This window comes from Delphinapterus leucas, chromosome 1, assembly GCF_059928025.1.
Source record: "Delphinapterus leucas isolate spDelLeu-1000000601 "Yukka" chromosome 1, BTC_Dleu_Yukka2, whole genome shotgun sequence".
NCBI classification, from domain to species: Eukaryota; Metazoa; Chordata; class Mammalia; order Artiodactyla; family Monodontidae; genus Delphinapterus; species Delphinapterus leucas.
Window position 1 is genome coordinate 80,700,566 of NC_143129.1, and position 115,107 is coordinate 80,815,672.

A 115,107-nucleotide genomic window follows, 5' to 3' on the forward strand; every position below is an offset into this window, starting at 1 on the left:
GGATTAACCCCTTCAAGTCACCTCTCCTCTCCCTGACTCTTAGGAAGCCCCCAATTGTGAGAAGTGAGTAATTCACTTCCAAGCCCCCCACAGCTGGCTCCTCAGCCACCTGGCTTCTCCATGCCCAGAACCAGTGGCTTCACTGTCAATGATAGGGACGTCCTGGGATACTCTGCTGCCCCAGGGAACTAAGGCTTAACTTTGTTCTGGCCCCAAGATATGGCATGAGGTGCTTCAAAAGTTGAGTTTCCACAAGGATCTGCCTCCAGATTCCTCACCTCCTTTGGTGATCTCACTCACTCCTGTACTTCTCACCTTTCTACTAATGACTTGCAAATCTGTATTTCCAACCCAGTCCTCTACCTTGTGCTTCAGATCCACGGCACATCCAGTTTCTTCCTCAGTGTCTCCATCTGGATGTCTCAAAGGCCCACTGGTCCCAACATGCCCAGAACAGAACTTGTCATCCCTCCCCTGCTCTGTCCCCATTTCAGTGCACAACACACTACCCACTATGTACCCAGCAGAAGTGGCCACAAACGTGGCACCACCTCTAACCACACCCCACCATTGACCAGTCCCATTGATTTAACACCTGAATATGTAATGATCTAGATCTATCACCGCACACAATGTATGTGATTTTAAGAAACCCCTACCCTGGTCTGGCCTTCATCAGTTCTTACCTTGACTGCCAAAGAGATTTCTTAGCACAATTCCCTATCTGTATCTCTCTAGATGCAAACCATTTCCTACACAGAAACCAAAATAATAATTTTGAAAGGTAAGTGTATGAGAATTTCTTGTTTTTAGGAAATATACACTGTAGTATTTAGGGGCAAAGTGACATCACATCTGCAGTTTACTCTCAAAATGTTCAGGAAAATGAAAACAAAACATAGATAAACAGATACAAATATACAGATATATATGTATATACATGTATATATCTATATGTATATAGATATGCCACAGCTTTATATCTATTTAAAGATATACATATATACATATCTATATATCTATGAATCTCTCTGTATGTATATATATATATATATATATATATATATGTCTTGTTTTCCTTTTCCTGCCAAAAATATATATCTGTATCTATATATGTAAGTAAAAAGAGAGAGAGAGAGAGAGAAACATTTGAAATCTGAGTGAATCTACATAAGCTTATCCAGGAATTCTATATACTGTCTTGACACTTTTCTATAAGTCTGAAACTATGTTAAAATAAACAATTTTAAAATAAACACATTTTAAATGTAAGTAAGCCAATGTCATTCTCCTACAAAGAATCACTCAAGTGACCCTCATTCCCTTACCTACAGGCTAAAGCCTAAGGTCTACCTCTCCAGCTTTATCTCACCCCTCCCCGGTTCAGGCTTCTGCCCCATCAATAAGGATCTGCTTGTAGTTCCTGGCAGACAACCTGTTATTTCTCATTGCAAACTCTTTGCTCACATAGTCTTTCTGACAGGAATCCCTGACAGTCACCTGGCACTAAGTAAGCGGATAAGTCAGAGGAACTATTCACACTCAGATCATGGTGGATGGAGCTAAGTGAGCTTCCTGTCTCCCCATAACCTTTTCCCTCCAGATGGTTATGGCTGTTTCCTCTCACCCTGCAGTACAGACACAGGGTTTCTGAGGAGCACCCTATGGTTCTAAGTGTGTTTGAGGCAGGTAAAGAGAACTTGAGAAGTGTCTTTGGTGAGAACACAGTCTCCCAGTGGGGTTCCTGGATCTTTGATTTTATGTTTTGTCCATTGGGGAGAGGACAGTTGTCATTTAGTCTGGCCCTGCTCAATCCCTGATTCTCCTAAAAGAGACCACCAAACCTCCAGGGAGTCCCCTGTAAAGTGCATCAAGTAAGTTTAAGTTGGGGGCCAGAGGCATTTGGGTGCTCACACCTGTGTGTGTACATGGGTGGGGGAGAGGGGTAAGAGGCAGACAAGGTCGCATTTCCTCTTCCTGGAAGTATCCCACCCTTCACCCCAGCTTCAGGGCTGCCAACCAGTTAGTACATCTCATTTTGAAAGACATTAATGAGACATCCCCTTCCCATGCTAAGCTCCCATGACTGGGGAGAAAAGACATCAGCTATCCTGAAAAGTCCAGATCTATAGGATACTGCATTTGCTTGTAACTTCTCTGACCTGGGAGGGATGAATTGAGCCAGAGATCTCTGTTCCCTCAGTAGCACTTGTAGAACCAACTATCCTCTTGCTAGATTTAGATTTGATGAAGATTAAAGGGAAGCTATGATAAGTGGCTTCAAACCAGCTTGTTCCTCCAAATGGAGGGCTCTTACTTGTCTTTTTATATTGTTCAGAATCAGGGAAATGGGCAATTGAGGGAAACGAAAACTAAGCTGAAGGAAACAGAAAGGCTAAGTTGATCTCCATATTAAAGAACTGAGCCTTAAAAGAGAGGGAAGGAGAAGTGAGAGTGAATACACATTGAGTGCCTGGCGTCGGTACAGTTTCTACGAAATTTTAGAAAGGAAGGAGAGAGGTTTTTTTGGAAGAGGGTGATCTCTGTTGATGATATCTACATCTACTTAGCTAGCTGTCTATATCTAGATAGGGTAGTAAGATATATAACTTTAAGAAATTTTGCTCTATATAAGCAAAATGTAAGGAAAGAATAAAATTAAAGCTAACATGCAAAAAAAAAAGAAATTTTGCTCTGAGTGTTAATGGAAACTTTCCTTGGTATTCTTCTAGTGACCTAATTAAAACATTTAATTGTGTTTTGAGTACTTCTTTGGATGTGATAGCTCTCTTAAATCAGGCCACAAAACTGTCCAATTATATGCAGGTTTCCAAAAATTACATTTCAAATGCATTGTGGAGTGTTCTAAAGTTGACCTAACATATTTTAGCTATGGATACATGGAACTCTATAAACACATTACTATTTATCTATGTAAAATGTATTCTTACAATAATAAAATGTGGGCTGGCTCCTTGGTTCTTAATAGACCTAAAGAGAAATGCATTAAATAATCAGTTTAAAATATAGCTCCATTTTAGGCAATAAAGAATCAGGCAAAAGGGCTGGGGACTGGTCTCTCAACACTTATGGGCCTGAGACAAGGGAGTTCCACAAAACATGGAAGAGAAGATCCTGAGTGGGGTCCCAGGGGCCTCAGGTCACAACACCTCAGCTTCTGTTCTCTGGCTTACTTCCTTCTGCTTTCAGCAGTGAGGCTGGGTCTGCACAGACAAAGGCGATGAAAGGCCTCCTCCCTGCATCCTTCTACTTTTCCATGCATACCCTTCAGCTGGGATGACACTGACAAGTGGGTGTGTGGAATCTAGACAAGCAGTTCTCACATTTGCATCTAGTTAGAGATATCAGACTTTGTGTCTGAAATTCTGAGTCATACCAAGGTTCTGTGAGGTTGGGTCTCTCTATAACCTGTGTTACACACACACACACACACAAACATACACACACACACACACACACACACACACCCTCAGCTGGTCCATTACTATGCAGGGTACTCTCTCTGTGTGCAATGTACTTTGCTAGGCACTGAAGGAAGTACATGCAAATAAGATGCATCCCCATGTGTTTGCTGAGCATCTATCCTGTAGCTAAGCACAAGGTTGGGTACCAAAAAAACGGAAGCAGTGTAAAATTCAGGTCTTCAAGATGTTTAGGTCTTCAAGATTTTAGAGTCTAGCTTGAGAAAATAAAATTGAACAAAAGGGAAGCTCAATTTTTATATAGATATAGAATCCTTTGTTTCCACTGAAAATCAGGCTATGGACAGAAGGATAAGACTCTCTGAGGAGATGAGAGAAGAGTAGAACGGTGCTAAGTTGGGGAGAATGGAGTCGGGTAGAGGGCTGCACCTGTGCATTCCCCATCATCACTGTGGATCCAGAAGGAAAAGCAGCAGGATTACAGTGTAAGGCTGACCTAGGGCTGAGGAACTCATGGGGGCCCAAAAGAAGGCCCTACTAGCGATGGAAACCTTGCGGGTGGGGTAGTTCAGACTGTGGTCCAAGGCTGGGGAAGGAGGCAAGTGGTGGAAATTTAGAGGTTACAACAGGGATGTGATTGATGATTCTCAGAGACAGTGGAGCCCAGAGCTGTAGTAGCAAAGAGAGAATGGAAGTACTGTCTGGTATGGAGGTCAAAGCTAACTTGAGAAGCAATTTAGTGCTCTTGGAAATGAAGCTTAGACAAACCCAGAGGGAGCGGAGAAAATGTAGTGAGAAGTCAACTATCTCCATGTTAAATGAGTAGCTTCTGATATTTTGAGTTTCCCACATAGAGTATAAAAAATACACTTGAAGTATAAAATTGAAATGGTATCTTCTTCATGAAGCCTTTTTCATCCCCAAGAAATATGTCCTCTTTTCTAAAGAAACAACCCTCTCTCACTTTCATAGCATTTCCTACATCTACTAGGAAGTGTAGAATGTTCTTCTTGGTTATTGAGTATTTGGGTATTAACCCCAGTGTCAAACCTGTAGGACAAAGCCAGAGATGTCCTCCCCAAAGACCAGCACAGAGCCAGGCACAAGATCCCAGTAAATATTCCAGGAATTGAAGTCATGCTGTGTCATGGAGGAGACTCATGGTAGAGGTAGTTTTTGATTTGGGGAATATTAAATAGTAGTCTTAAGGGATAAGATTGCCTACTAGCAAACTCAAATGAATGTGGAGCTAAACAATAAATATTTGTTGAATGACTGGTCCAAACAGAAGGTTATGGGTGGCTGAGCTGAGGGATACAGTCATGCAGACAAGAGCTTCTTCACCCTCTATCCCGAAAGAGATGCCTGAGCACACATGTGCCTGCACACGTGTACTCCAACCCCCCACAAGCATACTTGCAGACTTAGGTGTGTGGAGATCTTTCATGTTTACAAATATGTCTGTTTCTTTTCGAGGAAGGGTATCAGTAGAATGGTATCTTCGTGATGCAAATCCCAGATTTGCCTCTAGGCTCCTCCTTTTGTTGTGAGGCTGTTTGGGAATTTGTCCTCACAGCCCATGGGTCTATGCTGAGGTGTGGTCTTGGATGGGCAACAATGAGTGGCTGCTTCCATGGAAAGTCCACCTCAAGAGTGGTATAGAAATAGAGAACTCACTCAGGCACACCCCAAAATATATTCACCCCACAGTTAGTGAGTACCTACTGTGTTCCAGGGACTGAGGATTCAGAGGTAAATAAGACATAGTTTCTGTTCTATAAGTCCCCAGAACCTAGAGCAGGTAGCAGGCTATATAAATGACTTCAGTAGTATATGGTGAGTGCTTTGGTGGAGTTATTTGGAGGTTGTTGTAGCAGGTAGAGGAGGACATAAACCAGCTGGGAGGCACAGCTGAAGGCTTCCTAGGAGGCAGACCATGCTCTGTGTTGTCTCCTCAATGCTCTCATGGCAATCTGAGGTCAAGGACTTCCTCCTTTTTCTCCTAGAGCTTTTCTGGTTTGGGAGATAACTTTACCCATCCTTCTGGCTCAGAGAAATCTTCCTTCTTCACCTATTCCCCTCTACTCCTACCCAAACCATCCCACCATATACCACTATTATTCTAAGGAAAGTCCAAAAGAGCCTGAGGATTGGGCATCTGGAGGGTGAGTCCAGGAGCTGGCTCAAGGCACTGACCAATTTCTAGGTTCATGGGCTGTGGGATAGGGTCTTGTTTTTATTACACCTCAGGGTCTTTGTGAGGCCTGATCCAGTGGAGAAGGGTGGGAATCAATAACAACACCCCACATGTGGAAATCTTGGTCTACAGAGAGCCACTGTGTCCATAGCAACACATGATCATTGAGTGCCTACCATGCCCTGGCCACCATCTAGGCAGAGAGAACACAGAGCACAGCGAGGCCCACACAAGCTCTTCTCCCTAGGAGCTTACATCCTCATAGGGAACGAGAGGTGATAAGTACATATACAACCAAGAAACAAGTATTGGGGTTGGCCAAAAAGTTCGTTCGGGCTTTTCCGTGACATCTTATGAAAAACCTGAACAAACTTTTTGGCCAACCTAATAAAGAGTGTCAGGTAAGTCATGGGGGCTGTGGAGGAACTACAACATGGTCATGTTTAACTAGGGTGGATAGGAAAGGCTTCTTTGAGGCAGAGACATCGGAGCTGGGTCTGGAGGATGGCAAGGTGATCATACAAAGGTCTGTGGATAGAGGCTGAGCAAGAGCAAGTGCAAAGGCCCTGCAATGGGGATGGTCTTGATGTGTCCAGTGAGCATCATATGACTAGATCCTGGGGGACCAGGAGCGGGTGAGTTCAGGGAGTCAAGCAGGGACTGATTTCCATGGGGTTTGGGGGCTATGGAAGGGTCTGGGCTGGTAGTGACTTGATCTAAGGTTTGCTTGAGAAACCTCACCCTGACTGCTCTTAGAACCTGGGCTGAGCCAAGGCATGAGTCGAGGCTTCTGTCTTCTCCCTTATCTTGGATCCTAATCAGAACCCAGAGAGCATATTTCTATTCTAAATTTTTATTTTAAATTTTGTCAGGAGGAAACCAACCTTTAGTAAGGTAACGATGATACAATTACTAATGCCAAGTGTAGTCCCTTTGCATTGTATTGTATGTCATGGCTTTTCTGGAAAAGTGTCCTGTTTTAAAAGTGTGTTCTTTGTCCACCCGACTACATTTGACCTTGGTAGACCACACACTGTCATTTGAGGTCCAGAGGAGAGTGTCACTCTACCAAGTGGCCTCTTGCAAAACGAATCCTCTCCTACTCTCCTTCTCCCAGGTGGAACTGCCATCTCACACTAACCCTACTGGACTTGTTAACTTGGCCTTCACCTGGTCCTCCCACTTCTGCCCCTCAGAGTGCCTGGCTGCTCTGGGGCATCGCTGCTGATCAGTAAGAGTCACACAGGGCTGGTGGGTTCTGTCTTTCCACATGGGTTGGAAACAACACCTCTTATTTCATTTTCAGCTGCCTTGTGTCTATCGCAGGGGATTTAAGAACACAGTGGGAAGAACACAGAATATAGTAACAAAGGCAGCCGGCATTTCCATTTTTTTCCCTCTGCTTCCTACGCTGCAGCCAACCTGAACCACTCATTCCATTCACACCCACAGTGTTTTCTCAGGCTATGCCTTCATTCAGGTCGTTTCCTCTGGACCCTGGTCCATCCCCTTTTGGGATCCCTTCCTTGGTGTTCATTCTTCAAAGCCCAGATTGTATGTCATCTCCTTCAGGAAGTCCATCTCCTTTAGACAGTCCACTAACCCTCATGAGATTTCCCATCACTTATTCTCCAAAGCATTACCTGCTCTCTGGGTTCAGACATACACACGTTTGAGTTTCAGTGACTAGCTGAGTGACCTTGCGTGCATGAATTCTCCTCTCTGAACCTCAGTCTCCTTGACTCTGAGGTAAGGAGGCTAATCACACCTACATCATGGTGTTGTTGTGCCAGGAAGATGAGATCATGCATGTAAAACTTTTCATGCTGTGACTGATATAGAGCCAGTGCTAAATAAATGGTGGAGGTTATTGTTAGTAGAGTCATCAGTGCATTTGTCTTATGCGCCTGCTCTCTCACAAACTGTCCTGTTCATCACCATTTCTTTGGAGGTGTCTTACATGGATACTCAAGCTTTGCTTTTTGGAGCTTCCTTGGGTGGAGCCCTTCTCTTCCAGTCTTGCACTTCTGCATCATGACACTAGAGGGTGGTGAGAGACCACAGACACTTTGGAAGACAGTCCAACTTGGATGCCCTTCCTCTTGGCTAGCCTGTACCATGATGGGCCACCCATGGTAGTTTCTTCATGCTTGGATTGTACACTTATTCCTTTGTGCTAGGAATATTCTAAAATCATGTAAGCCAAGAGCCAATCATTGTAATCCTTTTGGGAAGGCTTCCTCACTCCCCAAGTTTGCTTTGGCTGATTGGTTAATCAAAATCAGCCAGGAATTCCTGATACTTATGTCTCCTTTACTATGTTTCATGTTTTAAGGATTAAATGGCTTCAAGAATGCAAAATGCTTTGAACATTGCCTGGCACATAAGAAAGAAATCAAGCTTATTTTAATGGGTCAGTTAGGGAAGTGAATAAAAGGCAACAAGGAAAACAGAAGAAGCTTCTGAAATCCCAAATGCACAGTGTTTCATTTGCCAAGCTCTGGCTGTGTGCTAGATGGCTAGTGCCAAGTACTTTCCAAATATTCTTTCATAACTAAACCAATGCTGAAAAGTCAGTGCATTTTAACCATTGGCATAGACTGAATGTTTGTTTCTGCCCCAAATTCAGGTCCTGGCCCCTAATGTGATGGAATTAGGAGGGGGGCAGCGGGGGTCTGACTCTAGCATGTATCTTTTGAACCTCCATAATGGTGCCTCATCTGTTTATTTGTTACCTAAATAACAATAGTTATTATTATTATTACCTAGTAGATTGGTCCAAATGTTTATCTCTGAGGGGTAAGAGCCAAGGTTGGCTTTCCTGTATGAGATATTGTGGCATTACAATAACATCTACTACTAGACATGACATTCAGGAGGAAATTAGAAAATGCTTAAAACTAAACAGTAACACAAACAATGCATACAAAAACTCATGGGAGGAGATTGTTTCAAGATGGCAGAGTAGAAGGACGTGCTCTAACTCCCTCTTGCGAGAGCACTGGAATCACAACTAACTGCTGAACAATCATCGACAAGGACACACTGAAACTCACCAAAAAAGATACCCCACATCCAAAGACAAAGGAGAAGCCACAATGAGATGGTAGGAGGGGCACAATCACAATAAAATCAAATCCCATAACTGCTGTGTGGGTGACTCACAAACTGGAGAACACTTATACCACAGAAGTCCACCCACTGGAGTGAAGGTTCTGAGCTTCACGTCAGGCTTCCAACCTGGGGGGCCAGCAACAGGAGGAGGAATTCCTAGAGAATCAGGCTTTGAAGGCTAGCGGGCTTTGATTGCAGGTGTTTGACGGGAATAGGGGAAACAGAGACTCAACTCTTGGAGGGCACATACAAAGTGGTGTGCGCATCGGAAGGCAGGGGAAGGAGCAGTGACCCCATAGGAGACTGAACCAGACCTAACTGCTTGTGTTGGAGGGCCTCCTGCAGAGGTGGCGAGTGGCTGTGTCTCACAGTGAGGACAAGGACACTGGCAGCAGAAGTTCTGGGAAGTACTCCTGGGCATGAGCCTTCCCAGAGTCCGACATTAGCCCCACCAAAGAGCCCGGGTAGGCTGCAGTGTTGGGTCGCCTCAGGCCAAACAACCAACAGGGAGGGGACCCAGCCCGACCCATCAGCACACAAGTGGAGTAGTTTTACTGAGCTCTGCCCACCAGAGCAACAGCCAGCTCTACCCACCACCAGTCCCTCCCATCAGGAAACTTGCACGAGGCTCTTAGATAGCCTCATCCACCAGAAGGCAGACAGCAGAAGCAAGAAGAACAACAATCCTGCAGCCTGTGGAACAAAAACCACATTCACAGAAAGACAGACAAGATGAAAAGGCAAAGGGCTATGTACCAGATGAAGGAACAAGATAAAACCCCAGAAAAACAATTAAATGAAGTGGAGACAGGCAACCTCCCAGAAAAAGAATTCAGAATAATGATAGTGAAGATGATCCAGGACCTCAGAAAAAGACTGGAGGAAAATATCGAGAAGATGCAAGAAATGTTTAACAAAGATCTAGAAGAATTAAAGAACAAAGAAACAGAGATGAGCAATACAATAACTGAAATGAAAAATACACTAGAAGGAATCAATGGCCAAATAACTGAGGCAGAAGAACGGATAAGTGACCTGGAAAACAGAATGGTGGAATTCACTGCTGCAGAACAGTATAAAGAAAAAAGAATGAAAAGAAATGAAGACAGCCTAAGAGATCTCTGAAACATCATTAAATGCACAAACAATTGCATTATGGGATCCCAGAGGGAGGAGAGAGAAAAAGGACCTGAGAAAATATTTGAAGAGATTATAGTCAAAAACTTCCCTAACATCGGAAAGGAAATAGTCTCCCAAGTCCAGGACGTGCAGAGAGTCCATGCAGGATAAAGCCAAGGAGAAACACACTGAAACACATAGTAATCAAACTGACGAAAATTAAAGACAAAGAAAAATTATTGAAAGCAGCAAGGGAAAAACAACAAATAATATACAAGGGACCTCCCATAATGTTAACAGCTAATTTCTCAGCAGAAACTCTGCAAGCCAGAAGGGAGTGGCATGATATATTTAAAGTGATGAAAGGGAAGAACCTACAACCAAGATCACTCTACCCGGCAAGGATCTCATTCAGATTCGATGGAGAAATCAAAAGCTTTACAGACAAGCAAAAGCTAAGAGAATTCAGCACCACCAAACCAGTTCTACAACAAATCTTAAAGGAACTTCTCTAACTGGGAAACACAAAAGAATAAAAGGACCTACGAAAGCAAACCCAAAACAATTAAGAAAATGGTCATAGGAACGTACATATCAATAATTACCTTAAATGTTAATGGATTAAAGGCTCCAACCAAAAGACACAGGCTCAATGAACGGGTACAAAAACAAGACCCAGGGCTTCCCTGGTGGCACAGTGGTTGGGAGTCCACCTGCTGATGCAGGGGACACGGGTTCATGCCCTGATTCGGGAAGAGCAGCTGGGCCCGTGGGCCATGGCCGCTGAGCCTGTGCGTCCAGAACCTGTGCTCCACAATGGGAGAGGCCACAACAGTGAGAGGCCCGCATACCGAAAAAAAACAAAAACAAGACCCATATATATGCTGTCTACAAGAGACCCACTTCAGACCTAGGGACACATACAGACTGAAAATGAGGGGATGGAAAAAGATATTCCATGCAAATGGAAATCAAAAGAAAGCTGGAGTAGCTATACTCATATCAGATAAAATAGACTTTAAAATAAAGAATGTTACAAGAGACAAGGAAGGAAACTACATAATGATCAAGGGATCAATCCAAGAAGAAGATATAACAATTATAAATATATATGCACCCAACATAGGAGCGTCTCAATACATAAAGCAACTGCGAACAGCTATAAAAGAGGAAATCAACAGTGACACAATAATAGTGGGGCACTTTAACACCTCACATCAATGGACAGATCATCCAAACAGAGAATTAATAAGGAAACACAAGCTTTAAATGACACAATAGACCAGATAGATTTAATTGATATTTATAGGACATTCCATCCAAAAACAGCAGATTGCACTTTCTTCACAAGTGCACACAGAACATTCTCCAGGATAGATCTCATCTTGGTTCACAAATCAATCCTCAGTAAATTTAAGAAAATTGAAATCATATCAAGCATCTTTTCTGACCACAACGCTATGAGATTAAAAATAAATTACAGGGAAAAAAACATAAAAAACACAAAAACATGGAGACTAAGCAATACATTACTAAATAACCAAGAGATCCCTGAATAAATCAAAGTGGAAATCAAAAAACACCTAGAGACAAATGACAATGAAAACACCATGATTCAAAACCTATGGAACACAGCAAAAGCAGTTCTAAGAGGGAAGTTTATAGCAATACTATCCTAATTCAAGAAACAAAAAAAAAAAAATCTCAAATAAACAATCTAACTTTATACCTAAAGGAACTAGGGAAAGAAGAACAAACAAAACATAAAGTTCGCTGAAGGAAAAAAATCATAAAGATCAGAACAGAAATAAATGAAATAGAAACAGAAAACAATAGCAAAGGTCAATAAAACTAAAAGCTGGTTCTTTGAGAAGATAAACAAAGTTGATAAACTTTTAGCCAGACTAATCAAGAAAAAGAGGGAGAGGACTCAAATCAATAAAATTAGAAATGAAAAAGGAGAAGTTACAATGGATACTGCAGAAACACAGAGCATCCTAAGAGACTACTACAAGCAACTCTATGCCAATAAAATGGACAACCTGGAAGAAATGGACAAATTCTTAGAAAGGTATAACCTTCCAAGACTGAACCAGGAAGAAATAGAAAATATGAACAGACAAGTCACAAGTAATGAAATTGAAACTGTGATTAAAAATCTTCCAACAAACAAAAGTCCAGGACCAGATGGCTTCACAGGTGAATTCTATCAAACATTTAGGGAAGAGCTAACTCTCATCCTTCTCAAACTCTTCCAAAAAATTGTAGAGGAAGGAACACTCCCAAACTCATTCTAGAAGGCCAAAATCACCCTGATACCAAAACCAGACAGAGATACTACAAACAAAAAAGAAAATTACAGACCATTATCACTGATGAACATAGACAAAAAAATCCTCACAAAATACGAGCAAACAGAATACAACAGCACATTAAAATGATCATCCACCATGATCAAGTGGGGTTTATCCCAGGGATGCAAGAATTCTTCAATGTATGCAAATCAATCCCTGTGATACACCATATTGAAAAACTGAAGAATGAAAATCATATGATCGTCTCAATAGATGCAGAAAAAGCTTTTGACAAAATTCAACACCCATTTATGACAAAAACTCTCCAGAAAGTGGCACGGAGGGAACTTTCAACATAATAAAGGCCATATATGACAAAACCACAGCAAACATTGTTCTCAATGGTGAAAAACTGAAAGCATTTCCTCTAAGACCAGAAAGAGGACAAGGTTGTCCACTCTCACCACTATTATTCAACATAGTTTTTGAAGTCTTAGCCATGGCAATCAGAGAAGAAAAAGAAATAAAAGGAATACAAACTGGAAAAGAAGAAGTAAAACTGTCACTGTTTGCAGATGATATGATACTATACATAGATAATCCTAAAGATGTCACCAGAAAACTACTAGAGCTAATCAATGAATCTGGTAAAGTTGCAGGATTCAAAATTAATGCACAGAAATCTCTTGCATTTCTATACACTAACAATGAATGATCAGAAAGTGAAATTAAGGAAACAATCCCATTCACCACTGCAACAAAAAGAATAAAATACCTAGGAATAAACCCACCTAAGGAGGTAAAAGACCTGGACTCAGAAAATTATAAGACACTGATGAAAGAAATCAAAGATAACACAAACAGATGGAGAGATATACCGTGTTCTTGGATTGGAAGAATCAATATTGTGAAAATGGCTACACTACCCATAGCACTCTATAGATTCAATGCAACCCCTATTAAAACACCAATGGCCTTTTTTTACAGAACTTGAACAAAAAAATCTTAAAATTTGTATGGAGACATAAAAGACCCCTAATAGCAAAAGCAATCTTGAGGGATAAAGAACGAGCAGGAGGAATCAGACTCCCTGACTTCAGACTATACTATAAAGCTACAGTAATCAAGACAATATGGTACCAGCACAAAAACAGAAAAATAGATCAATGGAACAGGATAGAAAGCCCAGAGGTAAACCCACACACCTATGGTCAATTAATCTGTGACAAAGGAGGCAAGGATATACAATGGAGAAAAAATAGTCTCTTCAATAAGTGGTGCTGGGAAACCTGGACAGCTACATGCAAAAGAATGAAATTAGTACACTCCCTAACACCATACATAAATATAAACTCCAAATAGATTATAGACCTAAATGTGTAAGACTGTATACTATAAAACTCTTAGAGGATAGGAAGAACACTCTTTGACATAAATCACAGAAAGATCTTTTGTGATCCACCTCCTAGAGTAGTGGAAATAAAAATAAACAAATGGGACCTAATGAAACTTAAAAGCTTTTGCACAGCAAAGGAAAGTACAAACAAGAAAAAAAACCAGCCCTCAGAATGGGAGAAAATATTTGCAAATGAATCAATGCACAAAGGATTAATCTCCAAAATATATAAACAGCTCATGCAGCTCAATATTAAAAAAACCAAACAACCCAATCCAAAAATGGGCAGAAGACCCAAATAGACATTTATCCAAAGAAGATATACAGATGGCCAAGAGACACATGAAAAGCTGCTCAACATCACTAATTATTAGAGAAATGAAAATCAAAACTATAATGAGGTATCACTTCAAACTGGTTAGAATGGGCATCATCAAAAAATCTACAAACAACAAATGCTGGAGAGGGTGTGGGCAAAAGGGAACCCTCTTGCACTGTTGGTGGGAACGTAAATTAATACAGCCGTTATGGAGAACAGTATGGAGGTTCCTTAAAAAACTAAAAATAGAATTACCATATGATTCTGCAGTCCCACTCCTATCTGGAGAAAATCATAAGTCGAAAGATACATGCACCCCAATGTTCATTGCAGCACTATTTACAATATCCAGGTCATGGAAGCAACCTAACTGCCCATCAACAGACAAATGGATAAAGAAGATGTGGTACATATATACAATGGAATATTACTCAGCCATAAAAGGAACGAAATTGTGTCATTTGTAGAGACGTGGATGAATCTAGAGACTGTCATACACAGTGAAGTAAGTCAGAAAGAGAAAAACAAATATCGTATATTAACACATATATGTGGAATCTAGACAAATGGTACAGATGAACTGGTTTGCAAGGGAGAAATAGAAGCACAGATGTACAGAAAAAACATATGGACACCAAAGGGTGAAAGTGTAGGGGGCGTGCGGGTGGTGGCAGTGGGATGAATTGGGAGATTGTGATTGACGTATATACACTAATATGTATAAAATGGATAACTAATAAGAACCTGCTGTATAAAAGAACAAATAAAATAAAATTGAAAAATTCCAAAAAAAGAAGAACCTGCTTTATAAAAAATATATATAAATTTAGAAAAGAAGATACAACAGAGGGGAATCAACAGAGGCAAATGGCTTATTTGAACAGATGAAAAAAATTAGTTAAGACTGACAATATTTACCTGGGTAAAAAAGTCAAAAAATAATACTGGGAATTAAAAAAAGGGGATCATGACTATAGTTACAGCAGAAACTGCAAAGAAAAACAAATTTATAACAAATTTAACTTCAAATGAAAAAGGGAAATTACTAGGAAAATAATTCAGTTGCTGTCAAACTTTATTATATGTATTTTTTTTTAGTAAGGGGAGACTTTATATGAAGCGATAATTTTAGTGGGGTTGGGGAAAGATGCAGCTGCAGTAGGGAGACTGCTCTGACCATAAGGTCTCCAAGTGTCTCCCGTCAGACTTTTTACATTCTTACTGTCTGACACCTTCTATGTGCCATTTCCCATTTTCCTGACCCCCTTTTTTGCCTAGGGGTGTGTAACTGTGCCAACTGCATATGCTCAGAGGTAGTATGACAGCACTTCACTTCAGCCACACCAGGGATCTCTTCCTTCTCTCCCAGGGCATAGTGACAGGAGCCTGCCCCATCATGTGGGTGCAAGAACAGTGTGGAAACCTGAGGGAGTTAGCACCCCCTACGGCAACCGCTCACTAGGAGACAGGAGTCCAAGGAGAGATAACATCCTTTCCTATCTTAGATGGACCATTCTGACCCACGTTCTACACAGTCCTTAGAAGCTCCTGAGTGGGTACCTACAGTAACACCCAGCTCAACGACACACCCTTGGACTTACTTTCTTTCCTGTCTTGTTTTACTCTTTCTAGTGCCCCTGACTTCTGCTTCTTGGGGTCACTTATCAGAAAAACTACTTATCTCATACTGTGTTTCTTTGGGGGAAACCAAGCGAAGACATCTCTATAAAATATTTCAAAAGTTCTGCTCTGCTCTTTACATTTCAAGTTAAAAATCTAATTTTTTTACTCTATGTTTAGTTACAAAGGATACAATTTCTATATTGTATATATTAGCATTTTTAAATGTATTTTTTACTATTTTATGGGAAATTTTAAACATATACAAAAGTGGACAGAATGGTAAAAAGAATGTCATGTATATCACCCAGCTTTAATAATTATCAAATTATGGGCAATTTCATTTCATTTATATGCCCATTCACTGTCCCCCTTCAGTATTTTTTTAAAGCAAACTCCAGACTCATGTCACTTTATCTATAGATATGTCCAAATTAAGACTCTTTTTTTTCCCCTCCGAAGTTATAGTAAATATTATCACACCTTAAAAATACCAAAAATATTTTTTATTATGCAATGTCCACTCAGTGTTCACATTTCCAATGATCTCATAAAAGTCATTATTTTTCTAACAATTTATTTGAATTGAGATCAAAACAAGGTAGGTACATTGTTATTGGTTAATCTATCTCTTATTTTCATGTATAGATTCCCTGTCCATTTTTTTTTGCCTCCTTTGAAGTTTTTAACTGAAGAAAGTATATTATTATCTGTCATACAGAGTGTTTCACATCTGGATTTTACTGACCTCATCCTCATGGAGTTATTCAGCACCACGTGGGCTTTGGTATGGTTCTGTCTCCATTTGGTCACATGGCGGTGCTTCTTCAGATGACTGCCCTTGAGCAACCTAATCTGCTCCGTCCTCACAGGCAGAAAGCCTGAGGTACCTGGCATCGTATGTCTCCCTGGAGTGGCCCTCAACCAGTGATTTATACGTGCAAGAGCACAGCAGCCCAGCTCTCTTGCCTCCTGCCAACACAGCTCTGAGACTTGTTCTACATTCTAGAGTTCTCCTGTAGGGGCAGATGGATGCTTCCCTCCCCCATCCATCTTTGCCTGAAACCACACCCACATGGCTCCTTCTTCACAGTCCTGCTTCTCCTACTCCCTGACTAGTTTCCGCTAGAAACACAACCCTAATAAATTACTTGCAAATAAATCCTCATCTCAGGGTGGGAGATGATATCAGCTGTGGTTCCAGGAAGCTGATTCTGGTGGTGGAATTGTGGAGTTGGTTTGCTTGCTGGCTGGAAGGAAACAAAACTCCCTTCACTGGTTTTGGGAGCTCTTGGCATGTTGCACTATCTTTTATGGTGCATTGAGGCAAGATCCAATGGAAGGTGATGCACTGGCTTGTGCAATATCTTTGACATTTGAGGTATATGGAGGAAGTGGTAACCATAAGGATAGTGGGCTCGGGCAGTTGTTGCTGGATGCTATTGGTGCTTTAAAAAGAAAAAAATGACAAACTCAGGTCATCCACTCATTATCTTAAGATGTGATGTGAAAGTCAGAAGGCATCCATAGTAGTGTTTAAAGACACCCTCATCAACTGCAAAGGGCAGATGGTGCTAAACGCCAGGCCTAGGACCTAATAGTAACCTTTATAGAAAGCTGAATTTATAGCATCCACATGTTTCTTATACCAAGGGCAGGCCCCTAACAGGGAAAGAATGGAACCTCAAAACTTGGGATGGGAACATATTCACGTCTGCGCTTGGTAACACTGAACTCCAGAGTCCTCTGAATTTTCTCAGCTTGCAAAAGCAGGCCACTCTCCTTGGATAGAAGATATCAGTCTCCACATCCCCACTGGCTGAAGATACGAAGAGGATTCACCTGAAGCAGATGCTTTGTAAGGCATTATCATCTAACTTAAGATCTCCCCCACCTCCTCTCCTGGCCATTGGTTCAAGTCTTAGCAAAGCCAACTGAGTTAATGCTGGCCCTGCTAAGGGAGGGAATAATTATTCACTGATCGATCTGCAGGAAATATGTACCAGCACATGGGAGCACTTACCAGATGTCATGATTGTCTATACAGAAAATCCCAAAGAATCAACAACAATAAACCTTCTGGAACTAACAGCAATTATAGCAAGATCACAGGATACAAGGTTAATATACAGAAGTCAATTGTTTTCCTATATCCCAGCAGTGAGCACATGGAATTTGATATTAAAAGCATAATGCCACTTACCAAAAAAAAAAGAAAGAAAGAAAAGAAACTTAGGTAAAAATCTAATAAAATATGTACAGGATCTATATGTGAAAACTACAATAATCTGAAGAAAGAGATCAAAGATCTAAACAAACGGAAAGATATTCCATGTTCATGGATGCAAAGACTTAATATTGTCAAGATGTGAATTCCTCCCAAACTGATCTATAGACTCAATGTAATCCAAAACAAAATCCTAGCAAGCTGTTTTGTGAATATCAACGGACTGATTCTAAAGTTTATATGAAAAGGTGAAAGACTCAAAATAGCCAACACAAGACTAAAGAAGAAGAACAAAGTTAGAGGACTGACATTACCTAAGTTTAAGGCTTATTATAAAGCACAGTAATCAAAACAGCATGATATTGGTGAAAGAGTAGATCTACAGTTTAATGTAACTGAACAGAGAAGCAAAAATAGACCCACACAAGCATAGTCAACTGATCTTTGACAAAGGAGCAAAGGCATTTCAGTGGAGAAGGATAATCTTTTCAACAAGTCATGTTGGAACAATTGGACATTCATATACAAAAATAATGAATTGAGACCCAGATCTTACACCTTTCATAGAAATTAACTTAAAATTGATCATGGACCTAAATGTAAAATGTAAAATTATAAAATTTCTATAGGGTAACCTAGAAGAAAATCCAAGTGACCTTGGGATTGTTGATCAGTTTTTATTTTTTAATATTTATTTTTTTAATTAAAAAATTTATGCATTTTAAGGAAATTAACATTTTCTAATCACAACAGGTATCCGCTACCACATTTCATTAATCAAAGCAGCTCTCATCTACCACCACTCTAGACCCTATTTTCACTGGTGCCTGCCTCTGTAATTAATTCTCTTCAGAGCTGTGGTCTCTTTAAAAATGTAAATCAGGTTGCCCTCCTGCTCAAATCCTCTAATGACTTCTGTGACCCTCCAAAATAAAATCCAAATGTATTGCCTTGGCATGCAAAGTCACATATGATCTTTTCTTACCTCTCTGATTTTATCCCATATCATGTTGGTGAGTTTTCAGATACAACACCAAACCATGATTGCCCAAAGAAAACATTAATAAGTTGGACTTCATTAAAATTTAAATCCTGTGCTCTGTGAAAGACACTATTAAGCCACAGACTGGGAGAAAATATTTGTAAAACACATGTCTGATCAACCCAGTATATACAAAGAATTTAAGAAACTCAACAATAAGAAAATGAGCAACTTAATTTAAAAATGAGCAAAAGATCAGGACACCTCACAAAAGAAGATAGATAACAAATAAGTATAATGAAAATATGCTCAACGTCATTCTTCATTAGGGAATTGCAAATTAAAACAATAAGATACCTCTACAAACCTATTAGAATGGCTAAAATCCATAAAGTTGTCAATATCAAATGCTGATGAATATGCCAGGCAACAGAAACTCTCATTCATTGCTGGTGGCAATACAAAATACTGCAGACACTTTGGAAGAGAGAATACCTGATTCTGGCAAAGCTAAACATAGTCTTACCATACACTCCAGCAACTGTGCTCATAGGGGTTTTACCTAACTGATTTAAAAACCTAAGTCCACAAAAAAAACCTGCGCACAAAGATTTATAGAAGCTTTTTTCATAATTGCCCAAAAATGGAAGCAACCAAGATGTCTTTTGATAGGTGAATGGATAAACAAACTGTGGTACTCCCATAAAATAGAATATTAGTGACAAAGAGAAATAAGCCATCAAACCACAAAAAGACATGGGTGAACCTTAATTGCCTATATCTAAGTCAAAGAAGCCAGTCTGAAAGGCTATATGCTGCATGATTTCAATTATATGACATTCTAGAAAGGCAAAACTATAGAGATCAGGGGTTCAGCAAGAGAAAGGAAAAGGTTGAATAGGTGAAGCATAGGAGATTCTTTTTTAGGTTGGTGAAAATACTCTGTATGATAATGTAATAGTGGATATATATCATTATGTATTTGTCAAAACCAGTAGAATTTTATAGTACAAAAAGTGAAACAATGTATGCAAAATTTTTAAAAATTCGGAAATTGGGGGATCCTAGGAAGGAATACACACTGTGACAATAGAACCTGTGTTACGAATGTATGAAACTACCTCACCGAGGGGGTGAGAGAAAAAGACGCTAACTTAAATAACTTTGGAGATGAGAGAAATCTGTAGGACTTTTAAAGGCAAAGGAACTGCTCTTAAGCACTGCGATATAGTTGATAAGGATACTTACACTGGAAGTATGGGGTTTCAGGTTAACAATTCTGATTCTGCTATAAATGTAAACTGGAAATGAGCAACTAAGAAATGGATGGTGGGCATGAGGTTTCTCACTGCTGGAGTCAGAATTTACAGATGAGAAAGGGGAAGAGGCTAGTGTGATAATGGATTACAGTTGGAGGCCTTAATATGAACTATGTTTAGCTTAATACTCTATAAATATAGATGGTTACTTATAAAAATGCACACACACATGTACGTACATATGGGTTGGTATACACACATATATTTCCTTTGTCAGCCGAGAGGGCCAAAAAGAAATAATAAACTAGTAGTAATGAGCACACCAAGTACCTATATCTTAGTTTCTAATACTATTATCCAGAAAAATCAACAAGGGCTCCTTGAAGAAATTATTGACTCTAGAACGGGGGCAGGAATATACAAGATGTGCCTGGAGCACCTTGTAGCACCAGAAAGGATGGAAATGCTCAAAAGACAAAACAAAGGAACAAAGGAAAAAACAGAAAATAAAACAAAAATTTAAAACTCCACATTGATGTTTAATGAAGGACATAGGAGACAACTGAAAGAGCTCCTGATGGCCAAAGCTGGAACAATCTGAGCAACAAAATAAAGAAAATACTATTCAGGTCCTTTGCCCATTTGAAAATCAGATTATTTGTCGTTTGTTTTGTTTTATTTTTGTTTTTTTGCTATTGAGTTGTAAGAGTTCCTTATATACTTTGGATATGAGCCCCTTATCACATATATGGTTTGTAAATATTTTCTCTCATTCTTAATTTGCTTTGCATTTTGTTGATGGTTTCCTTTGCTGTTCAGAAGCTTCTTAGTTTAATGCATTCCACTTGTTTATTTTCGCTCTTGTTTTCTGTGCTTTGGTGTCAGATCCATACTATTATTGCCAACACCAATGCCAAGGAAATTTTTCCCTATATATTCTTCTAGAAGTTTGATGGTTTCAGATCTTGCCCTTAAGTCTTTAATCCATTTTCAGTTGTTTTTTGTTATCATTCTGAGAGTCTAATTTCATTCTTTTCCATGTGGAAATCCATTTTCCTAACACCATTTATTAAGGAGACTATCCATTCTCCATCGTTTATTCTTGGCGCCTTTGTCAAAAATTAGTTGACCACATAAGCACGGATTTATTTCTAAGTTCTCTATTCTGTTCCATTGATCTAAGTGTCTAGTTTTATGTCAGCACCATACTCTTTCCAAAAGGAATATGAAAAGATTCCCAGCATCACTTATCAGCAGGGAAATATGAATCAAACCACAATGAGATATCCTCACACCGGTTAGAATGGCTACTATAAAAAAGTCAAAAGCTAACAAGTGTTGGCAAGGATGTGGAGAAAAGAGAACCCTCGTACACTGTTGGTAGGACTGTAAATTGCTAAAGTTATTATATAAAACAATAAGAAGGTTCCTCAAGAAACTAAAAATAGAACTACCATATGATTCAGCAATACCACTTCTGGGTATATATCTAAAGAAAATGAAATCAGTATCTTGAAGAGATACCCCATGTTCATTGTAGCATTGTTCATGATAGCCAAGATATGGAAATAACTTAAATGTCAGTGGATGAATGGATAAAGAAAATGTGGTATATAACATTATATTATATTTTGATGTAATATAGATATAATACATGATATATTATTTTGTCTTAGAAAGGGAGGAAACCCTGATATTTGTGACCAAAAAAGCTGAGCTCATAGTAGCAGAGGGGAGAATAGTGGTTACAAGAAACAGTGGTGTAGGGGAAAAAGGGAGATTAGAAAAAAAAAAAAAGTAGAACGGTGGTTGCTAGGGGTTGTGGGTAGAAGGTCATGGGGAATTGTTGTTTAATAGGTACAGAGTTACAATTTTGCAAGATGGATGGTGGTGATGGCTGCACGACGACATGAATGTACTTAATACCTCTGAACTGTACAATGATTAATATAGTAACTTTTATGTAATATTTATTTCACCACAATGAAATAGAAAATAAAGTACTACTGGGTTATAGCCCAAAGCATAAAATAAATATTCATGAGTACATGCTGACATAAATAAATGATTAAATGCATATGTCCATACATATATACATACATAAGGAGAGGGAAGAGATACATTTCCTATACAGGAAATTCAAAATAATTTATGATGGCACTCCACCCTCAGTGATGGGGAGCTTAACATCCCACATTTTTTTTTTTTCAGATGTTGGGGGTAGGAGTTTATTAATTTATTTATTTATGTTTGCTGTGTTGGGTCTTCGTTTCTGTGCGAGGGCTTTCTCTAGTTGTGGCAAGCGGGGGCCACTCTTCATCGCGGTGCGCAGGCCTCTCACTATCGCGGCCTCTCTTGTTGCGGATCACAAGCTCCAGACGCGCAGGCTCAGTAGTTGTGGCTCACGGGCCTAGTTGCTCCACGGCATGTGGGATCCTCCCAGGCCAGGGCTCGAACCCGTGTCCCCTGCATTAGCAGGCAGATTCTCAACCACTGTAACACCAGGGAAGCCCCAACTCCCCACTTCTTAATTGTGGGCTTTGCACAGTGACTTCCTTCCAAAGAATACAGTACAGTAATATGGGATGTTGGAGAGAGGATGAGGAGAGTGGCAAAGCCTGATAGATGTTACCTCAGCCAGGTGATCAAAGTGATAAATCATGTGAATAGTACGTACCCTTTAAATAATGTGATGAAAAAGGAACTTTACCTCTGGGGTCTTCCTCTTAAAAACCCATAACTCCAGTCTAATCATGAAGAAAACATCAGACAAACCCAATTTGAGGGATATTCTATAAAATACCTGACCAGGACCCCTCAAAACTGTCAAGTTCATCAAAAATCAAGGAAAGTGAGAAACTGTCACAGTCAAGAGGAGCCTAAGGAGACAAGACATCTAAATGTAATGTGATATTCTAGATGGGATCCTGAAACAGGAAAAGACAGTAGGTAAAAACTAAAATAATAGGAATAAACCTTGAACTTCAGTTAATAATAATGTACCAATACCGTTTTGTTAATTATAATAATAAATGTGCTATACTAATGTAAGATGTTAATAATAAGGGAAACTGGGTGTGAAGTGTATGGTAACTCTTTTTACTGTCTTCTTGACTTTTTCGTAAATTGGAAACTGTTCTAAAGAAAGGTCTATTACACCTACTACTATATGTAAAATAGATATACAACAAGGATTTGCTGCATAGCATATGGAACTATATTCAATATCTTGTAATAACCTATAATGGAAAAGAATCTGAAGTTGTACAGCTGAAACTAACACGATATTGTAAATCAACTATAGTTAAATAAACAAATTGAAAAAGAAAATAACAGAAAAATAAGGTCTACGAAAAAATCAAAACCTAAGACTTCAAAAAACTTTGCACATATTCTGGGTGTTTCTGATTACTTCTCACTGTGCCCCCAATCTTCCCAACCAGTTCTACTCAGACTTCCTTTTAACTCTTGTCCTGTTAGGAGGACTTGAGCCTTCATTCTCATCCTCTGAATAATGAGAGCCGCTGACAAGCATTAACTCAAGGAGTGAAGTAGTTGGATCAGAATTCTAAGTAGGACGCCCTGTCCTCTGTGTGATGGGTGGATTGCAGGGTGTGTGGAGACAGGGAGCAAAGGAGAACAGCTTGAGGGCCATTGCAATAGTTCAGGTGAGAAATGACCTCAGTCAAAGCTTGGGAGGTGTGGGTAAGCGTAGCAAGGACTTGGTCTCTGGTGGAGAGTAGGGAAGCAAAGGAAAGGAGTGGAGAATGATGTGTTGTCTCTGGCTTCGGTGAATGCAGAGAAGGTATCATCACCCGAGAGAGAGAATACCTAAGGAGGAATGAGAGTGGGTGTCCCTGGAGTTGGGTGGGCAGTAAGAGATACTAAGTGCCCTTCAACCTATTGAGTTTGGGTGCCTATGGCAGTCTCCAAAGGGATGTCCCTGACATATGCTCATGGCTGTGATGAAATAGCTCTGGGTAACTTGAGACAACCTGCCTGAGATGATGTGGTTAAATAGTTAGAGCCAGGTGATTCCCAGGAAGGAGAGAGCCCCCACGTCCTGATGTGATTGATGGCAGGAAAGGCTACAGAAATGTCAGGGAGGGTAACCACTGCAATGACCTTGGATCTGTATTTGTCCAGGCTATTCAGCACTTTGGCTTCCATGATTCCAGCTGGCCCAACCTTTACTTCCTTTAGTGACACTGTCACTTTCTCCTTCAGAGACCAGTCCCAGGAGTCTCTCCTCTCCCCATCTTGCCCAGTTCTGCTTCTTTGCTTTCCTAAAGTCTTCCTTAACCCTGGAGGCAGTTAGTAAGACTCTTGGAAACCAAGAGGACATTCTATGGAGAGAAAACCTGGGCAGGGACCAGAACCCAGGTGGAGCCTCCACTCCCTCCCCGTGCCTTTGGCCATGGGCTAGGATTGGGCTCCGTGGCTATAATGTAAAGCAGTGTTGAACTGAGATGAATAGATCCTCTTCCCCCAACCAGAATAACCTATCTCCTCTTCATGATTGCCAAGTGCTACTTTCAGGTGCATGAACGAAGTTGTTTCATGACGGCTAAGTGCTCCTTTCAGGTGCATGAATGAAGTTGTTTTGTTTTCTTTTGGTGTTGTTGTGATCTCATTTTTAGAAGCTGTTGAATGTATTGAATGGTTTGGGGAGCAGAATTAAAAAGGGGTCAAAATGTCTGTCCTCCTTTGGAAATTGGCCAAGAGTCATTTGCAACCATTAATCCCCACACAGGTTTTTATACGGTGAGCGACAGAGGGTAAGAAGCCAAAGAGCATACAGGATCCCAGGTCTTCCAGCATTTATTCTGTATTATTGTACACAATCACAGATTCAACAGTAGTAGTGGGGATGCAGTGAGAGTTGCTGTAGCCACTGTCTCTTCAAGCAGAGGCTCTGGCCACCTGAGGTTGGGATTGGGCTCATCAGGGGTGGGTGCTGGGCAATAGCTCCCCTCCCCGCCAAGCCCTATCCAAGGGACATGCAGAAGGACAGGGTCAGGCGGGTTCACAGATAAGGTGGGCCACCCAGGCTGGGGAGTGGAGGTAAGCCAGGCCACTGGCTCTCTCTTCACTTGTGTGGGATTTCCAGGGGCCTCTGGGACCCTAGGGGTGGTTACTTATATTTGGGGGACACTACACCTCCCGCTTCTTTAGGGGGCAAGACTTCTCCCTTCAGTGGCTGGACTGGGTTGGTCTCTTGGACCTGGCCAGGAGTTGGGACAAGCAGAGGCTACTTCAGCAACCCCTCCTGCTGCTTCAGCTGCTGCTCCCCTTTCTTTTCCAGTTGCTCATCTTCCTTTGCTAGATCTTGATCCAGCCGCTGGCCCAAGACCTTCTTCTACTGTTTCAGCTGTTCCACATGCTTTCCTGGCTCCTGTGACTCTTTCTGCTGCTGCTGCTGTTCTACGTGCTTTCCTGGCTCCTGTGACTCTTTCTGCTGCTGCTGCTGTTCTACGTGCTTTCCTGGCTCCTGTGACTCTTTCTGCTGCTGCTGCTGTTCTACGTGCTTTCCTGGCTCCTGTGACTCTTTCTGCTGCTGCTGCTGTTCTACGTGCTTTCCTGGCTCCTGTGACACTTTCTGCTGCTGCTGCTGGTCCACATGCTTTCCTGGCTCCTGTGACTCTTGCTGCTGCTGCTGCTGCTGTTCCTGCTGCTGTGGCTCCTGTTGCCGTGGCTCACACTCTTTCTTGGGCACCTCCTTCACAGGAGTTGTGTGTTTCTTCCCGAGCTCCATGGGATCCTTCCCTGGGAACTCCGAGGATACCTTCTGGAATGGGGCAGGCAGTGGAGTTGGCTGCTTCGCTTGCTCCTGCTGGATGTTGGTGGGAGGAGAAACAGGCTTGAGGGACTGCTTACTGGGGGCAGGGGGCAAGGTCACTGGCAGAGTACGTTGCTGGGACATCTTGGAAGCTGCTTTAGGTCAACCTGAAAATCAGGATGGGTCAGAGGGTTAATTGAAGGCGAGGAAGTAGATGAACCCCTGGAAATATGCAGCAGCGCCTGGTTTCTCAGCATCCCCTCTTCCCTTGGGTGGGGGTACTCTCCCACCCACGCTGGGCTATCATTCCCCAGAAGCAGCAGAGTGAAGGGTAGGAATGGAGAGGGGCAGGGAAAGGCCCTCCTGGGAGCCTCTTGTTCCCAAGAGACAACAAAGAGGACTCTCCAGAGGTGCTCTGCAAAGGTGGGCTGGGCTCCACTTCACCTCCGGCTCTTGCCTATCCTTATCTCTCCCTTGTTTCTGACCTTCATGTACAAAGAAGAGAGATGAGCTCTGGGATTATGACAGGAAGAGGGAAGGTGTCAGGAAAAGAAAGGTCTCCTAGAGAACTCCCGAGTCCTGGAAAATCAGTAGCCCATCCCGAGAGGATCTGAGAGGTGAAGGTGCACGCCCTGGACTGGAGTCACATGACATGATCTCAGCTTAAATCTCCCAGTGAAATGCTGTGTGGTTCTGGGAAAGTCATTTAGCCCCTCTGGACCTCAGGTTTCTCCTCTGTAAAATGAACAGATTGGCCTATTCAGCTCCAGAGCTGCTTTCTCTCCTGACCATCTGAGCTTTAGCTGGTGCTGGTGGGAGGGGGCTGCAAGGTTGCTGAGAGCTGGAGTTGGTTCTTTCAAGTCTCCTACTTCTAAGCTGGGTTTCCCTGTCCCTGCTCAGCCTGGGCTCTCCAAATAGAAAGTGTTCCCCATGCTGCATTTCTCCCTTTGGTAGCACAGCCAAGAGTTACAAGCATGTCCCCGGACACACTGCCTCCATAAAGAAGGCAAAATCACAGTCAGCCCCAATCAATCAGTTTTAGGAGAGAAACTGGCCATATTTCCCCTTTTTCCCCATCTTACTCCTCTCTCTGTCTCTTTCTATTTCTCAGTCTCTCTGCCTCTCTGTCTCTCTGCCTTTCTGTCTCTCTCTCTCTCTCTCTCTCTCTCAAATACGGTCCCAAGAAAGTATGGGGTAGGAGGAGATTGCTGTCTGTTCTGTGTTTCCATACCATGGCACCTAGCCCTCAGCACAGTGACCTGAGCCCTCCAAGAAGGACAGTAGTCCTGTTGAATCCAGCACACAAATGATACCTACACCCACCTGGCTGGCCACCCCCAGCCATGTTCTGGCCTGTGGGAGACCCCTGGTCCCAACCTTGGTTCTGCCAGCTAACACTTACCTGACTCACAGTGAGGATGGCTGCAGAAGCTTCTAGTGGAACACTGAGCCGAGCAGGGGCCGGGGTGCCCTTTATACTGTTCCTCAGCCTCGCCTCTTTCCCAAGGTGAAGGAGATGGGCTGGTTTCACCACTCCTGTTGGTCTACTTCCTCTAGCCCCTTCCTGACTCATCATAGGAACCTTAAGCAAAAAACCCCTCAGGGCCCCTTTTCGCACGGACACACAGCTCCTGCCTGGCCAGAGGACTCTGGTGGCTCATTCACTCCTGTGATACTCGCGACCTGGGCACAGGGAATTGAGGGAGGCATCTCAGGAACCTGGTCCTCTTTTCCTCTTGTTTTGTGACCTCAGCCAAGCTTTTCTTCTGAATCTCAGTTTCTCCACCATACTGTTTCCAACAGGAATATGAAAAGATTCCCAGCATCACTTATCAGCAGGGAAATATGAATCTAACCACAATGAGATATCCTCTCACACCGGTTAGAATGGCTACTATAAAAAAGTCAAAAGCTAACAAGTGTTGGCAAGGATGTGGAGAAAAGAGAACCCTCGTACACTGTTGGTAGGACTGTAAATTGCTACAGTTATTATATAAAACAATAAGAAGGTTCCTCAAAAAACTAAAAATAGAACTACCATATGATTCAGCAATACCACTTCTGGGTATATATCTAAAGAAAATGAAATCAGTATCTTGAAGAGATACCCCATGTTCATTGTAGCATTGTTCATGATAGCCAAGATATGGAAATAACTTAAATGTCAGTGGATGAATGGATAAAGAAAATGTGGTATATAACATTATATTATATTTTGATGTAATATAGATATAATACATGATATATTATTCTGTCTTAGAAAGGGAGGAAACCCTGATATTTGTGACCAAAAAAGCTGAGCTCATAGTAGCAGAGGGGAGAATAGTGGCTACAAGAAACAGTGGTGTAGGGGAAAAAGGGAGATTAGAAAAAAAAAAAAAGTAGAACGGTGGTTGCTAGGGGTTGTGGGTAGAAGGTCATGGGGAATTGTTGTTTAATAGGTACAGAGTTACAATTTTGCAAGATGGATGGTGGTGATGGCTGCACGACGACATGAATGTACTTAATACCTCTGAACTGTACAATGATTAATATAGTAACTTTTATGTAATATTTATTTCACGACAATGAAATAGAAAATAAAGTACTACTGGGTTATAGCCCAAAGCATAAAATAAATATTCATGAGTACATGCTGACATAAATAAATGATTAAATGCATATGTCCATACATATATACATACATAAGGAGAGGGAAGAGATACATTTCCTATACAGGAAATTCAAAATAATTTATGATGGCACTCCACCCTCAGTGATGGGGAGCTTAACATCCCACATTTTTTTTTTTTCAGATGTTGGGGGTAGGAGTTTATTAATTTATTTATTTATGTTTGCTGTGTTGGGTCTTCGTTTCTGTGCGAGGGCTTTCTCTAGTTGTGGCAAGCGGGGGCCACTCTTCATCGCGGTGCGCAGGCCTCTCACTATCGCGGCCTCTCTTGTTGCGGATCACAAGCTCCAGACGCGCAGGCTCAGTAGTTGTGGCTCACGGGCCTAGTTGCTCCACGGCATGTGGGATCCTCCCAGGCCAGGGCTCGAACCCGTGTCCCCTGCATTAGCAGGCAGATTCTCAACCACTGTAACACCAGGGAAGCCCCAACTCCCCACTTCTTAATTGTGGGCTTTGCACAGTGACTTCCTTCCAAAGAATACAGTACAGTAATATGGGATGTTGGAGAGAGGATGAGGAGAGTGGCAAAGCCTGATAGATGTTACCTCAGCCAGGTGATCAAAGTGATAAATCATGTGAATAGTACGTACCCTTTAAATAATGTGATGAAAAAGGCGCTTTATCTCTGGGGTCTTCCTCTTAAAAACCCATAACTCCAGTCTAATCATGAAGAAAACATCAGACAAACCCAATTTGAGGGATATTCTATAAAATGCCTGACCAGGACCCCTCAAAACTGTCAAGTTCATCAAAAATCAAGGAAAGTGAGAAACTGTCACAGTCAAGAGGAGCCTAAGGAGACAAGACAACTAAATGTAATGTGATATTCTAGATGGGATCCTGAAACAGGAAAAGACAGTAGGTAAAAACTAAAATAATAGGAATAAACCTTGAACTTCAGTTAATAATAATGTACCAATACCGTTTTGTTAATTATAATAATAAATGTGCTATACTAATGTAAGATGTTAATAATAAGGGAAACTGGGTGTGAAGTGTATGGTAACTCTTTTTACTGTCTTCTTGACTTTTTCGTAAATTGGAAACTGTTCTAAAGAAAGGTCTATTACACCTACTACTATATGTAAAATAGATATACAACAAGGATTTGCTGCATAGCATATGGAACTATATTCAATATCTTGTAATAACCTATAATGGAAAAGAATCTGAAGTTGTACAGCTGAAACTAACACGATATTGTAAATCAACTATAGTTAAATAAACAAATTGAAAAAGAAAATAACAGAAAAATAAGGTCTACGAAAAAATCAAAACCTAAGACTTCAAAAAACTTTGCACATATTCTGGGTGTTTCTGATTACTTCTCACTGTGCCCCCAATCTTCCCAACCAGTTCTACTCAGACTTCCTTTTAACTCTTGTCCTGTTAGGAGGACTTGAGCCTTCATTCTCATCCTCTGAATAATGAGAGCCGCTGACAAGCATTAACTCAAGGAGTGAAGTAGTTGGATCAGAATTCTAAGTAGGACGCCCTGTCCTCTGTGTGATGGGTGGATTGCAGGGTGTGTGGAGACAGGGAGCAAAGGAGAACAGCTTGAGGGCCATTGCAATAGTTCAGGTGAGAAATGACCTCAGTCAAAGCTTGGGAGGTGTGGGTAAGCGTAGCAAGGACTTGGTCTCTGGTGGAGAGTAGGGAAGCAAAGGAAAGGAGTGGAGAATGATGTGTTGTCTCTGGCTTCGGTGAATGCAGAGAAGGTATCATCACCCGAGAGAGAGAATACCTAAGGAGGAATGAGAGTGGGTGTCCCTGGAGTTGGGTGGGCAGTAAGAGATACTAAGTGCCCTTCAACCTATTGAGTTTGGGTGCCTATGGCAGTCTCCAAAGGGATGTCCCTGACATATGCTCATGGCTGTGATGAAATAGCTCTGGGTAACTTGAGACAACCTGCCTGAGATGATGTGGTTAAATAGTTAGAGCCAGGTGATTCCCAGGAAGGAGAGAGCCCCCACGTCCTGATGTGATTGATGGCAGGAAAGGCTACAGAAATGTCAGGGAGGGTAACCAGTGCAATGACCTTGGATCTGTATTTGTCCAGGCTATTCAGCACTTTGGCTTCCATGATTCCAGCTGGCCCAACCTTTACTTCCTTTAGTGACACTGTCACTTTCTCCTTCAGAGACCAGTCCCAGGAGTCTCTCCTCTCCCCATCTTGCCCAGTTCTGCTTCTTTGCTTTCCTAAAGTCTTCCTTAACCCTGGAGGCAGTTAGTAAGACTCTTGGAAACCAAGAGGACATTCTATGGAGAGAAAACCTGGGCAGGGACCAGAACCCAGGTGGAGCCTCCACTCCCTCCCCGTGCCTTTGGCCATGGGCTAGGATTGGGCTCCGTGGCTATAATGTAAAGCAGTGTTGAACTGAGATGAATAGATCCTCTTCCCCCAACCCGAATAACCTATCTCCTCTTCATGACTGCCAAGTGCTACTTTCAGGTGCATGAACGAAGTTGTTTCATGACTGCTAAGTGCTCCTTTCAGGTGCATGAATGAAGTTGTTTTGTTTTCTTTTGGTGTTGTTGTGATCTCATTTTTAGAAGCTGTTGAATGTATTGAATGGTTTGGGGAGCAGAATTAAAAAGGGGTCAAAATGTCTGTCCTCCTTTGGAAATTGGCCAAGAGTCATTTGCAACCATTAATCCCCACACAGGTTTTTATACGGTGAGCGACAGAGGGTAAGAAGCCAAAGAGCATACAGGATCCCAGGTCTTCCAGCATTTATTCTGTATTATTGTACACAATCACAGATTCAACAGTAGTAGTGGGGATGCAGTGAGAGTTGCTGTAGCCACTGTCTCTTCAAGCAGAGGCTCTGGCCACCTGAGGTTGGGATTGGGCTCATCAGGGGTGGGTGCTGGGCAATAGCTCCCCTCCCCGCCAAGCCCTATCCAAGGGACATGCAGAAGGACAGGGTCAGGCGGGTTCACAGATAAGGTGGGCCACCCAGGCTGGGGAGTGGAGGTAAGCCAGGCCACTGGCTCTCTCTTCACTTGTGTGGGATTTCCAGGGGCCTCTGGGACCCTAGGGGTGGTTACTTATATTTGGGGGACACTACACCTCCTGCTTCTTTAGGGGGCAAGACTTCTCCCTTCAGTGGCTGGACTGGGTTGGTCTCTTGGACCTGGCCAGGAGTTGGGACAAGCAGAGGCTACTTCAGCAACCCCTCCTGCTGCTTCAGCTGCTGCTCCCCTTTCTTTTCCAGTTGCTCATCTTCCTTTGCTAGCTCTTGATCCAGCCGCTGGCCCAAGACCTTCTTCTACTGTTTCAGCTGTTCCACATGCTTTCCTGGCTCCTGTGACTCTTTCTGCTGCTGCTGCTGTTCTACGTGCTTTCCTGGCTCCTGTGACTCTTTCTGCTGCTGCTGCTGTTCTACGTGCTTTCCTGGCTCCTGTGACTCTTTCTGCTGCTGCTGCTGGTCCACATGCTTTCCTGGCTCCTGTGACTCTTTCTGCTGCTGCTGCTGTTCTACGTGCTTTCCTGGCTCCTGTGACTCTTTCTGTTGCTGCTGCTGGTCCACATACTTTCCTGGCTCCTGTGACTCTTTCTGCTGCTGCTGCTGTTCTACGTGCTTTCCTGGCTCCTGTGACTCTTTCTGCTGCTGCTGCTGTTCTACATGCTTTCCTGGCTCCTGTGACACTTTCTGCTGCTGCTGCTGGTCCACATGCTTTCCTGGCTCCTGTGACTCTTGCTGCTGCTGCTGCTGCTGCTGCTGTTCCTGCTGCTGTGGCTCCTGTTGCCGTGGCTCACACTCTTTCTTGGGCACCTCCTTCACAGGAGTTGTGTGTTTCTTCCCGAGCTCCATGGGATCCTTCCCTGGGAACTCCGAGGATACCTTCTGGAATGGGGCAGGCAGTGGAGTTGGCTGCTTCGCTTGCTCCTGCTGGATGTTGGTGGGAGGAGAAACAGGCTTGAGGGACTGCTTACTGGGGGCAGGGGGCAAGGTCACTGGCAGAGTACGTTGCTGGGACATCTTGGAAGCTGCTTTAGGTCAACCTGAAAATCAGGATGGGTCAGAGGGTTAATTGAAGGCGAGGAAGTAGATGAACCCCTGGAAATATGCAGCAGCGCCTGGTTTCTCAGCATCCCCTCTTCCCTTGGGTGGGGGTACTCTCCCACCCACGCTGGGCTATCATTCCCCAGAAGCAGCAGAGTGAAGGGTAGGAATGGAGAGGGGCAGGGAAAGGCCCTCCTGGGAGCCTCTTGTTCCCAAGAGACAACAAAGAGGACTCTCCAGAGGTGCTCTGCAAAGGTGGGCTGGGTACCACTTCACCTCCTGCTCTTGCCTATCCTTGTCTCTCCCTTGTTTCTGACCTTCATGTACAAAGAAGAGAGATGAGCTCTGGGATTATGACAGGAAGAGGGAAGGTGTCAGGAAAAGAAAGGTCTCCTGGAGAACTCCCGAGTCCTGGAAAATCAGTAGCCCATCCCGAGAGGATCTGAGAGGTGAAGGTGCACGCCCTGGACTGGAGTCACATGACATGATCTCAGCTTAAATCTCCCAGTGAAATGCTGTGTGGTTCTGGGAAGGTCATTTAGCCCCTCTGGACCTCAGGTTTCTCCTCTGTAAAATGAACAGATTGGCCTATTCAGCTCCAGAGCTGCTTTCTCTCCTGACCATCTGAGCTTTAGCTGGTGCTGGTGGGAGGGGGCTGCAAGGTTGCTGAGAGCTGGAGTTGGTTCTTTCAAGTCTCCTACTTCTAAGCTGGGTTTCCCTGTCCCTGCTCAGCCTGGGTTCTCCAAATAGAAAGTGTTCCCCATGCTGCATTTCTCCCTTTGGTAGCACAGCCAAGAGTTACAAGCATGTCCCCGGACACACTGCCTCCATAAAGAAGGCAAAATCACAGTCAGCCCAAATCAATCAGTTTTAGGAGAGAAACTGGCCATATTTCCCCTTTATCCCCATCTTACCCCTCTCTCTGTCTCTTTCTATTTCTCGGTCTCTCTGCCTCTCTGTCTCTCTGCCTTTCTGTCTCTCTCTCTCTCTCTCTCTCTCTCTCTCTCTCTCAAATACGGTCCCAAGAAAGTATGGGGTAGGAGGAGATTGCTGTCTGTTCTGTGTTTCCATACCATGGCACCTAGCCCTCAGCACAGTGACCTGAGCCCTCCAAGAAGGACAGTAGTCCTGTTGAATCCAGCACACAAATGATACCTACACCCACCTGGCTGGCCACCCCCAGCCATGTTCTGGCCTGTGGGAGACCCCTGGTCCCAACCTTGGTTCTGCCAGCTAACACTTACCTGACTCACAGTGAGGATGGCTGCAGAAGCTTCTAGTGGAACACTGAGCCGAGCAGGGGCCGAGGTGCCCTTTATACTGTTCCTCAGCCTCGCCTTTTTCCCAAGGTGAAGGAGATGGAATGGTTTCACCACTCCTGTTGGTCTACTTCCTCTAGCCCCTTCCTGACTCATCATAGGAACCTTAAGCAAAAAACCCCTCAGGGCCCCTTTTCGCACGGACACACAGCTCCTGCCTGGCCAGAGGACTCTGGGGGCTCATTCACTCCTGTGATACTCGCGACCTGGGCACAGGGAGGTGAGGGAGGCATCTCAGGAACCTGGTCCCCTTTTCCTCTTGTTTTGTGACCCCAGCCAAGCTTTTCTTCTGAATCTCAGTTTCTCCACCGTACTGTTTCCAACAGGAATATGAAAAGATTCCCAGCATCACTCATCAGCAGGGAAATATGAATCTAACCACAATGAGATATCCTCTCACACCGGTTAGAATGGCTACTATAAAAAAGTCAAAAGCTAACAAGTGTTGGCAAGGATGTGGAGAAAAGAGAACCCTCGTACACTGTTGGTAGGACTGTAAATTGCTACAGTTATTATATAAAACAATAAGAAGGTTCCTCAAAAAACTAAAAATAGAACTACCATATGATTCAGCAATACCACTTCTGGGTATATATCTAAAGAAAATGAAATCAGTATCTTGAAGAGATACCCCATGTTCATTGTAGCATTGTTCATGATAGCCAAGATATGGAAATAACTTAAATGTCAGTGGATGAATGGATAAAGAAAATGTGGTATATAACATTATATTATATTTTGATGTAATATAGATATAATACATGATATATTATTTTGTCTTAGAAAGGGAGGAAACCCTGATATTTGTGACCAAAAAAGCTGAGCTCATAGTAGCAGAGGGGAGAATAGTGGTTACAAGAAACAGTGGTGTAGGGGAAAAAGGGAGATTAGAAAAAAAAAAAAAGTAGAACGGTGGTTGCTAGGGGTTGTGGGTAGAAGGTCATGGGGAATTGTTGTTTAATAGGTACAGAGTTACAATTTTGCAAGATGGATGGTGGTGATGGCTGCACGACGACATGAATGTACTTAATACCTCTGAACTGTACAATGATTAATATAGTAACTTTTATGTAATATTTATTTCACGACAATGAAATAGAAAATAAAGTACTACTGGGTTATAGCCCAAAGCATAAAATAAATATTCATGAGTACATGCTGACATAAATAAATGATTAAATGCATATGTCCATACATATATACATACATAAGGAGAGGGAAGAGATACATTTCCTATACAGGAAATTCAAAATAATTTATGATGGCACTCCACCCTCAGTGATGGGGAGCTTAACATCCCACATTTTTTTTTTTCAGATGTTGGGGGTAGGAGTTTATTAATTTATTTATTTATGTTTGCTGTGTTGGGTCTTCGTTTCTGTGCGAGGGCTTTCTCTAGTTGTGGCAAGCGGGGGTCACTCTTCATCGCGGTGCGCAGGCCTCTCACTATCGCGGCCTCTCTTGTTGCGGATCACAAGCTCCAGACGCGCAGGCTCAGTAGTTGTGGCTCACGGGCCTAGTTGCTCCACGGCATGTGGGATCCTCCCAGGCCAGGGCTCGAACCCGTGTCCCCTGCATTAGCAGGCAGATTCTCAACCACTGTAACACCAGGGAAGCCCCAACTCCCCACTTCTTAATTGTGGGCTTTGCACAGTGACTTCCTTCCAAAGAATACAGTACAGTAATATGGGATGTTGGAGAGAGGATGAGGAGAGTGGCAAAGCCTGATAGATGTTACCTCAGCCAGGTGATCAAAGTGATAAATCATGTGAATAGTACGTACCCTTTAAATAATGTGATGAAAAAGGCGCTTTATCTCTGGGGTCTTCCTCTTAAAAACCCATAACTCCAGTCTAATCATGAAGAAAACATCAGACAAACCCAATTTGAGGGATATTCTATAAAATGCCTGACCAGGACCCCTCAAAACTGTCAAGTTCATCAAAAATCAAGGAAAGTGAGAAACTGTCACAGTCAAGAGGAGCCTAAGGAGACAAGACAACTAAATGTAATGTGATATTCTAGATGGGATCCTGAAACAGGAAAAGACAGTAGGTAAAAACTAAAATAATAGGAATAAACCTTGAACTTCAGTTAATAATAATGTACCAATACCGTTTTGTTAATTATAATAATAAATGTGCTATACTAATGTAAGATGTTAATAATAAGGGAAACTGGGTGTGAAGTGTATGGTAACTCTTTTTACTGTCTTCTTGACTTTTTCGTAAATTGGAAACTGTTCTAAAGAAAGGTCTATTACACCTACTACTATATGTAAAATAGATATACAACAAGGATTTGCTGCATAGCATATGGAACTATATTCAATATCTTGTAATAACCTATAATGGAAAAGAATCTGAAGTTGTACAGCTGAAACTAACACGATATTGTAAATCAACTATAGTTAAATAAACAAATTGAAAAAGAAAATAACAGAAAAATAAGGTCTACGAAAAAATCAAAACCTAAGACTTCAAAAAACTTTGCACATATTCTGGGTGTTTCTGATTACTTCTCACTGTGCCCCCAATCTTCCCAACCAGTTCTACTCAGACTTCCTTTTAACTCTTGTCCTGTTAGGAGGACTTGAGCCTTCATTCTCATCCTCTGAATAATGAGAGCCGCTGACAAGCATTAACTCAAGGAGTGAAGTAGTTGGATCAGAATTCTAAGTAGGACGCCCTGTCCTCTGTGTGATGGGTGGATTGCAGGGTGTGTGGAGACAGGGAGCAAAGGAGAACAGCTTGAGGGCCATTGCAATAGTTCAGGTGAGAAATGACCTCAGTCAAAGCTTGGGAGGTGTGGGTAAGCATAGCAAGGACTTGGTCTCTGGTAAAGAGTAGGGAAGCAAAGGAAAGGAGTGGAGAATGATGTGTTGTCTCTGGCTTCGGTGAATGCAGAGAAGGTATCATCACCCGAGAGAGAGAATACCTAAGGAGGAATGAGAGTGGGTGTCCCTGGAGTTGGGTGGGCAGTAAGAGATACTAAGTGCCCTTCAACCTATTGAGTTTGGGTGCCTATGGCAGTCTCCAAAGGGATGTCCCTGACATATGCTCATGGCTGTGATGAAATAGCTCTGGGTAACTTGAGACAACCTGCCTGAGATGATGTGGTTAAATAGTTAGAGCCAGGTGATTCCCAGGAAGGAGAGAGCCCCCACGTCCTGATGTGATTGATGGCAGGAAAGGCTACAGAAATGTCAGGGAGGGTAACCACTGCAATGACCTTGGATCTGTATTTGTCCAGGCTATTCAGCACTTTGGCTTCCATGATTCCAGCTGGCCCAACCTTTACTTCCTTTAGTGACACTGTCACTTTCTCCTTCAGAGACCAGTCCCAGGAGTCTCTCCTCTCCCCATCTTGCCCAGTTCTGCTTCTTTGCTTTCCTAAAGTCTTCCTTAACCCTGGAGGCAGTTAGTAAGACTCTTGGAAACCAAGAGGACATTCTATGGAGAGAAAACCTGGGCAGGGACCAGAACCCAGGTGGAGCCTCCACTCCCTCCCCGTGCCTTTGGCCATGGGCTAGGATTGGGCTCCGTGGCTATAATGTAAAGCAGTGTTGAACTGAGATGAATAGATCCTCTTCCCCCAACCCGAATAACCTATCTCCTCTTCATGACTGCCAAGTGCTCCTTTCAGGTGCATGAATGAAGTTGTTTTGTTTTCTTTTGGTGTTGTTGTGATCTCATTTTTAGAAGCTGTTGAATGTATTGAATGGTTTGGGGAGCAGAATTAAAAAGGGGTCAAAATGTCTGTCCTCCTTTGGAAATTGGCCAAGAGTCATTTGCAACCATTAATCCCCACACAGGTTTTTATACGGTGAGCGACAGAGGGTAAGAAGCCAAAGAGCATACAGGATCCCAGGTCTTCCAGCATTTATTCTGTATTATTGTACACAATCACAGATTCAACAGTAGTAGTGGGGATGCAGTGAGAGTTGCTGTAGCCACTGTCTCTTCAAGCAGAGGCTCTGGCCACCTGAGGTTGGGATTGGGCTCATCAGGGGTGGGTGCTGGGCAATAGCTCCCCTCCCCGCCAAGCCCTATCCAAGGGACATGCAGAAGGACAGGGTCAGGCGGGTTCACAGATAAGGTGGGCCACCCAGGCTGGGGAGTGGAGGTAAGCCAGGCCACTGGCTCTCTCTTCACTTGTGTGGGATTTCCAGGGGCCTCTGGGACCCTAGGGGTGGTTACTTATATTTGGGGGACACTACACCTCCCGCTTCTTTAGGGGGCAAGACTTCTCCCTTCAGTGGCTGGACTGGGTTGGTCTCTTGGACCTGGCCAGGAGTTGGGACAAGCAGAGGCTACTTCAGCAACCCCTCCTGCTGCTTCAGCTGCTGCTCCCCTTTCTTTTCCAGTTGCTCATCTTCCTTTGCTAGCTCTTGATCCAGCCGCTGGCCCAAGACCTTCTTCTACTGTTTCAGCTGTTCCACATGCTTTCCTGGCTCCTGTGACTCTTTCTGCTGCTGCTGCTGTTCTACGTGCTTTCCTGGCTCCTGTGACTCTTTCTGCTGCTGCTGCTGTTCTACGTGCTTTCCTGGCTTCTGTGACTCTTGCTGCTGCTGCTGCTGCTGCTGGTCCACATGCTTTCCTGGCTCCTGTGACTCTTTCTGCTGCTGCTGCTGTTCTACGTGCTTTCCTGGCTCCTGTGACTCTTTCTGCTGCTGCTGCTGGTCCACATACTTTCCTGGCTCCTGTGACTCTTTCTGCTGCTGCTGCTGTTCTACGTGCTTTCCTGGCTCCTGTGACTCTTTCTGCTGCTGCTGCTGTTCTACATGCTTTCCTGGCTCCTGTGACACTTTCTGCTGCTGCTGCTGGTCCACATGCTTTCCTGGCTCCTGTGACTCTTGCTGCTGCCTGCTGCTGCTGCTGCTGTTCCTGCTGCTGTGGCTCCTGTTGCCGTGGCTCACACTCTTTCTTGGGCACCTCCTTCACAGGAGTTGTGTGTTTCTTCCCGAGCTCCATGGGATCCTTCCCTGGGAACTCCGAGGATACCTTCTGGAATGGGGCAGGCAGTGGAGTTGGCTGCTTCGCTTGCTCCTGCTGGATGTTGGTGGGAGGAGAAACAGGCTTGAGGGACTGCTTACTGGGGGCAGGGGGCAAGGTCACTGGCAGAGTACGTTGCTGGGACATCTTGGAAGCTGCTTTAGGTCAACCTGAAAATCAGGATGGGTCAGAGGGTTAATTGAAGGCGAGGAAGTAGATGAACCCCTGGAAATATGCAGCAGCGCCTGGTTTCTCAGCATCCCCTCTTCCCTTGGGTGGGGGTACTCTCCCACCCACGCTGGGCTATCATTCCCCAGAAGCAGCAGAGTGAAGGGTAGGAATGGAGAGGGGCAGGGAAAGGCCCTCCTGGGAGCCTCTTGTTCCCAAGAGACAACAAAGAGGACTCTCCAGAGGTGCTCTGCAAAGGTGGGCTGGGTACCACTTCACCTCCTGCTCTTGCCTATCCTTGTCTCTCCCTTGTTTCTGACCTTCATGTACAAAGAAGAGAGATGAGCTCTGGGATTATGACAGGAAGAGGGAAGGTGTCAGGAAAAGAAAGGTCTCCTGGAGAACTCCCGAGTCCTGGAAAATCAGTAGCCCATCCCGAGAGGATCTGAGAGGTGAAGGTGCACGCCCTGGACTGGAGTCACATGACATGATCTCAGCTTAAATCTCCCAGTGAAATGCTGTGTGGTTCTGGGAAGGTCATTTAGCCCCTCTGGACCTCAGGTTTCTCCTCTGTAAAATGAACAGATTGGCCTATTCAGCTCCAGAGCTGCTTTCTCTCCTGACCATCTGAGCTTTAGCTGGTGCTGGTGGGAGGGGGCTGCAAGGTTGCTGAGAGCTGGAGTTGGTTCTTTCAAGTCTCCTACTTCTAAGCTGGGTTTCCCTGTCCCTGCTCAGCCTGGGTTCTCCAAATAGAAAGTGTTCCCCATGCTGCATTTCTCCCTTTGGTAGCACAGCCAAGAGTTACAAGCATGTCCCCGGACACACTGCCTCCATAAAGAAGGCAAAATCACAGTCAGCCCAAATCAATCAGTTTTAGGAGAGAAACTGGCCATATTTCCCCTTTATCCCCATCTTACCCCTCTCTCTGTCTCTTTCTATTTCTCGGTCTCTCTGCCTCTCTGTCTCTCTGCCTTTCTGTCTCTCTCTCTCTCTCTCTCTCTCTCTCTCTCTCTCTCTCAAATACGGTCCCAAGAAAGTATGGGGTAGGAGGAGATTGCTGTCTGTTCTGTGTTTCCATACCATGGCACCTAGCCCTCAGCACAGTGACCTGAGCCCTCCAAGAAGGACAGTAGTCCTGTTGAATCCAGCACACAAATGATACCTACACCCACCTGGCTGGCCACCCCCAGCCATGTTCTGGCCTGTGGGAGACCCCTGGTCCCAACCTTGGTTCTGCCAGCTAACACTTACCTGACTCACAGTGAGGATGGCTGCAGAAGCTTCTAGTGGAACACTGAGCCGAGCAGGGGCCGGGGTGCCCTTTATACTGTTCCTCAGCCTCGCCTCTTTCCCAAGGTGAAGGAGATAGACTGGTTTCACCACTCCTGTTGGTCTACTTCCTCTAGCCCCTTCCTGACTCATCATAGGAACCTTAAGCAAAAAACCCCTCAGGGCCCCTTTTCGCACGGACACACAGCTCCTGCCTGGCCAGAGGGCTCCGGGGGCTCATTCACTCCTGTGATACTCGCGACCTGGGCACAGGGAGGTGAGGGAGGCATCTCAGGAACCTGGTCCCCTTTTCCTCTTGTTTTGTGACCTCAGCCAAGCTTTTCTTCTGAATCTCAGTTTCTCCACCATACTGTTTCCAACAGGAATATGAAAAGATTCCCAGCATCACTTATCAGCAAGGAAATATAAATCAAACCACAATGAGATATCCTCTCACACCGGTTAGAATGGCTACTATAAAAAAGTCAAAAGCTAACAAGTGTTGGCAAGGATGTGGAGAAAAGAGAACCCTCGTACACTGTTGGTAGGACTGTAAATTGCTACAGTTATTATATAAAACAATAAGAAGGTTCCTCAAGAAACTAAAAATAGAACTACCATATGATTCAGCAATACCACTTCTGGGTATATATCTAAAGAAAATGAAATCAGTATCTTGAAGAGATACCCCATGTTCATTGTAGCATTGTTCATGATAGCCAAGATATGGAAATAACTTAAATGTCAGTGGATGAATGGATAAAGAAAATGTGGTATATAACATTATATTATATTTTGATGTAATATAGATATAATACATGATATATCATTTTGTCTTTGAAAGGGAGGAAACCCTGATATTTGAGACCAAAAAAGCTGAGCTCATAGTAACAGAGGGGAGAATAGTGGTTACAAGAAACAGTGGTGTAGGGGAAAAAGGGAGATTAGAAAAAAAAAAAAGTAGAATGGTGGTTGCTAGGGGTTCTGGTAGAAGGGCATGGGGAATTGTTGTTTAATAGGTACAGAGTTACAATTTTGCAAGATGGATGGTGGTGATGGCTGCACGACGACATGAATGTACTTAATACCTCTGAACTGTACAATGATTAATATAGTAACTTTTATGTAATATTTATTTCACCACAATGAAATAGAAAATAAAGTACTACTGGGTTATAGCCCAAAGCATAAAATAAATATTCATGAGTACATGCTGACATAAATAAATGATTAAATGCATATGTCCATACATATATACATACATAAGGAGAGGGAAGAGATACATTTCCTATACAGGAAATTCAAAATAATTTATGATGGCACTCCACCCTCAGTGATGGGGAGCTTAACATCCCACATTTTTTTTTTTTCAGATGTTGGGGGTAGGAGTTTATTAATTTATTTATTTATGTTTGCTGTGTTGGGTCTTCGTTTCTGTGCGAGGGCTTTCTCTAGTTGTGGCAAGCGGGGGCCACTCTTCATCGCGGTGCGCAGGCCTCTCACTATCGCGGCCTCTCGTGTTGCGGATCACAAGCTCCAGATGCGCAGGCTCAGTAGTTGTGGCTCACGGGCCTAGTTGCTCCACGGCATGTGGGATCCTCCCAGGCCAGGGCTCGAACCCGTGTCCCCTGCATTAGCAGGCAGATTCTCAACCACTGTAACACCAGGGAAGCCCCAACTCCCCACTTCTTAATTGTGGGCTTTGCACAGTGACTTCCTTCCAAAGAATACAGTACAGTAATATGGGATGTTGGAGAGAGGATGAGGAGAGTGGCAAAGCCTGATAGATGTTACCTCAGCCAGGTGATCAAAGTGATAAATCATGTGAATAGTACGTACCCTTTAAATAATGTGATGAAAAAGGCGCTTTATCTCTGGGGTCTTCCTCTTAAAAACCCATAACTCCAGTCTAATCATGAAGAAAACATCAGACAAACCCAATTTGAGGGATATTCTATAAAATGCCTGACCAGGACCCCTCAAAACTGTCAAGTTCATCAAAAATCAAGGAAAGTGAGAAACTGTCACAGTCAAGAGGAGCCTAAGGAGACAAGACAACTAAATGTAATGTGATATTCTAGATGGGATCCTGAAACAGGAAAAGACAGTAGGTAAAAACTAAAATAATAGGAATAAACCTTGAACTTCAGTTAATAATAATGTACCAATACCGTTTTGTTAATTATAATAATAAATGTGCTATGCTAATGTAAGATGTTAATAATAAGGGAAACTGGGTGTGAAGTGTATGGTAACTCTTTTTACTGTCTTCTTGACTTTTTCGTAAATTGGAAACTGTTCTAAAGAAGGGTCTATTACACCTACTACTATATGTAAAATAGATATACAACAAGGATTTGCTGCATAGCATATGGAACTATATTCAATATCTTGTAATAACCTATAATGGAAAAGAATCTGAAGTTGTACAGCTGAAACTAACACGATATTGTAAATCAACTATAGTTAAATAAACAAATTGAAAAAGAAAATAACAGAAAAATAAGGTCTACGAAAAAATCAAAACCTAAGACTTCAAAAAACTTTGCACATATTCTGGGTGTTTCTGATTACTTCTCACTGTGCCCCCAATCTTCCCAACCAGTTCTACTCAGACTTCCTTTTAACTCTTGTCCTGTTAGGAGGACTTGAGCCTTCATTCTCATCCTCTGAATAATGAGAGCCGCTGACAAGCATTAACTCAAGGAGTGAAGTAGTTGGATCAGAATTCTAAGTAGGACGCCCTGTCCTCTGTGTGATGGGTGGATTGCAGGGTGTGTGGAGACAGGGAGCAAAGGAGAACAGCTTGAGGGCCATTGCAATAGTTCAGGTGAGAAATGACCTCAGTCAAAGCTTGGGAGGTGTGGGTAAGCATAGCAAGGACTTGGTCTCTGGTAAAGAGTAGGGAAGCAAAGGAAAGGAGTGGAGAATGATGTGTTGTCTCTGGCTTCGGTGAATGCAGAGAAGGTATCATCACCCGAGAGAGAGAATACCTAAGGAGGAATGAGAGTGGGTGTCCCTGGAGTTGGGTGGGCAGTAAGAGATACTAAGTGCCCTTCAACCTATTGACTTTGGGTGCCTATGGCAGTCTCCAAAGGGATGTCCCTGACATATGCTCATGGCTGTGATGAAATAGCTCTGGGTAACTTGAGACAACCTGCCTGAGATGATGTGGTTAAATAGTTAGAGCCAGGTGATTCCCAGGAAGGAGAGAGCCCCCACGTCCTGATGTGATTGATGGCAGGAAAGGCTACAGAAATGTCAGGGAGGGTAACCAGTGCAATGACCTTGGATCTGTATTTGTCCAGGCTATTCAGCACTTTGGCTTCCATGATTCCAGCTGGCCCAACCTTTACTTCCTTTAGTGACACTGTCACTTTCTCCTTCAGAGACCAGTCCCAGGAGTCTCTCCTCTCCCCATCTTGCCCAGTTCTGCTTCTTTGCTTTCCTAAAGTCTTCCTTAACCCTGGAGGCAGTTAGTAAGACTCTTGGAAACCAAGAGGACATTCTATGGAGAGAAAACCTGGGCAGGGACCAGAACCCAGGTGGAGCCTCCACTCCCTCCCCGTGCCTTTGGCCATGGGCTAGGATTGGGCTCCGTGGCTATAATGTAAAGCAGTGTTGAACTGAGATGAATAGATCCTCTTCCCCCAACCAGAATAACCTATCTCCTCTTCATGACTGCCAAGTGCTACTTTCAGGTGCATGAACGAAGTTGTTTCATGACGGCTAAGTGCTCCTTTCAGGTGCATGAATGAAGTTGTTTTGTTTTCTTTTGGTGTTGTTGTGATCTCATTTTTAGAAGCCGTTGAATGTATTGAATGGTTTGGGGAGCAGAATTAAAAAGGGGTCAAAATGTCTGTCCTCCTTTGGAAATTGGCCAAGAGTCATTTGCAACCATTAATCCCCACACAGGTTTTTATACGGTGAGCGACAGAGGGTAAGAAGCCAAAGAGCATACAGGATCCCAGGTCTTCCAGCATTTATTCTGTATTATTGTACACAATCACAGATTCAACAGTAGTAGTGGGGATGCAGTGAGAGTTGCTGTAGCCACTGTCTCTTCAAGCAGAGGCTCTGGCCACCTGAGGTTGGGATTGGGCTCATCAGGGGTGGGTGCTGGGCAATAGCTCCCCTCCCCGCCAAGCCCTATCCAAGGGACATGCAGAAGGACAGGGTCAGGCGGGTTCACAGATAAGGTGGGCCACCCAGGCTGGGGAGTGGAGGTAAGCCAGGCCACTGGCTCTCTCTTCACTTGTGTGGGATTTCCAGGGGCCTCTGGGACCCTAGGGGTGGTTACTTATATTTGGGGGACACTACACCTCCTGCTTCTTTAGGGGGCAAGACTTCTCCCTTCAGTGGCTGGACTGGGTTGCTCTCTTGGACCTGGCCAGGAATTAGGACAAGCAGAGGTTACTTCAGCAACCCCTCCTGCTGCTTCAGCTGCTGCTCCCCTTTCTTTTCCAGTTGCTCATCTTTCTTTGTTAGCTCTTGATCCAGCCGCTGGCCCAAGACCTTCTTCTCCTGTTTCAGCTGTTGCACATGCTTTCCTGGCTCCTGTGACTCTTTCTGCTGCTGCTGGTCCACATGCTTTCCTGGCTCCTGTGACTCTTTCTGCTGCTGCTGGTCCACATGCTTTCCTGGCTCCTGTGACTCTTTCTGCTGCTGTTCTACATGCTTTCCTGGCTCCTGTGACTCTTTCTGTTGCTGCTGCTGGTCCACATGCTTTCCTGGCTTCTGTGACTCTTTCTGCTGCTGCTGCTGGTCCACATGCTTTCCTGGCTCCTGTGACTCTTTCTGCTGCTGCTGCTGTTCTACATGCTTTCCTGGCTCCTGTGTCTCTTTCTGCTGCTGCTGCTGGTCCACATGCTTTACTGGCTTCTGTGACTCTTGCTGCTGCTGCTGCTGGTCCACATGCTTTACTGGCTCCTGTGACTCTTTCTGCTGCTGCTGCTGGTCCACATGCTTAACTGGCTTCTGTGACTCTTTCTGCTGCTGCTGCTGGTCCACATGCTTTCCTGGCTCCTCTGAATCTTTCTGCTGCTGCTGCTGGTCCACATGCTTTACTGGCTCCTGTGACTCTTTCTGCTGCTGCTGCTGGTCCACATGTTTTACTGGCTTCTGTGACTCTTTCTGCTGCTGCTGCTGGTCCACATGCTTTCCTGGCTCCTGTGACTCTTTCTGCTGCTGCTGCTGGTCCACATGCTTTCCTGGCTCCTGTGACTCTTTCTGCTGCTGCTGCTGGTCCACATGCTTTACTGGCTCCTTTGACTCTTTCTGCTGCTGCTGCTGGTCCACATGCTTTACTGGCTCCTTTGACTCTTTCTGCTGCTGCTGCTGGTCCACATGCTTTACTGGCTTCTGTGACTCTTTCTGCTGCTGCTGCTGGTCCACATGCTTTACTGGCTCCTGTGGCTCTTTCTGCTGCTGCTGCTGGTCCACATGCTTTACTGTCTCCTGTGACTCTTTCTGCTTCTGCTGCTGGTCCACATGCTTTCCTGGCTCCTGTGACTCTTTCTGCTGCTGCTGCTGGTCCACATGCTTTACTGGCTTCTGTGACTCTTTCTTCTGCTGCTGCTGGTCCACATGCTTTACTGGCTTCTGTGACTCTTTCTGCTGCTGCTGCTGGTCCACATGCTTTCCTGGCTCCTGTGACTCTTTCTGCTGCTGGTCCACATGCTTTCCTGGCTTCTGTGACTCTTGCTGCTGCTGCTGGTCCACATGCTTTCCTGGCTTCTGTGTCTCTTTCTGCTGCTGCTCCTGGTCTACATGCTTTCCTGGCTCCTGTGATTCTTGCTGCTGCTGCTCGTCCACATGCTTTCCTGGCTTCTGTGTCTCTTTCTGCTGCTGCTGCTGGTCAACATGCTTTCCTGCCTCCTGTGACTCTTGCTGCTGCTGCTGCTGTTGCTGCTGCTGCTGCTGTTCCTGCTGCTGTGGCTCCTGTTGCCGTGGCTCAAACTCTTTCTTGGGCACCTCCTTCACAGGGGTTGTGTGTTTCTTCCCGAGCTCCATGGGATCCTTCCCTGGGATCTCCGAGGATACCTTCTGGAATGGGGCAGGCAGTGGAGTTGGCTGCTTCACTTGCTCCTGCTGGATGTTGGTGGGAGGAGAAACAGGCTTGAGGGACTGCTTACTGGGGGCAGGGGGCAAGGTCACTGGCAGAGTACGTTGCTGGGACATCTTGGAAGCTGCTTTAGGTCAACCTGAAAATCAGGATGGGTCAGAGGGTTAATTGAAGGCGAGGAAGTAGATGAACCCCTGGAAATATGCAGCAGCGCCTGGTTTCTCAGCATCCCCTCTTCCCTTGGGTGGGGGTACTCTCCCACCCACGCTGGGCTATCATTCCCCAGAAGCAGCAGAGTGAAGGGTAGGAATGGAGAGGGGCAGGGAAAGGCCCTCCTGGGAGCCTCTTGTTCCCAAGAGACAACAAAGAGGACTCTCCAGAGGTGCTCTGCAAAGGTGGGCTGGGTACCACTTCACCTCCTGCTCTTGCCTATCCTTGTATCTCCCTTGTTTCTGACCTTCATGTACAAAGAAGAGAGGTGAGCTCTGGGATTATGACAGGAAGAGGGAAGGTGTCAGGAAAAGAAAGGTCTCCTGGAGAACTCCCGAGTCCTGGAAAATCAGTAGCCCATCCCGAGAGGATCTGAGAGGTGAGGGTGCACGCCCTGGACTGGAGTCACATGACATGATCTCAGCTTAAATCTCCCAGTGAAATGCTGTGTGGTTCTGGGAAAGTCATTTAGCCCCTCTGGACCTCAGGTTTCTCCTCTGTAAAATGAACAGATTGGCCTATTCAGCTCCAGAGCTGCTTTCTCTCCTGACCATCTGAGCTTTAGCTGGTGCTGGTGGGAGGGGGCTGCAAGGTTGCTGAGAGCTGGAGTTGGTTCTTTCAAGTCTCCTACTTCTAAGCTGGGTTTCCCTGTCCCTGCTCAGCCTGGGTTCTCCAAATAGAAAGTGTTCCCCATGCTGCATTTCTCCCTTTGGTAGCACAGCCAAGAGTTACAAGCATGTCCCCGGACACACTGCCTCCATAAAGAAGGCAAAATCACAGTCAGCCCCAATCAATCAGTTTTAGGAGAGAAACTGGCCATATTTCCCCTTTTTCCCCATCTTACTCCTCTCTCTGTCTCTTTCTATTTCTCAGTCTCTCTGCCTCTCTGTCTCTCTGCCTTTCTGTCTCTCTCTCTCTCTCTCTCTCTCTCTCTCTCTCTCTCAAATACGGTCCCAAGAAAGTATGGGGTAGGAGGAGATTGCTGTCTGTTCTGTGTTTCCATACCATGGCACCTAGCCCTCAGCACAGTGACCTGAGCCCTCCAAGAAGGACAGTAGTCCTGTTGAATCCAGCACACAAATGATACCTACACCCACCTGGCTGGCCACCCCCAGCCATGTTCTGGCCTGTGGGAGACCCCTGGTCCCAACCTTGGTTCTGCCAGCTAACACTTACCTGACTCACAGTGAGGATGGCTGCAGAAGCTTCTAGTGGAACACTGAGCCGAGCAGGGGCCGGGGTGCCCTTTATACTGTTCCTCAGCCTCGCCTCTTTCCCAAGGTGAAGGAGATGGGCTGGTTTCACCACTCCTGTTGGTCTACTTCCTCTAGCCCCTTCCTGACTCATCATAGGAACCTTAAGCAAAAAACCCCTCAGGGCCCCTTTTCGCAGGACACACAGCTCCTGCCTGGCCAGAGGGCTCCGGGGGCTCATTCACTCCTGTGATACTCGCGACCTGGGCACAGGGAGGTGAGTGAGGCATCTCAGGAACCTGGTCCCCTTTTCCTCTTGTTTTGTGACCTCAGCCAAGCTTTTCTTCTGAATCTCAGTTTCTCCACCTATAAAATGTGTTTTTCCTCATTGTTAGGCTGTGGGATTCATTTCCAAGGCCACAGAATAGAAAGTTATATGTCTTTCTGGGATGTCCACTCTGGAGATGTTGTGTAAAGGTGGGAGGAATCACTTCTCATGAAGGGATGGGGCTGTTGGGGGATTCTCTTGGCCACTAGTCCACAACCCATCTGCTCTCAAGACACATCTATAACTCTATTCTGTGTGGAAATAAACTGTTTCCTGGGATGTGGTAGGGTTGAGTCTGACAACTTTAGGCCCAAAAAGTCAAGCAGAAGACTTCGCAGGGGCTACCATGTGCTAGAGGCTATCCAGACCCTATGCTGAAGGCTGTAGTTACAGAAGTTTCCAAGAATGCCATGCTCACCAAAACTCCAAGGCATGGACCATTCTAAGTCTTTAATATATAAATAAATAAATATATATATATATATATATATATAAAATAAATATATAATACATAAAAATTAAATAATAAGAATTGCTTCTTATGGTGATAAAACAAACATTTCATACAATGTTTTGGGGAAGTGCATGAAGTTTTGAAAGCAAAACTAGATCATCCATTACTTTCTCTAAACTACTCTCTAAAAATAGCTTAAGCCCGCTCTCAGAGTGGGGATTAGAGCTTGCGTGTCCCTCCCCGGTGCTGATGATGACCTAACACTCCTGGAATACAATCCAAACCACTGCCTCAGGTTCAAGGACCCTCGCTGAGGGTCCTCAGTTACTAGGACAAGCCCAGTGCTCTCCACCTCTGGGGGCTCTCTGTGTCTTTCAGCTTCACTGTAAATGTGGGGACCTGCCAGAGAGCCTCCCTGAGACCCCATCTAGAGAGTTTTTCCCTGGTTCGCTTCATTTCACTAAGAACAATTGAGGGCCCTTTTATATGCTTTTGCTCGCTTGTTTATTTCCCATGTCTCCCATTGGAAAATAAGCTCTAAAAGGCAGGAGTTTTGCCGGGTGTGTTTTCCACTATGTCCCCAAAACCTGTCATAACCGTCGAATGTAATCAGTGCTCTATAAACATTTGTTGAAGGAATGAAAGCGCAGTGCATCTCACCACCTGGAGACAATTACCATTGAGCATTTTAGTGGTGGGTGTGTGTGTGTGTGTGTGTAAACAAAACTGAACTGTGACTTGCCTTTCTTTTTAATGATTGGTTAATAGCTTATTTTATGAACATCATTTGAACTCTCTTCTTCACAACCTAATCAAAAAAGAAATATTAGAATAATATCAAGGAAAATACTCATTTCTGGGGTTAACTTTGAGATTCATTCTGATTTCCCCATAGTTTTCCTCACAGGCACCTCCCTCCCAGCCCCAAATAGATCTATTTATGGTGCTAATTTTGCCATGCTCCTGAGGCTTAGTCTGGAAAGACAGATGGAGGGACTCCTGCCTCCAGAATACTACCCTCTGCTCATGCCCTCTCTGGTCCCTGAGCCCACCTGGGACCTCACATGTTCTCCGCCTTAGCACGGGGATGGCCATCTTCTGGGGCTGGGAAAGCCCTCTCCACCTTGCCCCCTGCCATCCCCCTCCCCCATGCAAAACCAACCCTGTATCCTCACACATGGGCACCCATGCCCTGTGCTCCGCTGCTGACATCACACAGGAGGAATCTGCCCCTCCGCAGCTCATTACAGTCAGTCCCAGGTAGCCACACTGGTCTTATGGGTTTCCAGGGGCTAGTACCTGCCAGATCTACCTCCCGCCCTCTGATTCATAGCATAATGAGAACTTTGCAGGGAAGACAGTGTGTGTGAGTCTTTGGTCACTGGGCAAAGCTAGGGTGTGGTGAGGAGGGTGAAGCATGGAGCTGACGTGTGTGTGTGCAGGGGAGGGGTTGGAGGCGCCCCAGCCTTTTAGGGGCTCAGAGGCCCCATGCTCTGCCCTCAGGTTGCCCCATCTGGGGCACAGACAGGCATGTGTACAAGGGAGATCCTCTCGGTGTCTGTGCAAGTGAACCCACAGGCCCGCATGAAGAGGCCGGGTAACTGTCCATCCCCCACCCAGTGTAATGAGGATGAGCTCATATCCCGTGACACATGGAGAGGCCCTGACGCCAGCTCATCCCCAGCTCAAAGAGGCCCCAGCTCTTTCTCTTGCAGAGCTAGAAACTCTCCAAAAGAAACAACCTTCTTGAACTGTTGCTTAGCTGTGGGGGCAGGAGGAATGGGTCACGAATTTCACTTCCTGGGGGATGTGAATGGATGAGGACAGCTCTTTGTAAGGGACGGGATGAGGGCAGATGGTCCTGAGAGGCAGACTTGGACCAGGAGGTCTCATGTTACCACCTTGGGTCACCATGACTAAGCTGTTTCCCGAAGAGGCAATACCTCCATCCTCTGAGGCCGCTAACTTCCTCTCCATCCCCTGAGGCCTCCTCCTCTGCTCAGCGCACTGTTGCCTACATCACCTAGCAACGTGCAGCCCGCACTGGTCACCTTCCCACAGGCCCAGAATCCTCCCTCTCCTCCTCCATGGCCTCCTGAACCTGACCTCCGTGCCTCATTTGTCTTTTATGCCCGTCTGCTGCTCCAAGAAGGGAGAGAAGACCAAGAAAGGGCCAAGAGGCTGATTCTTCCTCTCCGGCCTCCTGGGTTGGCCTGTCTGATGTGCCCTGGTTGCCTTCCTTATGTCTTCCTCTGGCTTCCCCTCCTTGGTCTATGGAGTTACTGGTTCCCAATTTCAGTCCCCATCGCTGGCTCTTGTTTGTGAATCTGATCCCTGTGGAGGGTCAGTCACAGTTCTGCCCCTGGTGCAAAAAGTGGGGCAAAGCCAGGAAAGTTTATCAGTAGCAGAGAAAAGGAGCTGTTCAGTGTCCTCTCCTCCAGCTGGCAGGATGCCCTCCCCTGGGGCTCCCTGGGAAATCACATTCTGGGCAACATAAGAGTACTATACAGAGGATTGGCATCACCTGATCCTGGAGAAGAGGCTTTCACCAAGAGGAGTTAATTGCCTTGCTGGGGTCCTGCTCAGCCCCAGTGTGGCCCTTTTCTAGCCTCATCTGTTCTTTGTATTTGTGCACTGTTTGACTGTCATTAAGCTGTCTAACTGCTCCAGGCATCCAGATGGGTCTGTCTGGTGTAGAGTATCAAATAGTGCCTCTTCCTTCTTCCCTAAAACGTGCCTCCCTGCTTACTCTCTGCATCAAACCAGGCTACAATGCAGAGTCAAGGCGAGTCTTGGTCTCTGGGGCCCCAGTTGGGTCAGTGTACTGGGGAGGGCCTTGGCTACCACCCCAACCTCCCAGGGAGTTACAACCCCTGACCTCAGAAAGCCCCAGATTTAGGGGGACACGGCTCCCGTTCCCAGGAAGCTCCCATCTGATGGGAAGACAGGTACAGGAACAGAGCGATGGGTATGATTCAATGCCATGCCACATGAGCACACAACTAACTGGCCTAGGCATGGGTGCAGGGGTGAACAGGCCAGGGCTGTGAGTCTCCCTGGGGAGAAGGCAAAGGAGGCAAAGCTTCAAAGCCTACTGTTAACCAGACATGGTGCTAAACAAGCCTCATCCACTATCTCATTTAACCCTCTGCACTTCACAGACGAGAAGCTGAGGCTCAGAGCAGGGGTCCCCCAGCCAGCAAGTGGAGCAAGCGTGGGTGTGTCTGCTCCCAGGCCAACTTCTCCACCAGGGAAGGCAGAGATGTCCATCAAGTGCAATAGATACCGGAGATACCGGAGAAGCAGCGTCCAGGGTTGCCACAGAGGAAGATTGAAGAGCTACAAACCAGAAGACGCCTGAGCTGGAAACTGCAGGAGTGGCCGAAAAGTTACTTTCCTGCCACTCAGGTTTTACTAGAAAGCCTGCTTGGAGTGGGGTGTAGGGGGGAGGGCAGGAAGGAGAGAGAGAAGTCAGAAGCCTTTAGGGGAGAAAGGCGAGCCCAGGTCTTCCTCTTACAGGCAAGTCCTTGCGTGCTCGGCTATAGCCTTGCCTTTTCTCTCCCCTGTGGTCCAGCCTCCAGTACTTCTGGGAGCCTCAGGCCCCAGGCACCACCAAACCAGCTCCTTTCCCAGCTTAAGATCCACATCTGAGAAAGCTGGTGCTGGAGGAGCCTTCACGGTCATCAAGTTCAACCCTGGCTTCACGAAGGATGACACAGTCTAGAGACGGGAAGGAAGGGCAGAGATCACACAGCGGGTCAGTGGCAGGTCCCAGCCAGTTCCAGATCTCCTCATCTCCTGAGTTCACCTTTACTCACCTCTGTGCTTCTGTGCTGGAAGTCCCTTTATCACCTTCTGCCTTATTGATCTTTTGTCCATTGAGAGCAGATTGAGAGCTTCCCGTGTGCCTGTGTTCCAGACACTTAGGGGTACAGCCTTGAACAAAACAGGTGAAAGTCCCCACCCTCCTAAAATTTTCATTCCAGTGTGGGAGGCAGGTGGCAAGTGAAATAAACACATACCTGGAATATAAAGCATGTTAGAAATACTGTGTAGAAAAATAGGGCAAAGAAGAGGTTTATGGAGCTCTCAGGGAGGGGACGTTGTGTATTTTAAATGGAGTAGTCAAGAAAGGCCTACAGCAAGAACCTGAAGGAATGAGGTCAAGGTGAGGATAAGTGAGGGGAGAGGGAACAGCAGGGGCCATGTCCCTAAGGCATGTTCTGAAACCAGGAAGGAGGCCAGTATAGCTGGGCATGTGCGAATGAGGGAAACAGCTGTCAGAGGTGAGGGTGGAGGAGTGGGTGATGCCAGGCAGTGGGAGAAATCATGCAGCAACTTGGGCTTTTACAGTGAATGAGATGAGAAGCCACTGCAGAGTACTGCACAGAGGATTGGCATCATCTGACTTACTTTAAAACGATCTCTCTGGCAAGGGTGGAAGCAGGTAGAACTGTAAGAGGCAACCACAGCCACATAGTAGCTGCTTAGAACTCGGGTAACAGTAGCAGAGGCAGGGAGAAGTGGTCAGATTATAGATATGCTTTGACAATAGAATCAGTAATACTCACTAACAGATTAGATGTGAGGTATAGGCGAGAGCAAACAATGACTCAAAAATTCTTGGCCTGAATGAATGACTAAGGATGGAGCTGCCATTTAACAGATATAGAGAAGACCACAGGAGGGGCTGGCTTTGTGGGAAAAATCAACAGTGAGCTTTGTGACGTGTTAAGTTTGAGATACCCATGAGACACACCCAAGTAGAATTGTCAAGTAGGCAGTTAGATATACTAGTGGAGTTCGGAGGAAGGTTCATGCTGTAGACATAAATTTGGAAATCATCAGTGTATTAATGGCATGTGAAGTCATGAGCCAGGATGAGGTCATCAAGGGAATGAATACAGATAGTAAAGAGAAGAGGTTCAAGGACCATCCCCTGAATTACTCCAGTGTCAAGGGGTCAGATGAGAAGGACCAAGTCAAGAAAACTGGGACAAACTGAGAAGGAGCAGGTAAGAAACCCATCAGGAGAACAGGGTATCACGGAAGACAAGTGGAGACGTTGAGGAGAAGGGATGAACAATTGGAGGAAATGCTGTAAAGATGAGGACCAAGAACACCCATTGGGCTGGGCAACATGGAGTCCATTGGAGACCTTGACAAAGGCAGTCAAGGGCAGAGGTGAAGATGAAAGCCAGACTGCAATGACTTCAAGAGCGAATGAGAAGAGAGGGCTTGGGACAGTGAGAATAGACAGCATTTTCAAAAAGTCTTATAGGAAAGAGAAGCAGATAAATGGGAGAATAGCCAGTGCTGATTCCCTTCCTCCAGCATCTTCTAAACTCTGCTCATGACTCTACCCTTCCTCTGCTGGGAAGTTGTCACTGACAGACCAAAGTCCACGAGACCCTGACAGCTCTACAGCCCATGCTCATTTCAACCCCATCTTCCCACTCCTCTGCTCCTGCCTGTGGAGGTTCGGATCCAGGCTGGGACTTTCCCACTTCTTCTCTGTTCCTGGAGACCTCTTCTGCAAATATCTCCATGACTTACTTCTGCACCTCATTCAGACCTCTACTCGAAATGTCACTTCCCTGAGATGGCCCCTCCAGCCACCCTATCTAAAATAGACCGCTCACTCCAACATGCTATTTATCTCATTAGAGTGCTCGTCGTCATTTGAACTTATGGTTTTTATTTGTGTTCTTGCTTCGCTAGAATGTAAGTTCATGAGAGGAGAGCTCTTTACTGTATTAATTTCTCGACTTTCCCAATACTTAGGACTGTACTTGGCACATGGTCTCCTCAACATGTCCAATATGTCTGTCACCTATGTAAATACTTCTGGAAGGAATGTCTACTCATGTTTAAAAGATGTAACTGTGTTTTCCCATAAATAAATTTAACGTCTAATATCTAGTCACTGTTCTTGATGAGAGAAAACTTAATGCATTCAAGTCCTGATAAGCTCAGTCAACTCTGGCTTAACCTCAGGCAAGGTAAGATCCCCTCTTCCATTCCTTCTCCTCTTACCCCTCAGATTATTTTAAGACTGCTTTCTGGAAAGTATAAGATTTTAGATCTGTGCCATGAATCCCAAAAGCCTGCTTAGAAACTTAATTTTTGTTTTGAAGATCCAGCCGTAGACCCTCCTCTGGGGTCTGTGCTGCTGACAAGATGGAAGACGGCTCCTCAGGGAGTCTTGTGTGAGAGAAAGGATGGGATTAAAATATTCCAAAATTTCACCCCCCTACATAGTCTCTCCTTCTTTGTAGCAGTAGTGATCATGTGACTTTGTAAACATTCCTTCCTCCACATTCATAGTCTCAAGCTTTAGAGAGCAAAACCAGGACCCCATTTTTCCTCCTGCGTCTGCCCTGGCGCTTTTTGGTGGTATTTCTGTGCTTAGAGTTTCATTTCTCCTCTCCCTGCCTCCAGCCTTAGCAATACAGGAATTCCAGCCATCCTCTGCCCCTGCCTCTAAGTCGTTCCAAGCAGCAGGTGGATCTAACTGGCCATGAGGCCAAACAAAAGTGTGAAATCTGCATTTAGGGATGAGACTAGGAGAGACAGTCCTGGCATCCCTGCAGGCACTGAGGGCTAATAGAGCCAAGCCAGCCCCAGCCCTTCTGGAGGGTCTGTGCTATGCCCACCTCCAGGAGGCAAGAAAGATGACGGGGGCTGGAGCCAGGGTAAGTATAGTATTATTTTAACTGGGGAAGGAGGAGCATTCAGTCTGGCTGAGGTTCAAGGAGCCCCATCTTCCATGCTTAACTTGCCATTGCAGCTTCCTGGGTCTCACATAGTACAAGCATCTCTGGTGTGTGCAGCAGGATATCAGAGTTTAAAAATTCAGTTTGTAATTTTTGTCCATGACTCCTAAATGTAACCCAACCACTTCATCCAATGCTCAATCAAGCAAACAGCAATTGATCTAGTGTTGAGTGGAGGGGAGAGGAAACATTTAAGTCTCCCCAGTTTGCACCTTCCTAACCTGAGTTTTCTGCCATTGAAATGGTTCCTCTTTTTTCCAGCTTTATTGAGATATAATTGATAAAAATCATGTAAGTTTAAGTTATACAATGTGATGCTTTGATACACGTATATATTACAAAGTAATTACCACGATAAGGTTAGTTAACATATTTATCGCATAATTACCATTTGTTTGTGTGTATGGTAAGAACATTTAAGATCTACTCTCTTAGCAGCTTTCAAATAAATAAGACAATATTGTTGCTTACAGTCACCATTTTGTACATTAAATTCCCAGAGCTTATTTACCTTATAAATAGTGGTTTCTACCCCTATTCCCTCCCCCATCTGCCCCCACCCAGTCCCTGGCAACCACCACTTCACTCTGTCTCAATGAGGCTTTTTTTTTTTTTAAGATTCCACACATAAGTGAGAAAGTATAGTATTTGTCTTTCTGTCTGACTTATCTCACTTAGAAAAGATCCAAAATGAAATACAGAAAGACAATTTTAAAAGAAAAGGAACAATGCTTCAGTGAGCTGTGGGAAAATATCAAGCAGCCTAGTACAAGCATAGCTGAAGTCCCTGAAAGATGGAGTACAAGGGCAATTACTGAAATGTTTACAAACCGGGGTGGGGGGCTCTATACAGGTACAAAAATATTAGTGAACTCAAGCACAAGAAATGTGAAACAAATTATATTATCACATCAAAATAAAATTGCTTCTAGCAAGTGATAAAGAAAATGATCACAAAAAACAGCACAGAAAAAGACACATTGCACAAGGAAGGTCATATTACAGAGGGAAAAAGAGTAAGAACAAATTGCTCACTCTTCACAATGCAAGCCAGAAAATAGCAGAGCAAGTGTACTGGAAGAGACACTATATATACATTGGAATTCTATATTCAGTAAAATATCTTTATAAAATGAAGACTTTGTCAAACATTTCAAAGCTGAAATAATTTAACACCAGAAGACTCTGTACTCTAAGAAATGTTAAAGGTAATCCTTCATGGGCTTCCCTGGTGGCGCAGTGGTTGAGTCCGCCTGCCGATGCAGGGGACGCGGGTTCGTGCCCCGGTCTGGGAGGATCCCACATGCCACGGAGCGGCTGGGCCCGTGAGCCATGGCCGCTGAGCCTGCGCGTCCGGAGCCTGTGCTCCACAACGCGAGAGGCCACAACAGTGAGAGGCCCGCGTACCGCAAAAAAAAAAAAAAAAGGTAATCCTTCAGGATGAATAGGAGTGATATAAAATGGAATTATAGATCCACACAAAGGAAGAAAGAGCACTCTACCTGGATAAAAACAAAAGACTTTTGCTTACTATTTAAACCTACTTGGAGAATAAATAATTATTTAAAGCAAAATTGATAGCAATGTATTATGAGGTTTTTAACATATGTAAAAGAAAAGTGTATCACACCAAAGCACAAAGGTCAGAAGGAAAGAAAGGGAAGAATATTGTTTATAGGTTCTTAGACTGCAAGTGAAGTGGTGTAATATGAAGGGAAGCTATCCTAAGTGAAGGATGGGTCTGTACAACACAGTTTAACCACCAAAGTCACACAAAGAGTTACAGAGTAAGTCAACAAAGGAGCTGAGATGGGATTGTATAAAAGACTCAGTGGAAAGGAAAAACAAAGGCAAAAGAAAACAGAACATAGGTGAGACATAGCAAACAAATAGTAAGATGGTAGATTTAAACTCAACCATATCAACAATCACATTAAAAGTATTGATCTCAATACTCTGATTAAAAAGCAGAGGTTATCAGATTGAATCAAAAAGACCCAAATATATATTATCTAGAAGGAACCCATTTTAAATATAAAGATGCTAATAGGGTGAAAATAAAGTGATGGAAAAAGTAATGTCTTGCTTATACCAATCAAAAGAATACTGAAGTGACTAAATTGACTTGAAAGTAGATTTTAGAGCAAAGAATATCACCAGTGACAAAGAAAGTCATTCTGTGATGATTATGAGGCAATTTATGGAGAGGATATAATAAACCCTAAATGTTTATGCATCTAATAAAAAATTTTCAAAATATATGAATCAAAACTGTTAGAGTTACAAGAAATAATAGAAGAGTTTATGGTTATCTTCAGAGATATCAACACTACTCATTTAATAATTGATAAGTGGCCATAACATCAGTAGAAATATAGAAGACTGAAATCACACTGTCACAAAAATTAACCTAATTGACACTATAGAACATTCCATGCAAAACAGATTCCACTTTCTTTTTGAGTCTACCTGGAGCATTCACCAAGATAGAGCATATTCTGGCCCATAAAACAAGTCTCAATAAGTTTAAAAGGATTCAAGTAATACAAAGTGTGTTATCTGACTACAGAGGAATAAAATTAGAAAAAACATAAAGATCTTTTAAAAATCTCCCAACATTTGGCAAAAAAAAAAAAAAACATAACTAACACATAGATCAAAGGACAACTCAAAAAGTTAGGAAGTCTTTTGATCTAGAAAGTTAAGACACAACATATAAAAAATTTTTGAAACTAGCTAAAACAGTACTGAGAGGAAAATTAATAACATTAAATGTGCATACTAGAAGAGGAAAGACTTCAAGTTAATGGCCTTGGTTTTCATGTTAAGAAACTAGAAAAGAGAAGAACAAAGTAAGCCCAGAGTAAGCAGAAGAAAGGAAATAATAAAAATCAGCTCAGACATCAGTGGAACAGAAAAGTGAAAACAACATAGAAAACCAATGAAACAAAAAGCTGATCCTTTAAGATTGATAAAATTGATGAAAACACTAGCCAGACTAAGCAGGAAAAAAAGGGAGAAGACATAAATCACCAATATCAGAAATGAAAGGACTTTCCTGGTGGCGCAGTGGTTAAGAATCCGTCTGCCAATGCAGGGGACACGGGTTCGAGCCCTGGTCCAGGAAATCCCACATGCCGCGGAGCAACTAAGCCCGTGTGCCACAGCTACTGAGCCTGTGCTCTAGCGCCGCAAGCCACAACTACTGAGCCCACATGCCACAGCTACTGAAGCCCATGCACCTAGAGCCTGTGCTCCGCAACAAGAGAAGCCACCGCAATGAGAAGCCTGTGCACCGCAACGAAGAGTAGCCCCTGCTCACCACAACTAGAGAAAGCCCACGTGCAGCAACAAAGACCCAACACAGCCAAAGATAAATAAATAAAAATAAATAAATTTTTTTAAAAAAGCAATGAAAGAGGTCACCTTGCTACAAATTCTATAGGTATTAAAAAATATTAAGGACATATTATAAAACACTTTATGCCAACAAATTCAAAAACAAATAATATGGATAAATTTCTTAAAAGAAAAAAATTAGCAAAGTTCATCCAAGAGGAAACAGATAATCTGAAAAACTCTAAATCAGTTAGAGAAATTATATTTTAAATTAAAAACTTTCCCACAAAGAAACACTGGTGAATTCTACCAAATGCCTAAGGAAGAAATATACCAAATTCTCCACAAGCTACTCCAGAAAACTGAAGAGAAGGGACTACTTCTCACTTCATAAGGACATTATTTTGACACCAAAACCAGAAAAAGACATTACAAGAAAAGTAAACTATAGACCAATATCTCTCCTTAACATAGAGGCAAAAAGGTAACAAGAATTTAGCAAATCAAACTTAAACACATGTAAAAAGGACTAACAACACAATCAAATAGGGTTTGTCTCAGGAATGCAAGGCTGTTCTAATATTCAAAAATCAATCATTATAAAGCAGAAACTAACACACCATTGTAAAGCAATTATACTCCAATAAAGATGTTAAAAAAAATCAATCAATGTAATTCACCATATTTATAGACCAAAAGAGAAAAACTGTATGATCATTTCGATAGATGCAGAAGAAAATATTTTTCAAAATTCAACATCCATTTTTTGTTAAAAACTCCCAGCAAAGTAGAAAGAGAAGGACCATCCTCAAATGGCAGCAAAAAAGAGATAAAAAGCATCCAGATTGGAAAGGAAAAAGTAAAACTCTCTTTATGCTCAGATGACCTGATCACATATATTGAAAATCTTATGGAATTTACATGAAGCTATTGAAACTAATAAGCAGTATACAAGATTATTATACAAAAATTGCATTTTCATATACTAACAATGAATAATCAGAAACTGAAATTAAAAACCCCATTTATATTATGATCAAAATAGATGAAATACCTAGGGAAAATGTGACAAAATATGTGCAAAACCTTTTCACTGAAAACTACAAAACTTAAAAAGAAATTAAAATGACCTATATAAATGGTTAGATATTCCATGTTTATGAATTGAAAGACTCAATATTGTTAAGATGTCCATCCCTCTCCAATTTAATCTACAGATTTAATTCAATCCCAGTCAAAATCTCAGCAGGCTTTCTTTTTTTTTTTTTTGTAGAAATGGACAAGTTTATTGCAAAATTCATATGGCAGTGCAAAGGACCTAGAATAGCTAAAGCAATTTCGAAAAAGAACAAAATTAGAGGACTTACATTATCTGACTTCAAGACACGTTAAAGCTATAGTAAATAAGATGAGAGTGTCAGGAAGGACAAATAGATCAGTGTAACAAAATAAGAATTTGGAGGTAAATACAAACAAATATGGTCAGTTGATTTTTGACAAAGATGCAAAGGCAATTCAGTAGAGAAAGGATCAATTGAATATCCATATATGCCCCTCCATACTGCCCCCCCAAAATAAATCCTTTGTCCAAAACTTTCACCATATACAAAAAATAACTTATAGAAGAACACATAGGAGAAAATCTTTGTGTCCTAGGATTCGGCAAAGATTTCTTAGATATGACACCCAAAGTAAGATCCATAAAAGAAAAAAAATTAATTGGATTTTGTCAAAATTAAGAACTCCTCCTCTTTGAAAGAAACTCTTTAAGAGCATGAAAAGATAAGCCACCAAAAAAAAAAAAAAAAGATAAGCCACAGACTGGGGTAAATATGTGCAGATAGCTTATCTGATAAAGGACTTATATCAAAATGTATATATATATCTTTAAAAAACTTTCAGAATTCAGTAATAAGAAACCAAACATCTCAGCAAAGTAATGGAGGAAATATTTGAACAGATAATTCACCAAGGAAGATACCTGGAGACAAATGAGCACATGGAAAGATGCTCATACCAGTAGCCATTAAGGAAATGCAAATGAAACTCAATTAACACATGTCAATTAGAATGTCTAAAAATAAAAAACTGAGCACACAAAATGTTGGCAAAGATGTGCAGCAACCAGAATTCTCACGTACTTTCAGTGGGAATGTAGAACGGCACAACCATTTTGGAAAACAGTTGGGCAATTTCTTAAAAAGTAAAACATATACCTACCGTATAACACAGTTATTCTACTCTTAGGTCTCTATCCAAGAGAAATGAAAGCATATACCCATCCAAAAACTTGTCATGAATGTTCAGGGCAGCTTTATTTGTAATAGTCAAAACCTGAAAACAATCCAAATGTCCATCAATAGATTAATGGATAGACATAATGTGGTATTATCCATAAAATGAGGGCATTTACTACCCAGCAATAAAAAAAGAATGAACAATTGATACATGCAACAACTTGTTTGAATCTCAGAGTAGTTTTGCTGAGTGAAAGAAGCCGGGCATAAGAGAATACATACTGGATGATACCACTTGTATAAAATTCTTGAAAGTTCAAACTAACTTATAGGGACCAAAAGTAGATCAGTTGTTTTCTGGAGATTGGTGGGCAGGGAGAATCATGAGGGAAGAAACACAAAAGGTCATTAGAAAAATTCTGAAGGTGATGAATATGTCAGCTGTATACCAAGAAAGCAGGAAAAAATGAAGTTTACAAGTATAGTGAATGAGGCTGATTTCTCTATTTCTACCTGCCCACCTAGATTAACAGAGGTGTGTTTTGGGGACAAATTGCTGGAGCATGGTGGCTTCTTTGGAGAGAAATAGAGACCTGGTGACAGAGAGGGAAGTTTGAGGAGAACCATGCATTGCATATCCATGATGTGTCAGATCCTATGTCAAGCACTTTAAATGAATGATCCCATTTAATTCTCATAAAAACCCTTTGAAGTAAGTACCATTACCCTCATTTTACAGATGAGGAAATGGAGCCTGAGTGGGTCCAACAACTTGCTCCACCATCGTGGAGCTGGTATTGATGCCGTAAGGCTCTGCTGCAGTGCTGTGCTGAGTCCTGGGAGCTCTATCTCTACGAAAATCTCTGGGATAAGGGAGGGGACTCACTCCTCGGCATGTGCTCTTGCTGGTTTGACCTCAAAGGTGGTGCGCAGGGGCCCAGGGGCACTGGAATTCCTGCTCTTAGGTGACTGACCGCCCCCTTTTCCTGGGACTGGAGGGATTCCTGGAACGTGGGACTTTCATTTTAAAACAAGGATGAGTCAGTCACACTAATTCTGGCTCAGCAGAGGCCTTGTACTCCTGGACTCTGGTTTTCTGGGTCCTGGGCCCTTGATGACATGCCTAGAATATTTTCTTGGACTTAGGCCGGACAAGGGAGATGGTTTCATAGGTAAAGGAGGAAACAGAGACAATTTTGTATTGCTCTTTTATTTTTGTGCTATCTAATATCAGGATCGCTAGGCAAGATGTTTCTAGCCTCTTCAACCTTCCATTTCCAGTTGGGGCCTCCCTAGGTTGGGAGGCTATGAAGGGAAATAGGGGCTTCTGGTTGGGAGGAATTGGTGGTCAATGAGAATCAGCTTTTCTAAAAGTCGGTCTAGCCTGACTCTACCAGGTGGTGGGCATGGCACCGTCCACTTGTTTGTGACAGTCTACTTGTTTGGCTGCTTCTGCCCCTGGGGACCTGATTTGGGCACCAGTTTTGGATTTTGGGACTGCTGTTGGCTTAGGGAGTTATTGTTCTGAGTTTTTGGTGCAGTGGGATCAGTCTCCTTATTAAGGCACGTGCACTCAGCCTTGGGCTCCAAACAGCAGCACGTGGGCTGAATGTAACACGGGGTCTTCGGCGGGCAGCATGGGTTTCATTTTGGTGGGCAGCTTGGGTTGCACTTTGGTTGGTCACACCTCTTCTCAAGTTTTGGAGGTCCTAGAACAAAAAGAACATTTTCAGAGGGAAAGCTGGCTGCCTGCATTCACTCCCCCCTTCTTTGACCCCCAGATACATCCATCTTCAGAGTGATGACACAGACCAGCGCTGGGAAAGCAAGGCTGGATGTTCAGAGGGAACCCAGTCCCACAGTTCTGTGCCTTCATATGGGTCAGTGTGCTGGTTCCTCACTAGGGAACCATTTTCCAGATAGAAAAGGAAAGACCGGAATACGTAAGAATTTTGCCTAAGGTCTCTTAGCTAATGAGGAAGAGTATGACCCTTGGCAGCCGAGTCTGAGTCCAGTGGCAGGCACTTCGAAAACTTCATCTCATGAATGGTTACAGCCAGCCTGAGAAGTTGGTGTTTTCACCCCATCTTACCTATGAGTGTGATTGGAGTTCAGAGATCTACCTCAGTTGCTAGTAAGTGGATTCAAGTCAGGTTCCATCCCAACCCAGAGCATGTGCTTGGTCTGGTGTCCAACGTGGTACCCAGGGACCCAGGTGCAACAGGACTCTTTCTAGGGTGACCGACTACCTTGAGACAGATGGATCTTTTGTCTTGCCCTTCCTGAAAGCATCATCCCCCCCCACGCCCCTCAGCACGTAGGAAGTGTCTGCCTTGGGGGCGTTTCCAGCAAAGGAGACAGAAAGGTCACTGCTCTTGGCATGGAGGACCGAGTTCCAGGTCTGGTTCTATGACTCCTGAGCCAGGGGGCGGGGCAGCTCTCTTCACCTCTCTGACCTTTATCTCTTCCTTTGTGTGGGGGCAGCGTTAGGGGTAAAGAGGAGACAACTGGACCTTGTAGATGTCCTCTAATTCAACCATTCAGGGCTTCTGTAATCTCCCGATTCTTCTAGGAGTAGGAAAACCCCAAACAACTCTTTCTTTGCTCCTTATCAACCCACCTACCTCCCACCCAGGAAATCCAGGAAAGTTCTCCTTAAGTCCATACGCCTAGGACTCAATATATGGCCCCTAGGGCAGCACCGCTATGGTTTCTGCCCAGTCCCTCTTATGGCACGTGGACGAAAGCCACTGGGAAGTCCCAGAGCAGGACAGAGTATCTAGAAGTGGCCCAGAGTCAGCAGGCAGAGGGACTTGGGGTGTCTTCTAGCCCAGGGCGAGACGTGGAGGAGAAGAAATGAGCAAGCACCCCGGCTGGGGGCTCATCCCACAAGTCCACACACCCACATCAGGGAGGTGCCAGGTCTGTCAGAGCCTGTCACCCGGGTGGAGGAGGATGTGTGTGGGAGTTCAAGTGACAACTGCTGAGATCAAGTTGCCACCACCCTCCAGCCTCCAGAACCCACAGATAAACCACTGGCCGAAAATGTTTTTTCTTTTTTTTTTTTGATTTTTTAAAATTTTTTCAACTGCGTAGTTTGTGGGATCATAGTTCCCCGACAAGGGATCAAACCCAGACCCCCTGCAGTGGAAGTGCAGAGTCCTAACCACTGGACCACCAGGGAAGTCCTTCCAAACTGTTTTTTTAAACTGAACCAGTTACTGCCGTGGGCTTTCCACTAGGCACACACACTTGTGTATCTGTGTGTGTGCATGTGTGCACCCACCTGTGTGTGAGTGTGTGTGTGTGTGTGTGTGTGTGTCCACGCAGAAGCACAAGAACAAGGTAGGAAGAACTTGAAGTTTATGACCATGGCTGCGTGGCTGGACCAAACAGATTTCATTGTATTTGTTCATCAGGCTTTAAAATTGGAGTCTGTGTGAATAACTCCTAAGGAGATTGCTTCTGTTCTGGCCTCAGCCCCTCCTGCCAGTGGATTCTTCCCCGTCCTCTATCCCACCCCTGCCCTGCCATCCACCACTCCCTCCCAGCCCTACTCCAAATACTCCATCCGGTGCTGAGAAAGCCATGGCTCTCATCTTTTTGTTCTTTTCTCTGTGTCGTGAGGATGGGGGGACTCCTGGGGACAGGAGTTACAACTCCCCCTCACACCAAAGGCTCCCTGAGGGTTCCCTGGGTGGGACGGAAAGCCTTACCATCCCCTTTTTGCCACTGAAGGCAGATCTGGTTCCCGGAAGGTGTGCGGGATTCTTACATTAGGTAAGAGGTAACATTCTTACATTAGGTAAGAGGAAACCTGTCCGATGACCCACTTTGCTGTAGACCCAGGGCTTCGGCTGTCTCGGATGATGGGTGTCAGGCCCATAGCTCAGCCCTTGCTTCTGGGGATCCACCTCACTCAGCTCGGGTGTGCAAGCTGGGCCCCACTGAGCTGGGCGTGGCTGACACCTCTGCCCTGCCCAGCCTCTCTCCACCTCAACTTTCAGAACCACCAGAGCCTCATCGTGGGGTTTCTCTGGGGGAAGGAGCCACTGCCATGAGCCTGAGAAGGATGTCACTGTGCTGCTTGCTGCTGGCTAAGGACAGACTGGGGTGACTACCCTTTGGGGTCCACTAGGCTGTGCATCTCCTGGGCTACAGCAGCAGGAGGGAAAGAAATCTGAGAAGGGTCACCTCACGGGGTCCCTACCATGGGTCTGCACTCTCCATACTCCCAGGTCCCTGGCAGTCTGGCTGCAGCCTCAGCTGGGTCAGGGACAGGTTCTCACCTGAGAGGCAAAAGTGACTTGTGGGGTAGGGTGTTGACCTCAATTCAGTTGTGACTCTATGCCTGCCAGTTATTCAGGAATTAATTCTGTCATCCAGGAAGAGGTCTCTGCTCAGTTTTAGGCACACGGCACTGGACCAGGACTCCTAAGGGGTGGGAGTAGGGCACAGGTGACACAGTCCCTCCCTCCAGGTCAAGAGACGCTGCAGAGAGGCTGAGGTGGCAGAGTCCTGCCCTGTCAATGCCCTGACTTGCCTGGGATGGAGGAGGAAGGAGAAGCAGGGCAAAAGGAGACACACAGATATGAAAATAGAACTCAGACATCAGCAGGAAAATGGGGAAAAAGAGGGAAGAGTTAAGGGCCATAGGAGCCTTGCTCGGTGCCTCCTCCATGGTCTTTGAAGCTGTTTGACAGAAAGTCTGTGCACTTGGGCTCCCTGGAGCCCTGGGGGCTGAGCTTGTGCATGTGCGTGTGTGCGCACACGCACGTGAGCGTGTGCAAGGAGCCTGGTATCTGGCGCAGTCTCCGTGTTGTCAGAATCTGTCCCATAAGGGGGTCAGACCTGAGACCAGGGTAGAGAAGAAGGTGGGGGTGGGAGGGAGGTGGGAAGTGGGAGAGTAGACAGTGAGCCCTTTAAAATTTTTTGTTGCTTTTCTCTGTGCATGTTTTGCTTCCTTTACAATTTCTTCTCCCTGCCTCTCTGTCTCTCTCTGTCACTGTTTTCCATTCTCTCTTTCTTTCCTCCTCTGTGTCTGTGGTTTACCTTTATCCCTCTGTAGCCAGTGCCCCTGGACTGACAGTTGGGAGCCTCCTGTCCACCAGGAAGCCCAGCATGTCAGACTCCATCCTTCCAAGTCCAGGCTGGGCTGTTTCTACAGGAGCAGTTCTCATCCCAGTGGCCAGAGGGTACCCAGAGCTCCCATCCAGGGGTTCACCTGGCTGCTTCCAGACATCCCCTCCCAGCACGTTCCCTTTGGGCAGGTCCCGGGAACAGGTCCCGATTGGGGGTGGGGTGCTGCATCAAAGATGGAGAGCATCTTAGGAATCAGTCCTGTGCACTAAAGCACAGGGAGGGAAAGGACAATGCCCTCAGGTCCCATGTGTTCTGAGCCAGTGCTCTCTCCTTTGTCTCACTGCCCTCTCCTTGACCTCTGCCCAGCAGCCCAGCCTCATCTCTAGCCACTGTTCCTTCCATGTCATCAGACTGGCCCAGAGCAGATCCCTGCTAAATTCTTCTGGCCTCTGTCTGGATCTTTGTACTGCTCTTCCCATGGCCTAGAACACCTATCCCCACACCCTCACTAAATATTACTCAAACCTGAAGTCTCAGCTTACACATCACTTGAGGAAAACAACACTGACCCGTAGGGTTTGTGGCCCTGGTATAAGCTCTTGGTGCTCCCTACACTTCTCGCTACATTCTTATCATGATTTCCCTAACTGTCCGGCTTCCCCTCTAGTCTGTTAGTTTCACGGGCACAGGCGTCCTTGCTGTCCTGCTCGCCACTGCTCTCAGCGCTTAACACAGTGTGTGCCATTATGTGGACTTCAGCACTAAGGAATGAATGAACGGATGCATGGACGGCCATGAAGGCAGGACCCATCGACAAGTTTTTTTCCGGGTTACCTGCTCTGGACACTTCTTTTTTGTCTCTTTTCAATTCGTGGTTCTCATGCTTGGCTTCCAAAAAACTGTCTTCCCTGGACTGGCAGCAGATATGCCGCTCCCTCAGCAGCCTAGTGAATCCATGACTATCAGAAGTCAAATGGTTTCTGTTCCCTCCGGATGCCAAGCTTCCGAGGTTCTGAGCCTCTGTGACCTTGTCATTCTCTCTCCCCAATATTCTGTGACTGTGACTGACTCACCAGCACCCCCTGCTGGCTGGATAGTAGGGTTCCTCTTGGTTTCTTCTCTCCTGAAGGGCACAGGCAGCTCTCGAGTAAACCCATAATGAGTTATTTGTAGTGAGGTGGATGGACCTAGAGTCTGTCATACAGAGTGAATCAGATCAGATTCACTGATCTGAAATCAGATCAGTGAAACTTTCTGAAATCAGAAAGAGAAAAACAAATACCGTATGCTAACACATATATATGGAATCTAAAAAAAAAAAAAAAAAAAAAAAGGTCACGAAGAACCTAGGGGCAAGATGGGAGTAAAGACACAGACCTACTAGAGAATGGACTTGAGGACATGGGGAGGGGGAAGGGTAAGCTGGGATGAAGTGAGAGAGTAGCATGGACATATATATACTACCAAATGTAAAATAGATAGCTAGTGGGAAGCAGCCGCATAGCACAGGGAGATCAGCTCGGTGGTTTGTGACCACCTAGAGGGGTGGGATAGTGAGGGTGGGAGGGAGGGAGACACAAGAGGGAAGAGATATGGGAACATATTATATGTATAACTGATTCACTTTGTTATAAAGCAGAAACTAACACACCATTGTAAAGCAATTATACTCCAATAAAGATGTTAAAAAAAAACATAATGGTTCGATTACCTAAGACATAAGCCTAACACACACATATGTACTGAGTGTCTACTGTCTACCAGGCTCCATCCTGAACATGAAGTGTACAAGCTCAATAGCTGACATTCTCAAAGCTCTTTTAATTCGGTGTAGAGACAGTAGACGGCGTCAGTACTGTGTGATGAGAATGATGGCAGGGGAAGCACAGGTTGCCAAGGGAGCACATGGGGTCGGGTTTGGGGTCTGGCATGCTTTCCGGAAGGAGTGATGTTTAAGCAGGGATTGGGTGGCAACGGGAGATAGAGAGTGGGACATGGAGGTGTCCTGTGTAGGGGAGAAGCTCGGTGTGGCTGCAGCACAGCGGGGAGAAAGGAGAAAGGGTGGACGCTGTACCGATGAGGGCCTTATACGCCATGGGAAAGGGTTTGGATTTAACCTGAGGACAATGAGAGCCACTGAGGGGTTCTAAACATTGGAGAAACAAGGATCCTTTGTGGGGGTAAGGACTCTATTTTATTCATTTCTAGCTCAGCATAAACACCACACCCCTCCACCTAGGGCCCTTTGCTTGTACTGGCTGGAATAGTCTCCCCAAGAGATCTTCATCACTAACTCCCTTGCTTCCTTCAAGTCTTTGCTTAAATGTGGCTTTATAAGTGAGATATTACACCCTCATCTTCCTATTTAAAATTACTATCTGCCAATAGAGACACGGATGTAGAGAACAAACATATGGACATATGGAAAGCAGGGGTGGAGGTCAGGGGTGGGATGAATTGGGAGACTGAGATTGACATGTATACACTAATATGTATAACTAATAAGAACCTGCTGTATACACAGGGAACTCCACTTCACTGTACAGTAGAAACTAACACGACATTGTAAAACAACTATACCCCCAATTAATTAATTTTAATTAATTAATTAAAATTACAATCTGCTACTCTTTCCCTCACTCCAATCACCTTTATACAGTTCTACTTTCTTTTCCTAGGTAACACTTTTTATATACGTACAATATACTCTACGTATAATTTCTTTGCTCTGTTTTTGTCTATTGTCTTTCTTCTCTCACCAAAATGTCACCTCCAAATGGGCAAAGTTTTTTTTTTTTTCGCAAGCACTCACCTCAAGCTTCTAGAATAGTCTCTGACATATAGGGAATAAACAATGTTGGTTGAATGCATGAATGCTGATTGTTAGTTACTTTTTTGTGTGTGGGCTGTGTTCTCTGCTATAACTCCGAACTTCATTTGCACAAGGTGAGAAACCTGTTTTTAAAGCCTGTTCTCCAAACATCATCCAAACTAACAGAATGTGTCCCTTCACAGCCCCACTCCTACCTCCTATTTATTTATTTATTTTTGCCTCTGTCATCAAAATTAGGGATGATTATGACCATCTTCTTTAGTTATAGGAGCTAAATTTATTGGTGATGAGAAAATTGAGGCCAGTTTGCTCTGTAATGGAGCAAATCCTTGTGGTCTCTCACTTCTGGGTTCAGGTCCCTGAGGCCCAGCTTCCTGTACTTCTCCTTTGATATTATCCATTATTATCATATATTTATTTGGTTTGAAACCCAAAAGGTAAAAAGGATACACAGTGCAATTTCCCCCTGCTACTCCAATCCCTTCATCCAATAGCAATCAGTTTCTCAAATATCTTTCCAGGAATATTTTATATGCTAAAAGCCACACACAAACAAGTATACCTTTCCTTCTTTTAACAAAATAAGAGAAACTCCACATTGTTTTGCTCACTGCTTTTTCTCATGTTGGGGATGATTCCATTTCGGTACATAAAGAGTATCTTCATTCAGTTTGCTGTCTGAGTAATAATCTAGAGACACATGGGAATTCCCAATTTGAGCTCTTGCAAACAATGCTGTGGTGACACACTGTACATACATCGTGCCTCGGGGAGAATGGGTATAGCATACATTTCCCTAAGTGCAGTTGCTTCCTCAAAAGATAAAACTGAGAGACGTTGTCAATTTTTCTTCCATGGATGTTTCACCAATTTACATCATTCCTTACAATGTGTAAAACTGCATATTTCCCCACAAACTCACACAATGAATTCATTATTAAACTAATTGTGCTCTATCAACCTGATAAGTTAAAACTGATATTTCAGAGTAGGTTTGAGTTTTTCTTAGTAAGTCAGCTCAATTTTCTTTCATTATGCTTGGGAGCCATAATATTTCTTTTTCTGGAAACTGCCCAGTTATGCAATTTACCTGATATTTAATTAATTTCCCCTATATATTTGGTCCCAGCTCTGAGCTTCCCATTGAGTCCTATTGATCTGTCTGTATATTCATGGTCTAGTACCACACTATCTATATAACAGCTTCATAATATATTATAAATATATAATATCTGGTAGAGCTAGTCCCTGCAAATTACTCCTGGTTTTTAGAATTGTCTTGGCCATTTTAATATTATGCTTTTGTGCTCAACATCACTAATTATTAGAGAAATGCAAATCAAAACTACAATAAGGTATCACCTCACACCAGTCAGAATGACCATCATCAAAAAATCTACAAACAGTAAATGCTGGAGAGGGTGTGGAAGAACTGGAATCCTCTTACACTGTTGGGAGGTATGTAAATTGGTACAGCCACTATGGAGAACAGTATGGAGGTTTCTCAAAAAAACTAAAAACAGAGCTACCATATGATCCAGCAATCCCACTCCTGGCATATATGTGGAGAAAAACATGGTTCGAAAGGATACATGCACCCCAGTGTCCATTGCAACACTGTTTACAATAGCCAAGACATGGAAGCAACCTAAATGTCCATTGACAGATGAATGGATAAAGAGGATGTGGTACCTATATACAATGGAATATTACTCAGCCATAAAAAAGAATGAAATAATGCCATTTGCAGCAATATGAGTGGATCTGGAGATTATCATACAGAGTGAAGTAAGTCAGACAGAAGAAGACAAATATCATATGATATCGCTTATATGCAGAATCTAAAAAAATGATACAAATGAACTTATTTACAAAACAGAAACAGACTCACAGACTTAGAGAACGAATTTATGGTTACCGGGGCAGGGGGAGGAGGGGGGAGGGATAGATTGGGAATTTGGGATTGACATGTACACACCGCTATATTTAAAATAGATAACCAACAAGGGCCTACTGTAGAGCACAGGGGACTCTGCTCAATATTCTGTAATAACCTAAATAGAAAAAGAATTTGAAAAAGAAGAGATACATGTATAACTGAATCACTTTGCTGTACACCTGAAACTAATGCAACATTGTTAATCGACTATGCTCCAATATAAGATAAAAATTTTAAAAAAGAACCATAGCCCTGAAGGATGGGCAGAGCATTGCTGTTGCCTATGGCCCACTGTTGGGTTGGAAAAAGTACCTTGAGAACTTGCCCCCCAACCCATGGTATTTGTCCCATTAAACAGAGGAGGAAAAGAAACCACATAGGGTGGATAGCAACACCAAGGCCCAAATGTCTCTCGGGGGTATTATGCTCACTGGACCGTGGTGTACATTCCCACCAGATTCTGGCGCATGTGTGAAGAGAAGGCGTGAGGGACTCAGTCAGGAGGATTCACTCAAGGAGAGCGTTGTTCATGGCTTTTTGAACTGAGATCTGAAAACTACATGTACCCCTGTGGCATTTCCTTCTTAAGCATGTGATTCCCCCAAATAAAAATGATCTGGGGCTAAGTTCTGGGACTGCGAAGTATCGTGTCCTTTATGAGTAGGAAGAAATTTCAGTGATGGTGGCAAATGTGGCAATAGCAGTGGAACAGGGTCACTGATACTTTGGGAACATCCCCTTCTTATTCCCCTCTGGATATTTTTTTCACAGTTCTCTCAGGCTGCTCAGACCCAGGGTCTACCTAGAGGGAATTTCCCATCTGGTGGCTATTTGTGGGAATCTGCTTAAGGAATCCAGGTTCCTGGAAGCTCCTCAAAGCTGAGGATGGGGGAAATCAACAAACTCTAATTAGTTTTGGGTGCCGGGAAAGATAAGCTTTATTTGTGCACACTGATAAGGCTTTGGGAAGTAGAGTTTTCTCCAGCATTCAGGTCTTCTTGACCTAGGACCAGAGCTAAGGCCAGGAAGTGTGAGATTTTCAGGAAAAAGAGGAATCCATCATGTACACATCTAGGCAGCTTAATTCAGGAGGAGAGGGACGAATAAAACCGAGAGTGAGAAGTGATGTCAACTCCAGACTGTTCTTTGGCTGTGGCTCTTTTGCTCCAACCAAGGTTGCAGACCAGCTGTAGCCCCAAAACTATGGCAGCAACTGGAACATCCAGAGAGCTCCACCTCACAGCAGTTGGAAGGCTGGGGCTGGCATAGGTAGACACTTGGAAACCGGTGGGACACCAGAGAGCAGCAGCTTCCAAAGCCAGAAATACAGCAGCTGGGGACAGAGCAGGAAGGGGCAGGAGGGAGGCAGGGAGCCAGGGCCTGAGGAGCCTTTGGGGGGTGCTTGGGTGGATATTTGGGGAGGCACTTGGCAGGGAGCTGGCACTTCTGCTGGTTTTGTTGGCAGGACATCTTGGAAAATGTTTAGTTGCTCTATAAAGCAATGCAGATATTTCAAAAGTTCAGTGATTATAAATCTCATTTGTATCAGTATTTTTCCTACAGAGTCTGAAGTTCTGTAATTGATTTTGTGGTTCCAGGGCCCATGTCTTTACAGCAGAGTAGCCCTACTTTCCTGGCATAGGAGAAATCAGGCAGTTGGTAAGTTAGGCTTTGGTAACACCTTCTCCTACCTGTCCTGGTTCTCCTACGACTCCTGACTTTAAAGGCAGTAACGTAGGGCACTAGGCAGTTTCAAAAAATCGTAAGTTTTTTTTATAACATTATCTGGTTTATGCATTCTAGAAACCACATGTTTAGCCTCAGCCCATGGTCACTCCACCTGTTTTCATCATCTCTCTTCTTTTCATTCTTACATCATGGGCTCTACCTTCAGCCCTGTGTGACTGTCTCTTGTCCTACAAAGTAGCCTCCCCCACCACTGGCCTAATCTCTGGTTACCATTTATCCCCCCTAGGATTGCTACTTCTGAGCCACACCAATGAGCTTCATGAGCCTTATCTTCCTGCAATTACCAGGTAGTTCCCATTCTCTCCGACCTGTCCCATTCAGCTGATGTGTGGCAGTCCCAGCCACCCCCAAATTGCCATCAGATCAATGAGGACACTCACCTTGTTCTTCTAACCTTGGGCCAGTGATGATATGTCAAATGCAATGAGGAGATAGTGTGATCTGACGTCTTTTAGACATATCCTGCACCTAACTCAAGGGAATAAATCATGTGAAAGCTGTTCTCAACCAGGTGGTTATGATGACAATTTCCCACATTCAAGTGGCTCCATCACTTTATCACACTGGGTCACTATTGGATGTTCATGAGTATCTTTCCAGAGCATCCCTCCCCTCCATAAGCCCTGGAATTATTTCCATAAAGATGAGAAGATCGTGATTTATAAGGGAGTTTATAATGGCACAGCTTCGGGATTGAATTTAGGGTTTCTGGAGGAATCCAACTCATGCTTGAGATAAAAATCTAAAGCCACAAATGCTGGGTCACCCGAACATATGAAGGAGTTTCTGAAAACTCTATCAACAGGTTTGGGACCAATAATCCAAGCACAGTTGGGCCACAATCAAAGGCTCAGTGTATCTGATTCAGATCCCAAAGTGCCTAAAACATTGACCAACAATGTAGACTCATAGAAAAGCCCAGCTGGAAAGGATTTCAGGCCACTATTTACCCTCCACACATGGATGACGAAACTGAAAGCCAGAGCAGATGAAGGAGATGCTCTGAGTCCTGCAGAGTCTGAACTAGAAGCCAGGTCTCCTAACTGTCTGAGACCATGAATCCAGCCACCTTTTTCTTTGATCACAGTTCCTTGTTTCCAACTTCCTTCATTATATCCACTGGAACCTACTAGAGCCTTGCCCACCAGCAACCTTTCCTAGTTTGCTTTTCTTAGTTCATCATTTCAACCACTCTTTGGCCAATATAATAAACTTTCTTGCCCCTTCGGCTTGTTAATGCACTTGACGGACAAAACCCAAACCCCGGCTGAATCAGCCCTGCTATGCCTAGCTGCTATGAAAATTAAAAACAAAACAAAAACAGATCCTTTGGAAAGTTGGCATTATCTTAAGATCATAATCATCCACCTGGTTGAGCCCAAAATACTGCTTGGCAATCCTGTATACTTCTCTGAATTTACTGTGCACACACATCATGCCTTTCCTCCTCTCTTGAACCTCTGAAACACTTGATGCTGCCTCTAGATAGATGATACTGCCCCTACTTCATGGGGTAAACAGCACCCGTCAAGTGTAAAGTACTCCGCTTCCTACCACCAAGTCTACTCATGCCTGCAACCATCCTTTGTGACTTCCTGTGTTGGAGAAGGATCAGCTCCTTTTCTTTTCTAATGCCTGTCCCTACTCCTTTGCTATGAATCCTTGTATCTCCTATGAAATGCTGCCACAGTTTACTGTATTTCTCATAATACCATGCTTGTATTTATTTTTCTATATCTGTCATCCTGGATAGAGTGAAATGTCAGTGTTTGCTGGTTCACTCTTTATCCTCAGCACCTACACAGTGCCTGACATCTTGTAAGTGCTCAAAAAGTATTTGCTCAGTGAATTAATGAGCTGTGGTTGAGACAAAAGTCTCTCTCCTTTCACTCCTGGAGAGAGAGTACCTGGGAGGCCAGCTTAGCAGCAAGCAAATGGGTCGGGTGTGGGAGGCTGCTCCCAGGATAAAGTCATCAATGAAAACGAACCACAAGAACTTGACAATGGAAGTTAGGAATCTAGTCCTGGCTCTGTTACTCCCACTGGGTTTCAGAGGAGACTGGACCAGATGGTCTCAATACATCTTCAAGTGTGTATTTGCATTTATGAGCATCAGACCTCCAAGGATTAACATCCAAGTGCTACCTTTCCTGGTTTGCTGTTTTCCCTGAACTTATTTTATCTGAGGTTGGGAGCAGTGGTGAACTTGATGAAGAGGGGAGAGATGATGGCTGGTGTGTATGTGAGGATGTGAAACATTGCAAGGTAAGCCACATGATGAAGAAGCAACTCCATATAGTCTAGTTATTTCATCCCACTTATTAGAGGAAATTATTTAACTTGTCTGGTTGTGACAAAAGAGAGTATTGTGTATATATGTGACTCTTGCTTAATTGTGTCCCTCCTATCTAAGAGTGTGAGCTATTGAAGCCCAGATCTGTGGGATGGGCAAAATTATGCTCCTTCTTTGCACGGCCCCCACTAAAATATTACAAATAATTTTCAAAGGTTGGAAAACATTGTTCTATTGTATTGATCCAAAATCATCAATGAATTACTGTTTCAATAATGAAAAATTATTTATCCCAACAGAAACTCCTTTCTTGCAGTAACTTTGAAATGACCATTTTAATGACATTAATTTTTCACTGAGTACCTGTTAGGTGCAGGAGTTTGTGAATTCAAAGATTAAGATACTTCTTTGCCCTTAAGGAATGAATGATACAAGTGGGATGATATGAGAGAAAGGAAGGGAATTAAGATTTGTTCTCAACCTCTCATCCATCAAACATGTTATTTTCATTATTCCAACACATTATTTCTTGAGTACTTTGCTGTTAATCCCACGTTACAGATAAAACAAGACTGAGGCTCAAACACAGAGTGCAAGTTAGTCAGGGGGTGAGAGGGAAACAGGCATTCTAGGTAGAGGGAAGCAGAACACATGCATAGGCACGGAGATATGAAAGGGCTTGATCTTTTCTGGAAACAGAGTAGCCATACTATTGGATAAAAGCAAGAAGTGGGACACTAACTGGACAGAAAGGAAAGGAGGGTCCAGAGCATTAAGAGCTTTACTTGCTGGGTTGTGTACTTTAGCCTATAGATTAATAGCTTCCAAAACTATATCCTTTGGAACCCTGTTACCCAGGTTGTGCAAACATCACCTCTTCAGAGAGCCACACCTGCAGACAGTATGAGTTGCTCTGTTGCTCTGGGAGTGCTTCCAGCCCTCCCTCCCTGCCTCCACCCTTGTCTACGTGTCAGTTTCATGTCTTTGCATGCACAGAAGCTGGAAGAAGATGAGTCTTGGAATTGGGGCACTGGCCTTTGAACCATGGGTATGTTATTTAATATTTTTGAGCCTCGTCTCTTTTTCTTTTTTAACCTGTAAAATAGAGTTAACCATAAGAATCTCATAGAGCTATTTAGTGTAATAATGCAAATAATGTTTGACAGGTAGTACATTGAAAATACATTTTAGTTTCCTTCCTTTCCCTCACCATTCTACTGATATGGGGATTCCTAAAAACTTTGAGTCAGATTTTAAATGATCGTTTATCCTAAATTCTTGACTATTTGGGCTACCTGAGAGGGGGAGCCTGAGCAGACAGCAATCTGGACCTTCCACTTACCCCCTGTTGAAATAGAGTCATTGCACCTTTACCCGCTTTATGTATTAGAGGCAAACAATCAATTTCATCTGAAAACTAGATCATGCTGCCTAAAAACTTTTGACTAGAGACAAATGGATCCTCCTTGACCATTTAATCAAAGGAGGGACATGATGAGATTTTTATTTTAGAAAGATTACTTGGGCTAGGTGGCCTTAGGTGCCTTGATTTGGTTACTTAAGCTGAAGTCTATGGTGACAACCAGGCTACAAATCTGATGTGAGGATCAGAGCTGGACTCGGGGGAGCTCTTTGTTAATGAGCTTGTAGACAGAGGGACTGGTTGGAAGGTGACTGGAGGGTCTTCTCTTCCTCGAGGGCTGTCTGGACCTCATATATTCCTTGACTCTATCCTCATCTACCCAAGCACTTCCTCACCATCCTGCCTGCCTGAGGATTCAAGCGTGCTCTGGATTCCTGCTGTCTTGGGTGTGCCCTTAATGGAAGGGTGAGGTACCAATCAGGCCAGCATTGGTATGCATGAGATTCTTATCAAGCTAATTCCTAAGTGATGAAATAAAGGAAAATAAGGATCTTCTTTCTGACTTGAGTGGTCAGATCTTTGAACAGTCCTCCTATGGGACAGAATCCCAATGGGCAGGCAGACATGTGGGTCTGACTCTGGCAAACTGCACTGGGAGAGGATTCATGGTCCTCTCAAGGGCAGTGGGATTCACACCCGCATTGCTGAAGGACCCATGCTGCTTGCGCTTTCCTTGGGGTGGAAGGAACAGTCATGACCCATGTTCAATGACCTGGCCCCAGGGATCTGAGACCATCCCAATTAGTGGATGGAAGAAAGGGACAAGATCTGCTCAGCATAACACATCCCCATGACTTCTGTGACATGGTCACAAAAGCCAGTCCCCCGCCCCTGTCTGTATAGTGTCAACTAGAGACGTAGGCCCACCATGTATAGGATGGTGGTTTGAATGAAGAAACCAACACCAGCATTGAGTGGGGTTCTGTAAGCTGTAGGTACAGTACAAACGTCATTCTTTATTGCAGTCCAAAGTATTCTCTGCCTGCTGAGTCCTATTCCTGTGTTATTGGGGAACACACACCAGTGTCATCTGGTGCCAGTATTACGACCCCTCCTTTCTCTAAATTCTCCAACTGTAGAAAACTCCCTTAGAATGAAGTAGTAGGTCATCCCTGAGGCACAGGCCCAGTCCTGACACTGACCAGCTGTGGGTCACTTGCCTCTTTCAGGCCTCAGTGTCTTCACTTGTAAAGTGAGTGTGGTTATTTGTGTTGTTTTTATCTTGATCTCTGAGGTAATGATGAGACCTCTGTGCTTAGGGGCTGCTTGATCATATTAGGACCTGAGTGACTTTCTGATTGGTCATCTTTGATGGTTGTTGTGGTAACAAATGTAAGCATCCCTCTTTGAATCCTGGGCTCTACCCTGGCCCCTCAGTTGACCTCAGTGAGTGGAGCAATAACTAAGACCTCTTATTGCAGCTTGTATTTACAAATGTCACCATCAAATGATGCCTTTTAGTCCTAAGATCAGAAAGGATGCAGAGAGATCACCTTGCCTATGCTTCTCCTCCAGGCAATGATCCCAAGAAGATATTTATAAATCTTCCAAGAAATGAGACACCACAACCTATAGCAACAGAGCTTTCCTGCTCTTGTATAATAACTTCATCCCTCTCTTCTGATGTTCACCAAGGTGAACAGAACAGATCTTTGGCTCCACCATCCTCCCATACTTAGTGACTGCTGTACACATAATACCTCTGGCTCATCACAACCGCATGTTAAAGACTTCACCATCATTCTCTCCACTGTGTCAAAAAGAGATAACCCAGTAGATTGTATCTTTCAGCTTGCAATTAACACATCTTAAGGAAAAGGCAGGGATGGTAATACCACCCCTCACTGAAAAGCCAGCTTCCAGTTGGATCAGGAGTGTTATCTTTACCTAGGAAGGACAGTTCTATAAAATGTAAGAGGATAGGGGGCAGGCATTAAGAAGCCTCAGGCAAGTTGTTCAGTTTGTGGCATCAGGACTTTCTGCTCTGTCAGTCTGTGAACCTGTAGTTCTAAGCCATTCATACTTTGGAGATAGTAGTCCCACAAGGGGAGTCCCTCACATTCCCCCACATTTGTCTTACATTTCACAGGTTTTACTTTCTCCTCTGAACAACACTGTGAATTAGGTGTTACTGCCTATGGAAAAACTGAATATTGGAAAGTTTATGAACAAGTGAAGATCACACAGTTCTAGGCTGAAGAATAATAGGGTTAACCCAGCAAGGAACTGCATGAAGCAAGGAAAGAATTCTTTCAGTCTTGATCTTGGTGCTGTTATAGATCAGAGACTCTACAACTTCTGTGCATCTGAGCTATCTGGGAAGCACTGTTAAAATGCAGATTCCTGGTTCCCAATTAAGACCTATTGAGTTATAATCTCTGAGGAGTGGGTCTTAAGTATTTACATTGTTTAAATATTCTCTGGGTGATTCTGCTAGTTTGGGAAATACCGTCCTAAAGTGTAGTATGTATGTATGGTAGTACCATAGAATGAAAGTCAGCCCTAGAACCTTTGGGCAGCAGTGTTTCCTCAGCCTCTTAATCCCTTCCTCCAAGCTCCTCCAGGGATCTTCAGAGGCAGTTAAAAGATGTAAGGAGCACTATCAACTCACAAACTCATTCCGCCTTGGAGGGGTCTTAGCAAACACCTAGTCAGGTGCTTATATCCCCTCTCCCATATGCCTAATGCTTTCTGGTCTGAAATGAAATGCTCTTATTTGGAGAACTCATTACCTCACAAAATAGGCCATTTCCTTTCTGTTATTTTTGTTAGAAAATTTTATCTAATAAATGCATGAGATCAGATAATAAAGAAATAATGGCAATACCTAGAAAACCGTTCTTGACATATATTTATTTGTTGAATGAGTGAATTAACTGCAAATAAAATGTGTTGTTTGGCTTGGTTATATGGTTTCATTTCACACATGAGAGTTGAAGGATCAGATAAATCATTTTACAGAGTTAAAACAGAGGCAGAATTATGATGACACTTAAGGTCAATTGACCTCACCCAGTGTTTATGCTTGGCGTGGGCAGAGGGGGAGCACGATCCTCTTGGGAGCACAGCATAGGGGTTAAATGTCTAGTATCTGCACTCGGATGACCCAGCTTCAAATCCAGGTTCCATCACTTATTATTTGTACAACGTTGGGCTTGTCACTTGTCTTCTCTGTACTATGACTACTCATCTGTAAAATGGTGATAAAAATTGCATCCACTTCATAGAGCTGTTGTGATGGTTACATAAACAATATGTATACAGTCGTTAGAAGTCAGGTTGTACATAGTAGGTGCTCTAGAAATACAGATTGTTGCTGTTGCTTTTTGTGTTGTTGTTGGTATTATTATATTACTATTTGGCTAGTTCAGTGTCACTCAGTGCTGAGGGTCTATATTTTTATTTCTCTAAAGATTTATAAATAACAATGAATATCATGAGAACATGTCAGTGACTGGGAAAAGCTGGTTTCACGACACTCTTCCCACCTCCCACCCCCAACAGGTCCACCACCATCTCCTCCAAATATCCCCATGAGTCATGCATAGGTTGAGGCTGCAAGCTGTGACAATGGACATTGGGATGGATCAGGCAAAGATTCAGGGTTAATTGGAGTCATATATTTGAAAAATGCCTCTCATATATCAGAGCTATTATATAAAGCTATAATGAGGAAAATTCCCTAAAAATCATTTGCCTGTAGGGTCTGAGAGCAAACTTATTAACTAGGCACTAGAGAAATGAGTAGAGCTAGTGTTCGATCCAGGCAGGGACTGAGTTTGTATGGGGTTCAGAGTATGTCAATCCCTCTACTCCACTGGCAATCAAAGCAGGACAGAGAGAACCTGTCAGAGATAAGGGTAGAACTTCTGGGACTTCAATCAGAAGGAGAAGAATGGAGACATCACAGGTCCATGTCGAGAGGGCGTACTGAAGCTCAAGGGAGGAGGAGGGATTCGTCAGAATTCAGGGACTTGAGAGAATTGACAGAGCATCTGTAGAGAGAGAGAGCAGTCTGGGACTTAGGTTCTGTTCTTGTTAGGTGTTAGAAGAAGCCTGAGCAGGTGGTTAACAGAGCAGTAAGATAGGTTTATATAGACCCCTTTATCTTATTTGAGCATCATTTCACACCAGAATGAAGAATGGAGGTACTTTTATTATCCATGTTTCACAGATGGGTGAGTTACATCCTTTGTGAACAAAGCTATGACTAGACCTGTGAGACCTTCTGTTTTCAGGCTTCCTTATACACTCAGTTGACCCTCTCTGCCATGTTAATAAGCAGGAATTTGGTTTATTGTGACTTGCTTTTCTCAATGGGAGGTAAAACAATAGTGGTTGTCCTCCATCTGTAATTTTGTTCTAATAATGTTTTTAAGTGTATCCCTGATCATTGCAAACAATTTCTTTTAGAATCCATTGTTAGGAAGGGCAAGCCTTCTCTTGAAGACTATATATATCAGATAATTTGTCTCTTTAGATTTTATCTACCAGAAAGTTCAGAACTAATCATTAGTCTGAGGTATAGTAACTATTTAGTTCACAAATTTAATACTTGTGTTCTTTGATCTACCTATAGGCTGTCCCCTACTGTTTTCTGATCTCCTACATGTAGTTTTATGACAGAGATGCTATGCCCTCTCCTACCCTGATTCATAGAGCGAATCCAAACTGGTCCTAACCCGTGCCTGGGTATGGAATGAGGCTTTCTCATGCCTATAGTCCCACACCAGGTGTCTGTGATCTCATGCTTTATGCCCAAGCCATGTGATGAGCTTGCTCCTGGGAAGTGAGTCTGCTAAAGTGGGATGGCGGGAGGAGGAAGCTGAGCAGAGTCTCTGTTTAGCTGATGATTTCTGGGGAGTGGAATCTAGGTCTGGGGCAGAGAATATGCAAAATGAACCTGGATCATCTTATAATACCATAAAACAAGGAAGTGCTTAAAAAAGAATCCAAATGGGGTTAAGCCAAAGGGACACTGGAGCTCACTGAAAGAGCTCCCATGGAGTGACAGTCCATTTCAGTTTAGTCCCTTAGTCTTCAGGATGCCTGGTCTCTATCCTGACCCATCTTTACCCAGCTTCAAGGACCCTGGCTCACCATTCTTCCCTCTTCAATCAATAGTCTATATAGCCTCCAGAGGCAAGAAAAAACGTTGCTTGCACAGCATGAAATTACTTCTGGGCTTTCATAACTTTGTTTTCAAAACAGAGTATACCATTCCTGCATACTGGGGATGAACAAATAAGTGAATGTGTGGCAAATGGTGGGAGTTAATTTCTCATTGTTGGAGTGGACGATTACAGACGAACAAAGAAAGAGGCTAAGATAAACCATGAGATACTGAATTAGAGTTGAAGTCATCAGTATGAATTCATTTTCAGCTGAATATAGATCCCAATGGATATCTATTGAAAGAATTGCAGACCTGTGCCTATACACTGGTTAGTATGCACATGTATATTTCAAAGCTCCATCCACTGGGAAGGCCAAGAAGCAATGACACCCCAGTAGCAGTGAACACAACCAACACCCAGATCTTGGTTTATAATATAATTTCCCAATAAAACAAAGCAGGGCTCACAAGACAAATAGCTGAATCTAGGACTGGGGCAGAGAATATGCAAATTGAACCTGGATCATCTTATAATGTCATAAAACAAGGAAGTGCTTAAAAAAGAATCCAAATGGGGTTAAGCCAAAGGGACACTGGAGCTCACTGAAAGAGCTCCCAAAGCTGGAATAATATGAACAACAAAATAAATAAATTGGCATTGGATTAGAACCCAAAGTATAAAATAAATAGATACCCAATATCTATGAGTTCCTACTGATATAAATAAATGATTGAATAAATTTAAATAAAGAGAAAGAGAGAGAGAGAACCAGATAAATCTTCCTACAGAAAAATTCCAAATAATTTGTGTAGCTACTGCCCGCTCAAGGAGATGGAGCATAACTTCCTACCCCTTTGAATGGGCTTGCATATAGTGACTTCCTTCCAGAGAGGAGTACAGAAATGAAAGGAAAAAGAGTAAACTTACAGTTTGGAAACCTGACAAACACTACCTCATCCAGGTGATCAAGGTCAGTATCAACAGCGACGTCATGTCGATAGTATGTACCATTGATATGATGATATGATGTGTAATATGATATGATGAGAATGGCATTTTACCCCTGTGATCCTCCTCCCTCAAATCCATAATCTCATTCTAATCATGAGAAAAACACCACACAAATCCCAACTGAGAGACGTTCTACGAAATGCCGGACCAGTACTCATCAAAATTGTCAAAGTCATCCAAAATAAGGAGAGTTTAAGAAACTGTCACAGTCAAGAGGAGCCTAAGGAGACAAGACAACTGAATGTAATATGGTGTCCTGGATGGGATCCAGGAACACAAAAGAAACACGAGTTAAAAATTAAAGAAATCTGACTAAAGTATGGGTATGGACTTTAGTTAATAATAATGTATCAATATTTATTCTTTAATTGTAATTAATGTACCATACTAGTGTAAGATCTCAACAACAGGGGAAACTGTTACAGGGAACGTGGGAAATTCTCTGTACTATCTTTGCGACTTTCCTGTAAATCTGAAACTATGTTAAATAAAAAAGGCTATTAAAACATAGAGTACACCCCAAATGTAAATTACAACTAACATTTGTGTCAAAACGTGTTACCCACAATATCATATATAATCCCCTCCACAGTCCCATGAAGCAGATACTCTTATTTTACTTTATTTCTAAATGAGGAAACTGAGCCATAGAAAAGCATAGAAACTTGAGTAAAATCACAGAATTATCAGAGATTTGAAATGGGTTCCACCTGACAGGGGTCTGAAATTAACACTCACTCTGTTAAGGACAGTTTGGCCTAGGACTCATACAGGGATGTAAAAATAGGATGTGATTTGATTGATTTTTAGAAAAAGTAATATATATAAATGAAAATTAAAAATCAAGTGATTCAATAGGTTGTAATATGAAAAAATGTGTCACTGTAAATAACCTGCTTATACCTTTATTTCTTTGCCTCCTTTCAGACCTATTTACTTCCCCCAATGAAACACAGTGAAAAAAGCTGATGTTCATTGTCCCTTCCCTTCCTCCTCCTTATTTAGACATGGTTTTATTTTTCATACTACTATTGGCTACCTCTATAACTTTAAATACTATAACTAAAATTCTATTTCTTCACCTGCCAAGTTTAGACAGTATTTCTTGCCTTCCACTAAATAAGAGTGGAAATTAGCACCACATACTTTCTTTCACCTCAGGATGATTTTGTTTTAATATTTTATTTGTGACAACTTTACAGAGATCAATAAAAACAATGACTTTTTATTACTATTTGTGCTGTGTCATGAAGTGTATAGGATCTAGTAATATAAAATATGGTCTGCAGATGTTGTAAACTAAGAGTGGCTGAAAACACATTAGACCTAGGGAGTGGGCTAGGCCAGCCTCACTAGAGGTTGATCACAGAGCCAGGCAAACGAGTCAGGCACGTCTGTCCTGACTGGAGACCCAGGGAGAGCTGGGCACTCTGAGGCAGGGGCTGTCCTGGCATTAGATCACTGGGCTCAAACTCAGTTCCCCTGCAAGAACTTCCTTGTTGTAAGGCTGGAATCCAGACTGGTGAAGAGGGTACACAATGCCGTGAAACCTTCACTCAGGGACCTTTCAAAGTCCTTGGGGAGCTCTTTAAAATATCTAGCAACTTGCTTTCTTTCATTCTTTTTTTTTTTTATTTACATGTTCTTTATTTAGTCCATACAATACTGCATTTAACATTTTTTTTAATTAGATAAAAGGGCATATTAAATGTCAATGCTCTGTCAACATAAAATTTTTCTAAGTAGAAAATATTTAAAATGTGTAAATATTTAATATTCATTATGAGTGTAAAGTTAGATACATTCTAAAGAAAAATGATAGTACCACTTACCTATTTTTGCTGGCCCAAGATTTCGTATATAGCACATTTTGCACAAAATGTGAAGTCTTTGTTTTTCGTTATTTGTTACTATGAAACAAAGGTATACTGTGTGTACGATATTAAAATAAAGCCATACTAATGCAACACAAAAAAGGCATTTATAATATTGACATTTCTGACGTACAGACATATTTAGAAAATGTGAAGATGCCAAATGAAGACCTTTATGAAGAAAAACAATGATCAAATTACTAGTTTATTTTCAATGTAATTTTGAAGTCAATTTGATACACACTGAACAGTGTGTCAATGCAATACTATGTGAGTTGAACAATTAGTGGAGGGAATTAACTAGTACTCTTGTCAAAGAAAATTTGTTTCTGTCAAAACTTAATTTTTTTTGTTTTGACTTGGTGAATGTCTGTTTTCAATAAAGAGCAGAAATTAAAAATAGAAAAAAAAATATTCTTTCACATTAAGCTTTGCACAATCAACCAAACGTTTATACTTTGCTTTTTTCTTAGGGAAAAATGAGATTTCATTTCCAGAAATCTCTCACATGGACATAACTGAATATCTAAAATCAAAAATATTTAAAAACCTATCAACTAAATATGGAAGCTTAAGCAATGGTGTATCAAAATTCCTAAGACATTGCTTTATACAATATAAAGCATCCTTTTTCCTTCAAAAGGAGAAAGCATCTAAACTTTTTTTAAAAGTATGAATTTCATAACAGTAAAATAGATAGATACTTGTCAAGTTTCTCAGAAAGTATTTCTTCTCACCATAGTACTCACTCTTGCTCTCGAAAAAAGGCATCCTTTTCCCAAAAATGATTTTCTTAAATGGAGGCATTGTAATTGCTACCAAGATGCAATTTTCCTGGAGGCTCTGAAAAAAAATAAAATAAAATAACTTTATAATCTTTGGCAATTCTAGAATTCCAACAATTTCATTCCTAGGCATATATCCAGAGAAAACTCTAATTCGAACAGATACATGCGCCACAATGTTCGTAGCAGCACTATTTACAATAGCTAAAACATGGAAGCAACCTAAATGTCCACTGACAGATGAGTTGATAAAAAAGATGTAGTATATATATGCAATGAAATATTGCTCAGCCATAAAAAAAGAATGAAATAATGTAATTTGCAGCACATGGATGGAGCTGGAGATCATTATACTAAGTGAAGTAAGTCAGAAGGAGAAAGACAAATACCATATGATATCACTTACATGTGGAATCTAAAATATGATACAAATGAACTTATTTACAAAACAGAAACAGACTCACAGACATAGAAAACAAACATGTTTACCAAAGGGGAAAGGGGGTGGGGAAGGGATAAATTAGGAGTTTAGGATTAGCAGATACAAACTACTATATGTAAAACAAACAAGGTCTTACTGTATAGCCAAGGGAACTATATTCAATATCCTGTAATAAGCCATAATTTAAAAGAATATGAAAAAGGATATAATATATATGTATATAACTGAATCACTCTGCTGTAGACCTGAAACTAACACAACATTGTAAACCAACTATACTTCAATAAAAAATTTTTAAAAATAGAATTCCAATTCTAAATTATTTTATACATACATATATATATTTATTTACTGTTGTTTAAACAGCAAGATAGTGGAAACAATTTTAGTGCCAGATATCAGAGAACCAGTTACATAAATTTATGGCGTATTCATCCAATAGAGTATAATAATGTTGATCAATATTTTTTTGCATGGAAGAGCATTGACAATTACATTGTTAAGTAAAACAGCAGGTTATACAATATTCTGAAATGATCTTATTTTGTGATTGTTTTAAAGTTTGGAAATAGATCCATGAAATTATTAGCAGTAGTTATTTTTAGGTGATAAGATTTTTGGTTGGTCTTAATCACCTTCCTTATGCTTATCTACATTAACATATCTTGCATACACACAAGTATGTATCATTTGTTTAATGAGAAAAAATTATACGTTTAAAATTATAATTATATATAATTATACTATATCTACATGACTAGGTATAAATATTTCACAACAGAGGCAAAATCAGGTCCTAGCAATGGGGGGGTGGCTAAGCTATGGAAATAAGCATCCTGTGTATTGGAAATGACAGACAGGCTGATATTCTGCTCTGAGCCTGGGCAATACAGTCTACTGGGTTGGGTACTTGGTTAAAAAAATACTTCAGTGTCCCCCAGAAAATAAGAATCAGCTAAAATTTTCACACGAAACTTATACTGATATGCAACATAGTTGAACCTCAAGCCTCTCCAGGCCTCTATACTTTCTTTACCTCAGGTCCCCCCAATCCCAGACTGATAGACTCTGAGCTTGGGTATAATCTTTTGGTAGCTGGAGTTTTAAAACTTAAGTTCAGCAAATTCAGTTGGTTTGAGTTTTCATGAGGAATTGGAGTTATGAACTGTCCCACATTATCATCCTACACCTGGCGATCCAGCCAAATTGAAATCCGTGTCATTGGCAAGTACCCCATTTGCCTTGCATTCCATTGTGCTGTATCTTCCACCTGGAAGATCCTCCCTACTCATCCCAGCCCCAGTACCAAAGTCTGCTTATCCTTAAAGGCCCTGTTTAAATGCTTCCTACCCTACCCAGGGACTCTATTCTTCTCTCCCACAAGTGGTGTGCTCTCTCTGTTTTGAATTTCTCCTTCCAAGGCCCAGGAAGCCACCTTTGACCTACACCATCAGGATGAGTCTCTCCCTGCTGTCCTTGACCTTTCTTACTTTTTTTTCCCCCTTTAAGTTCTTTTAGATGCAAAGTAAGAAAAAAATAAATATGTCAATCAGCTTAAAATTGTATTTGTTAGTCTACATATTTCAGTCTGGAGTGTACATTGCTTCTCCCACTAGACTGTAAGCTTTTCTAGAGCAGAAACAAATCTCCAACTTACATCTGTGAACACAGAGCCTGGTACACAGTAGGTTTTCGGCATATGTTTATTACAGTGATGCCTTCAGTGCTAGGATCGGGGGATGACACAGGTCAATGGATGTGAGGATGCTGAAAACTCAGACGTAAGTCTCAAACCACCTGTCTCTTTAAAACATCCTCAGCTCTCTTAGGAGGAAAGAAGGAGGGGCAGCCTCCACCTGCGAAAGTCTCAGCATGTCTGAGCAGGAACCTCAAGCGTTCACATCAGCTGCACCTCCAAAGCAGCTGTGTTGGTGCTGAGCTGGAAGGGTGGGTGGAGGACAGATGTGGAAGTACAGCTCAGCAGAGTTCTGACCTCCTAAGTGCAGGGGCGCCAGGAGGTGTTTCCCAGCCCAAATGAGAGGGAGGGGCCTGAGCTTCCAGCGAATGAGTGCGGGAGATCCGGGTGGGGCAAGAGCAGCTGTCCTCGTGTCCCCTTTTCTGGGCCAGTCACCTTAATACTCCTTAACACTTCTCCTCTTTGATGTGGTAGGTTGTGCCACCCCTGAGGCCATGGGGCTTCCGGCGAGCCCTCCAAGAGCCAGCCGGGCTCTGATCTCAGGCCCTCTGGGAAACAGAACTACAGCCTCCTGTACAGGGAGTGCAAGGAACGGAGCAGGAGAACAGGGAAGGATTTGGGCCTTGGGGAGGGGGGCATCTGAGAGCACTTGGAGTCTCCTGAGATTGCTGCTTCTGCTGTGACATTGCCTGGCTAGCCCGTGGAAGCTGGAAGGAAAAAGAACATTCGGTTAGATCAGGGACCAGGTGCCTTGAGTGTTTGTTTCTCTTCTCCATGAGCTGAAGCTGTCATGGGAACCTAGCATTTACAACCTGCTAAAATCCACCCCAGGAGGGGAAAATGGATTTGAAAGGGGAGCAGATGGTGGTGGGAACTCCCAGGGGTCCCACTCATCAATAACCATAATAACTTATTTTTTTTCTTAAATAAGAAAAACAAAAACTGCAACCTAGTTGAGCTGATAGTCCACTTTTCCCAGGCCAATGTCCACCATGGTCAAGTGTAAAGGAGGTCCGAGTCTCTACCCTTTCTTCACTTGGTCTTATTTTGCCCTGAAGTTCCTAAGCCTGCATATACCTTCTCTACTTCTCTGGCCCTCTAGCTTCTGTGGCTTTCTCCCATGTTAGATCATTTGGGGTCTTTCAAAGGGATCCATTTCCCTTCCCTTCTCCCTGCCCCAGACCTCTCCTACCTGGAGTATCTACTCCCTAGGAAAAAAACAAGAGGAGGAAATGGGGCTGCCTTAGCAGCCTCTGAGTAAGAGATATCCACACGTATACCCACCCAGATGTAGCCTCACCCTAGAGGAAGACATGTGGACAACTTATCCCGAAGGAGTCTGGAGGTCTGTGGGGCTGGGAAGGAAGAAGCCTTTTATGCCTACTCAATTAAAGCCTCCAGGCTACATGTTACTTGAGGGCAACCATGGAGCAGATTATCCGGATGTTTCACAATTCCCAGGGCTGGATTCCTCAGCTACACGCAGCTGGATGTGGGCCAAAGGGATCCCCATGTGAGTGAGTGACCAAAAGGTTGGGGCCTTCAGATTGGCCTGAGTGAAGGTGGGTACACTGACCAAGCCTAGATTACATCCCTAGGGGGCTAAATGGGGATATGACAGTTCTATCCAGGACTGGAGGGGGAGGATCAAAGTCAATACTATGCAAGTCTGAGGAGGACCCTTCTTGTCCACCCCCCACCCATCACCCATGACTTTCATCATCCAGCTCAATGTCATCTCCTTCATGGAGACTTGCTTGGTCTCCCAGCCACATCCAAGTCCTCCGTCCTCTGGAGGATGAACTTTGTAGATGCCTTGTTGCAATAAAAATGGAAGTGAGGTTTCTTTTCCCCCCTCTCCTGAGAACAAGGGAAATAAAGGGAACAGTGAACAGGCTAGAGAAGAAACATAACCTGGCCTGAAAAAGTTAACCACTCCTTGTTTTATTTTCACTGTTACTAATCTGTAGTGTCTGTAACTACATTTGTACTTCACAAAGCTCAACCTACCACTCCCTGACACTATGTAAATTACATCCTGTGCCTATCACTCCCTAACTTTATGTAAATTACATCCTGGTCCTGGTGTTTATATTCCCTGGTCTCTCTCTCTCTCTCTCTTTTTTTTTTAACATCTTTATTGGGGTATAAGTGCTTTACAGTGGTGTGTTAGTTTCTGCTTTATAACAAAGTGAATCAGCTATACATATACATATGTTCCCATATCTCTTCCCTCTTGCGTCTCCCTCCCTCCCACCCTCCCTAACCCACCCCTCCAGGCGGTCACAAAGCACCTGGTCTCTCTTGTAACAATCATCCACTGTAGCTTTTGCATTTCAGAAAGAAGGTCACAGGCCGATAAACCAGAGACAAATGGACCCAATTACCAGGCTGCCTGACGCCAACTATGACTGTTTTGAAATAATGCAAGGAGAAAAAGAATGCAAGACCTTCGCTACTTTGATCCTTATCATATACCCCGGACTGCAAGCCCCGCATATAAAATCTTCTCTAATTCCCTGAATGGTGGGGGGTGGGGGGGCACAGTTCTTGAGGCACTAGCCTGCTGTGTCTTCCCTTATGCCTGACAGAGGAATAAAGCCATCTCTCTTATCCTCCAAAATCTCTGTTGCTTTATTTCTGTTCGGCATCAGTGCACAGAGAGCCAAGATTTTTTTGGCAACAGCCTCTCACAGCCTTTAAAGCTGCTCAAGGTCAAGGTGACCTAAATTCCTGTCCTATCTCCTCTATTAAACAGTTCCTTAGTTCCTTGATGACAGGGACTTTATCACTTCTGCATTCCTAGAGCCTGATACTGTCCCTTTGCCATTTGCAACAACATGGATGGACATAAGTCAGAAAGAGAAAGACAAATACTCTTATGTTATCATTTATATATGGAATCTAAAAAATAAAACAGACGAGTGAATATAACAAAACAGAAACAGACTCACAGATATAGAGAACAAACTAGTGGTTACCAGTGGGGAGAGGGGAGGGGAGAGGGGCAAGATAGGGGTATGGGATTAAGAGGTACAAATTACTATGTATAAAATAAGCTACAAAGATATGCCATATAGCACAGGGAATATAGCCAATATTTTACAATAACTTTAAACGGAGTATAATCTTTAAAAATTTTGAGTCACTATGTTGTACACCTGAAACTAACATAATATTGTAAATCAACTATACCTCAATAAAAAAAGAGATGGATTTATGCATAATGACTGGAAAAAAAAGAAAAAAGAAGACGCAGGGGGAAGCTTCGGAGCCACGGAGGAGAGCACAGCAACAGGGGTGCGGAGGGCAAAGCGTAGAGATTTCCTCACAGAGGATCGGTGCCGACCAGCACTCACCAGCCCGAGGGGCTTGTCTGCTCACCCGCCGGGGAGGGCGGGGCTGGGAGCTGAGGCTCGGGCTTCGGTCGGATCGCAGGGAGAGGACTGGGGTTGGCGGCGTGAACACAGCCTGCAGGGGGTTACTGCACCACGGCTAGCCGGGAGGGAATCCGGGGAAAAGTCTGGACCTGCCGAAGAGACTTTTTCTTCCCTCTTTGTTTCCTGGTGCTCGAGGAGAGGGGATTAAAAGCCCCGCTTAAAGGAGCTCCAGAGACGCGGGCGAGCCGCGGCTATCAGCGCGGACCCCAGGGACGGGGATGAGACGCTAAGGCCGCTGCTGCCGCCACCAAGAAGCCTGTGTGCGAGCACAGGTCACTATCCACACCTCCCCTCCCGAGAGGCTGTGCAGCCCGCCACTGCCAGGGTCCCGTGATCCACGGACAACTTCCCCGAGAGAACACACGGCGCGCCTCAGGCCGGTGCAACGTCAAGCCGGCCTCTGCCTCCGCAAGCTCGCCCCGCATCCGTACCCCTCCCTCCTCCCGGCCTGAGTGCGCCAGAGCCCCCGAGTCAGCTGCTCCTTTAACCCCGTCCTGTCTGAGAGGGAACAGATGCCCTCAGGCGACCTACACTAAGAGGCTGGGCCAAATCCAAAGCTGAGCCCCTGGGAGCTGTGAGAACAAAGAAGAGAAAGGGAAATTTCTCCCAGCAGCCTCCGAAGCAGCGGATTAAACCTCCACAATCAACTTGATGTACCCTGCATCTGTGGAATACCTGAGTGACATTTTCCATTGACTGCAAATTGTGAAATAATGGAAAATCAAGAATGATCAGCCAGACCTGAGCCAGGATGTTCCTTAAAATAAAACTAAAAAACCAATAAGACATCATAGAATTCCACTTCTAGGCATATACCCAAAGAATTGAAAGCAGGGACTCAGATACTTGTACACCCTAGTTCATAGCAGCACATTGCACAATAGCAAAAAGGTGGAATCAACCCGTGTCCATCAACATAAAAATGGATAAACAAAATGTAGTATACAACTACAATGGAATATGATTTGACCTTAAAAAGGAATGAAATTCTGACACTTGCTACAACATGGATGAACCTTTAAAACATTATACTAAGTTAAATAATCCAAACACAAAAGGACAAATATTGTATGATTCCACTTATATGAGGTATGTAGAGCAGTCCAATTCAGAGACAGAAAGTAGAATAGAGGTTACCAGGGGCTACGAGCAGAAGGAATAGGGAGTTATTGCCTAAAGGATACCGAATTTCTGTTAAGGATGATGAAGAAGTCTGGAAGTGAATAGTGGAGATGGTTGTAAAACATTGTGAATGTACTTAATGCCACTGAATGGTGCATCTAAAAATGGTTAAAATAGTAAATTCTATGTTATGTACATTCTACCACAATAAAAATAATAATAGTAAAGACATAACAATGCCTGACCTAGAGCCAAACTGGCACAGTAAGTACCATGTTATAGTTCATAGAATTAAAAGGTCCTTAAAACCCTTGGGAAGTGGCAAACTAGAAATCAGCTTCCCCTCCAGCATGCATGGATCCAGTTCCTTAGACTTCAGGAAAAAAAAGTGACCAAAAATGGTCCACAAGGTGGAGCCGATGTTTGACTTGCTTTGAAATATACAGCCCAGCTCGCCTGGCTGAGTTAGGATTGTTTGAGGATGTGGATGCAAGTGTGGGACTCACACTATAGCAGGCTCTGGAGTCACAGCATGGATAGACTATTTGTTATCCCAAATCACAAAAAATTCTTAGGCCATACTCAGCCAGAAAGCACAAAGGATGTTGAGTCATGGTTCGGGTAACACACACACACATAACACACACACACACTGCACAACACACACATATATACAGACACTCTGATGTGTTCCGGGATGGAAAAACTTGGCCTCAAGTTAAGATTCGTTTCCAGTTGTTTGACAGCCCTGGTGTTTAATAGACACCAATGCAGGTTTGATAAACTCAGGGAAGACCTCAGTCTGGGCAACACCTCAGGTTTGCTGTGGTAGACGTGATGGAGGCCTGTGGTCCTGTGAAGCCATGAGGTCTCGCTAATATGACACCAACTGTCCTTCCTCCACTGGGCCCTCGCCATACCAGGCTGCTCAGTGCTTTCTCCTCCTTCAGCATCTTGGAGCCCAACCCTGCTGATGCAGGGTGCAATGACCTGACTTGGGGTGAAAAGAGGAAGAGGAAGAGGAAGGTAGATTCTCCCCACCTCAGGGGAAGTCTGTGGCCCTGAGCAGAGAAGTCAGTGCCCATCAGTAAAAGGCTGAGGTTACACCCTCCCCCCCACCTCCCCCTGCCACCCTGTGATTTGACAGTGAAAGAACATCACCAGCCCCATGCAGGTAACAGTACACCCTGCATTCATTCCTCTTTCAGCCTGAGCACCGCTGACGAAGGCACTCCCAAATGCTCACTACAGGAAAGGGCCTGTGTCTGTGCAAAAGACTTTGTCCCAGGGGTAGAAAGGAGCTGGTTCCACACAGAGGTAGGGAGTAAGACCTTCTCCCCCTTGCTGTGCAGACTTTGACACTTGGGGTAACTGCTCACAGAGACTTGTGCGAAGTTACAGCACTTGAAACATTGCATTTTACTTGGTTGGTTCCACATTTGCCCATCATGACCATGAGATCCTAGAATTGAGCTCTCTTGGTATTGCCAATGTTTTGCAAGTGTTTGGTGCATATTCATGCACTGAGCAAGTCAGTGAGGAATAGTAGGTCTGAGGAAATTTAAGAGGCAGAGTCAGGACTTCCCAAGGAATCTCTTAACCCTTGTCCAAGAAGATGCTGGAGACTGGGGTGTGAGGAGGATGTCATGGCTGTGTCTCACACAGCAAGTCACCAGGCCCATAAAAAATAAAAGTTCAATAAAAGGGACTCCCCCAATTTCTGTTGTCCCTGTACACAATTCTGACCTCTCTGCCCTACAACTTTGACCTTATTACGCTCTAAGAGCCTTTGTTCCCCCCCTGACCTCAGGTTCTATTACAAGGAATCCTCGTTTAGTTTGTCACTGAAGGACTTCTTTAATTTCCTCACTGCTTCCTAGTTCCTGTGTCTTTTCATTGGGTACCAAGGCAGAGGAAGAGGGTGCAGGACAGAACGGAGGCCAGGCAGTGGGATGGAGGAGCGCCGAGAGGTGTCTGGCACACAGCTCAGTGACTGAGCCGTTTGGGACAGAAATGACAACCGGAGGTTGAGAGGTTAGGGAAAGGGAGCAATCAAAGGCGACCCTCGGGCCTCGGGTTTGGGCCCGAGTGGACTGTGGTGTTATTTCATCCCTGAGCTGAAGGATACAGGATGAGATGTTTATTCAGGGTGACACTAACAATTGCAACCTTAGACCTGTTAACCTTAAAGTTTATGAGGTTTTCAAATGTATAGAATGTTACAGTCACTGTAGAGGTAAGGAAACTTTCTAAGAACGTTAGGGTCAAATATACCCAGATTTTATTCCCAATTCTGCTATTGTTTAAGTGTGACCCTGAACAAGTTGTTTAACTTCTCTGAGCTTCTATTTCTTTATCTCTAAATGGAAGATACTTTTAGCACCTCCCTCACAGTGAGTGAGGGCTGTGAAAAAAAATGAGATAAACGTGTCAAAAAGCACAGTGTCTAACACATAGAAAGTGTTTAGTACACGGTAGTTATCATTATCATCGTCATCATCATTATTCTTGTTGTTGATAAATCACCAGCAATTGGTCAGTAAATGGAATTCAGTTCTCATCTTCTCCCACCACGCCAGCTCTTCCTCCTGATTTCCAAAGTTCTGTTATTGACACCAAGTCTCAGTTACCAGTCCTGGAAATCCCAAAGATTTTGGGGGTTCCCCGTCCCTCTCATCCAGCCAACCCCCAAGCCCTAGGGAACCAGAGAGTCAGCCTCTAGGAGGGTTCACACATCTGCTACCTCCTCCTCAACACCAGGGCCAGTAGGCTCGCTCAGGTCCTTCTCGTGTATTGCCAAGCAATGGCCATAACCCATCTCTCTCCCTCTTCTCTGCTTTCCCATTGGCCTAAAGGCAGATAAGACTTCCGGTAGCTCAGGTCAGATCTCTCATCAAAACCTCCAATGAGATTCCATAAAATGAAAACAGGCTCATCATGTTCCAAGAAGAGAAAGGGGGCCAGTGTGGAGAGCATAGAGAGGAATGGGAAGGGCAGGACAGGAGAGCAGAGTTGACAAGGCACTGATCACAGAGGACCTGGAGGCCAAGGTCAGGAGCTTGGGTTTTATTCCAAATACTATGGAGTATTTTAAAGAAGCCTAACCTCATCTATGCTTTTCTTTATTGTTTAATAATTGGCTTCCATGGGAAGGGGTGGGGACAAGAATGGAAGCATGAGGGCATTAGAAGGCTACCACAGTACAGCTTAAAGAGATGCTTATGACCGAATGGGGCAGTGGAAAGTGGAGATGGAGAGACACAAGCAAATTCAGGAACTATTTAGGAAGTGGACTGGACAGGACTTGTTGGTGGATTGGGTTTGGAGGGGAGGGCATCTAGGGGGCGAGAACAGTGAAGGCTGGATCCTCTCCTTCCTCTGAATTCTAAATGGCAAGTGCTCTGGAGGGCTGGCAGTCTTCCTACTGGAAGTCCTCACTTTTGCAGCAACTACCCCAAAGGTGATTCAAAGCCAAGTGCTGTCCTGACTACATTTTCTATTGTCTGGGAAGTTGTGGGGTGGTAGGGAGAGAGAAACAAGTCACTCTGCCTGTGTAAGAGCAGCCTGTGTCAGTCCCAGGTAGGAAATCAGCTTGAACCCTCCAAAGGATGTTTACCTCCTATACAGTAAGGCCAAGGTCCTCAGTGCTCCATCCAAGACTCAGCCCTTCTGGCCTTACCTAACTCTTTAGCCCCATTTCTGGCCACTCCCTCACCTGTGCTCAGGCTACCTAGGAATATCTGTGCTTCTTAGAAGCCATCCCACTGTTTGTGCCTGGCTTGTGCTACACAGTGCTTAGTCTGGAGTGCCCCCTTGGCCTGGGAAATTTTGCCCGTCCTGCTGGACCCAACCCAGAAGTCAATTCCTTCATGAATTCATTCTTTTCTGACCCTCTACATATCCCCAGTCCCCTGTCCAGTCAGAATCAGGAGTCCCATTATGTCACCTGTGATTGTTTGCGCATCTATCTGTCTCCTCTGCTAGACAGTGAGCCCTAAGACCTCTGTTCACCTCCAGCAACTTATATTTCTGTAATGCCCATCCCAGACCTGCCCACCTCTTACACCAGCTTGCACTTAGGATGCTGAGCTGCTTGTTCTAACAGGACCAGAGCAGCATGGACCGGGTTGGGGTCCAGCAGCAGGCTGGCTGGAGCCCTGTGTGTTGATTGCTAGGCATCTATGCTTTGAGACGCCAGAAATCTCTGTGCCAGATATGCTCCCAGAGTCACACAAAAGGACTCGCATCGGCCCCAAAGCATAGGGTGGGGTCTGTTCAGAGGCACAGAGTACCAGGAAAAGGCAGACTGGGTCAAAGACAGTAATCACGACAGTGGCTAAAAACAGGGAAAGGGAATTAGCCACAAGGGCAGCTCCACCCACATGAGCTGGCTGCAAGGTTGCAGGCGGAGGGCTGCAAGAGTGACCAGAGCCACCTAGCAGCTACCTGCGGTGAGTGTTCCTCAGCCCTCCCCAAAGACATCTTCCAAATCGGTGGGGAGTTGCCCCAGCTGACCACACAATTTGCAGCCCCAGGGGGCAAAAGTTATCCTAGCAAAGTTTAAAAAAAGAAACAACAGAGTAAAATTGTTTAGGGTGTTTATTCAACCGCATTAATATTATTACATATTATTAGAGCTATGTAATTACCAAATAGCACAAATGCAGAAAGTCCTATCATATTAAGGAATAAAAATTATTCCCAATTTTGAAAAATTGAGAAAGGACAAAGGCAATTCATGAGAGAACTGTAAATGGCCAATAAATATGAAAATATGTTCAACCTCCTCAATAAACAAACAAAAAATGTTCTACCTGTCTTTCTGTAATCACCAGATCCTGGGCACTTGAGGTTGTGAGGAATGGGCATACACATGGCGGTGATATGGCCAATTTAACCATGTCTCCAAAACTTAAAAAGTCATTGAATTTAACAGAATAGTAACTATTTCTAGAAAAATGCCTGCATTTAAATCAACAGAATTTGATTGTGTGTGTCATTCTTTAGAGGAGCAATAAAGTAGAACTTGCTTCAATGTCCAACGATAGAGGAAAGTTAACAAAAATATTGTGCATCCATGAAATGAATGAACTATTGCTCCACCATGTAAACCACTTTTAAAGATGGACACATTCTCATAATGCAATGTGAAAAAGCAGAATATATGGTATGCAGGTGTTGTCAAATTTGTATTCACATGTTTCTGTGAATTTTTCACATTTCCAAAGTTTTCTAAAGTTTAGCAAATGTGCCTTACTTTAATTATAATAAAATTGCTTTATTTTTAAAAGAGAATAATTAGGCAGCGTGAAATTCTTAATAATTAAGGGTCCTGATGCTGATGGGCCCAGGGGAAGAAAGGGCTACGGCATCAGAGCTGGAAAAGTCATCCCCCTCATTTTATCAATGAAGAAACAAGATATCACTGCTCCTCCCTGGTCACCCCGAGTCGGTGACCGCCTTCCCTGACCACTGCTGCGTGGGGAAAGCTCCTTAACCAGAAGGAAAGAGAAAGGGGACTGTCCCCAGGTGAACAGCCTCCCCTAGGTTCTGCCATGAGCCCTGGGAGGAGGACCTGTGTCCAGCAACTCTTCCCAAACCCTTGGCAGCTGCCCAGATTGACCTACTCCGCTGCAGCAAATTAAGGCTGTGGCGCTGGCCCTAACCTCAAAGTTGACTTTTCCCGCCCCACTTGCGGTGCTGCTTCTCACTGCTCTCTACTGACATTTTATCATTTTTGTCGTTGTTTACAAAATAAGTAACTTAATTCCATTGTATGCATGTGAACTACCTTTGACATCGAAATGCTCTGCCATTGAAACCTTATTTCAAATAAGCAAACAAAAGCTCAAAGTTATGGGGATGCTTCCTTGGATCTTTTCTAGGCAGAGAAGGGATGCTGGGAGAGCCACCTCATTTTTTTTTTTTGGCTCTATTCTGAGCCTCCATCAGGCCCCTTTCTACAAAAACCTGTCTCTTGGTGCCTTGGGAAGCAGAACAAAGCAGGGAAGAAGCTTCCGTGGGCTTTGAACGTTCACCTTAGAAGACTGTTGCTGGCATCTCCCGCCCCGCGCTATCCCTGCTCCTCTGGCTTCCTCAGGTCTCCAGGGCTGTGGGGTGTTGGCGATCAACAATACAGTAGGATTTTCACTCTGTCATACTTGCACTCACCCCCTTAGGGAAGTTATAGTCCCTATTGTCTTTCTAGTTGTCAATATAACTTAAAATTAAATTGAATTAGAAAGATAAAGTAATAATAAATCTACAGTCATTTTAAACTCATGAAAGATTTTATGAGTTTTTACTGTTAAATGTACCCAAACTACATTTGGGGACAAACTGGGACTTCACAGCCTCTGCCATGTTTTCTGAATGGCCATCCTCATTAATTTCAAAACTACTTTCCTCTTGTAAAATGGTCCCCACATTTTCCTGAAAGGGGATTCCAGGGATAATGCCATTATTGTATCTCAATTCCACGTCACCATAGTAGATATTAACAGAAAATGACAGCTTTGGGGGATAATTTGTTTCCCTAACAACACACACACACACACACGCACACATGCACAAATACACAGATGCTTATTCACACGTATTTACCCACGTGTTTCTCTAGCTCCAGACACCAAGCAACACCTAGAGTCCAAAAATAGCTGGCATGATTATTTTGCATAATTCTAGAATAGGAGGAGAAATACTGAAACAACCTGGTTAATTTGGATGTCTAACCTAAGGGTGACCAGATGGCCGTATCGCCTTGATGAATTTCCTCAGAGTGTCTGTAGGGGAAGTGTGGGGCATGGGGGAAGAGCACAGTATTTGGATTCTGGTGCTCTTAGTTTTAAATGGGCAGGGCTACTTCCTCTGTGATGGAGATGTTAATAATAATCAGTTTCATGCCAACATAAAAGTGTTAAAAATAAGATTAAGAGTTAAAGAAACTGGGGCTTCCCTGGTGGCTCAGTGGTTGAGAGTCCGCCTGACAATGCAGGGGACACGGGTTCGTGCCCCGGTCCGGGAAGATCTCACATGCCGCGGAGCAGCTGGGCCCGTGAGCCATGGCCGCTGAGCCTTCGCGTCCGGAGCCTGTGCTCCGCAATGGAAAAGGCCACAACAGTGAGAGGCCCGCGTACCACAAAAAAAAAAAAAAAAAAAAAATGTTAAAGAAACTGTGGGCTAAACCTAGAACTGATAAAAATGATTATGTATAGGAAAGAGAAATGGGGCAAGGAAGGAAGCTGGACTTTGATGAATGTACCTTGTTTTATAGCTTTGACTTCAAAACAATATAAATGTTTAATTCATGATTAAAAACAAAAGTATTAAACTTAAAAATATCAAAACAGAGAAAACAAACTACAAGAAATGTGTCTAACCATATATGAATTTGATGGGATAACTACACTGAGAAGATAATTATTTCAAGTAACTTTAAAACACAATATTTTGACTCTACAACTCTATTCCGAGGATGAAAAGAATCTCAAAGAAACCTTACATAGCACTGAATGGTCTTACGATTAGTAGTGATATTGGCATTATCATTTAAATAATATTATAGCTATATTGTAGGATAAAGCAAAAAAGACCAAAATTTTCACCGTAAGAGGAAAAAGATACAAGTGTAAATATGAAAGTAGTATTATTCTAAAATGTTATTTTGAATATAAATATCATTATCCTTGATTTTTTTCTTGAAAGAAATATATTTCCTAGTGTTGCCCACTAAAAACGACCTAGCTACAATAAAACCTTAGTGGTATTTTTCATCCATACCACCCATTTTAAGGTCTCTAAATACCATTTCCCACTAAAAGAAAGTGAGACTTCTTGGAGAAATGTCTGAGGCTAGATCTGAGGCAGGTGATGCTCAAGATGAGCCTGGGACACCTTACTATACCAGAAAGCAAGGAAGATGTGGTAGACTACTGGGGTTGTGTCAAAATGACGCAAGAAGCTAAAAAATGGAACAATTTGAGAGTAAAAAAGAATAATCATTGCAATTGATCAAGGCACATCAAAAATAGAGAAATCCATGGGTCCATAATGATACTTTAAAAAAAAAGTCATCTTTGGAAATCGCTAGGCCACCAACTTATTATTCTAAAAATTGGCAAGAGAAAGACTTTAGTATTTATTCTGTCTTTCTTACCTAAACTGTATTTCAGGTTACCATGTAATTGTTGAGGAAAGTTCTTCTTGATAAACAATTTTAGTTAATAAATGAAGAATGAATGATAGAATTAGAAAATCACCATTTGTTGACCCCTAAAGAAATGATGGGTCTAGAAATAATCATCAATATGTGCTTATAGCATTAGGTGAAAGGTTTATAGAGAAGTTTAAAAGGAATGAATGGATGGTGCTAACATCCTACAGATTACCCGAACCTACAGATCAATCTCAATATCACTAAAGTAGAACGTCTAGACAGTGTGTGCCTCTTGTACTGTGCAATAAGAAGTACATAACATCATATTTATGTATGCTTGCCATAAATGAATGAATGAATAAATAAATAAGAAAACAAACTTTAATTTAAGCTTCTGATCTAATTGTCAATTTACAAGAAATATTGGAAATATAGGGGCATCACAAAAAAAGTTAAATGACACCAGGAAAAAGCAATCAGTTGAAATCAAAACATGAGAAATTCTTCAAGATAAATAATCTGTTTCTTCTAAAAGTAAATGATGTGAAAGAGTAGGGGACCTATTATAGATAAGAAGAAATTTAAGAGACCTATCAACCAAACATGTGGACCTTGTTTTGCAACCTGATTCAAAAAATCAACTTTAAAATCCACGTTGTTTTAGATAATTGTGGAAATGTGAATGTGAGCTAGGTGTTGCATGATATTAAATTTTGTTAATTCTGTCACAAATAGTAATGACATTGAAGTTGTATAAGAAAAGAAAATGGGGCTTCCCTGGTGGCGCAGTGGTTGAGAGTCCGCCTGTTGATGCAGGGGTCATGGGTTCGTGCCCCGGTCCGGGACGATCCCACATGCCGTGGAGCGGCTAGGCCCGTGGGCCATCACCGCTGAGCCTGCGCGTCTGGAGCCTGTGCTCCGCAACGGGAGAGGCCACAACAGTGAGAGGCCCGCGTACCGCAAAAAAAAAAAAAGAAAGAAAAGAAAATGTCCTTATGTCTTCGAGATACATACTCCAGTATTTATGGGTAGGAAAAAATGTGATGTCTTAGCTTTGCCTAAAATAATCCAGGAAAAAAAGTTTCTGCAGGGGCAGGGGGCAGTGGAGGGCAGTAGATGAAACAATATTGACAAAATGTTTTTTAAAAATCTGAGTGCTGGGTAATTAGGGGCTTATTATCCTATTCTAACTCATTTTATGCAGATTTGAAATTTTCCATAATAAAAACAATAAAAACAAAACAAAATAATGAATATATTAGGTTAGCATGTGAAAGTTCTTTGTAAAGTGTGAAGTTCTATGTGCATGAGGAACATTATTGCTGAGGCAGATAGAAAGCTGATGGCTGGTCCTGAGCTGATCCCTGAGGGCCAAAGAGCAGCAGTAAGACTCAGCACAGGAGCCAACATTGGTAAGGATGCCAAGAAGCAGGCCCTCTACACCATGGTGGGAGAATAGCTTAGTGCCAAATGCAGCAATTCCACTTCCACAGATTCATCTAAGGTTTATCCCATGGTTACATCACGTAGTGTATCTTCCCTGCCTAAATTACAAACTCAACCCCATCACTTTCTATCTCATTACCTTGTTTTATTGTCGCCATATTGATTATCACTATTTGTGAGTATCTTATTTGTGGTCTGTTTGTTTATTTTAAATCTTTCACTCCCCTCTTCAAAGATTATCATGGGAGGCAGGAACTTACACCCATTCTGAATCCTCAGCACCTAGTACATTGCTAGGCAGAGTTAGGATGCTTAATATTTGTTGAATGAATAAATGGTGTGCATTACAGCATATTTAATTATAGCAACAAACTGGAGGTAAGATAATGCCCAGCAATAAGGAGTTGGTCAAATAAATGGGGGACTATCCATAAAATGAAAAATTATTCTGGTATAAAAAGTATGCTATGTATGAGTGTTCATTCTCATGAAAAAAATGCTGTAATATATTACTGGGTGAAAAGTTCAAATGGAAAAATAGCATTTACAGTCTAAATACATTTTGTTAAAAGAAAAAAAGCTTGCATAGATAATGATCTGGGGAAATACACAACCAGATGTAGAAATGATTATCTGTGGATGATAGAATTATAAGTTATTTTGTTTATTTATACTTGTTTTTTTACAATGAAAAGGATTATTAAATAATAAGAAAAAAGTTACATTACTGAAAATTTAATACAAATATTATCTAACAAATTAAAATTTTCAAATGAAATAAACTATCTTGTGAGGTAGTGAGTTAACATACTATTTCTAATATGTTTAAGCATTAACCAGGTTACTGTAGAGGGACTTTTTTCTGCATTGAATGAGTGATTCTATTACACGGTCTCTAATAATCTTTTCAAATGTTAAAAATATTGTGAATTTTGGGCTATTAACCCTTAAGTTTAAAGAAAAACATACTTTTAACTAGCCAGGTAATACAGTAATAAGTTCTACTTTATTATTGATAGTGATTTAGTTACGGAATGGATATAATGGATATAATGTCAAAAATGAGCCCAGGCTCTGTATGTTTCTGGCCTGGGTGGAGTTCAGGGTTAATGTGCTGCTTTATATTAAGAATGAAGCACACTTTGATGTAATTTTCTGATTAATACAAAGCACAAAGCAAGGAGTAAATTATAGAGCTCATCGTGTCAACAATCAGTCAGCAGTTGTTTTTGAGCAACTTCTATATACAAATCATAGCGCTAAGCAGGCAGGGAAACACCAAGACATGTAAGATACAACCTCTGTCCTCAAGAAGCCTAGAATCTAGTAATTGTATAAGAAATCTGCCTTGCTTAGTAATGGAATGAGAATCAACAATTGGTCCTTGAGGTTTGGCTCCCCTTTGAGTTTCTCTTGAAACAAGTACTATCCGTCCCTCCACAACAGTCCCCAGAGCAAACCTGGCCCTAAGAAGAGCAGAAATTCTTTACCTTGATTTCTTTTAACACAGCTGAGACAAGCTGGAACTTTCAAAAAACCAACCACCGGTTCTGGCAATATTTCTTATAACCATCTCAAATGTTAGATAAAATATTATTTTAACATGTATCTATGCTTGCAAGCAAGTAGAAAAAAAATTCTCAAGTCTCATAATTCAAGGGAGAATTTAAAACCAACCAGAATAGGAAACCCATAGTTGGATATGGAAGCTGCCTAAGGGCAAAGAGATTCATTTTCTAGGAGTTTGAGATCTAAGGTCATGAAAAGAAAGAGACATTGCTGGGAGAAAAAAAAAAAAAGGACATCCTCAGTAGAAAAAGGTTGACGAGATAAAAGGATACCACAGACACAGGGAAGCTTGTCCACCTTAGCCTGGGATTACAGTTATAATTTATAACCACAGGCCAGTGCCACATGTTGGTTTGCCGTTCTTCCAAAATATACTACACATGTGGTCTGAGAATCCCTAATTTAAGTAATTAAAATAAAAATTGGTCCCAGGCAAGTGAGCTGGATTGTTTGACAGAAACCAACCCAAAATTAATCTAGAAGGACTTGTCTTAAAAAAGTTACAAAAGATGCTCACAAATAAAGCCCCACTGAAGATGAACTCATGGTGGATTGTTTTCTTGTGTGTTTTGTAATTTTGAATTATGAGTTCACCTTCAGTGAAAGTTAATATACTCTGTAAACAGTAGAATGAGACTGCCAAAAAATTTCAAATTAAAGAAATATCTGATAACTGTTATAAAAATAAATGTTTTGGGACTTCCCTGCTGGTTCAGTGGTTAAGAATCCACCTGCCAATGCAGAGGATGCAGGTTCGAACCCTGATCTGGGAAGATCTCACATGCCACGGAGCAACTAAGCCCGCAAACCACAACTACTGAGCCTGTGTGCCACAACTACTGAAGCCCGCACACCTAAGATCCCGTGCTCCGCAACAAGAGAAGCCACTGCAATGAGAAGCCTGTGCACTGCAACAAAGAGTAGCCCCCACTTACTGCAACTAGAGAAAGCCCGTGCACAGCAATGGGCGCCCAATGCAGCCAAAAATTTTAAAAAATAATTATAAAAATAATTATAAAATAAATGTTTCAATTTATTTAAAATAATAAATTTAAAATGTAAGAAAATATGTAGACACCATGAAAAAGAACTAAAAGAACTATAAGAAATTACATATATAGTTAATGACATTTAAAAATCAATGAGTGGAAGAAAAGGGAGCCCTCCTACACTGTTGGTGGGAATGTAAATTGGTGCAGCCATTATGGAAAACAGTATGGGAGTTCCTTAAAAAAATAAAAATAGAGTTGCCATATGATCCAGCAATCCCACTCCTGGGCATATCCAGAGAAAACTCTAATTCAAAAAGATGGATGCATCTCAATATTCATAGCAGCACTATTTACAATAGCCAAGACATGGAAGCAACTTAAAAGTCCACTGACAGATGAATGGATAAAGAACATGTGATATATACAAACATACACACACACACACACACACACACACACACAATGGAATATTACTCAGCCATAAAAAAATGAAATAATGCCATTTGCAGCAACATGGATGGACCTAGAGATTATCATACTAAATGAAGTAAGTCAGACAGAGAAATACCACATGATATCACTTACATGTGGAATCTAAAATATGATACAAATGAACTTATTCACAAAACAGAAACAGACTCACAGACATAGAAAAAAAATTTATGTTTACCAAAGGGGGAAGGGGGTGGGGAGGGATAAATTAGGATTTGGAGGATTTGGGGATTAGCAGATACAAACTACTATATATAAATTAGGTAAACAAAAAGGTCCTACTGGATAGCACAGGGAACTGTATTCAGTATCTTGTAATAAACCAAAATGGAAAATAATATGAAAAAGAATATATATATATATACACATACACATATATATGTGTATATATTTAACTGAATTACTTTGCTGTACACCAAAAACTAACACAACATTCTAAATCAAATATACTTCGATTTGAAAAAATAAAAAATAATTTTTCAAAATTAGTGATTATATTTGGCTAAGAATAAAAGATAAAAAGAAGAGATGGTGGCTTAACAAGTTACAAGTTTCTCACCTAAAATTAGTTTTGTTTCTCACATAAAATTCTGCAGTGTGGCCACCCAGCCCTGGTATTGCGGTTCCACAGCCATCTGGGACTGATTCATCTTCTACCTTTCTGTTTACAACTCATAGGGGATGACACTTGTTATTTTGGTTCAATATGTAGTTCCAGCCATCAATATACAATCCAAACAGGGAGAGGAAGGAAGGGATAAAGTAGGAAAGGGGCAAAGGGTGTGGATCTATCCTTTAAAAAAGAATCCTGAAAATACTTCCACTGTTCCTATTGCCCAGAACTGAGTCACATGGCCATGCATAGCTGCAAGAGAGGCTGGGATATTTATTCTGGACAACCATGAAACTGAATCTGAATCTAAATTATGATACAATTAATTAGGAGTTTAATTAATGTGGAAGGAAGGGAGAATAGATATTGGAGTAAATTAACAGGTGGCAAATGATATATTGAAAAGAGCTGAAAAGAGAAATCATGAATGGGAAGATATGTTGAAATAATTTCAATACAGTGTTTTCTGGAATAGAGAATATAAATGTCCTACATGTTTCTAATAAGACTTCCATAAAAGAAAGAACGAGTGAGGGGAAATATTTGAAGAGTTGTTGCCCTAACATTTTCAAGGATTAATGAAAGTCATGAATCCTCAGAAACACAAATCTCAAGGGAAAGTCATAAAACGTGCCAGAGAAATGAAAGAGATTACCTTCAAAATATAAAAGTTTGGCCGACAGCACCCTTCTCAAGAATTAGTGTCAAAAAACAGTGGGAAAATATCTTGCAAGTGAACCAAGACAATATTTGCCAAGCTGGAATTCTATATCCAGATAAAATATCATTTAAGCATGAGGAACAAATTAAAATATTTTAGATAAAGATGGATTTTGACAATCATAGATAGTAGCTAAATGAACTAGCAAAGTAGTTACTTCAGGAAGGAGGAAATGGAATCCAGAAAGAAGGAATGACCTGACATAGCAATTGGGAGGGGTGGTGGTGAAAATGGGGATTAAAAATAAACAAGCATTGACAGTATAAAATACTAGAAGTGATGATGGCTAACTTGAGGGTGTTAAGATGAAGCTATAATATTGGCCAACAATAAAATGTAAGGCAGGAAGAGGACAATTAGGGTTACTGTGCTCTAGGGTGTGTCAGTGTAAAGAGCTGTCTAGCAGATATGATATCGAATTCTGATCCCACTACAGCTAGTTGTTTCCATGTTATCCCTTGTAGGCTTGGATTAAGATTTCCAACTCTAGCCCACTTTGGCCCCAATGACAGGTGTCTTTCCTGAATCCTTTACTTCCAAACTCCCTGCCCACTTTTTTTGTTGAAGATTAAAAGACAATAGTGGTAGGGATAAAGAGAAAGGGGCAAAAGGGAGACCAACCTGGGGCGGAAGAAGCCACACAGCTTGGTGACCGGTCAGATACAAAAGCAAGGAAAAGGGAAGATTCAGAGATTTCACTACAGGTTTCAATGTAGATGGTGACAGAGACCGCACCTTGTGAAGTAGAAAAATCTGAAGGAAAAAAAAAGAACCTCATTTGAGAGGTAGTTATGTTTAGTATGAGATGTGTCTGAGATATCCAAATGAAACTATTCCATGAGAATCAGAGGCTTTCAATCTGTAATTTGCAGGAAATGTCATAGCTGGAGATGGTGATTTGGGAAACATTCATGTAAGGGAATCACCCAGATTGTGTCTTTCTGTCTGAAATCCTAACCAAGAACCTAGCACATATTAGGCCCTCAATAAGATTGTGAGGAAAGAGTGAATGAATGAGATTTCTCTATAGAACGTTGGATGGTTACGGGCTGAAACTTAGGTATAATACACAGATTTAGAGGTGGAGCTAGGAGACAGAACAGAAGAGAGGAAATTATTAAAGAGCCCAAAGCACAGAAACACTGAGGGGAAGTGCAGTGTCACAAAGGGAGAGGCAGAAGCTGATCAACAGTGGACAGTGGTGCACAGAGAGCTAAGATCCTGGGAACTGAGGAAAGACCATTGGAAGCAGAGCTTGAGTGATGACTTGGCGACCTTGGAGTGAGGTCATCTAGCATAATGGTTGGTGGGTGGGACAAGCATTATTCAGCTGGATTAAGAAAGATTTAATAAAAGATAAAACAATGAATGGCACTTTCAAAACTGGGATAAGGCACTAAGAAAAAAAAAGATAGATGGACATGATAGCTGGAGATAAAGTTAATGCCCTCATTTTGTAAGCAAAGATAACTTTAGTATGATTGAAAACAAGGGAGAGAGACCTAATGAGCCCCCAAACATGGTTCACTAGGCCTCCAGGATAAAGTTCCAGGAGCTTTGGGTAATTGCAAAAGGCCCTGCCTTATCTATTCCCTGATCAGCTGTATAATCTCACCTGCCCTGGCTTCCTTGAGCTCCAGTCATGCAAAATTGGGCTACAAAACGTGTACTCACCTTGCCAGCCTTTGCACTTAAGGCTGTTTTTTTTTAATACATCTTTATTGGAGTATAATTGCTTCACAGTGCTGCGTTAGTTTCTGTTGCACAACAAAGTGACTCAGCCATATGTTTATATATGTCCCCATATCCCCTCTCTCTTGAGTCTCCCTCCCACCCTCTATTCCACCCTCTAGGTCGTCGCAAAGCACCGAGCTGATCTCCCTGTGCTATGCTGCTGCTTCCTACTAGCTATCTATTTTACATTCGGTAGTGTATATATGTCAGTGCTACTCTCACTTCATCCCAGCTTCCCCCTCCCCGCCCTGCGTCCTCAAGTCCATTCTCTATGTCTACCTCTTTATTCCTGCCCTGCCACTAGGCTCGTCAGTAGCATTTTTTTTTTTTTTAGATTTCATATATATGTGTTAGAATACAGTATTTGTTTTTCTGTTTCTGTCTTATTTCACTCTGTATGACGTACTCTAGGTCCATCCACCTCACTACAAATAACTCAATTTTGTTTCTTTTTATGGCTGAGTAATATTCCATTGTATACATGTGCCACATCTTCTTTATCCAATCATCTGTCGATGGACACTTAGGTAGCTTCCATGTCCTGGCTATTGTAAATAGTGCTGCAATGAACATTGGGGTACATGTCTCGTTTTGAATTATGGTTTTTTCAGGGTATATGCCCAGTAGTGGGATTGCTGGGTCATATGGTAGCTCTGTTTTTAGTTTTTTAAGGAATCTCCGTACTGTTCTTCATAGTGGCTGTATCAATAAGTGGTGCTGGGAAACCTGGGCAGCTATATGTAAAAGAATGAAATTAGAACACTACCTAACACCATACAAAAAAATAAATTCCAAATGGATTAAAGACCTAAATGTAAGACCAGACACTATAAAACTCTTAGAGGAAAACATAGGAAAAACACTCTTTGACATAAACCACAGCAAGATCTTGTTTGACCCACCTCCTAGAGTAATGAAAATAAAAACAAAAATAAACAAATGGGACCTAATTAAACTTAAAGGCTGTTTACTTTATCTTAAACATTTTTTCCTGTCTTCTCAGCCAGGCCAACTCCTATGCATCCTTCAGGACTAAGTTTAAACTATAGGTTTTGCCAAGCCTTCAGCAGCATGAGCGGTCCCCTCTCTGTGGTGCTGACTTCAAGCATTTAACATTTTTTGCTTGTGACATTTGACTCTCTCTCTCACTGAATTATTAGAGAAGAGTTACTTGCTTGTATCAGACAGTACGTAGAGTATAGTAAGTACGCAAGTACGTAGGGTATAGTGAGTGATCAATAAGATTTTCATGAATGAAAGATTGAGGTTATGAACAGAAATCGCCGGACTGGGGCGGGGGGGGGCATAAAAGGAGAGGGTTGATTCCTGACTTTCAGGTACAGGTAATCACATTTCATACCCATAGAAAAATAGCCTTCAAGCACTGCAAACTAAGTTTCCAAGCATGCAGAGCTGATATAGCTACTTTATTGGCAATAGATCTTATACATTCTTAAGAACAAGATACATCATTAAATGAGATACATTGGGAGCGGTAGCTCTTGCTCTGATGCAATGTCTACAAGAGAAGAGAAGATACTTGCTTTTCTAGGGTGGACTATCATACATCCTGAGTCAAACTGACGTATTTCAGATTTATCAGGGTCAAATCATTCTGATCTTCTGCAGCGTCATTAGAGAGGATGTTTTCCTCACTCTATGAATGCCGGTTTTCCTGTTCAACAAGTTCCACTGAGTTAAGATGAAACTGCTGGGACTTTCCTGGTGGCGCACTGGTTAAGAATCTGCCTGCCAATGCAGGGGATACGGGTTCGAGCCCTGATCCAGGAAGATCCCACATGCCGCAGAGCAACTAAGCCTCTGCACCACAACTACTGAGCCTGCGCTCTAGAGCCCGCGAGCCACAACTACTGAGCCCATGCACCACAACTACTGAGCCCTCGCGCCTAGAGCCCGTGCTCCACAACAAGAGAACACACTGCAATGAGAAGCCTGCGCACCAAAACAAAGAGCAGCCCCCACTCGCCACAACTAGAGAAAGCCCGCGCGCAGAAGCAAAGACCCAACGCAGCCAAAAATAAAAAAGAAAATTAAAAAAAAAATTTTTTTAAGATGAAACTTCTATCCCTCCTGATGGAATCTCTTATAATAACTGTTCAATGATTTAAAGAGTACAAGATAGATCATGCAACAGGAAGAAAGATCTTGTGTAATTAACTTGATTTGGATGAGATCCTTTAGCTTCTGCAATTCTGCACTCTCCTGGTTCTCCTCCACCTGGATTTCTAGAATCTAAGACCCAAAATTAGTCTTATGAATTGTCTGAGTAATTTCTCTGATTTCATCTTTGCCCTCTCCCCTTGGGACTCAGCTTCCTCTCTAAATGCTCGATTTCCCCCTCAGCTCAACTCTTGACTTTCTGTTTGCCCATTCATCCATTTGTTCATGCATTCACTCAACACATATTGACTGAGTGCCTTCTGTGAACCAGTCTCTGTTCTTTACACTGAGGTTGCTGCAATGAACAAGACAGACAGACCAGGCCTGTCCTCTCAGTAACTTTCAATGAAGAGGTGGAAACACATTCATTCCCAAGGAATTGACTGTCATCTCTGGATGACTTATTTCTATGTGTTTATATCAATTTTCAGAGATCCTATGTCTGGAGTTCCAGCCCCACATCCTGCCTCATGGTCATGTGTTGCTACCACCTCAAACGCAACATGCCCTGGACCAAACTTACTTCTCCTCCCCACATCTCTTTTCTCCTGACTTCTCTGTTTTGTCAGTGGTATCATCATTTCCCAATCACCAGTCACAAAGCCTCAGAGAACCCTAGCTGCTTCCTCTTCTGCAGTCCCAATACATCGCCCAGCTCTGTCTATTCTTCTTCCTTCTGGACAAATGCTTTTGACATCCGTCATTTCCTTTCCTTGCCCACTGCCATGTACTGCATTCAGATCCTCACTTCAAGCCTGGGCCATTGCGCCTTCTCACAGTGATATACCATGTTTTCTCAGTTCACTTCCTCCTCCAGAGCATCCTAGTTACCACTGCCTAATTAATCTTAGGGTCATGTCAGAGAGTACTGTAGGTGTTCATGTAGACCAACTCCTATTTTCCTAAAGTACTTCTTTCAAAACCATTTTCCTACCGTCACTTGCCACAAATATATACAGTTTCAATGCCGTGATTTGGCAACCAAAACCACCTGTGATCTGGCCTCATCTCTCCTCTCTAAGGATGTGTCCTCGTGGTGTTTCTACACCACAACCTCCACCTTGGATGTCCTTTCTCCTTCCTCTGTTCAAGCTTAAAACTACCCGCCTTCTTCACCCCAAAAAATCAATTAGAGCTCAGTGTTCAGATCATTGGTTTTGGAGTCAGACATATACAGTTCAAAATCCTGTTCTGACAATTACAAGCTGTACAACCTTGGGATGGCTACCTATTATAATAATATCTTAGTTTTCTTATCCCAAATATGTGAGAAAAAAAAACTAGCTTGTGGGAGAGTTGGGAGGATTAAGTGAAGTAATGCCCAGTTCATAGTATCTGATTAATCTTACCATCAAATCTGTATGCCAAGCAACTGGAATTCCAAGCTACTTCTTAGTAGTAAAAGTTTCTAATGGGGCCGTCATAACTGTGTGCTCCCCTTAAACATCGTAGCCTCAAGCTGCCAGCAAGGTAAGAACCCCATAATCGTACGCTTTCCTGCTCTGTGCAATGATTCCCACCTTTTCTGCTCAAATAGTTCTTCCTCCAGGAAGCCTTCCCTGGTCCCTATCTAAAATCTCCATACACCTTCGGTTCATGTCTGTATCTCTCTCTTTTTTATTTCATCACAGCACTTTTCATTATGTGAAATAATATGACTGCTCACTTTCTTGTCTGCCTCTGTCCCAGAAGGTGAGGTCCATGCAGGCAGGCTCTCGGTCTCATTCTTCATCCTGTCCCAGCACTGCCAACGGCATCTGACGGAGTTCAGTAAATGCATAAACAAATGAATCTCTGCCTCCCGAAGTGCCTCCGTCCTTCAGACCCAGATCCCTCCTCCGTGAAATCTTGTGAATAACCCAGTCCACAGTAACTTGCCCTCATTTGAAGTCCTGTAACAAATCCTCATCTAAATTCATTTGAACCCCCGTAGTGCTTATCTATGTTGTGTTTTGTTTTTGATGTTTCTTGTATTTGTATGTATTGTATGTATCAGTATGTGACATTATTTCTTGTATGTGATGTTATCATTCATACCTTATATGATTGTTTACCATATTTCTCAACTCAGACTATAAGCTCCTTGAGGTAAAGACATACTTTTGTGCATCTCCTAGAATTGTTTAGGTCAATACTTTACACATGATATGTTAATTAACATCCATTTACTTATTAACTGCTAATATGTGCCTGGCATAGTTCTAGATGCTAGGAATGCGATGATAAATAAGGGATAAATAAACGCTGTCCCTAAATAATTAATTGGGTGACATTATTCAATTATCTCAGTGTACAGATTAAGAAGAGGGAGCTCTTCAGATGTAGAAAACAAACTTATGGTTACAAAGGGGTAAGCAGGGAGGAAGGATAAATTGGGAGATTGGTACTGACCTATACCCACTACTATATATAAAACAGATAACTAACAAGAACCTACTGTATAGCACAGGGAACTCTACTCAATAGTCTCTAATGGCCTATATGGAAAAATAATCTAAAAAAGAGTGGATATATGCATATGTATGACTCAATCACTTTGCTGTACAGCAGAAACTAACACATCATTGTAAATCAACTATACTCCAATAAAAATTTTTTAAAAAAAAGAAGAGATGACTCTTGGCTTTCTTGGAAAGCATTAGAAAGCTTAGTCCAATCAGAGACTGCCACTTCTTGGCTGGATAACCTCAGGTGAATCATGTAAATTCTCAGAGCCTCTCCAAATCTGTTAAACAGAAAACAGAGACAATAATACTACAGATTGTGAAGGAGATATGTGAAAACACCTTATAGACTGCTAAGTTCTATATAAATATCAGTTGCTATTTTTATTACTATAATGACATAATTTAAGAAGGAAGTGGAGCCATCATGAATAAAATACATTCAACAGTGCTGTCACTGAGGGAAACCCTGTGCCACATATACAGATTTACCTGCTGCTAGAAGTCAGAGAAGGCTATGGGGCCATGAACAGAGAGCTCTAGCCCATCCAAAGTAGCTTTCCAGGTTTCTGTAATAAAACTATTCTTAGAATGCCCAAACCTTTCTCATCAAATTCCCCCTGTGTGTCCTGCTGGGGGTCACATACTTGAGCCTGGCCATACCACCATCTCACAGTCAGCCATTTAATCTATATCTTCGTGCCTTGTGTACAAGGGTATATACTGCTATTCGGATTCACGTGTCTCTCAGTGGTGAGTCACCATCTTTCTTTCCCAAAACTCATGCCTCAGCTCCCTGATTAAGGGTCACTCCCTCCACCCTGAGGTTGGCTTTCCAATCTGTCTGTTCTGAGTCAGGCGGTTCTCCCTACCCGCCTCACCCCTCCACCAAGTCCCAGGGCTTTTTGCCTCAACACACGTCACTGGCATTGGGAGAGGCAGCTCTATGGGTGATGTCATCTGTTTGTAAACAGTTTCCACAAATCACCTCTCACTGGAAATTACAGAATCCCAGAGATGGAAATAAGGGCCCCTCTCATTCAGAGCAGGACTGCCTTTCAGAGCCTCCATGACAGGGGTCATTTGGTCTCAAGTATAAACATCCTGGATGAAATCAATGAAGCATTTCTGACCCTGCCTCAGAGCAAATACCTTTTGTTGGGTGGTTGCCCTGACAGAGCTTACCAGTCATTGGGTCATTGATGGAGCAGCAGCCAAGAAGCCAGGCTTCAATTTTCTAAGAGCCTGGGTGTTTCTGCAGAGGTCTGAGTGTCCCCTTCCCTGGGTGATGGTGATTTCTAAGATAGGAGAATATGACAGTTTGAGACTGAGAACATGGACTTTGGAGTCAGACAGATCCCAGTTCAAATCTCATCTCCCTCACTCACCATCTAGCGACCTAGAACATTCGCTAGCTGTGCGACTTTGGCCAAGTCACTGAAACTCTCTGAGCCCCAATTTCATTACATATAAAAAAAAAAATAGGGAAATTCCTGTCTATGTATGGAGATTATTGTGAGGATTAAAGGAGATAATATATGTAAAGTGCCTAAACCTGTGCCCAACCAAGCATGAGAACAGAGTAAATGCCCAATAAGTGGTAGCTATTGTCACTATTATTATCACTGTTACTATTGCCTCTTCCCTTGTGAACCCAGCAGACACCACTGCAGAGGACATTGTTCTGCTTCCTCTTCCTGAAACGAGTGGATAAGATCTACACCTGCAGGCTGAGGCTTCCGAGCTACTCAGGATGACCCCACCACAACCACCACCTCTAGAGAATGACATTCCCATAATTCTGAGCATGGCACTTCTCACCCTGCAGAGTCCTGGAAACCCATGTCTCCCAGTCAGACCTCAGCTGCATGAATGAGGCCTGGAGGGGGAGGTTCTCAGTCTCCCGGCATGCTCAACTGGCAAAGTTCCCTTACCCAGCAAGCAAAGCAGTGGGCTGGTGCTCTTCTGTGGCAAAAATTAAATCTCAGCTCACCTGATTCCAAAGCCCTTAAGAGTTGCAAATCCAAACCTTTGCCATGCAGCTGCCTGGGCCTGATGGGTAGGAGAGTGAGCACCTCAGTGGCAAGGCTCTGGAAGCCTTCCGGGGACCAAGCTGAGCAGTTAGGAGCATAAGCCCTGGCTTTTTCCATCATGCACCAGCTGAATGACTGTGAGCAAGCTCCTTAACCTCAGTTTCTCTTCTGTAAAATGGGTATAATAGCACCTACCTCACTGAGCCGTTGTGAGACGATGCATGTCCCATAAAGCCTTCAGAACACTGTCTGGCTCCATTATGTGAGTTCTGCTATCACGATTAAGTACCAGAAAGCCACTCTTGTTCAGGCTTTCCAGGGAAATTTTTAGTTTCCCACCTTTTACAAATGTGCCAAGCCAGAGCTGAGTGAGAAAATGGAGTAACAGAACATGATAATAAATACACAAATGAAAGAACAAATAGGAAAGGGAGTGCTCTCAGGAGGTAGAAGTTTTATTAAGACATGTCTTCAAAAGACAATCAAATCAGTAGGCATTTACTGAGCACCTACATATGCAAGTCCCTGCAGACAGTAAAGTCCAGTGTCCCACCCACAGCTTTCAGGTTCCTAAGGAGTGAAAGCACAAGGGGGGTCGGGGGTGGGGGTGGCGTGGTCAGGGAGTTTTGTGGGGCTGAGTACAGGGTGGGTGTCTGAACACCTAAGAGTAGTTATCTTTAAGGGGGCAAGCTCTGAGGCCCTGTCCCGCAGGGGAGCACGGTATTGAGGGGTGCAGGCACGGGGTGGGAGCAGCTCTCGCTCAGGTGTGGGGCAGCCGTGGCCTCAGCATCCGCCGCAGCAGCCGGAGCTCGAGGACCGGGACCTCTGGCTGCTGTCCGCGCAGCAGCAGCAGCAGGGGCTGCCCAGTAGGCGGCGCCTCAGGGGAAGGCAGCAGCAGCCGACGGAGCTGGAGCCGCAGCAGCCCGAGTCCCCGCAGCAGCCCGAGCCGCAGCAGGAGGAGGTGTCAGGCGCCGGGGTGGGACACGAACCCTTCGTGTCCTGCGAAGACCCCTTGGAAAAGTCTTTGCCGCTCTGCTGGGAGGACATCGTCACAGAGAACCTGGAAGAAAAGCAGCTTTTCACATGGGAGCACTGTTTCTTTCCAACACAGGGCTTTTGAGATTTGACTTTGTGAGCACA

The 115,107-nt window shown here is 43.2% G+C and overlaps 3 protein-coding genes, 1 long non-coding RNA gene and 2 pseudogenes across 7 annotated transcripts; 1 reads left to right on the forward strand and 5 right to left on the reverse strand.

Moving 5' to 3' along the window:
* Positions 1–24,775: 24,775 nt before the first annotated feature.
* On the reverse strand, positions 24,776–33,781 carry LOC149750626 (uncharacterized; annotated as a pseudogene). Its single transcript, XR_016393859.1, has 3 exons — positions 33,675–33,781; positions 31,687–32,429; positions 24,776–25,686 (listed from the first exon to the last, which is right to left on the reverse strand). The product of XR_016393859.1 is annotated as an uncharacterized LOC149750626 (transcript).
* A 3,834-nt stretch (positions 33,782–37,615) lies between these two features.
* On the reverse strand, positions 37,616–40,270 carry LOC149750627 (uncharacterized; annotated as a pseudogene). Its single transcript, XR_016393853.1, has 2 exons — positions 40,163–40,270; positions 37,616–38,913 (listed from the first exon to the last, which is right to left on the reverse strand). The product of XR_016393853.1 is annotated as an uncharacterized LOC149750627 (transcript).
* A 3,877-nt stretch (positions 40,271–44,147) lies between these two features.
* Positions 44,148–47,738, reverse strand: TCHH (trichohyalin). Its single transcript, XM_089915335.1, has 2 exons — positions 47,631–47,738; positions 44,148–46,383 (listed from the first exon to the last, which is right to left on the reverse strand). Exon 2 carries the CDS (start codon positions 46,358–46,360, stop codon positions 44,594–44,596), a length of 1,767 nt encoding a protein of 588 aa, XP_089771461.1. The 5' UTR covers positions 46,361–46,383; positions 47,631–47,738; the 3' UTR covers positions 44,148–44,593.
* Positions 47,739–71,763: 24,025 nt separating this feature from the next.
* On the reverse strand, positions 71,764–84,929 carry LOC149750628 (late cornified envelope protein 7A-like). Of its 2 annotated transcripts, XM_089915349.1 has the most exons (3): positions 84,061–84,138; positions 72,765–72,852; positions 71,764–72,126 (listed from the first exon to the last, which is right to left on the reverse strand). In XM_089915349.1, the coding sequence occupies exon 3, from the start codon at positions 72,103–72,105 to the stop codon at positions 71,764–71,766; it is 342 nt and encodes a 113-aa protein (XP_089771475.1). In that variant the 5' UTR covers positions 72,106–72,126; positions 72,765–72,852; positions 84,061–84,138. The 2 variants fall into 2 exon arrangements, with proteins under 2 accessions (XP_089771475.1, XP_089771477.1); XM_089915351.1 differs by lacking the exons at positions 72,765–72,852; positions 84,061–84,138 and adding an exon at positions 84,840–84,929.
* On the forward strand, positions 71,778–89,825 carry LOC149750629 (uncharacterized). Its single transcript, XR_016393863.1, has 3 exons — positions 71,778–74,649; positions 75,536–75,725; positions 89,366–89,825. It is a non-coding gene; the product is annotated as an uncharacterized LOC149750629 (long non-coding RNA).
* Positions 78,934–111,241, reverse strand: LOC149750630 (late cornified envelope protein 6A-like). Its single transcript, XM_089915353.1, is given in 3 exon segments — positions 78,934–84,945; positions 86,987–87,732; positions 111,157–111,241. Coding segments are annotated over 2 exon segments (327 nt in total). The 5' UTR covers positions 111,223–111,241; the 3' UTR covers positions 78,934–84,945; positions 86,987–87,471.
* Between the last annotated feature and the right edge of the window lie 3,866 nt (positions 111,242–115,107).

Excerpts from the sequence above, each read along its gene's own strand:
- TCHH (XM_089915335.1), bottom strand. The coding sequence starts at position 46,360 with ATGTCCCAGCAACGTACTCTGCCAGTGACCTTGCCCCCTGCCCCCAGT.
- LOC149750628 (XM_089915351.1), bottom strand. The coding sequence starts at position 72,105 with ATGTCCTGCCAACAAAACCAGCAGAAGTGCCAGCTCCCTGCCAAGTGC.